Consider the following 118,842-nt stretch of genomic DNA (forward strand, 5'->3'; position numbering starts at 1 on the left):
ACAAAAGAGGTCGAGACGGGAGGGAGGGGAGAAGAAGGCGGTGGTGAGGGGTGGTGGGAGGTTCTCTGGATCTGGGCTCTGCGTCGGAATGCGTTCGCCTCGAGTGTTGCCAGAGTGTGCACTGAAGCTGCCGCTACGAGCACCCCGCACGTTCGGGATGCGCGGATGAGCGGGGGTTGGGTTGAAGGAGGAGGAGGTGGTGGTGGTGCTTGTAGTTCTGTGGCTTGGGTTTGCTCGTATCCCGGAGCCGGGACCTCGTTAGGACATGGGATCGCGATAGACTTGTGATCGCAGGGCCAGCTGCTGACAATGAGCCCCCGTTGAAGTTGGCGTGTACGTGCTGCGCCAAAGCGGCTCCTGCGATCTGCATCTCACGCCCACGACGGACAGCATGGAACGCCCTGCTTACCTGGAAGTACTGCGAAGACATCGGCAGCAAAGTCATCATCGTCCTCAGTAACACAATAGTAAGCAGCGGCAGCAAGCAGCATGTGGTGGTGAAGGAAGGCATGGGCGCAAACGGCGGAAAACTCGACAGCGACACGGGTGAGCGAACTCGCTTCGGTGTTAAGGGTTCAGGTTTAACGTGGTCCAGGACGTCCAAGGCGCTGTGGTTTGGAAGGGGTTGTGTTGGGGTTTTGTATGGTTGTGACCTCGTCCTGTGCACGGTGGAACGGACCTGGAACGCTCGGGCGCACCGCTGCAGTCCTTGAGCTAAGACCAATCGGCTCCATGGGTCGATACAATAGGTATCACTTCGTGGGAAGTCAACGGGGATTTTACGGAAAGCCTGACTCCCCCTCCCCCCATAATGGGAATGGGATTTTAAGCACCTCGGCTAATCCTTGAGACCTCCAACATTATAGGATCTGTAATCCGACGCCGGTGCACCAGCATTTGAGGGAAGGGATATTGCGCCTCGCATGCACAGGTACTCTCAGAGACTCGCAGATACTCAGTCTCAGAGTTATGCAGGGACTCAGAGTTTTACAGATACAGTATCATAGAATTGGGTGTTTACAGATCCACTGCCTCGTATATAAACACACGAATCTCTGACGATTTTAGAGCCCGGCTGGATTTCATTATCCCACCTCGGTAATTATCAATAATTATCTATAATTTGTGCCGTCATTCAGTGTACAGTGCTGTATGGTCACCCCCAGCACTAACCCTTCACACTGCACTGCAGGTCCTGGCAAGTACCATCACACCAGCCTGCTTGTGCCATGCTGTAGCTGCGCACGGGGAAATCTCGCCAAAGTGTCTCTCGTTAACGGTGCGGGGACTCGGTGGCAACAATGCCACGAGGAGGGCATCGATCACACTCGCGAATCCTCACGGCGAACCAACACAAGAGTCTTTGAATGGCACATCGTTAGGTCTTCCTGACCCTTAGCACAGGGGTCAATGACCCTGAGGTTACTTCACCTGCTGGGCTGCCAGGTCACGCTGTGGCTCAGGAGCTGTAGGGGCTCAGATCCTACCGACGTGGCCCCTACAATACGTGCAGACCGTGGTGTAGATCATAGTCCACACCCTCTGCAGCATTGCCTCTTTCGTTGACTTCCCGTATAAAACGCATCAGTTCATCAAGCAGGTTAGAACCAATTGAGGTCACGTGGCTTATCAGGGAGGATAGATAACACTGCGGTCTGTATGGGGATAAGTAAACATTGTGCCGTGTGTTTGCATTGTTTAGAAATCGGGCCAGGGTGTGTTTTTCTTCTCGTGCCCTTAACATTGTGAGCATTGAGTGAGCTCCTCTCTAGCAACACGGGGAGACATTTGTTGATTCGACTGACGCTTGGTTAAGCCTTCATTGCTCAGTGCACGGCTGCTCACGGTGTTGCGCGGAGATGTTTTTTCTTCTTTCCCGTGGCTGATGTAAATGCAGAGCAACAGCTACAATTTCACATTCAGGCGGTCATGCCAAATAGCCGCGTCCGGAGCAAGTTTCAAGTTTAATTTACTAGGTATAGCCCTGTGAGCCATGCGGCTCTTAAGTCGGGTGCAACCGCAACAAACAAAATATGAACACAGAACATCTGAAAGCGACGACGCGTAACAGAAACACCCTGGAATAAATCAGCAAATATTAAAAATGAACTTATTAAAACGATGTGTGCAAAAATCCCAATGTGGTGCAGCGGAGTGTATCATCGCCGTGATGTTCGCTTGATGATGCCATCATCAAACTGTCTGCCTGATGATGCCAGTTGTAATTACCTGCGAAACGTCGTACTCGGATTGTAACTGTTGTGGATTTGCTCTCCAACACACCTGGGTGTGCTGTATTAGTGACGAATTGGCATGTTCTGTTTTCGTGACAAAACCTTTCTAATTGGCTGTGTCGGGAGGTGGCCGGTTTAACGACACATTTATATATTTACGCGATCTAACACCCCCCCCCCTCTATTATAGATGGGATACTTGTCAGTAGCGTGTTTGCCCTGCGTCGGCAGCTGATGACACATTCGATCTTGATGGAGCTGTTAGGCAGCCCATATGCGTCGATCGTGGCGCCAAGCGGCCTTGAGACTCGATGCATTGCGCAGTCCCTTCACAAACAGGAAACATGTTCGCTTCGAAGCCGTGTGCTTGGGTTTGTGTTTTTTTTTCCAGCGAGGAGCCTACGTCAATTGCCTGGATGTGTCACGAAATGTGATTAAGTCTCAACTCGCGAGTTTTAAATGGGTTGTATTCTAGGTAGCTTTTGTTTTTAATATGCAACAGAATGCAATTTGGATTTATATAGCTCGCATAAACGCAACCGCATCTTTATAGGTTCAGGAAAATGCCCAAATGTTTTCTTACACGCTGCCAAAATGTGTTCAATGTGCAGTTCTTCAATAAAATGGCCGGAGAGTACATACGGATGTGATTATTTTCAAGTACTTTTAAAAGTTAAACACAATGTGTGGTTAATAAAACTGATATCACGTAGGTTGAGGCATGCGATGCATTAAACAACATAAGTGTAAGCCTTTCTGTAGATTACGTACAGTACCTAGTTTTATATTTGTGGAACATTCCTATTGTCTCCAGGGCAGTACAGAAATTGAGGTTCCTCATGAATCTGGTCAGAGTCTGAATAATTATCGCTTCTTGCGTGGATTTCTCCAGGCACTCTGGTGTCCTCCGTCTGTGCCAAAAGTATATAACCTGTACACAGCGCGACTGGTGAAACACCGAAAACATTTTACAGAACTCATCAGATAGTCGTGTGACCCACCAATGGATTTCCTCGATTAATATTTATTTACTTACAGTAAAACCTTGGATTGCGAGCATAATTCGTTCCGAAAACGTGTTTGTAATCCAAAGCACTCGTATATCAAAGCACTCGTATATCAGTTGTGATCACGGGACGTTCGGCAGACAAAGCGTATACGTACTACTCATATTGCAAGACCTCGCTCGTTTATCAAATTAATATTTATTTAACATTTTTGCTCGTCTTGCAAAACACTCGCAGACCAAGTTTCTCGCAATCCAAGGTTTTACTGTAAAGTAAATGTCCAGTACACGTGATATATTACCGTTGACCAGTCCAACTTTTCACAATAGCAACATTTTTTTTTACTAACCCATTAACGTGTCATTCATCATTAAGGTGATGTACAACAATAGCAATGCATGCTCTGCCCTAGGATGCAACGCGCGTGGCCCTGAACAGTCAACCGAATCCATCTCGTGCCTCACGCTTGTGCAGAGCGATGCAGCCGAATATAAAACACATTCTTCTTTTAAATTTAGAAAATTGGTCTTGAAATACTACCCACTGCAGAAAAAAAAACCTATGACCAGCAGGAGCCAAAGTAAGTAACTGGAGAAACTTTATTAATCGAATAAAGATAATATTTACGGCAGCTGATGAAATATTTGTTTAGTAGGTTTCCAAATTAAATGCCCGTGCAGATGTTATCTGGGATCTGGCTCAAGCGGGTCAGGTCGTTTGTCGGCAGGCAGCGGTGGCCCAGGCTCCGGCGGTGGCTGAAGGAGCGTGGCCTCCTCGGGGTCCCGTTACACGTTAAACCGCACACCCCCTGGGACGCGCATCTGCAGCAGATTACTCGGTGCCCCTTTGCCTGCTGCCAGCTGCACTCTTCTTGCCCCGGTGCCCCCTGAACCTTAATCCTCGCCTCCCTATTTTAGGGAGTGGCAGTCAGTGGCAATTCATCACGAGCCAGGCACCGTCTTTCACCTGCGAAAACCCTCGTGGGCGGCGGTGGCGACCGGTGGGGCTGCTGTGCCTCGGAAGAGGCTGCCTTTTGCTTGGTTACTGGAGAGGTTTGCACTCGATGTGGAGTGCGCTGAAAAAAATAAAAGTAGTTGGAGCATGGAGTCATCAAAACAAAGCTGACTGCAATAAGGATGATAAAAATAATGGCATGCGAACAGAGCGATGGGAATGAGCGATACGTTTAAAAAAAAAATATTTCTATCTTTAAAACATATAAATGCATGCGTGTGTGCGATTTTGCAAACTTGAAAGAAAGAAATAAAGCTGTAAGCGCTTGCTGAGAGATTTGCCGTCGGGGAGTGGGGGCTTCCAGGTAAAATGTCTGCCTTAAAGGAAATGTCTGGCTTGGTAAAATTACTGCCGTGCGTGGAAGCATGCCCTGTATTTCTCTGTCGCTGCCATTAGGAACGATACGTCGGGCATGGACGAGGTGTGTGGCAAGAGTTTGCTGGGTGCGTAGGGGTTGCCTGCGACCACATTCTTTCCATTCCTTAGGGGCAGATGACCACGCCACTTTGCCTTGGAAGTGTCAAACGAGGCCATGCTCTTGTTTGAGACAAATTAACGTTACAAGGAGGCGCTTGTTACAAACACGGCACCTGGGATGTGTAATGTACGCTTTTTAAATTGACCAGGGGATTATGTACGTTTGAATGACTGCTGCATATGCGTGCATTCCACTGTGTCTCTTCATCTCCTTTTATATTAACGTCCCTCTTGAGCTGAATGAATATGAGGGGCATTTACAAAGCCATCGGTTATTTCTGCAAATGATTACTGTAGTTTAAAATCTAAATAATGCAGGGTAAAAACATAACATGTAGTTTTGTATTTAAAAGTACAGTGTGCTGAAAACACCTTAAAAGTTTTAGTTATCTTCTTTGAGGATTTGAATTGCAGAAAAATTAGTATCGTTTATTAAGTGGTCATATGCACATGTTGCTAGGCAATTAACCCTTTCCCGTTCCATGACGTCTACAAGTTGGAGGGTGGGTCTCGTTCACCGCTGAATTTCAGAACGCGCAAGCGGTTAGCGTTAATTTCATTTAGAGAGGCATAGCGCCGCGGTTTTTAAAAACATTGTACTCACCACAGAGAACTGTAGTGACGCAACCACACTCGATAACTGGGGTCAAACTGTACCACATGCCCTCCCACGTAGATTTTTACTTCCGATTCCGTTCCGATGACGTACGTGTATGGATTAAGCTGCTTTTTGAGTGTGAAAGGTTTGTGTACAGTACATGTACCATACCGTACTGTTCTGCTAATGTAAAAGGTAAACAAGGTAGAGGCGCAGCCCTGCAACTGCTCACTGGAGCCGCTGCTGGCGGAACGGCCTCCACTGCAGTAAACTCGAGAGGGTATTTGGTCTACAACCATATTGGAAGAGATGGGAGTACTGTACCCACACTTTACCCCACCACACACAACCTGCCAATCGACGAACCACGAGGGAGTTTGAGAAAGTTGCAATCAACTGCGGCACCAGAGGGTTTAATTGAACTGGCTATCTCTGGATTGCAAGTCCTGTGTGCTAACCATTGCACCAGGGCAGCTCCTGCTTATGTATGCACTATAAAATTAAATAGACTGCATTGGTAGTGGTGTACAAGTAATAGACTCACTACCTTCCAGAGGTGGGACAAAGTCATTGTTATGCAAGTCCAAGTCGAGTCGCAAGTCATCAAATTCATGACTCGAGTCTGACTCGAGTCCAAGTCACATGACTCGAGTCCACATCTCATAGGTGGGACAAAGTCATTGTTATGCAAGTCCAAGTCGAGTCACAAGTCATCAAATTCATGACTCGAGTCTGACTCGAGTCCAAGTCACATGACTCGAGTCCACACCTCTGCTACCTTCATCATTAACATTTCCCTGCATGTACACAGTAGTGGTTTATGTATCTAGTATGTTGGTACACCTGCATATAAAGCACTGGAACGTGCCTCATAGGCTGCAACAATATACTAACTCACTGCTGCAAATTCCGCGTTTGGGGAATTTAATTTCTCTGCGCGAGCGACCACATTCTTCCCCAAAGTGACACGTGGCATGGTACGTCGTACTTCAAGCAATGCAGCATTGCCTCCATCCACACTCACGTTACTTTTATTCAAGTCAAAGTGATTGCCTGATCAAATAAGCATTAAGGCAGTGGCCAGCTCGTGTTGATGGCCCTGAGCTCTTGTTGGATATTCTGCGTTCCTTTGGTGTGGACGAGTCTATCCATAAGACAGTCACTGCGGCTGCTGCTTCTTCTTCTTTCGCATGACTGATGTAGATGAAGAGGAACAACTACAATTTCACATTCAGGTGGTCAAACCAGATAACCACATCGGGTGCAGCGGAGTGTATCGCTGTAATGTCTCCTTCGTATTTGTGCATCGGGCATTGCGTCATTATATGTTGTATGATCTGTTCTGGATGACCACAGACGCACACTGGAGAGTTTTTTTTAAGTCAGCCACTGCTGACTTTCCCACAAGGTGGTACCATTCTATCGACCCTGGAGGGATGGTGTTCTGAGTCAACTTCAAACCAGGGTTTGAACTCGCAACCTTTCGATTACACCTGGCTCGAGGTCTCCGTGCTTGTTTCCTATACAGTAACCCCAAAGGGCCACACTAACTTTTGGTTGATGACAGAAGCTGCTATTTCATACTGAATGGACGCGGCCACAAAACAGCTGATTGCCTTGCCAAACCCTAGTGCGTCCATGTGCATGGCAGTGATATGAAATATTCAGCATGGCATGAATTACTTCAGTCAGGGTTCTTTCACTCTTTTGTGTTCTGTATGGGGATGAAGTGACATGGATAAGATGCTGGCATGGACAACTGTCCACAATTACATTGAAAACCAATTATTTACAATCTTTTTTTTCCACTTGTTTTACTTTTTCCCCAATTTTACCCCGATTGTTCTATTGGTGTCACGTGAGATGTAAAATTCGTTCGGATAAGTGGACACCAGAGCTATCTCTGAGAACCCTTCAAGTCACCTCTGGTCCTCACAGTAGGGGGCAGCACTTTCCCACCCACCCTCCCACAAAGAGTAATGTTTAACACATGACAGTCATATCTATTTTACAAACTGTTTAAGTCAAGCTTTAGGAATCACATTGTTTCGGGACACATTGTGTCGAAGCAGACCCCGTGTTTTGGCGACTTTGGCTCCCTGCGTCGTGGAATTCCTCTGCCCGCCCTGCGTCACGATGTTCCAGGGAGCCCATGCACGTCATGAATCCGGTTACCGGCATCTGCCGTCATATTCCAGTGCTCTTGCCACCCATAGTGTACAATTTTTAAGGATTTACATGTTGTATTTCTGTTTAAAACTATCATTGTTTTGTTCCGATTTTTAAAAAAATAAACAATTGATGAGGTCTGGAATGATTCACTCCATTCCTATATGATGAATGTTCTCTCTGGGGTTGCGATTTGATTAAAGAATGCGTTGTTTATACTGTGGTGCATTTTAGTGGCTCTGGTGGCTGAAGGGCTGACGAGAACTAATTATAAATTACACATAACACGCAATATGCAAATAAAACATTTTGTACATTGCTTAAGACCTACTCAATGCAAGGCATGTATTATCCATGAAACAATGCATCATGAGACTTCTTTGATTGATGTGTCATAGGAATTTGTGAACACATCTGAAGGTGTTGGAAAGTGACTGCTACGGCCTGACTGGGTGTGGTGATGTAAATCATTCACCGTGCACCACAGGGGCATGGTGAAGGGTGTGCGAACGTGGTAACCCATTCTCTGAATCGCGTTTGGCGATTTGGCAGCGTCGGGGTAGAGTAGATTGTGTGAAATATGAAACTCTTGGATGCAAACTGGAAAGGGAGAAAGTGAGCCCACTTTATCGCACAATTGTCCCGACTCAGATTTCGAGTGTTGCTTTGTCCGAGACCCATATGGGCTCCCACATATGTACGTGTGCACCTCGGAACGCGTGTCATTAATCTCCTTCACAGATTCCATGCAGTAGAGAAGTGTTTGTGTACTCTCGCTTACCTTGGCACATGTGCTCTTAGTGGGTATGAGTTCAGTTCTTCGGCATGCATTTTTGGCATTTACTGCCAGCAATGTGCCTCACTTTATTCATCCTTCCTTGTCACTTCATATCTGTGGCTCTCTGGCCTCGTAAGGGGTATCTGGCACATGTAACGCTTCAACTTGACTGGCATTTTCCGTTTCTTCTGACACCCATCCACTGCACCCCATGAATCACACGAAATCTCCGAGTCACCACCAACTCTGTCTCCTCTGGCTGTAGGGAGAGGAAGCTCCAGCATCTCGTCGGACATCAGCTCCAGCACCGACTTCCCTCCCACTCGCAAGAGCAGAGGTAACACCCGTGGGTCACGGGGCTCGGTGGCCCTAGAGAGGAACAAGGCCCAGATGAAGGAGCAGATTGTGGGACTTGCTGTGAGTGATCATGGCCAGCACAGCACACAGTGGACAGAGTGGTGCGGTCAACATCTTATCCGTAATTTTTTTGTGATAAAACGTTGTACCAAGTATTCATATAATGTATGTATGTTAAACTTCTTTCGTACTGTACTTAGCCAAACCATGCTCATCGGATGTGCGGGGGAAGAACAATCTAAACCCAAAAAGCAGATGATTTGAGCTTGGGGATGCCCAAGCCAGGTTCAAATGCCAATTACGAATGTCACTATGCATGGAGATAATCAAATACGGATCACTGTGATCATAAAGTTCGGCACGCACACACACACAAGGGAAACGAGAGTATCACAAAAAGCATTTTATAGGGAGGCAAGGCAGTGCTGCCATGTCATGAGTGTAAGAGAGGAGCAGAGAGTGAGGTAAGGAGAGACCGGGCTCGTGTTTGGATGTGTGAATACAGAATTGTGCTCACTCACAAAGGACGCGGTCTGTGGGCTGCGGTTAGGAGATGAGAAGTGTTGGGGGTGAGTGGGCAGTGAGCTTGAGAAGTGACGACACAAAGGCTGACAGACGGAGCTGAGTGGTGTGAATGAATATCCGCGCCTTGTCCCTCATCAACTGTCACCAATCGTGTGGTGGTGGTAGTCTTATGGTTGCGTGGGCTCATCCCCAGGTGTGTGTGTGTGTGGCTCCATTGTTCGTCTGTGCATTGCATGGGCTTCCCTGGTCGGGGGCATCGTGTGATTACAGTCATCAATTCTTAGAGTTGGAGGGGAGGACGGGTCAAGGTCAACACTGCACCCACAAGGACAGGGAGGTATGCAACGCTTGCCTTCTTAAGTGATTAATACAACCCCGGGTCCGGTTTCATTATTAAACGTATAACGTTCACGTGCCGCACTTTCACTTGAGCAGCGCGTACCACGTCGGGTAAGTGGTGTGCAGGGTTCTGCGAGTCCCTTGTCCACTGCATTCTCACCCGATGCCACTGTTCACTGTTTACGGTAAAGCAAGCATGAGGTTTTTGTGGGGGGGGGTGGGGTTGACGGTGCTCACTTCAAATAAATCCTGGCCGTGGTTCTGTGTTTCCTGACCCCTCCTGCAGGCAACTGATGGGCTTTGGTGTTAAACGTGGTTTCACGAGACAGAGGAATGTGCATTTATTGGGGCATCTGTGCACGCGCACAGCAAGCTGCATTGTGCTGATAAAAACAGTTATATATGCCTTATGCCCCATAAAGGATGAAGAGGTGTAAGTAAGTAATGCGGAGAGGAGCGCACGAGTGATGGATCATTCACGTTGCACCCAGGGTTAGCTGTGTAGTGCGGGGTAGTGGACTCGCATTAGGATCCTGTCAATAAAACTCTCCCAGCTTATCTCTCCTAGGAATGGGTTTGAGGGCTCATCACTAGTCGCATGCAATCATCGCTAAGTTTCCACATTTGCTTTTAAATGGATGTTTGTATATCCACATTCGCTTTTAAATGGATGTTTGTATACAATTCGGTTGTGGTATCGGCCAATAAACGTTTATAATCCATCCATATCTCTCACTCAAATTAGTGCGGAATTTAAGCAAACTAAATATGAGTGCCTCATAAATAACATAAGTTCAGTCGCAAAAGTTCAAACGTGCTGCGATGTAAAAAATTTAACTGTTGCTATACTGTCTTTAAATGCAAAAGATACATACAAAAGTTAATTCTTAAAACCGGGTTAAGTAAAATTTGTTACAAAAACATGTACCATTTCACTGGCTTGAAACACTTTCATATAAAAGGTAACTGAACATCCTTGGCAACACGTGACGCTCAAACCTGAAATGGATGAAGCGTAGAAGAGAGTGCAGATCAAACCGGGCGATGGATTCTCTGCAGAAAATGTATGTTGAACTTCTTTCACACCGTACGTAGGCAACCGTACTAATTGGAGGTACGGGGGAAGGACAACATACTAAATGTAAACACAACATGAAACTCAATCAGGTCTTGCAGTAAAAACAGACATTCTATGTTCAGTAATCATCTGCAGTGCGACGTTAATAACAGTTTCCTAATTTTATAAATTAATTATTTGTTTCCAGGAAGTGTAGCTATGGCAGATGCCTGCGCAGCGCGACTCACGACCTCCTCTTGATACCAAGATCCAGGATGGTCTTGTCTATGCGCCGCTTCTCGGTGGCAGCCCCAACAGTCTGGAACGATATCCCTCTGCACATTCGCAGCATCACCTCAATCGCCTCCTTCAAGAGAGGCTTAAAAACTCACCTCTACAATCATGCTTTTGAGCGACTCTGAGCTTGGCTCTGCGCCTCTGAGTTGCGGCCACTACGTCTGCAAATTTGCGCGCATTACAAATTGAACTATTATTATTATTATCAGTGAAGTGCGCTCATTTGATAAAAATACTTATGTTATTACTCATACTATCAGGCAAATGTTATGTATCAGATTTGGAAATTACTTATTGGCACCACAATATAAGTTAGTAGTGGCCTTGCTCACAGGTGAATGTGCTGTTCAGATCAAGAACAAAGCTGCCATTTCCAACTAATTGTATCCTAATGTTTCCCCACGGATCGCGTGCCCTGTTTTGTTTGGATGGGCCAACACGTGCCTAATCCTGGCACTTAGTGGCACCAAGGCCCCGTGAGGCGGTGTCTAGAGTGTCGGTCCGACAATGCACTGCTCTGTGCTCCATCATGCCTAATCGCATGCTCCGTTTCCGTTGCTCTTCCATCCTGCAATCTGCGCCTTTTCGGGTACCCTTCTTCAACATCCGTACACGTCAATGCGGCGTTGAAATAAAGCACGTGCAATTGTTGTGCACCTATGCCGCTCATTTCTTGTTTACGTGTGACCCATGGACCACTATTTTTCTGCAAGGCTGTGGGAAGCAGGTCGCAAAAATATTTGCAGATATATATTTTTTTACGAAACATCATATCTGTTTTTCTGCATGGTAGTCAATAATTTTATTTAAAGGGTCAACGGTGGACCATGGGGTCCAGGAAGATTAAAACATTTTAATTCTGCAACTACAGTTGGTGGATTTATGACCAGATCCAGGAGCACAATGTAAGAGACTACACTGGTAAGTTGGTTTAGTTTTTGAGCATTGCTTTGGAACATACAACTTATCGTTTGCAGGAATACAGCAGAAATTTGGAACTGTGATAATTAGCAAAAGGAAGTGATGGTGATGTGTGGTGAGAGTGATGGCCTTTTCACCTTAAATAGTAAAAAAAGAAGGAAATTTAAACCCCCAGGGATGGTTATTGCTTTTGTTAGTTTTGTTTTGACTGTATAAACATCACAGTAGTTGCGCACATGTGTGTAATACTTTATGTTAAGCTAAACAATGGATATATGCAGCTACAAGACAGCGAAGTAGTGTCTTTGATTGAGCATGAAAGCTGTACTGTGGGTCCTACTTTGAGAAGTTTGACCAAATTTTTTTTCGCCGTTCACAAGAGCCACCTTAGGTAATCTCTCTCAAGTCACCCTTTCCGATGGTCCTCCCTACATGGGCTATCCTTTCCACAAAATCTTTTCTCACTGTGTAGCCATTTTCTCCCAGGTCAACCGACACCCTCTACCCGCCATTGGGTTTCCGCCGTGAGCTCAGCCGCCGGGTCTCGCGACCCGAGCGGGCCAAGCGTCAACCCTTCCTGGAGGTGCCAAGGGCCAACGCCCGTCACGCCCACTGGCGTCCCGCCAACGTGGATGGATGTCTGTAGGGGGGTGTCCAAACGGTGCATCCAAAGCTCAGCACCTGGGATTTTGTCCAAATATTTGAGCAGAAAACAACACACGTGCAAGCCGTCCACCGGGAATGTGAGCATTTTGTGCCTAGCTGTCGAAATGCGCAGCTTGTAGCGGCGTGACAGAGACCATGTCCTTAACAATCTGGAGCATAGTTGGCTCGTTTTGTCCATCTAGCTCAAGGTGGTGCGGCCTGGATATAGGTCCACGTCCTGACTGCACCGTGGATGTTTTTTTTATTCACATAATCGATACGTCGTCTTTGTTGATTGCTTGAAATGCATTGGTGGCGGTACTTTTGTTAATTTTCTTGTACTGTTTATGGTTATTTTCTATTGTAGATTTTGTCCATCACAACAAGCTGTGTTGGGAATAAATATCGCGTAATTTTTATATTGTATAACTTTACCTTTGTCATTCCACTGCTGCATGAACATCTCCCAATACAATGTTGGTTATGGGGGTTGGTTGACTTGATTATACTTCAACACTCTGGTTAGTGAGGGTTAATAGAGAGGGAACCCAGGACTAGCTCAGACGTCACCTGACACTGATGTAATTTTTGGCTGGGAATTGAACTCAGTCCACAAGGCTCATAACACAGTGTGCTAACCACTCCACCACCACTCAACCCCTCACATTTAGAACACCACTTGCTTATTAATTGCACTATTTTGGCAACTCAACTCTGGTTACATCAGTGTTTATAATGCACGTGCATTGTGGAGTCTAAAGATAAAATAAGATGTCAAGTGGTATATGGAAAGTGCTTTTGGCAATTAGACGGCATGATTCAACTGGTGAATCTTGGTGTTTGTGTGCTTGTGGTAGCGGTAGTGTAGCGGTTAGCAAGGTGCGCTGCGAAGCTTGCGTCCCGAGTTCGATTCCCACTCATGACCAACACCAATGACGATTATGTGAACTGGTCCTGGGCCTCCCCTAGGTCGAATCAGCCGCAAATAAATACCTGGTGCGACGTGTAAACAACCCCATTGGGGGAGACAAAGGTGGATGGGCATGGAGCTGGCCACACCACCCCTCTCGTGTACTGTTTACGGCCTTCATATGTGCTTGCAAATAGTGCTTGCACCAACAGTCTGATCAGACTATATTGGGGGATCTTTGTCTTTGGAGGTTCATAGGAGCCTGTGCAGGGGGATTGGGGGTGGCCTCGGGTGGTTTAGCGTTACTGTGTGGGTGACACGGAAAAGCATTGAAGGAAATTTAATCTCCACAAAACTTGCGCTCGCTTCCACGCTACGTGGGGGTCGCAACAGTTCACCGCTTATCCATTGTTGCGTTTGAGAATTTACGCAGCCCGAGCTTTATGATGAATTCAAGCCCTTGCCCTCCACACTGTTGGGAGGTCACGTCTTATTGTTACGCAAGCCTCCAAGCCCAGGCTGCATTCTGCCCTCAGGTCCATTTCCACTGCTGGAGGTAGCCATTGCCCAGAAAGATTCCTTGGTGCTAAGTTTGGACTGCATACTTTAATCAGGAACACATGTCAAAATAGCCAGATATTTTCTCAAAAATATCTTTACTGGCTGCAGGTGTTTCAACAAAAGAAACACCCTTTATTATTTACCATAACTTTTACAAGCCATAACTGAAGCATTTAATATGTTTTTGAACTTGCTGCTAATCGGGCCGTGGTGTATATGCAGCCACAAGCTTGTATGTTGAGTTCATGTTCTCTGTGATTAAGCTAACCTTCATTAATGGTCACTCAAATTTCAAGCGAATATTGTGCACTCAGTAAGCCATACGTTGCCTTCTGTGCTTTGAGATGAAATGGTAATCAGCAGGTTACTATAAATGTTAACTTCTGTACTGCACAATATACTGCACTGTACCTATGGATTGTTTTTTAATATCCTATGCCAACGCACTCTGCACGCTCCAGCTAACACAACTCACAGTTATCTGGGCTGCTTCTCTTATTGGTTTTATTTTCTACTTCGAGTCGGTGTCCTTGTAGCAAGTGGCTCAGCGGTAGAGCAAGTGGCTCACAATCACAGGGTTGCGAGTTCAAATCCTGGTTCCGGGTTGACTCAGCCCATCAATGTTATGGGGTCAATAAAATAGGTACCACTTTGTGGTGAAGTCAACAGTGGTTGTTGTGTGGATGGACTCGCCCCCCACCATAGGAATTCAAAATTTCCGCCACTGGCTCAGGGGTGTAAACAGGAGATAAGCACCACCTCAATGCTCAGTTGAGCAGGAAATCACTTTGAAGAATGTGCCAGGAGACTACTCCACCAGCTTCCTAGCACGTTGGGTGTGAGTACTGCAGGTTGCGGTGGGGGTGGTCATCGGGTGATAGGAACAGTGGAGTGAAGCTACACGACGGACGTCCCCAGGGTTTCCGTGGCCGTAACGACCAGGCCCGGGTTGCGGACAGGGACCCTGATCCACGGAGAGGGGAGGAAAAGCCAAGGCCACGGTGACCATCTTGGGCCGAGTGGCGAAGGAGGACACAACACAAGGCGTAAACGTGAACGCATTTTGTGTAAATAGTGGGCACGTATGCTGCATATGGATGTTTCAGTAATTCTCTGGAACAATGTACACAATATATAAAAAAACTTAAAACATGTAAATCAATATTAGTTTTAGATTATATACACGCTTATACTATACCACAAAAAAACATTGTATTACATTCCTAACAAGACTGGGTGGCAGCGTGACATGGTGGTAACACTTGCGCCTCACGCAAAGAAGGACCTGGGGTTGATTTCAGACCCAGTGACCTTGCGTGGGGAGTTTGTAGATTTTCTTGATGTTCTGCATAGATTTCCTCAGGGTTTTTCCAGTTTTCTTCCATAACTAAACACCCACAATGTAAATGATGTTGGCCAAATGTCCCAATGGAGGGCTTTTCTGAAACATAAGTTTATGGCCTCAGTGTGGCTTTTGTCGGAAATTAAGTAAATATTTAATTATTTAATTAATAGTCTTGTATTTATTTCTTTACTATTACTCTGCGCTCATACTGGCAGGAGTGGGCATTCACACCAAGAACTCTCTGTAGGGTCGTGTATGCATTCTGATCTTACATCGCTGCTGAGACTGTCATTGCTGCATTGTAGTTTGAATTGTGCAGAGCCAGCGGTTGATTCGCGTGGCATATGGATCGCCTTTCTGTTTGAATAGCCTCTGGCTTAGGGTTCAGGTTGCCACCTGTCCGAACTTGACCCAGGCAATCTGGGAACCATGCGTGTGTGTTCGGTTGGCAGGAATTGATTTGTACCGAGATCTGCTACTGGTATCGTATTGAACGTTATGACAGAAGACTCCGCGTGATACTTATAGACCTTGGCTGACCAAGGAATGGCTGGGTTTGTCTGTGGAAACGGTGGCAAAGTTTAAATTGTAACTTGTACCAAAAGTAATGTTACTTCAAAACTAAATAATGAACGCCAGCATGTTGTGTACTGCGCTGACAAGTAGAGAAACTGAGTTTTAAAAAGCAAGAATACTTAATTTCAGGTGTGACAGTATTTGTGTAGAAAAAGGAGACATTAATCTTTGTAAACCCACAACGCGAACAACAATCATTGGGAAATTCAAGAACTCACTCGACTGATAAATATCCTGCAGAAGGATCGCTTTATATTGTACTGTGGCACTCCAGTAAAATCAACACATAGAAACAAAAAATAATTCTAAGAAACCGGGTGAATTTATTTAAAAGTTGGAAAATGTAGATTAGGTTAAGCTTTGAAACTGAGAAGAACAATACAGAGATGAAAGTGAAATCACAATTGTCATAGAAACAAGAGTGAAAGAATAGCTAATAGAAACAAAGCCCTCTCGAGATGTTTGTATTTCTTGGCTCAAAGCACTTTGCAAAAATAATCATCTGTTGGGATAATGACAGGATCTGGCATGAACTGACCATGGGGTAATGACCTTCACCAGCTTTCTTGAACGATGACAAAGATGATTGGGAGGGAAGTGCACCGGAGCCGTGTGGGAAAGCTCTCATTAGTTAATCGGGTGGGTGCTCAAATAATAATTTAATATTTTAAGATCCTAGTTTGACTTCTTCGCATAGACTCCCATTGGTACGGACCATTACCTGCAGTGTTTACAAATATGGCACATGTATGAAAAATGGAATGAACAAGCCAAATGCTGTGAGATGTTCTGCAGTGTGCGCTTGGGTTAGATGTTGGCCGCTGGCTGACTTTCAATCATCATCAGCCATGTTTAATCTACTGCTGGAAGAAGACCTTCCCATAGCCTCACAATTCCTCATGGTCAAACCACTCCACAATCCATCTCGCTCCATGTTCATACTTTTGGCTGCCATTCCATCAACAGTCTCATTCATCGGTCAGTGATGTGTCCTGCCCAAACGCCCACTTACTCTTCTAAACAGTTAATATGGTGTGTCTAATTTGTCTGTTCTCTAATCCACGTTTCTGTGTTTCATTGTAATTTCCAGCATATGTCTCTCCATGCTTATTTCTGTACTTTTGAGATTTGTATCCAAATACTCCCACTGTACCACACGCCTCTACTCCCACTTTACCACACACCTCCACCATCACACACGCACTCCAACATCCCATCGCCAAAAATGCCACCGCCTCGAACTTCCTACCCACTCCCCCTATCAACCACTAACACAAGGCACGCCCAGCGGCCCGGAGGTCAGATTCGCTGTGCCTGCATCAACAACCTCACCGCTATAAGATCTTCTCCAGAGATACGACAGCTACCTCCTGTTCAGTTGTGTGTGTGTAAGACGGACCACAGCCGGATTGGTCGACTTGTCCCAAGGGCAGGTTTAGCGTGTTGATGCCAAGACGCACAGCCCTAGTTCCCCTCGGCACTCCAAAGCAGTTGATTGGCTGCCAGGTCCGGTGTGGAATGGTGCTCCACCCATTCCGCCCGGGGAGTTGCGGCCAAACACTGTTTCTGAATTTGGAGGAATCGCTTTTGTGGAATTTCTGCCATTTTACACAATTTTGGAAAAGTGAAAATCCAAAGTGCACATTAATCGTGCTCATATTGCGCGCAGTACCAGACAAGAGACGGTGTGTTGGTTAATGTGAAATGTTTCAGAGACAATGCGACTCACGCTTTTATCTATAAATGTGCCATGGCTACTTCATGGATCTTTCATGTTCCAGAAAATGAAAACACCAACATTCCCACACTTTCCTCCGGGGATATTAGTTTTCTGCAGAATTCCCATGCTTCAGCAAATGGCACTCAGCTGCTCCTGGTAATGCCAAATCAAATAAAATCCTGAGTATATTTGGTATTCGCGCCATCTTAGAGCGCAACACAATCACAAAGGCCAGTCTGCAGTAGTTTGGCAGTAGGGGGCGATGATTGCTGTGTGGTATTATCCAACAGCGTATTTTGCAGGTAAATAATATAATTGAGCTAATTTGGACCATGACGCTGGTATACAATTCTCTTGGACATCACAGCGTCTTCAACATCCACAGTGAAGCAGACGGCGAATAGGTTATGGTTAATACAGCCGCAGCATTAACCAGGGAGGACTTTGGGAATCGAACCGTAAACCTCTAGCAACAAGCGGGAGGACCCGCTACCGCTGGGCCATTTTACAGCCCGCAATGTCGGCGTGAGCACGCAGGGCTTCAAAGGGGAGGCACAGCTTTCCGGGGTAGATCGTGCTCGTCGGAGCGACATTGAGAAACCCCACTTCGTTCAATGGCCTCCAGCAGCTCCCTTCGACACAAAGCCCGGCGAGAGAAGTCCTTTACCCGGTGCCGGATTAAGCTAGTGCGGGGCCTGTATTAATGTTATAAAGGGGCCCTAAATAAAATAAAACACATGTTAAACCACAAATGTTTAACTTGCACAGTCAAGTAATTGTATTTTTTCATTTGTTATAGAGCCAGATAATACGATAAATCGCTAACCTTAAACATCCAGTCGTTTTGTGAAACTCCGCTGTATCAAGGCCCCCAGCGCTGCTTTGTCACTCGTGTGACTCACGCTGCCCTTAGAAAGCAGAATTTCGGTCAACTTGCATCTGCCTTTGGCCATTTTTAAATACATTATTTATGTTAGATGTTGTAACTGGAGTTTTTTTTATGACCCATTGTGCTCCTGGAGCAAATGACGTGAGGCAAATAACCCTCTTGACACTTGCTCGGTAAGCAGAAGATAATGTTGCAAAGTCACTTCTGGAGTAAAATTGAAAAAAAGATTCCCACACCAAACACTAAAAATATTCCTTCGTGCCTTGTCAAAAAATCTGATTGACAGAAGTACAATGTCGCCCATTTAAACAGGCAAAATTTGCAATAATTCATGACTGGGCTGAGGTAAGAATAAAGTCTGTATTTTTGAGAATGCTATTTAACCACAGATGTTTGCCTGGATTCAAACCTGGGGTCTCAGAGGCTTTTGCTCAGTACTCTGACCAATGACAGCACCCACTGGGCCACATAGTATATATACCCTGCACAATCTCACAATAAACGCAGCCACAGGCTTAAGTGTGCACTGATGAGAACGTAATCGCCACTGCTCTGTGCCGAAAGCTGCCCGAGAGTAACCCATTTCGTTAACCTCGTTTCACATTCGTGTCACACGCCTTTTGGAGTTCGTTTACAAAAAGCCTGTTCGCACATCGGAGGGCGTCTCGACACATCTCGGTTCGTGGACGTGCGCCGTGTCACCGCTTCCTCCTGCAACTTCCTCACCCAGCACCGGGTCTGGCTCCACTGGACGCAACAGGCGGTGTCTTGACCGCTGATTAAAAGCGTCGTTTCACCAAAGGGCCACTTCAGGGTGGGTGGGGGGGTGAAATCACTCATTTCATTTCTTTCCATCGGCTCTGATTGCTCTAATTTAGCCGTTTAAGTAAAGCACGGACGAGAGCGCTGTGATTACCACAAAACAAAGGCAGTAGCACAGAGGCATTGACCCGATGAAGGGTTAATAGTTTAAGAAATCCTTGTTAGTTTGGTTCATGAGTCGGTCTTGAGCGACTGACAAGCTGCGTTGAAAAAGCCTGGGGGGAAAAACGATGAAATTAGTTCAGCTTTGAAATCAAGCAGCCCACGGCAGTGGCTCATAATATTCGAACGCTCACGTGAAACAAAGGTTGACATGAATTCCTGCGGCCTTCGCCTTGGCAGTCGCTCGCTGAAGCACACTGCCTCCTGCGCCGCCCGGTCGGGAACGATTCTGTTTTCATTCTGCATGTAAATGTGAAATCCCACCGGGTCTTGGTGTGTGGGCTAACCCACAGACAATGGGGGGGTTTGTGAGGCTGCGCACGGAAACCAACCTTCCGGCAAGGTTTCTGGTGCACCCTGCATCTCCATTCGACTGCCACTTTCTACTCAGCAGTGCAGCCCAATACTTGGGGCCATCGAATTGTGGGCTTGAGAACAAATGCACCTGGCCTTTGGGAACCTGCAGGACCTTGCCAGTGGGATAAGAAATGTTGGAATAAAAAAGACACAAACAATAACAACAACTCTACGCTCACCGATGTTCTGTCACTCAGGGGAAATGTTATTGCACTGCAGTCACTCTGTAGTTGAGATGCAACTCCACCTTTGATCATTATTATTTCCCAAATTGGATCCCCGTGAGGCCGCGTATGGAGTTGGAGGATTAATAAGGAGATCATTTGCATAAGGGCTGTTACAATGCAAATCAACTGGAACGGTGCTGAGTGATTGGCCATGAGGCGATATGAAGGCCGCTCTTGAAGCCCAATATTTGTGAATGGGGGAATTGGCAAATGCGATGCCGACATTTCCATTAAACTAGGGGCGATATTGGAGGTGCCCCAATTGTATTCACATTTGATTATGTTTTTGATCTATTCAATTAGAATCTGAAAAAAAGTAAGAAAATTACTTTTAACAGCGACTTCTTTAGGTGATAATAACTTACATGATTGTATTACTTTTTTTATTTGGAAAAAAATACATTTGTAAGAAAATTTTAGGTGGAGCGATGCCCCCAACACACAAAGGCCAAAACCAGACTGGCCACCTCCGTATTTAATGAAAAGACAGGACAGAAATATAAAAAAACAGCAAAAACAATAACACACGGGTACAATAACAGTGCATCTGCTCGTGCAGATATCTATCATGCCTTCTTTATTGCTACCTTTGAATGTGAGCGGCCAGAGTGGCAAAATGTTTGGCCAGTGTAAGTACTGGCGCTAGAAGCTGGCGATAGGGGGTGGTTGGGAGAAGTCAGGAGTGATTGGTTGACCCTGCACGCCCAGGAAGCACAGGGGAAGGTTAATGTGAAAATGTAAAACTGCCTTCTTTTTGTGAGGAAATTTATAGTCTTTTTTTTACCTTATTTCTGACAATAAAAGTGTTTGCTATACCCCACCTGTACCATAGAGGAAATAAAGGACAAAAATAACACTGCATGATATAAATTTATTAATTTACTCTAGTCCAGTGGTTCAATACTTAACTGGACCCACGTACCACTGTCACCCAACAAAACATTTACGGATCACCATGGAGTAAAAATATGCAATTTTACTCAAATATTTTACCTACAACGGTTCCACGGCTGACAATTTTTATTCAGTCCTTTGCGATTGATTCCAAAGGGACAAAGTGTTGGTGAATGTGTCCTTCAATGCAACAACTCTGTTATTTAACACAGACAATTGCCGTTCTAAAGTAAACAATTACTCTGTAATATGAATGCTTTTATTAGCTTTTTGATTTAATTAGCTTACGCACAGCACTATGAACCCACCAATCCGAATACGAGTCACAGCCACTACCGTGATGAAGTGTGGTCAAACAACTCCCATGCCCTGGGGAGGCATTCATCCAGCAGTGGTGTGACAAAGGGATGTGACAGAGTATCCGTAACAATTCAAATTTAATTTTCTTAATTTTGTACTGTCTATTAACCAGTGCACTGAGTTTATTAAAGTGGAACACACACACACAGCTCATGTGCGAGTTGTGGGTCATAGCCTGTGAGATTACATATACTATTCTAGTTCCATACAGTGTGCGATTGTTCCAAAGTATACTATACTTTAATAAAATACGTGGCACGGGTCCAGGGGAAATGCACCAGTGCTTCGTTGCTGTATGTGGGATCTCAGAAAGAGCTGCGTTTCACACACTCAATGCCAGAGCACCGCGCATGCACTTGTGATCTGGAGGAATTCCAATCCAAGGAACCCATACGGTCAGCCAAAGTGGTTTTCAGCTAATAACTGCTCATATGTTGCTTGACTGGCAACTGAGCCCGGCCTGGTGTCTCTGCTGATGTTATGTTGAGAAGTGGCAAGCAGGGTTAATCTACCCACCTCAATGGCCATGCTAATTCTACAACTGTCTGCTGAATACATCACTTGTCCGTTTGCCAGTCCATACCAATGCTCTATGGTAATGCCGTACTGCCTATTTGCATGATAGGCAGGATGGTATTACCATATCACTGTTTGTCAGATAACCTAAAGTGTGGGTTTGTAGGCAGGATAGAAACTAAAAAAACTTCCGTTTCAATAATCTTAACACTATAAATCTAGGCCATTGACTGGTCTAGAATGGAATAAGCTTTTGTCTCGGAAATTGGTATTTTTTTAAAGTTAATACAATATTGAATATTCTTTGGGTCTTTCGGTAAAGTCACGTAGATACAGTAGGTTCAAATAACCTATCGACGTGACCTATCTACGTGACACAAGCGGTCGTCTTCAGGAAAAACCCTTTTCCTGAAGACGACCATTTGTGTTGCGATCGAAACGTCGTAGTTTTTTGTTATTTTCTTTGAACCTATCTACGTGACTTTACCAAAAGACTCAAAGAATATGAATTCCTGCAGTCACGAAAGCTTTAAGTCAACAATAGTGAATATTTACAGCAAGTCGTGCTCAGGAGACGTGGCTCTATATTAGCACCAAATGCACACTCGATCCTCAATTGTAAACTGGATTGGACTGAAGAGGTTAAATGATGCTGTGTTTAGGTCTTTATGTACGTTGTGCTTGTTTTCTTTGTTGCCCTGCTTCTGGCTTTGCTGCATGAGCAACAATGGGATACGAGAATGTTTATTACCAGAGCAGTGATTCCGAATGTTCGTGCCACATCCTGTGTTTGTGACTATGCATGGAGACCCAGGGCCCTCGTGCTCTCACGCGACATCGAAAACAATAACGCTTTGGCTGCTGCTCGTGTGACATTTAAGAAGTCGCCTTTAGACATTTACGGTTCCGATCATGGTGTAAACAGTTTGTCATACTTCATAATGCTACATTTTTAGCCTGTTAAAGGATCCATACTATTTTTTTACGAAAAATACCATCCAGAATGTTCACCTTTTACATCGCATAGCTGAAATAAGCGTCAATGTCCATCTTTTTAAAATTAACTTTCAGAAATGTGGTGATGACTTTTCCATTTCTTCCTTGCAACATGACTTTTTCTTTTATTCCAGTGCCTGTTGTGGTAGTAAGTCAAAAGGTCAAGGATCCTTAAAAAAATAAAGCCCCGGGAAATGAATAATAGCCGGTAAAACTCACAATGCCGCCGTGTTTTGGTAATGACAGGTACGGTAATGTGATATTAACCCTATAATTTGCATGTTAATGCTCGCAAAATCCATGTCGTCGTGAGGGCTTGCGAGATAATTTGCCAGAGCTTGAGATGTTTTATGCTTAGCTTGGGGCTTTGCATGCATAATAACCCCTGTCTAGACGTATTTTTTGGCCAGATGCAAGCCAACTCCACGCACAAGAATGCATTCATTCACTTTGTTGTTTTCATTTCTGCCACGTTTCTATGCCGGCACCATGGCCTCTCTCGTGATCAGCATATTAAATGGAGATATTAAACGGATATTGTCTTCACAGCTCTTCCTGCGAGTGGTAGCCTCAGTGGTTACTTTATCAACAAAAATCACTCAAAGATCTTGGATATGATAGTTAACAATTTTTGGAAATACAATTTCCAGAAAAGGGAAATATTAATATCATTATGGGTTCAGATACCCATTTTCTGCCACTGGAATAAAACACGTGTGCTTTGGGTGGAGTCGATGGCATGGTGGAGTTCTATTAAGCCACATCAAAGTGAATTTGATTATTTTCATTACGCTCGTTTATCTGGAAAAATACCTCACCGAGTCTCAAGACTCTTTTCCACGAGTCTCTTGCCAAGTTTTCACAGTAGGGGGGGGTGATGTTACTGTGCCTAATTCAAATTGAATAATTAGCAGATAATCTTTTAGCAATTTTTCCAATGGCATAAAACTAAGGAACCCAGAGGAAACCCATGTAGAATAGGGGGAGAATGTACAAACTCCACACAGAAAGGCCCCCGAGTCGGGAATCGAACCCAGGAATATTTTTTTGATGTGAGGAACAAGTGTTACCACTGCACCACCCTGCCGCACATAATGCCACTGCAGAGTGAGACATATGGCGCTTACACACTTGACCCGTTGGTGTTTGGAAATAATACGGATGATTTCACAGCTGGACACCTCATTAAGCGCCTTGTCTCCCTCGAGTGTGGTTGAAACAGTCTGTTTATTGTTCCCATTGCGGTGAGCCAACACAACTTTCCCGTGTGTGGCTTTGGCCCATTGCTTAATCGAAACATGCATCTACAGCATGCACTTGTCTCCTTGTGAGTTGCATTATAATATATATAAATCGGGTGAGTGCAATGAGAGAAAATGGTAACTGTCTCTTTGCAAGATAGGCAGACACCTACGGGTAAATGGGAATTAATGGACTGCATTGGCAGTGCTGCAGAAACACAAGCTAAAAATACTCTACCACAAACATTATTTACAAACACTGCCTTATACTGCCTCATACATTATAAATGAGTTTATATAGTAAAATATACAATGTGTATAATTTAATTGCAATTGGAAATCGCAAAACCTTTGAGTTGTCATTGATCCCGAGCTCTCCTTCTCTTCCCACAACTTCATCCCTCCATCTGTGCAACACCTCCCACATCTGCCATTGCATTACCCCAGCTACTGTTGAGACCCTCATCCAGGCCTTCATGACATCTTCACTTTATTACTGCATCTATCTCTTAAATCGCTTCCGTAAATCTCTCATGACTCAACCCAAAGTGAAATCGCATCACCTCAACACTCCGATCCGTCCACTGACTCTCAACAGCAGTCCTAGATAAACTTCACGATCACCCTCTCCACTGTTAAGATCCTTAATGGACTTAACCCCTTCTACCGCTCTGCCTACTTTTCCATTCGACTACTTCCCTTCACATACTCCCTACTCCAGTAACTAAGGCATTTTGGTGAAACCTCCAGTCAACCTTCGCTCAGTGGGAGGTTGCTCATATTGTCTTGCCTCACGGCAGATGTGGGGCGTGTGTAAAACAGGAATTTCCTGTTTTTGGATGCTGGGGATGGTCACGTGACCCGGAAGTTGCGATTTTAGATTTCCAGTGAACCACGCGGGCGTCGGCCATTACGCACATAATTCAAGATGGCGGCACACATCGCATCCCAGTGAAGCCACAGCCACAATTGTCCATTGTGGGAGCTTAAGACGCATTTTCTGTAAGTTCGTTTATGTTCTTATAATATTGGCAATGCTGTTATAATGTTAGAATGACCGTTATAAGGATGTAAATGCCTTTATAATGCTGTTAAATTGTTATGATAAATACGAGGCCTAGTTAACAACGAAGCCTGCAACTTTCCTTATTGTGAATGTTACTTGTAATTTAATACGTCGAGTCAAACTTGTACCCAAGTAACTATATTGCGATCTGGAGAGCAAGGATGACAAAATGTCTCATTCATAGTGCAGTGTTATGTGTAGTACTGTACATCTGGGGTGCAGTGTGATGATAACACGGTGTGCCTTATGTAACACAGCAGCGTATGCTCTTGTATAGCTATTCAGTGGTAATGTAGGTGCCTGCCCCCTCCAGGATCTATTGTTTAGAAATATGTTACCTAAGACAATGTTATGGTGCTGTGGTGTTCATTGTGTTGGTGTTTCCGGGTTATAACAGATGCTGTATCTGTGTTTTCTCACCAGTTTTACCTCGTTAAGCTCAATAAATGACATTTGGAGTCGGACGTTCATCCTGGCTCCGAGGGTTTATTGAACGTGAGGTTAACTACTCAGCTAGCGGTGCAACGCAGCGCACAGCGAGGCCGAGACAGTAAAAAGACAGTCTTCTTGAAGCTCCCAACCAGTGCTGCAGCCAGCCCTGCAGCGAGTAAAAAGACACTCTTCTTGGAGCTCACAACCAGCTCCTCAAGCAAAGGAGCTCTCAAGCAGTCAGCCTGCAGCAAACAAGGAGCTCTCAAGCAGTCAGCCTGCAGCAAGCAACCAGCTCTGCAACGAGTCTACATTAAAATCGTGTTGCAAGCATCACAGCATGGAAAGCCACAGTTCAGCAGGGAGAGATGCTGAAGAAGATGATTTAAGCAATCCAGGACCTCCCATCCTGCCTCAAGAGGACCAAGGGAGTTCAAGGCCCCAAAGAGAGGTCAGGCTGACACAACGGGCCTTGGAAAGCTATTATGCTGAGAAGCAGGACCTTGATGCCAGGATACAAAGGGCATGGAACCGGGTTGAAGCAGATATATCTGAAGCTTCAAAGGCCTCAGACACAGTGGCCTCAATTCAGCGGGCCATCCAGCGAGTGAAGGTGAGCAGCTCAAGCTACAAGCTGCTGGCAAATAAATATATCTCCCTCCTGATGAAGGTGAAAACAGATGAGGGCATTGAGGGAGTGCGCATGCAATAGCACTTCCTTGAACTGCTCAATGAAAATGTGCAGGCAGTGATACAAGATGCAATGGACCGTGTGGAGGGCTTAAGAAAGACACGATCTCAGCACTCTGTCTCATCCAGGTCCACCACAAGATCTGAAGCCTCAGCACACTCAAAGACATCATCTACTAGTATGGCAGCAGCTCAGGCACGCGCCACAGCAGAAGCAGCAAACGCCCGTATTGCCTACATGGCTGAAGAGGAAGCCATGCTAATTGAAAAGGCCCACATACAAGAAGAAGCAAGCATAGCAACTGCTGCCACACGGAGGAAAGCAGAGCAGGAAGAAACAAGCATAGCAATTGCTGCTGCACGGAAGAAAGCAGAGCTTAAAGAGCAACAGAGTACATTAGCGGCTACTGCCGCACGGAGGAAAGCAGAGCTTGAAGAGCAAGAGAGTATATTAGTGGCTACCGCCACACGGAAGAAAATTGAGCTGGATGCTAAGTTAAGCACCCTACAACTCAAAAAGGAAGCAGCTGCTGCAAGGGCCCAGGCAAAGGTGCTCGAGGCAGCAGCCAACCTGGATAGGGAAGAGAATTTGAGTGAGTTTGGCACTGAGATACCTGTCAAGGACCGTGATCAACTCACCAGAAAAAATATGTTGGACTGGTCTGAACAATGCATCAATGCTCCTCCACCAAACGATACTGAACAAAGGGTGGACGTTCAGGCATCGCCATCTCCACACCGAATGAACATGAATGCTGTCTACGGGAATGGTGGAAATGCATATCCTGCCCTGGCCGTTAGTTGCCGACTCAGCATCGCACACGAGGGGTCAGACGTGGATGCATCAGGTCAGACCCACATTCCAGACAGTCACATCAAGGGATCAAACCAACGTGATCGAAACCCTTTGGGCCCACAGTCCAACGCCATCGCAAATGACGGCATGCAAGGCAATACAGCCAATAATGCCACCTCACAAGCGCCAGTATGGACACACCCTGGATCAGCAGGACTAGGGGACTTTGCTAGGTACCTGGCTCACCGCGAACTAATCAACACAGGACTCGTTAAGTTTGATGACCACTCTGAGAACTATCGAGCCTGGAGATCTATCTCTGCAAGTGAAGAACGCGACCTGTTGGTGAAATGGTTAGGAAATGAATCTGCAGAGTACGCAAGGAGGATCCGGTCAGCAAACATTGACGACCCCGCCTCAAGCCTGCATGTGGTGTGGGAGAGGCTCGAGGAGTGCTATGGTAGCCCAGCACCTATTGAGAAGGCTCTCTTCAAGAAGTTGCAGAACTTTCCAAAAATCTCTCGTAGGGACAATAAAAGGTTACGAGAGCTTGGATATCTTTTGATGAAGCTTGAATCAGCCCAGGCTGACCCCTACTTACCAGGTCTCATTTTCTTGAATACCTACCATGGCGTGAATCCCATCGTAGAGAAATTGCCATTTGACGTGCAGGAAAAATGGAGAACAGTGGGTTCAAGATACAAGTCAGAGCATCAGGTTGCATTCCCCCCATTCTCTTTTTTCTCAAAGTTTATCCGCAACCTGGCTAAGACCATAAATGACCCGAGTTTAATGTTTGGCACCACGGGGATTTCCAGTCCAGATCTCCCAAAAATGGAAAGAGCAATGGCGAAACGAGGAACAGCGAGAGTGCCAATTTCCGTACACAAGACTGAGGTCTCTCCTATGACATTCGCAAACTTCGTCCAGGAAACCACCACAAAGAAAAAGATAGAGGATCCAGAGAAGCAATGCCCATTGCATGATAAACCACACTCGCTCCAGAAATGCTGTGAGTTCAGGAGGAAGCCATTGGAAGAGCGGAAGAACATGCTGAAAGAATTTGGAGTGTGCTTCAAATGCTGTGCTTCTACAAACCACCTTGCAAGGAATTGCAAGGCAGATATCACGTGCAAGGAATGTGGCAGCGACAAACACGCAACTGCTCTGCACACATTTTACTCCAAACCCAGTGGCACTAAGGCTTCCGATCCCGAAGCAGAGCACGGCGGGGAGCAAGGCGAGACCGCCACACTCTCTTCGTCAATCACAACCAAATGCACAGAAGTCTGTGGAGAAGGCTTCAAAGGAAGATCTTGCTCAAAGATATGCCTCGTCCGAGTGTATCCCAAAGGACATCCTGAAAGGGCAGTAAGGATGTACGCTATAATGGACGACCAGAGCAACAAGTCTTTGGCAAGGTCAGAGTTCTTCGATCAGCTAAGCGTAGGTGGGAATTCCTTTCCATACACGCTCAGAACATGCTCAGGACTGATGGAGACAGCGGGAAGAAGAGCGAGCGGCCTCATGTTGGAAACCATGGATAGCACCATGAAGCTAGCCCTTCCTACGGTGACAGAGTGCAACGAGATACCGGACGACAGGAGTGAGATTCCCACGCCCGAAGTTGCACGTCACCACCCACACCTGAAACCCATAGCAGAGTTCATCCCGCCATTGGATCACGCGGCACAGATTTTACTTCTGCTCGGCAGGGACATGCTGAAAGTCCACAAGGTTCGCGAACAACGCAATGGACCTCACGACGCTCCCTATGCCCAGAGACTCGACCTAGGATGGGTCATCGTAGGTGACTTTTGTCTCGAGGGAACACACAAACCAGACCACATTAGCACATTCAGAACGAGTGTACTCATAAATGGACGCACGTCGCTCTTCAAACTGTGCCCCAACCACTTCACGCTGGAAGAGAAAATTTAAAGACAGAAGTGAAGGCTGTACCGTGCAGACTTACAAAGAAACCACCATGCTGACCACAACTTCCCTCGTACATCCACCGTCTTCGCTGGATTTTGTTCCTCCACGCTTCTCTAAGCCAGTCCTGACTGACAAGAGGAAGCCAGAGACGAAGCTACTGCTCGTCGCTCTGCTGGTGGTCATGGCGGTGGTCGCTGCGGCCGTGGCCTCTCCGTTCCTAGACCCGGAGCTGTCGTCCGAGTGGGAATCCTGGAAGGAGTTCCACGGCAAGGCCCCACAACCAGAACATACCATCCCAAGGCTCGAGCTGTGCGGAACCGTTCTAGCTACAGAAATGGTGGAACTGATCTTAGACGAATTGGACGTCAAACTGGACGCGGTCAAGTTCTATACGGACAGTAAGGTCGTACTAGGCTACATAAACAACCAAAACAGAAGGTTCTACACCTACATCAGCAACCGGGTGGAGCGCATCAGGAGATCAACGCAGCTGGAGCAATGGAATTACGTCCCAACTGATCAGAATCCAGCAGATCTCACAACTAGGTCCGTCCCTGCATCTCTGCTGAAGCAAACCATCTGGCTGACGGGTTCAGCGTTCCTCTTACGACGAGACGGTGGCCCATGTACTACCAAAGAGACATTTGGACTCATAGAGCCCAAGTCAGACAAGAAGATTCGTCCTCAAGTGACAACTTTCGTAACAAATGTGCGACCAAGCACTCCACTGAGTCCACACCATTTCGAACATTTCTCGAAATGGACGACGCTTGTGCGAGCGATAGCACATTTAACGCATATCGCAGACTGCTTCCATCGCCCAATGAGAGGCACCACTGGTAGCTGCAATGGATGGCATCACTGCACAGTGCCACGCACTGAAGACGAGCTTTCCAGAGCAAGGAAATCAATCTTCCGCTGTGTGCAGCAGGCAGCTTATGCAAGCGAGATCAAGGCCATCAACAAGGGAGAAGACCTTCCTAGGGTCAGCACCCTCAGGAAGCTAAACTCCAGGATGGACAAAGACGACTTGCTCAGGATCGGTGGTCGGCTAGGGAATGCAAAATTAGATGAGAATGAACGAAACCCCCTCATAATCCCAAGCCAGAGCCACATTGCAATTTTACTTGTGCGCCACTACCATGAGAAGGTCAAGCACCAAGGTCGGCAATTCACAGAAGGAGCAATCTGATCTGCAGGGCTGTGGATCGTTGGAGCAAAGAGATGCATCACCAGCACAATCCACAAGTGTATCAGGTGTCGCAAGCTACGTGGAAAACAGGAAGAACAGAAAATGGCAGACCTCCCAGCCGATCGACTCAGTGTGGAACCTCCCTTCACCTCTGTAAGGATCGACGTGTTCGGACCATGGACAGTCATCTCCCGCCGCACCAGAGGAGGGCTCGCGAACAGCAAACGTTGGGCAGTGCTGTTCACCTGTATGAGTACACGAGCAGTGCACATCGAAGTCATCGAGTCCATGGACTCTTCGAGCTTTATAAATGCACTCCGGAGATTATTCGCCATCAGAGGGCCAGCCAAGCAACTCCGTTCTGATTGTGGAACCAATTTCACTGGAGCATGTAAAGAGCTTAAGATCAATACGGAGAATGTCGAAGATGATTCTGTCAGGAAATACCTTAGTGACCAAGGCTGCACATGGATCTTCAATCCTCCCCACTCTTCGCATTTGGGTGGAGCTTGGGAACGCATGATCGGGATTTCTCGACGCATTCTCGACTCCATGCTATGTGATGTCGGGTCCACACGGCTCTCTCACGAGGTCTTAACCACTCTCATGGCCGAGGTCTCAGCCATAATTAATTCAAGACTCCTGATCCCCGTCTCAACCGACCCGGAGTCACCATTCATCTTGACTCCTGCTACACTTCTTACCCAGAAGACAGACGTGCTCACAGCACCTACCGAGAAGGCCAGCACTGCAGACCTCTACAGACGTCAATGGAGACAAATGCAGAGCTTTGCAAACACGTTCTGGCATCGCTGGAAAAACGAGTACCTTGTGACACTCCAAGTGCGCAACAGGTGGCAGTCTAACAGACCAGCCATCCGTGGGAGCAGGTAAGCATCTGCCAAGGAGACCTTGTTCAATTTTCTAAAATCCATGCAAAATCTCATACTCCTGTCCTTCTTCCTAACCAAAACGATGGGTGTCTCCCAGGGACTGGTGGACGGATAAATAATGTCGGTGGCCAACATATCGAATGCCTGACGCACAAGATCATTTTCTTTTGGGCTAAACCGAAACGAATTTTGTTGGATGGGAGCGGTATTACCCGTATCAATATGATGATGCATCAAAGACGTGCATCCCACATCAAATCTACTTTTGCTAAAAATGTCAGAGAACTCCCAGAGCAAGGCACGTAACTCGCCCTTCTACTCATCGAATCCAGGTTCTCGGCGCACAGCACATCCATCCACAACTAGTCTTCTACCACTCCACACTCCACTGAAACCTCAACACTAGTGGCTACTTCGCTGGTCTTTTCACAACACGCAGCCGTCGCGTGAGCCAAAACCGTACCCATCTGCACAACCGCGGTACGCAATCCTGCATTCAAAACCTGGAGGAAGGGTTTCTGGTACCTCCTCACAATCGTTTGGGCTCCCACCAGTGTGAGATCCTTAACTGCCCTGTTCGAGGGGGTCAAGAGAACCCCCCTCCCCCCCCCCCGCTGAAGATTCTCGGTTGAGCTGCTTTCGCAGCCGCAACGGCACAAACGTCTGTGCTCCCGGGGGAACTCTAACAGTTTCCTTCACCAGGGCCTGAACTGTAACATTCGCCGCACGCAGTTGAGTCAGGGCCGACAAGAACGCCAACCTACGCCCCGACGACAGTTCAACACAACCCTGGTCCACCAGCATCGTCAATCCCGAATGGACAAGGTACAGCCAGTGACTTTGAGGTCAGCACTGGTCCTGTCAACTCATTATCTCCGATCCGCACTGTCGCAATTATCTGACCCACAATGCCCAAACTCCCGCCATTAAAGGCGACACAATTACTCCATACAGGTCCCAAACAAATCGACTTTAGCGGCAATGACCTGTAAATCAGTCCCTGCACCGTCCCTGCAATTGCTGATGATCCCGCTGCCACTGCTACGACCCTATGTGCCAACGCCATCGACTGGCCTGGACGCTGTGGCAATCCAACACCCCCTGAGCTACGCATCCCACGCGCCACGACACGATCGACCCCAGCGACGCGCAAACCTGACACGATCTGTGATGGAGATGCTTGAGGTGACTGTGTAGGCCAGGTGTGTGATGCGCCGCGACTCGCCTTTGGGCTTGGAGGAGCGGAGGTCGGCGGGGTGGAGAAAGAAGGAGGCACGACGAACTGCTCTGGCTCGGCGCGACATCCCTTGGAGATGTGGCCAGGCAGGCCACACTTGAAACAGGTGATGGGCACCTTCCACGGGGAAGAATCAACCTTCCCCTGCAGTCTCTGCTCCTGCCACCATCCCACATCGGTCCTCGCCCGCTGACTCCCCATCAGCAACTCACAAACTGGAGGGGAATCCTTTTCCTCTGGCAATACGATGTCTCATGGCAGTCCAGCCCACGCGGCCACTCTGACACGCCGCCGCAAATTACAGTGCGCCTGGATACAGCGTGCTACCCTAAGAGATGTTAGGTCGTCATCCTTTGTGGCAGACAAAAAAACGTCCATGTTCCGTGCCAACGCCAACAGTCGTTCCAGAACTAGAGAGTCCAATCCTGCCTGGTCAATGTTAGGGTACGCCGCTTGGCCCAGGGACATCAGCGCACTGTGAAAGGGACTGGTGGCTACAGGAATGATCGAGAAGGAAGCGTGGTCAGGTGACGGAAGAGGACGGTAGAGTCTGCCGGTGGAGTGAGCATCCATAGTCAGCGAGAAGGTTCGGGAATGGGGGTGTGGCCTCAGTTGGTATATAAGGAAGATGCGTGGGAGACTCAGGGCTGTTGCAGTGTGATCTCCGCCGATGTCAAGTGAACGTGTCTTCAATAAAGTGCCATCTCAAGAGAAGTGTGTCAAGTTCATCACTAGATATGTATTCCTACATATGTCCCAGTATTTTAATGTTGTTGCATTTAGACACTACATAAATCATTATTATATTTGTGTAAAAATGCAGTGCTTGTTCATGACAAGACCAGTAGAGTATGTTCAGCCTGTGGTTCAAGGAATAATACCTATTGCTAGTTTTGCATTTGTGCCCAATTAAGAAAAGTGGGATTTAGTGTAAAATTATGACACACAACTCTCTAGATTTTCATGTAATGGAATCCACAAGAGTTTGAAACGTTTCACAGGTTTTAACGTGGCTCGTGCAGTATATACCACTCAGTCGCCTCGTGCTTTTGTGTCACTCATTTCAGACTCTGGGTTGAGCTCTCAGGATGCCATCACGCCCTGTCTGGACGTTGATGACGTCAACTTCCTGGAGTCTCAAGCAGCCATGAAATCGTCGCCTCCGTCGAACGCTGACACCAAGCACACGACCGCGCTGGTCCACGCTCACCCCAAGTCTTGCAGTGACCCCAGCTCGGCACATCCCAGACTCGATGGCTGCTGCTCGTCTTTTCAAAAGTGTTCCATCTCTTCTCTTCAGCACATAGATGGGTGTCAGCATTCTCTTGTGAGCCAGTCACACACCCCGATATCCAACAATTGTCTTTGTGTCCATTCTGACAAGGAATCCTCTCATCACACCCACCACAAACATTCTAGTTACCGTAACTGCTCCTTGCACAGTCAAACCCATGGGCAGCATTGCCCGGTGTCATGTCTGGATCATCATTTTTCTGCCAACTGTGACAATGGGAAATCCACTTCCCCACATCTTCAGGATTCTCAGTGTTGCACCGTAGCACAAGAGAACAGTATAGAAGTCCTCATGAAGCCATTTTCTAATCAGGAATGTGCCATGTCACCATTGCCCTCCAACCTCCAAAGATCCTGCTTGCCTCAGCGATGTAAACTTCAGACTTCTCCCATCTCAGAGCCTTGTAGCTACCAGCCTTCAATTTACGAGAGGCCACTCTACAAACAATCACAAAATTACCAGACACCATCTCAACTGTATTACAAGGAAAGAGCCTCTGCGTCCCCTCAGCCATCTAACTTCCAGTCCGTGTCATCTTTGCACCAGTCATATAATTATCATTGTCCTGCCTTGACTTCATCGTCTAATGAACCAGACCCTCCTTCTGGTCATCATAAACCAACTTTGTCAATAGGGTCTACCCACCACAGACCTATCTCTCCACCATTGTCTGCCCAACAGCTGGCAACTGCGCAGTTAACTTCGGATTACAAGAGATCACTGTCTCCAGTTTCAGCTTCTGCCCATCCGACGTCATCGCAGCCCTCACATGGACACCCAAATAGACCGTTGTCACCACCACCATCTGCTAACCAGAGACCACTCTCACCACCTGCCAACCAGCAGTCACTTTTGTCCCCTCTTATTGATGAAGAATCACTCTCACCAACACATACCAGTCAACAAAGGCAATTTTCAACACATATCCACCAGCAGACACAACAAACCTCAACAACATGTAACCCACAGAGACCTCTGTCACCATCACCGAATTCACAGAGGCCTCTATCACCACCACCAAATCCACAGAGGCCTCTATCACCACCACCAAATCCACAGAGGCCTCTATCACCACCACCAAATAAACAGAGGCCTCTCTCACCACCACCAAATCCACAGAGGCCTATCTCACCACCACCGAATCCACAGAGGCCCCTCTCACCAGCACCAAATCCACAGAGGCCCCTCTCACCAGCACCAAATCCACAGAGGCCCCTCTCACCAGCACCAAATCAACAGAGGCCCCTCTCACCAGCACCAAATCAACAGAGGCCTCTCTCACCACCACTGAATCCACAGAGGCCTCTCTCACCACCACCGAATCTACAAAAACCTCTATCACCACCACCAAATTCACAAAGACCTCTCTCACCACAGAGACCCCTTTCTCCATCAGCTAATATACACCCACCAACATCAAACCCACAAAGACCTTTCTCACCTCTTTATAATCCACAAAGACCTCTTTCTCCATCCACTAGTCTACAAAGACCTCTCTCTCCACCACCTAGCTTTCAAAGGCCTCTCTCACCAGCACCTAATCCACAAAGACCTCTCTCTCCACCACATAATCTACATAGACCTCTCTCGCCACCATTTAATAAAGAGAGAATTTCAAATCCACAATCTTCCAACCACCATGGTCAATTTTCGTTGTCGAATTCCAATCACCAGGTGCCTCTCGCAGCACAGCCTGGCCTACAAAGGGCTTTGTCTCCAGTCCCACAAAATCACCACAGGTCACTTTCTCCACCACCCAATCACCAGAAGCCACCATTACCACAAACATCCAACCATCACAGGACTGTGTCATCCCAAGCGCACCATCAGCAGAGACTGACTACCCTTTCCTTGGACAACCATCGACCTATATCTCCTCTCGCTTCCACCCAACAGAGAACATTGTCTCCAGCACCATCCACCCCTGACAGACCCATTTCTCCAGTACCTCCAATGCAACATAGGCCCCTCTCTCCACCACCCTGTAACCATCAGAGGCCTCTTTCACCAACGCCTGCTGCATATCACCGGCAAAACTTTTCATGTCCTTCAAGTCAGCAAAAGGCAATTTTATCACCTCATTTTGGTCAGGATTTGTCATTTTTATATCCAGCTGTGGACAACTATAAAGTTACTTCACCACATGCTTTTAAGCAGAAGTCATGTTTGTCTCAGCCTTTAACCAGTCAGAGGCCACTCTATGTGCAGCACCTGGCAAGAAGCCACTTGTCCTCTCCACCACAAGACTCCTACTCTTCTCCGTCCTGTTCTAGTTCTTCATCTCATCTTTCTGCAGATTCCCATAATCTTCACTGCGCACACGTCGCTTTGCCTTCACAAGTGCACGTCACCGCCAAATGTCCTCCATACAAGCAGTCCCTTCAGACCAATCTCGAGTGCGATGACCTTTCTCATTCCATCAACCCCGAGCACTGCTCTTGTCAAAGTCACAAGAGCCAGCAGTGCCATTCCGGCTGTGCAAAGCCACATGCCCCATGCTTGCCACCGCTAAGCGAGCAGCAGGGCTCTCACACCAAGCGCAATGCTCTCAGTCTCTCGGACTCTTCCACCGACCACAGCAGCACCTCGGCCTCCGTCTTCCAGCCCAGTCTCAGACACAGGCACCGCGAGCCACCAGGGTCACCGGATGCTGCAGCGGTACGGGTGAGGAGCGGCCCGCTGTCCACCGAGTGGCTACCGGATGCGGTGATGCTGCGGGTGCTGACCCACCTACCGGTGGAGAGCCTGTGCCGCAGCGCTCGCGTGTGCCGCCGCTGGTACTGGCTCGTGTGGGACCCGCGCCTCTGGCAGACGGTTCAGCTTGGGTGAGAGTTTTGTGCGGATTTTGTCGGAAATACAGACATTGTTATTAATCTGTGTTATTATGTGTTTTACATTATCTGTTAGGAATGGCTTAGGGTGAGTTTCCAACTGACCTGTGTACATAAAGCATTAACGTTTAATATTGTGTAACGTCACATGCATGAAATTCCTGTGGGGCAGCCAGGTGGGAGGCACTAAATGCAGTCGGTGACTGCTATGTGCTATCAAGAAGGGCCATTGCCAGAAATGTCACCAATTATACATATCTTTTTTTCTTTTAAGGCAGCACTATTGATGAATGTGGTGAGTTTTATTGTTGCTATCTGTGTGGAGTTTGAATTGGAGTTATTTTCTTGAATATATGGGATCTCTCTCGACATTCCTCTTTATGCAAATGTGCAAAACCACAAAAATATACCGACCAAACTTACCGTAAATTTTAGAATTTCAGCACATGTATAAATATATTTGACCAGGTGGCTCAGCAGCAGAGTGAGCAGCTCAAATATTGGTTTCATATCCTGGAAGGTTGTGAGTCCATATCTGAGGTGGATAAAGTAACTACCACTATGTGTGGAAGCCAAAAATGGTTATCCTCTGAAGAGACTTGCCACCACTGCCTTTGGGGCTGTAAGCAGGCTCAATGCTCATTTGAGCAAGAAATCACTTTGACTCTTTTTTTGGTATGAATGTGAAGTGAACGATGGATTTGTCACACAAGCATTAATGGCAGAATCGTTTGTTTCAACAAGGCCCTGGGATGAAGGCTCAGGGCCGAATGTGGAGCGAGCACTGGACGCGTTGACGGCACGGCTGTGTCGGGACACGCCGTTCGTGTGCCTCTCGCTCGAGACGCTGGTGCTGAGTGGCTCCCCAGCGCTGGGCGACGCGGGGCTTCTCACGGTGGCCCGGCGCTGTCCAGAGCTCCGACGTCTTGAGGTGTCAGGTTGCGGCGAAATCTCCAACCGTGGCCTCCTTGAGGTGGTGACGCGGTGCCCCAACCTGGAGCACCTCGACGTTTCAGGTTCATCCTCTTTCACGTCTTCGCGACAGTTGGCCTACTTCTTCTTACAAACCACAAAAGTCAAATAATACAATGCACCACTTGTTGGCCCACAGCGGTGTAATATAGCTGTTTAAGTCCAGCAATTAACGGAGACTGCTAATACCGCTATCACACTTTATTGTAAAAATCAGTTTTGCTGGCTAGAGGGATGGACGGATGGCCATATCCAAAGGATATGCGCATTGTTAGTTTAAAAAGCAAATTACTGTAGACCTGTTTTTTTTTTCATCATGTCGTTTATTGCAATAGAAATAGGTAGTAATATGCTATTCACTTTATAAACGATGTGCACCTCACATTTAAACGGACGTTTATCCCTGCATTTGCCTCCACTTTTGCTCTCACCCAAGACTGCCCGGAGATCACGTGCGTGAGCCTCACCCCTGAGGCGTCGTGCCAGGCCTGCCCTCTGCACAGCCGCCACCTGTTGCTGCGCCACCTCGACATGTCGGGCTGCTCGGGCCTCACGGATGAGGGACTGCTTGCCGTGGCACGACACTGCCCCCGTCTCGCCCGCCTCTACCTGCGCCGCTGCCCCGGCGTGGCGGATGGGGGCCTGCGTGCCCTTGCGCGCCACTGCACGGCGTTGCGCGAGCTGAGCCTGTGCGACTGCCCCACGGCGACGGACGCCGGCCTGCGGGACGTGGCGGCTGCGCTGGGTCCAAGGCTCCGCTATCTGAGCCTGGCACACTGCGAGCGTGTCACGGACGTCACTCTGCGCTGCCTCGGCCGACGCTGCCCCGGGTTGCGCTACTTGAATGCGCGCGGTTGCCCGGGCGTGACGGACCGAGGGCTTGAATCGTTGGGTCGCGGGTGCCCGAGACTCAGAAGCCTGGACGTGGGTCGCTGCCCGCTGGTCACGGACGTCGGATTGGAGGTGTTGGCTCGTGGGTGTCCGGGTCTGAAGCGGCTCGGACTCAAGGGCTGTGAGGGCGTTTCGGAGCGGGGGCTACGTGGCGTGGCACTCGGCTGCCCCGGGCTGCAGCTGCTGAGCGTGCAAGACTGCAACCTGTCCCCCGACACGCTGCGATTCGTGCAGCAGCACTGCCGGCGTTGCATGATCGAGCACACCAACCTGGGATGTGTTTGACTCCTCGACGAGCGATTTACGTTGACAACCTTGGCTTTGGTGATGAAAGATAATATAGAATTTAGAGGTGTTGCGAAGTGAAACAGTGTGCAAAATGTTGTATTTTCTTATTTTGTGTAAGTCGCAAACACATGTTCATCGAAAATCACTCATTTAAAGAATGCAATTCATGCCCTTGTTATCATTGTAATATGAAAATAGCAATGCTGCTGATGCACTTACCTTCTAACTAATATGGTATCCTGCTGTTGATTTGATAAGAACGTAGGTGTTGTAGGGACATTTATCCAAAGTTAATCTTTTGAGCGTCGTCGCTTTTACAAAACCCGAGTAAACATTGGTCATTATTTTCTGCATCTTATAGAACCACCACACCACAGCAGCCTGAAATGTATTGAGACCTTTGACCATATTTGTGTTTAGGTTTTATATCCGTCTGTGTGTGCATTTCTTATACGTCTTTTGTCATTGGTGTGAATTGCCTTGAAGGTGGCACTGTTAGGGGCTCGATTGAGCTCCGTATGGGAAGACGGTGATTCCGGATGCAACCTGACGCCAGGGGAGGAAATGGAAAGGCTGCAGCAGTGAGCGCTGTGGGGATCCCTCCTAATGAACCCGGTCGTGTAGACGGAGTCGTTTCCACAAAATTTCCCGAGAATTGTTTCGGAATGTTCTCTCCCGACGCATTCTACCAGGTCACAGTTTGCAGTTCTCCACTGAAATGTGGATATAAAGCGGTTTTCATGCCAAAAAGTTTTCTGGTGTGTGACTTATCTTTTTTTTAACTACTATATAAATGATAACCATAATAATGATTTTTTTTTTATAACAAACACAAATTTCGAGAGACAGACAAACCGTTGTTTGATCGCGAGCTCGGGAGGTGGGGAACACCAGTTCGTGGTTTTTCCTGAATCGAAATGAATAAGTGCTGCGCCTTCAGCTGACTGCTGAAAGCAGAGGGAGTTTGAATGCTTCGTAAGTGGAGTTATCGAGAGTTACAGATGATGGGAGCAGCCGCAGGAAAACGCTGCTCTGCCAAGAGAGTCCTGTTTGTGAGGACGATCGCGAGATCTTGGGACATGCCCCGAAGAACACGGTGCTTCTCAGTGGTAAAAGGTTTAAGGAGAGTGGAGAGATACGGCAGCTGAACTTGAAAGATGGCATGATGACAGAGTATGCCAATCTTATACTTGTTTCTAGATTTTTTAAGAAAACCAGAACAAGGGTTTGTGCAAGGTTTTTGGCGCAGTCATGCAGTTCATGTGATTGCACCCAGTACAAATCCCTGGTGAACTATGGCTGTGGACATGGTGACTGATGATATCGAGTTTCCAATCTTGGCATAAGATCATCAGTTGACATAAGACCAACAGGTAAGATTTAAACCACTGCAGTGCCATGCAGCTGACAGCAAAATCTGATTCCAGGTGCGCTCCATTTAGGTGTCATGATTAAATGTGTTGAAGGCAGCAGATATATCAATGCAGACCAATGTGATAATGTAATTGGAGTCGACAAGCCATAAAAATTGTCGTCAGTGATCTCAACAAGCGTGGTCTCAGTGGAGTGTGCTGAATGGTAGACAGACTGGTGTGAGCAAAACATTGGTGGAAGAGATAATGTAGTCTTTGATTCTAGGAGCTTAGAGGCTGTTGATGAATGAGTGATTGGGCAGTAATTGGCAGGGTTTAAACCAAGCTTTTTATTTTGTTGTGACCTGACCAAACTTCTTTGGCTGGGAAAATATAACCAGACTCATGAGCCGTTTGCAATGTGGGCAATCATGACTTGAGAGTTTGGAGCATTGCTTGAAGATGGTGCCCGATAGCTGGTCAAGGGGAGAGGTGTTTTTTATTGGAGAAGTCGGAATGAGGCTGAATATTTCCTGAGGCATGACAGGTGGGAGAGAGGAAAGATCAGAGTTGATAGGGATGATTCACAACGGAGTTAATGTGTTTGGATGCGACGGCAGTTGACAATAGCCATTGGTTGTCATGCAAGGGGATTCGACTAGTCCAGAATTTTAAGGTTATATTGTTAAATGCGTTCCCTTGGGTTGCGCCAACTATGAAATCTGATGAGGGGGAGCCATGAGAAGAGGTGATGGTCAGTAGGTTTGACAGGAAAATAAGAATAAGAATCTGAAAAATCGTAATAAGACCCTCATCCATTGAGAGGGCTTGACTTATTTAAGACGCCATTGATCATTAATTTAAGTGCTTTCAGTCATAACCTCTTATGGTAACATTCTACAACTCTGCTGCAGTTATGGGTTGGACTCAATGAAAATAAGCACTTTGTTACGGGATTATATTTTTTTGCAATGTATGCATGTGTACATTAGTCTTTTAAAAAGTAATCAACTCATAATCTTGCACAAACTAACTTTATTGCAATATGCTAGGAACATAGCTTGCTTGGGTGTGCAGTTTGTATGCTGGACAACAGATTGGCTCTATTTTCAAATGTAATTCATTGTTGTTTATAATTCATTTGCTGAAAAAGAGAAAAGTTAAGCTTGGATTAAAACACATAGAAAACCATCGGCAATTCATGATATTTTATTTGCTATTAAACCTCTTTGCTATATTAAATGTTTTACAAGCACAGTAATACCACACAGTATTTGTTATTGTTATGAATAAACAGTTTGTGAAACCACGTTGGTGTGCATACAGAGTAGTAGACCGGCTGAGAACAATGTGCATTTTATTTACTTAAATAAACATGCAAATTGCATTTTCATCCAACCAATTATGATTGATTACTGTAATCGAGTTGGTCCAAGAAAAGCATGCAGCCAGGCCTTGTAAGTGGCTTCCATGCCTGATGTTGATTTAAATGTGCCTGGGAAAAGATAAGATTAGTGAGTAGAGCAATGAAGTGGTCATCCTATAAAGTAATTTAAAACATAATTATTTTGCAGGATATCCGTGAAAGTATCATGCATTATTCATGTGATATTATGAGACAAGCAACTTGAGCCAGGTTGATTAAGCGATACATGATCACCACACACTTGGTAGTACGGTGCTGTATATATTGTTGTATGAGTATTGTTCCTCTAAATCTCTCACGTCTGCCATGGTGTTGTTCGTGCATCATATTGAGACCTGAGAGTCGCAGATGTTTGTCAACATCCCAGATGTGATTGTTTTGAAGGGTTTTGTATCGTGCTGTTGAAGGTCCCTCAAGTTTTTGCTTTTTTCTGCTTCTTGGAATACACGCTATAGATCATGAAGTTGACCATCAACAATAATCAGGTCTGGTGAGTTTGGTGGCCCTTGAATTGGTCCACTTTTCCCACACCAGTTGCCTGGGAAGGAGTCATTGAGATACTGCTGCCTCACAGCCAATGACCAGTGTGGAGGACCGCCATCTTGTGTGTGCAATACACTTGTGAATGTGTATGTTGACTCACTCACACTAAATGTTGCTTCATTCTTGCAAATCAATCGCTTCTGATAAAAATTGTTCCTCTATTTTGTTAATTACACTACCGTAATTCAAAACGTGCTGCGGAATTCTGAATTAATTTTTGAGGTGCCTGCACACGTTGCGTATGATACGGGCACATCCTGAGAATATTTTGCAGAGGTTTGTGTACTGCTATGAAGCAAGCCCAGTTCCAGCGAATGCTCTTTGAGTCAGTATTTGTATACTGTGCATCATTGCTTCCTTGAAACATTCTGTGGTTTCCCTGGACGTGGAGAGCCTGACAACAAGTGGTTCTATATTAATGTGCCACAGTTTCAAAATTATGATACCAATGCAACATTTTCGGTGGTGAGATGGCCCAGCAGTAGCACGTTCGCTGTGTTTTGCAGATGTTTGTGGTTTTAAATACAGCAGGCCGCCCTGATTAATACTAGAGATGTATTAACCATAAAGTAGGTGCCTGCTCATCAACAGTGGACATTAAACATCCCGTGAAGTCATTCAAACAAGAGAAGGTCATTGTGTCTTGGAGTCATGGTCGAAATGTGGCAAATGTAAAAAAAACTCGCAAATAACATAATTGGCAAACACTACAATCGTTGCTCCCTCCAGTGAATATTAGCAGGACCTTCCTGATAAAGTCTTGACACTCAGTGAGGCTTTCCTGTGTAAACAAGTTTAACAATAATAATAAAATATTCTGCCTTCATGGTGTTTTACTTGTCTTTTAAATTCAAAGTTTTTATGTGCATGACACTTGAAGGCTTTGCTTGAAAAATGTTACATTTATTTTATCTTGTAAGGATGTAATTTTATTGGAGGGTACTCATCTGATACCTATCAGTAAAAAAAACATTAAGTCCATATTGAATGTTACAAACGTTTCAACCACAGAGTTCAAACAGCTTTCTACCTTAATGGAGCAATACCTTTATGGACACACTTTACATTAAGGCTGCACTATAAATTGCACACATTTTATGTAGCCGACTGGTATTTAGCTGTGAAAATATTGCATAGGTAAGCACTTTAATCCAGTATTGTTTGCAATTGTTACTCTCTATTTTGCTAATGTCTTACCTGTGTATGTCATGCACTATGGAGGGAGGAGGCCGTTGCGGATTTTGATATTGAAGAGACCTCCATCCAGACCCTGCTCTAGCTCTTCTGGGATGGGGGGGGGGCAGTAGAGCAGTCGTGTGGGGGGGGGGGGGCACCATAACAGTGATTCACACAGCTAATATAATTAATTTGGCTGGGCCAAAGGGCTCTGAAATCCAAATATCGGTTCTGAAGGGTTTTGCGCAGTGTGAGATTATGTCGGCAGGAGGAGGTTTGGAGAAAAAAAATCGGCTATGGTTATAGGGTATCAATTGTAAATTATTCATCAGTTGTTTGTCATCACAACCAACCGGGGCCCTGTGCATCAATACTGGAGGTTTATCCTTCCCACTGCTATTTTTTCGATTGTGCTTTTATTGTCTTAAAGAAAATAAAAACACAAAGTTAACTGTTATTTTTGTTAACATTTACATTTTCAAATTCATGTTTTCCAACAATAACCATTTTAGAAATGGGACCACATTTTACAAAGCCACAATAGAATTCCGTGCTATTTTACATACATTCCGCCGGGTTGAAATATTTTGTGATGTAAATTGGAGTCTGTTTATTTGAGTGGCACCAACCCTAAAGGCTCAGAAAATGCTGCACTGGACTTTATCTGGGAGAGAAAAATGCTGGAGATCTGAACAAGTTCTCTCCTTTCCCAGGGATTTAAACACTGCAGTAATTTATATTTAAAACAAAAACTGCCCAAATATTCCCAGATCACCTCAGGAATCAGATACATGTGGTAAGTTAATTTTATTTACAATAATACATTTACATCGTACTTTTTAGGATCAAGATCTCACACAAAAACTCAACAATACATACAGTATGTAAAGTATAGTCACGAGGAAAAAAAAACATAGTCAAACATTTAAAATCAGATTCTATTCAGCTAAAATAAGCTAAATAAAACTCAGCTCATTGCTGCAAAGTTAATTGTTCATAAAAAGCTCTTTTGAACAAATAGGTCTTTGGACATCATTTAAAAATGGACACTGGATCCGTGAGCTCTAATGGCGACGAGATTCATTAGAGAAGGTTATATCACCTTCCGCTTGCATGTTTCAATGAGGGAGCCATAATAGTCCTGTATCTTTGAATGGAATGAACGACCAGGACATGAGATGAGATTTAATTCAGGTAAGAAGGGGCTAGGTTATTTATAACCTAGAATTAGGTTATTTATAACCTAGTCACGTAGGTACAAATTTTAAATAAATTAAATCACGACGTTTCGGGCGCAACACAAGCGTCCTTCAGGTGGGGACAACTTAGCGAAAGCACACCGCTTAATTTAATTTATTTACATTTTGTACCTACGTGACTTTACCGAAAATACAAAGAGTATGAATCTTTTCAGTCACGAAAACTTCTAATCTAGAATTATTTATAACCTTACAAGCTAAAAGCAGAACACTGAACCTAAGGCGAAAATGAACAGGTATCCAGTGCAGCAAGGCCAAAACTGAAGTATTGTGATGATTTATTTTAAGGTTATAAAGGGTGATAAACCCGACTTGAAGAATTACAGGCTCCATAGCTTCTTTGCGCATGTATATAAATCATGCACAAATATCATTGGGAGCAGAATAATGAACAAATTAGAGGCCAGCCAGCCATGGGAGGAATTAGCTGGATTTAGGAAAGGGTTCTCTCTTGAACACATGTAACTATTAATCATTGAATCAAATTCTGGAAAAGACCAATGCATTTCAATTACCATTGTTCCTAGCTTGTGTAGACTCTAAACAAGTACTTAACTCAATAGAAATTGATGCAGTCATAGACGCTTCCACAAAGCAAAACCTAAATAGTAATTTCAAACTAATTATGAAGAAATAAGAAATCAATTCCTGAACATGGAACAGCCACACTAAGAATACATGCATAAAATACTCAAACACAACAGGAGAGCCACACGGTAAAGGTTGAACTTTTTCCAGTCTCCCTACCCATACTTTGGACAATCGGTGTCCCTTCCCATATGCAACCTGTGCTGTGAGGCCAGGCCTGGTGGCTGGGATCTGATGACAAGTAAAAAATGCGGAATAAGTTAGAAGCTGAAGAAAATTAGAACCAGGACTGTCCAACAAAGGCATTGTGTGTGCCGTTGCATAGCTGAGGAGGCGACGTTATGGGAAACATTGCATATACAGAGTGAGACCGTGTGGAGTAGGTGGCATGACTGAGATTAGCATAACACTTTGCCTACTCACTGGGCACTGACTTCATGTTCACTTATTTAACACGAATGATCTTGCTGTGCAAATTGTAAGTATGCAGAAATGACTTGCAGGGCGTCACACACCCCATCCCCTCTTGGCTGGATGTTGCCTCACTTTCAATTATTCAATCAGCGGGTGGCTCACGACTTCTTAATTACTAGAACAATGAGAGCTCTGTGCGCATGCGTGGTCACACACACAGAGACCATTCCACGCCATTTACTGGGTGTACAAATCTGTCCAAACTGACCTGACCCAGGCCCCTGTACGCATACCAAATGGGAACAGCATGCTTCTCATGCACTCTCCTACATACCGCTCTCTCCACCCTGTCCTCTCACTACTCTCCCACACTCTGTCTCCAGCCAACCTCCACGCAGTTGGAGGTCACTCAACTCCTTTGCTGCTGCTGCAGTCGTAGTAATCTTCTTGAACTCGCATTCCCTCAGTCATCCGTACTGCTGAATCCCTGCCCTGCTCAAGTCCAAGCTCAAGTCCGTCTTCTTCTCTTCTGCCCGACGACGTCGTCCATACAGCTTGCAGTATACTGGACATCTGTGAAAAAGAGCTTCAAATGATCAGAGTGTTTTTTGTTTGCATTTTGACCACAAGCATTGTGGTTAATGCACACATGATTCCTTGTAAAAGGTTTCAGTTTTGTTGCCAAAAAAAGGGGGAAACCCCTATTATTATATGTTGGTACTGGCAAAGGAGGTCTCATTACTTTGATAGTGCATTGTCTTTGAGCTGTACGCCTTTTGGCGTCCTCTGGTCTAGCACTAATTGAGACAAGGCTCAAAAGAAAGCCGTCTCTGGTGTGGACCAATCAGTTTCAAGGACAATGCTTATATTATCAGAGTGTGTTTTTTGTTTGCATTTTGACTACAAGTATTGTGGTTAATGCAGACATGATTCCTTGTAAAAAGGTTTCAGTTGTGTTGCCAGAAAAAAGGGGGAAACCCCTATTATTATTAAGAGCTTCATAGTTAATCGGATTCCTCCTGTTTAAATAAATATTCTGATGTGCCTCGAATTCGAAACGTTTTGTACAACACCTTGAAATGCGGTTGTATTTACATGCTGTTGCATTGCTCGTCGTTTTGATTCATGTGCACATTTCTGTTTGCCCGATAGCCTACATATGTAGCACGATAATATCTTTTGCGTACACTGAAAAACATCCTTGCGCTCCAAACACGTGCTGCGAGCCGTGACAAGCACCACGACAATGAGTGATGAGTTATTGCGACGTTGCATTCCTTAGCCAGGGCCAACTCGAGGTTCTTGGAGGCCGTCCATAAATGACGTCACGCGATTTTGGACGATTTTTGACCCCCCCCTCGTCACACGGCGTCACAAAAAGTCAGACCACCCCCCCGCCTCAAATATGACGTCACAAAGCTCTGCCCCCCCCCCCCCCACAAAAAAGTAAAACATGCTTCAAATCGCTTTAAACTATTGTCATTGTAGTGCGTATTTAATGTGCCGCTGCACTCTGATGTAGGAGAAAACATCAAAAAGTCTATTTCATTAAGTAGAACGTGTTGTCTACATTTATTTAAAGTTGCGCATTTTTACGTGACGTCACATTTCTCAAACCCACCGCCCCCTCGTCACACATCGTCACAAATGTCTGAACCCCCCCCCCCACCTAGGTGCGTGACGTCATTTATGGACGGCCCCCAAAGCCACATTTGGGGCCCCCTTTATTTCACCATCCACAGGCCCCGGTGTGGCCGACTCTCTTATTGTGTGAATCCCCGGGGGCAAATTGCTCCTTTCGCCCACCCAAATGTGGGTGGCCCCACTCCAATCTATCGACATGGGGCGTTGGGGCGCCGCCCTACCAAGCAGCTGGAGATGATACATTTTTTTTGTTTATAAAATAAATACATTTCTATACATTGTTTTGTTATGTTTCAATTTTTTTTTAAGTAGAATGATTGTTTCAACGTGAATTGCCAAATGAAGATCACATTTTAAGTTGTTCATAGCTGCAACACCACAGTCCAAGGCCGTAGCCATGGAGTCAACATTGGGGGGTACCAATTCTTCCAGGGGGTCTGGGGGTCCCCCCCCCCCAGAAAAAAAATCTAAATTTGAAACTCATTTCCTGCCATTTCTTGCCGAAAAGATAAAAAAAATGTCACTAACACACAGGATGGACTTTTTATTTATTTTTCACAATAATGTCTAATAGTGTATTGTATTACATTGCTCTGTTTTTGCTTTTTTACCCTTTCTTGTTTCATTGTATGTGTAGTATGGTTCCAGGGAGACTTGACACGTAGTCTGGCTCGAAGTCGGCCGTGGTTTCCTCCGCCTCCGTCTCTCTGGTACGAGCTGTGCGTCGCGTCTCCATCCTTGTAGAACCACTCCTGACACCAGATGTAGTATGGTTCCAGGGAGACTTGACACGTAGTTGGAGGCACACGCTTATTTATTAACACCAGCACGTAACTTGGAAGCTTACAGTAACTGAAGGGGTATCGGCCCCTTCACCCGTCTAGCTACGGAACACAACAGCCTAGCTCACAGCTAGCTTACACCTAGGTTACGCACCCCAAATACCCAGACCCCGCTCTTAGAAGAGCGTCGGTTCTGGGCTCTGGGGGCCACGCCGCTGGCTTGCCTGGTCGGTCCTTAAAAGGACAGCGATCCCAGGGAGTTCCAGGGCCGGTCTAGCTGGTCTTCTTTCTTCACTGGTTACAGCTTAACACTAGACCCAGAGCCCTTCGGCTCACCGCCTTAAATAGCCATCTCCCCCCGAAGGGAGGGGCTGTGGGGGATCCCAGCGTACGGCGAGGACGTCGCTGCGAGCACCTGCTCCGCGTACCGACGTAGCCACGCCCATTGTGTTTGTTTGCCACCCGCGGCAAGTCTAAATCAGGCCGTCTACAACGGCTACAACGGCTCTACATATGTAATGGCAGAGATTAGGGATTAATAAAGTACAACCATAACCACAAACATGTAAACAGAAATCTATTTTATAGCAATATATTGGGAGGGACATTTTGAGCATATTTGAATATTTGGGGGGGGGGATGTGTCCCCCCAATATATTATAATTATGGCCTTGCTACAGTCTGATTTGTGCCTCGGGCAAGTCTCGGGGCGGCTGTGAAGGCGTCCGAGTGAGAGATGTCCCCCTTCATTCACTGCGATCAGCTTCTAGCATTTTCACCACGCCGTTTGAGACCCATTCCGGGGGGTGAAAAGGGCACCCATGGCTGTAATGAGACGATGTCACAACGCGAGGTCGCACTGTGCAGATATAGCGGCTCACTCTCTACACGCTCTAGGAGGAAACAGCAATAGCGATGGCAGCAGGTGCAGCAAACGAAAAATTTGCAACGAACACTGTGGAATCACTCCTAAATATTTTATTTGAAAGGATTTGTTGAGTCGTGTCAGCCGATCTTTAATAGTTCTTTCAGCTTTTGCAAGTGTCAAAGGGATTGTGTAGTGTGGACTTGAGGGTCATGGGAACAGCATGTGAGTGTTTTATTGTTTTGTTTCCTATTGTTTATAAATGCTTATCGCTAGAAGATAAGTCAATTATATCACTTTCACGGAAAGGCCAACACCATGACGAGTTTTTTTTCTTAATTAGAACACCAAATTTTCAGAGGTCACTCACAACAGCCCCACCTAGTGGCAATGGCGGGTGATTGCAGGGCACAAACAGATTTTAATTGTGGGGAGGGGGGGGGCACACATTTTACAGGCGAAGGTGGTTCATATTAATGGCGGGCTGCTACGGGGCACTGATTTTAATTGGATGGTGGGGACTGATTTTAATTTATGGGAGGGCATTCGGGGTCTGGACCCCAATGCCCCCCCGTGCCTCACCCCCAATGCCCCCCCTCCGTGCCTCACCCCCAATGCGCCCCCCCCCGTGCCTCACCCCCAATGCCCCCCCCTCCCCGTGCCTCACCCCCAATGCCCCCCCTCGTGCCTCACCCCCAATGCCCCCCCCCCGTGCCTCACCCCCAATGCCCCCCCCCGTGCCGCACCCCCAATGTGCCCCCCCCCCGTGCCTCACCCCCAATGCACCCCCCCCCGTGTCTCACCCCCAATGCGCCCCCCCCCCGTGCCTCACCCCCAATGCCCCCCCCCCGTGCCTCATCCCCAATGCCCCCCCCCCGTGCCTCACCCCCAATGCCCCCCCCCTCGTGCCTCACCCCCAATGCCCCCCCCTCGTGCCTCACCCCCAACGCACCCCCCTCCCCGTGCCTCACCCCCAATGCCCCCCCCCGTGCCTCACCCCCAATGCCCCCCCCCCCGTGCCTCACCCCCAATGCCCCCCCCCCCCTCGTGCCTCACCCCCAACGCACCCCCCCCCGTGCCTCACCCCCAATGCCCCCCCCCCCGTGCCTCACCCCCAATGCCCCCCCGCTCGTGCCTCACCCCCAATGCCCCCCCCCCTCGTGCCTCACCCCCAACGCACCCCCCCCCGTGCCTCACCCCCAATGCCCCCCCCTGTGCCTCATCCCCAATGCCCCCCCCCCTCGTGCCTCACCCCCAATGCCCCCCCCCCTCGTGCCTCACCCCCAATGCCCCCCCCTCGTGCCTCACCCCCAACGCACCCCCCCCGTGCCTCACCCCCAATGCCCCCCCCGTGCCTCACCCCCAATGCCCCCCCCCCCGTGCCTCACCCCCAATGCCCCCCCCCCTCGTGCCTCACCCCCAACGCACCCCCCCCCCGTGCCTCACCCCCAATGCCCCCCCCGTGCCTCACCCCCAATGCCCCCCCGCTCGTGCCTCACCCCCAATGCCCCCCCCCCCTCGTGCCTCACCCCCAACGCACCCCCCCCGTGCCTCACCCCCAATGCCCCCCCCGTGCCTCACCCCCAATGCCCCCCCGCTCGTGCCTCACCCCCAATGCCCCCCCCCTCGTGCCTCACCCCCAACGCACCCCCCCCCCCCCGTGCCTCACCCCCAATGCCCCCCTCTCGTGCCTCACCCCCAATGCCCCCCCCCATCGTGCCTCACCCCCAACGCACCCCCCCCCCCCCCGTGCCTCACCCCCAATGCACCCCCCGCCCCTCGTGCTGGCCCCACCCGCAGCTCAGAAGCGCGAGTGCAGCACCACAACCCCAGTGCGAGGTCTCTTTTCCGCGTGCGGCGCAAAGACGAGAAACACGAGCCTGTGTCTTGTTACGGCAAAGGGGATGGGGGCCCCCTCTCGCTCGTCACGTGGCGGAGCATTGGATCCCTCCGATTGGCGGAGAGGTATATCACGTGACGTAGGGGGCCAGCTTCACGTGCCATGGCGGAGGGGACAGCGGCGGGATCCCCGGACGAGGCGTGGAAGGTGAGACACGGAGACACACAGATACGGAGACAGAGACACGGAGACACGGAGACACAGAGACAGGGAGAGTCTGATACAGAGACACAGAGAGAGAGACAGAGAGAGAGAGAGACACATAGACAGAAAGTGAGACAGAGACAGAGAGAGACACAGAGATACAGAGAGACAGAGAATGAGACACAGTGAGAGACAGAGAGAGTGAGACACAGAGACACAGTGAGACAGAGAGTAAAACAGAGAGACAGAGTGAGACAGAGAGTGAGACCGAGAGAGACAGAGACACAGAGAGTGAGACACAGAGACACAGACAGAGAGAGTGAGACAGAGACACAGAGTGAGACACAGAGTGACACAGAGCGTGACAGTGACACACAGTGAGACACAAGGCAGTCAGACAGTTAGAGACAGAGTGAGACACGGAGACAGAGTGAAACACAATGAGAAAGTGAGAGACAGAGTGAGACACAGAGACAGACAGTGAGACACAGAGTGAGACACAGAGACAGACAGTGAGAGACAGAGTGAGACACAGAGACAGACAGTGAGACACAGAGACAGAGTGAGAGACAGAGTGAGACACAGAGACACAGAGTGAGACACAGAGACAGACAGTGAGACACAGAGTGAGACACAGAGACAGACAGTGAGAGACAGAGTGAGACACGGAGACAGAGTGAGACACAGAGACAGACAGTGAGAGACAGAGTGAGACACAAGACGGTCAGACATTGAGACACGGAGACAGTGAGAGACAGAGTGAGACACAATGAAACACAATGAGACAGTGAGAGACATCGTGCGAGAGAGCGTTGAGGCACGAGGGAGAGACGGAGTGATAGAGGGCGAGAGACACAATGTGTGTGTGGGGGGTAAAAGATTGGTGAGATTGTGAGCACGAGAGGGGTGGTGGTGTGCGGGAAGTGAGGACGGAGAGTCGGGGTGAGAGGTGGGGCAGTGGTTGTGTTTTTATGGTTTTTATGGTTATTGTGCTTGCTGTGGTTGTTTGTTGAGGGTGGTTGTGGTTGTTAGTGGTGGTTGTGGTTGTTAGTGGTGGTTGTGGTTGTTAGTGGTGGTTGTTAGTGGTGGTTGTGGTTGTTAGTGGTGGTTATGGTTGTTAGTGGTGGTTGTGGTTGTTAGTGGTTGTTGTGGTTGTTAGTGGTGGTTGTTGTGGTTGTTAGTGGTGGTGGTGGTTGTTAGTGGTGGTTGTGGTTGTAAGTGGTTGTTAGTGGTGGTTGTTAGTGGTAGTTGTTAGTGGTGGTTGTGGTTGTTAGTGGTGGCTGTTAGTGGTGGTTGTGGTTGTTAGTGGTGGTTGTTAGTGGTGGTTGTGGTTGTTAGTGGTGGTTGTGGTTGTTAGTGGTGGTTGTGTTTGCTAGTGGTGGTTGTGGTTGCTAGTGGTGGTTGTGGTTGCTAGTGGTGGTTGTTAGTGGTGGTTGTGGTTGTTAGTGGTGGTTGTGGTTGCTAGTGGTGGCTGTTAGTGGTGGTTGTGGTTGCTAGTGGTGGTTGTTAGTGGTGGTTGTGGTTGTTAGTGGTGGTTGTGGTTGTTAGTGGTGGTTGTGGTTGCTAGTGGTGGTTGTGGTTGCTAGTGCTAGTGGTGGTTGTGGTTGCTAGTGGTGGTTGTGGTTGCTAGTGGTGGTTGTTAGTGGTGGTTGTGGTTGTTAGTGGTGGTTGTGGTTGCTAGTGGTGGTTGTGGTTGCTAGTGGTGGTTATTGGTGGTTGTGGTTGTTATTGGTGGTTGTTAGTGGTGGTTGTTAGTGGTGATTGTGGTTGCTAGTGGTGGTTGTTAGTGGTGGTTGTTAGTTGTGATTTGCTAGTGGTGGTTGTTAACGGTGGTTGTTAGTGGTGATTGCTAGTGGTGGTTGCTAGTGGTGGTTGTTAGTGGTGATTGTGGTTGCTAGTGGTGGTTGTTAGTGGTGGTTGTTAGTTGTGGTTGCTAGTGGTGGTTGTTAGTGGTGGTTGTTAGTGGTGATTTTGGTTGCTAGTGGTGGTTGTTAACGGTGGTTGTTAGTGGTGGTTGCTAGTGGTGGTTGTTAGTGGTGGTTGTTAGTGGTGATTTTGGTTGCTAGTGGTGGTTGTTAGTGGTGGTTGTTAGTTGTGGTTGCTAGTGGTGGTTGTTAGTGGTGGTTGTTAGTGGTGGTTGCTAGTGGTGGTTGCTAGTGGTGGTTGTTAGTGGTGATTGTGGTTGCTAGTGGTGGTTGTTAGTGGTGGTTGTTAGTGGTGATTTTGGTTGCTAGTGGTGGTTGTTAGTGGTGGTTGTTAGTTGTGGTTGCTAGTGGTGGTTGTTAGTGGTGGTTGTTAGTGGTGGTTGCTAGTGGTGGTTGCTAGTGGTGGTTGTTAGTGGTGATTGTGGTTGCTAGTGGTGGTTGTTAGTGGTGGTTGTAGTTGTTAGTGGTGGTTGTGGTTGTTAGTGGTGGTTGTGGTTGTTAGTGGTGGTTGTGGTTGCTAGTGGTGGTTGCTAGTGGTGGTTGTGGTTGCTAGTGGTGGTTGTGATTGCTAGTGGTGGTTGTTAGTGGTGGTTGTGGTTGTTAGTGGTGGTTGTGGTTGTTAGTGGTGGTTGTGGTTGCTAGTGGTGGTTGTTATTGGTGGTTGTGGTTGTTATTGGTGGTTGTGGTTGTTATTGGTGGTTGTTAGTGGTGATTGTGGTTGCTAGTGGTGGTTGCTAGTGGTGGTTGTTATTGGTGGTTGTGGTTGTTATTGGTGGTTGTGGTTGTTATTGGTGGTTGTTAGTTGTGGTTGTGGTTGCTAGTGGTGGTTGTTAGTGGTGATTGTGGTTGCTAGTGGTGGTTGTTAGTGGTGGTTGTTAGTGGTGATTGTGGTTGCTAGTGGTGGTTGTTAGTGGTGGTTGTTAGTGGTGGTTGCTAGTGGTGATTGTGGTTGTTAGTGGTGGTTGTTAGTGGTGGTTGTTAGTGGTGATTGTGGTTGTTAGTGGTGGTGATGGTTGCTAGTGGTGGTGGTGGTTGTTAGTGGTGGTTGTTAGTGGTGGTTGTGGTTGTTAGTGGTGGTGATGGTTGCTAGTGGTGGTGGTGGTTGTTAGTGGTGGTTGTGGTTGTTAATGGTGGTTGCTAGTGGTGGTTGCTAGTGGTGGTTGTTAGTGGTGATTGTGGTTGCTAGTGGTGGTTGTTAGTGGTGGTTGTTAGTGGTGATTGTGGTTGCTAGTGGTGGTTGTTAATGGTGGTTGCTAGTGGTGGTTGTGGTTGTTAGTGGTGGTTGTTAGTGGTGGTTGTGGTTGTTAGTGGTGGTGATGGTTGCTAGTGGTGGTGGTTGTTGTTAGTGGTGGTTGTGGTTGTTAATGGTGGTTGCTAGTGGTGGTTGCTAGTGGTGGTTGTTAGTGGTGATTGTGGTTGCTAGTGGTGGTTGTTAGTGGTGGTTGTTAGTGGTGATTGTGGTTGCTAGTGGTGGTTGTTAATGGTGGTTGCTAGTGGTGGTTGTGGTTGTTAGTGGTGGTTGTTAGTGGTGGTTGTGGTTGTTAGTGGTGGTGATGGTTGCTAGTGGTGGTGGTTGTTAGTGGTGGTTGTGGTTGCTAGTGGTGGTTGTTAGTGGTGGTTGTGGTTGTTAGTGGTGGTGATGGTTGCTATTGGTGGTTGTGGTTGTTAGTGGTGGTTGTTAGTGGTAATTGTGGTTGTTATTGGTGATTGTGGTTGTTAGTGGTGGTTGTGGTTGTTAGTGGTGGTGATGGTTGCTATTGGTGGTTGTGGTTGTTAGTGGTGGTTGTTAGTGGTGGTTGTGGTTGCTATTGGTGGTTGTTAGTGGTGGTTGTGGTTGTTAGTGGTGGTTGTGGTTGTTAGTGGTGGTTGTGGTTGTTAGTGGTGGTTGTGGTTGTTAGTGATGGTTGTTAGTGGTGGTTGTGGTTGCTAGTGGTGGTTGTTAGTGGTGGTTGTTAGTGGTGGTTGTTAGTGGTGGTTGTTAGTGGTGGTTGTGGGGATCGGTTAGCGCTACGCGGCGCCACGAACCCGGCGACCCGGAGTTCGATTCGGACTTTGGGACTTTCCTCGGTCGACTCAGCCTCAAATGAGTACTTGGGGAGACAAAGGCGGCCGGGCGTGGTTGTTGCCCACCGCCCCCGCTCGTGTGCCGTGCTGGCCTTCATAGGTGCTCGCTAACAGCACTTGCCCCTACAGTCTGTTACAGGCTACACGGGGGTGGGAATCTTTGTCTTTGTTGTGGCCGTGCTGAACTTGATTTTTTGTGTCCTCGTTTCTGCCTCCGGGGGCTTCACAGAGTTGGAGGAACTCCCCGACTCGACCGCAGGAATTGGCTGAGCCGAGCGAGGCGCGTGACAACCGCGACCACCGACCAATAATTGTGCACCAAGTGAACTTTTACCGCATCTAAATGCGGCCGCATCTCAAGATCCCTTTCATAAGCAAACCGTGCTGTTTATTTTCATAGGCAAGGCAGGCAGTGGTATGGCAGAGACGGGGGAAAATGAGCCCCGAACTGAACGGGCAAAGGCGGTCGATGGGCATGGGGATGGCTGGGGAGAAAGAAACGTCAGGCCATGCGGACAGCAGAGCAGAATAAATAATATCCAACTAAGATAATAGGTTTTTCCCCTTTCTGGCAATAAAACGGGTGTTAATGTGTTAAAACACCAAACTGACACCTTTGCAAGGAATCATGTCTGCATTAACCACATACTTGTGAACATGCAAACAAAAAAACATGCTTTGACAGTATGTGCATTGTCTTTGAAACGGATTGGTCCACACCAGAGACAGCTTTCTTGAGAGCCTAGCCTCAAACGGTGTTAGACCATAGGACGCCAAAAGGCGAACAGCACAACGACAACACCACTGTCAGGACAGTGAGAGCTCGGGGTGAGCAGCTACATCATGAGACCTCCTTTGCCAGTATTAAATTATAATAGGGTTTTCCCCTTTCTGGCAATAAAACGGGTGTTAAGATGTTAAAACACCAAACTGGCACCTTTGCAAGGAATCATGTCTGCATGAACCACATGTACTTGTGGTGAACATGCAAACAAAAAAACATGCTCCGACAGTATGTGCATGGTCTTTGAAACTGAGTGAAGGGTGATTTGGCGTTTCGACAAAGCCTTGGTTGCTGGAGTGGAGAGTGCACGGATGGGAGCGGTCGGCAGGTGCACTCTTGAAGTTGATCTGAGATTGGATTGGGGGCCCTTGGAGTGATTGGGGGATGTGGTGCTCGTTTAGGGTGTGGGTGGGAATATTTTTTATGATCTGAAGTTTGGAGATGATTTGATTTGGAGAGGCTGTAGAGTTGCAATAATGGAGTTTATGGGGGGTGGGGGGGGCGTATGAGGTCCTGCAGAGTCTGTGTTGGGAAGTGAACGAGAGCACTGATTTAAGGATGATCTTTCGGGCGCTCTTCACCAGTGACGACGTGAGAAGAGTGTAAGAGTGAGATGCAGTGAATTTAGGATGTGCACAATCCGTGTTTGCCAACTGGACTTTTACCGATAAAGTGCTATTGTTTAGCAACATTTAGCTGCGGGAAGTTAGAATCAATCCAATCTGAAGACGTCAGTTACGCAGAAAAACTGCGAATAAAGAGGTATCGTGAAGAGATGGAAAATGCTTAAATATGACAAGGATCATTCTTATGAAGAAGTAATTTCTTGATGTATTACTGGTCATTGTAATGTTTGGAGAAGGTTCATTTTCTCTAACGATGTAATTGTTTTATCTTTAAGCCTGCGCCTCCACACTCCTGCCTACATAGCTCCTGCAAGGTTTCCTTAAATGGAAATACAGGAACATTCTGCAGCATTAATAAGTTTGACACTGAATTATGTATACAAATTCTAACCCCCCCCCCCCCCCCCCATTGTGGATACCCACAGTTCTGGTGGCGAGATGTTAACTACCTCGCCTGGTATCGAGGTCGTGGGTTCGATCCCGACCCTGACGCCTGCTGTATATTTGGAGTTTGTATGTTCACCCTGTGGGTGCAAAAATCCGGGTCCTCCGATTTTTCCCTCCACATTTAGAAAGATGCGTTTAGGGTATTTGGCTGCAATAAATTTCCACAAACCACTTCGTTAAGCTGTCGTTTGTGGCCAGGACGCTTCTGAAAAATAGCTGCTATGTAGCTCAGTGGGCCTTACCTGGTAAAATAGAAAGTAGTTCGTTAATCGTTTATTGCAGGGGTGGGGAACGTCCAGCCCGTGGGCCGTATAAGACCCGTGAAATAATTTGGTGTGGCCCTGCCAAGGCAACCGCAGGCGGGACTCGAAATTCAATAAATCTAGGAGCAAACCTGGAAAAGCAGTTGCGAGTAGCAACATCATCAATACCGGCTAACATCACCACGCCTCGCCAAAGAGAAGCAGTTCCAGCCATAACATTAGGGGTGCGTTAATTAAATGTTTGACAAAATATAACAGGCTAATTTTTAAGTTGATAATTTTGTATGGCCCGCGAATGATGTTGCAAATATCCAAATGGCCCTTGGCAGAAATAAGGTTCCCTACCCCTGGTTGAATGTAACAAAGTGTAAGATGTTTTAGGAGCACCGTGTGTATTGGGGTGTGCTGTTCCACACAGGTGGAGGGAAACATCTCCATATAAACATTTCACACATCACACGTTTTTCGTACCAACGTATTTTTTGCGATGTTGAGTGACCCGGAATGGCTGGCCGTGCACTCAGTGCAGCAGCTGGGTGCATTTGGCCAGATTGTTACACGTCAGCTTGGAGGTGTTAATAATTAACTTAACATATTAAAACCTGTCGGTGCCTCCATTACAGCTGTTACAGCTTCATAGATTTTGGAGCTCACAATTTATATCTACCTTTTATTGCAAAACGTGCAGTGGGTTTCGGCGATCTCATATCATGTAAAATTATTGCCTCTCTCTGGGGGGTCCCTTAACGAATGTCTCCATTCTCCTTTTCCAACAGGGCTCTTCTCTTCATGCCAATCACTCCGACCAGAGCTTCAGTGACAGTGGCTTTGAACAGTGTAAGGTTATTACCAATAAAAAATACAACCCCAAACCAGGTCCAAACACTATCAATTCTGCAATCCAGATGTGCCCAGACTGTGGTGTAGACAATTCCAAACTCTCACCCACCCAACTCCTACCACATACGTGCCGTGCAGCCCACAATGATTACGTAAAAAATATCTGAAGTGTCATGATGGGATTAGAGACCATTTCATATTTGCTCATCAGTCATCATAAGCAATGTAAATTCCATACAATTATCGAACATGAATATTGCAGCGGGGCTCAAGATAAATGAAAAAAAGTCCTTCAAAAGTTTTCTAAACAATTGAAAAAAATACATGTCGGAGGGATATAACTGAAAAATACATCAAGAGTATATATACCTCGGGAAGTTATTGAAGGTGCACCGAGATAAATATGTATATATAAAGAGACCATTGATCGCAGGTTGGACTTTTTTAAACGTTTAATAATTAAAGACAACAATGTGCCTCCGTTATTTATCATTATATATTATCTATTTTACATACGGATCAGAAACATGGCCATTGAAAAGAAAGTAGAACAATCTGCAAAGTGCTCAAATAAGCATGGAGATGTGTATGCTTACACTGATAGGAAGAATACTGATTAGAGGACATATAAGTTAAAGACATCATATTGACTTAAGTGGGCTCAGGCAGGGCACGTCACGAGAAGAGGGTCTGTGGTCGACTTATTATGTAGTGGAGCATAAATGAGGACGCATGTTTGAAATACTTCCAGAGATTGAACGATGAGACAGTCATAATTCATGCACTGGAGTTAGATGGAATGCAGCATTGCATGGTAACAGCATGAGGCCTTCAAACAAGTAGAAAAAGTATGTTAATGATAATCCAGTGCTTTATCTTGAGAAACATAACTTTTATATTGACATTTGAGGTTGGGAATTGTTGGCTGCAAAGCAGTATTAATGGTACTTTGCTGTTTCACTGTCTCAGTCTTTGCAGATAGCATAGTCAAGGGAGGAGTTGTTTCACGTACTAACAGCATCAACTCCAACACGGGCTCCAACAGTGCTTCCTCCGTTCCCAACACAGGTTTGTCCATTACGCCAATTGTGCAGTGTCAATAACAAAGCTGTCGGGTAAAGCCCATGCAGTTGGAAAATAGCCAAGCACTTGTTATGATGGAAGGCTTGCCTTGCTTCCCCTCTGTGTGCAGATGATGAAGACAGCGACTACAGGCAAGAGCTGACGTACAAAGACCGCCGGCGTCAAGCTCACACCCAGGCTGAGCAGAAGCGGCGGGATGCCATTAAGGTATTGTTCCTTTTATTACTATGAATAATTTGATGTTTTATCAAACCTATGGTTAATGCAGCATCTCCGTGTAAAATGGTTGCTGTAGTCTGCATTTTTGCCTGTATATTGTGCTTGGCTGAAGAACAATTGTCTTTACAGAAAGGCTATGAAGATCTGCAGGCCATTGTGCCCACCTGTACGCAGCAGGACCTCATTGGCTCCCAGAAAATGAGTAAAGCCACTGTGCTCCAGCGTTGTACGTATTTCACTTTGTTGCTGTTAATCGTGCAACTTCATGGCTAAATTGTGTTTTGCTTTTACCAGTTTTCCAAAACTTTTCATAAGCTTATTTTTTAAAGGGTAATGCCCAGCTTTATGCACTGTTGTATTATTGTTGCAGCCATCGATTACATACATTTCCTCCACAAGGAGAAGAAGAAGCAGGAGGAGGAGTTGTCAACTCTGCGGAAAGAAGTTCTTGCCCTAAAAATCATGAAATCGTAAGAGTCTTACGGAAAATCATTTATTATCATTTACCTGTATTTGCCCCATCGTTGTGTAAGCAATAGCAAATCTCCATAGGGTATCAACGATTGCACGTTTATTTGTATTATTGCAGGAACTACGAGCAGATTGTGCGTGCCCACCAGAGCAATCCACAGCAGGGCCAGGAGCAGGTGTCAGATGAAGTGAAGTTCAGCATCTTCCAGGGTATCATGGATACTCTGTTCCAGTCCTTCAATGCCTCCATTGCCGTGTCCAGCTTCCAGGAGCTGTCTGCCTGTGTCTTCAGTTGGTTGGAGGAGCACTGCAAGCCACAGGTACGTGTAACCTAACCAGCACCTGCAGTGAATGCTTTGGGCGTTGCCACTTAACTCGGATGTGAACAGATAAATACAATTGTGAATTAGCTTTAAATGTAGCTGTTGCAAACAGTTGTGAAAGCGGCCACAAATCAATGACAGGAGTGTTATGTTGCCATTGCAGACCCTGCGGGAGATCGTCCTCGGGGTGCTGCGGCAGCTCAACCCCCAGCACTACTGATGTCCCCGTAGATGGTGCCGGGGCTGGGCCCACACTGCCACCATTTGATCACTCTGGACTATATACACAAAGCGTAGCGAGTGGCACCCTTCAACTGTGCTGCTTACTTTTATTAATAAGCTGCAAAACTTGCATGTGATTTAAAGGGAAACATCTCTACTTGCCTAGGTGTTTTTTACTGGGAATGTGAATTGTATTTTTTTATGTTTATCCTTTCAACAGTTTATCTGCAACTGAATTGTGTTTGACTTTCTGTTTTAACTGTTTATGTATTGTGGAAAACAGCCAAATTTGTGCCTTATACATGTGTAAACCTGCCTCATGCACTACGCTACATCATCTATATTCTTGCAAAAACTTTACTATAACTGTATCTACTTTTGAGACTTGCAAATGAAATAACATTTATTTATGTGTTATACACATTCACCTGATGTGTGCATGTGGAATGAAAGATATTTTCCATTATATCTGGTGGTCATTTTTGCAAATTATTGACGTTTTAATTTTATTTGGAATGTGAAAAAACAATTCCAGAAACTTAACTTCGCAATAATGTGCTTCACTGAAGCACTTTGATTCCACGATATACAGGAAGTGTTGACAGCATTACTCAATGGATAAACCAGGAACCTTTAAAGTTTTGGCAAACGCCATAATTACTGCCTTTATACTGCTCAGGAATATCAATTAACTTTTATTTGCAATTAACAAAATGTATTATTCAGCATATAGCAGTCAAGTTATATGGTTGGAGAAATGCCCATTACAAATTGCAAGCAATTTACTTAAGTATTTTTTATTTTTCAAGATTTTTTTACAATGCTCTAGTGCTCTTTTCGTTTAAACTAACATGGTATTTGATAAAGATTTTAATAGGTAAAAATCTGTCCCATGAAACCCCCAACCATCAATTGTACAATCCACATGCAGTTTTTGTAATGTCATTTTGTTAAACCATTAAGTCATTTTAATGTGAACAACTTTATAACATCTAGTATTACTCTCAAGGAAAGCTAAACCCTGTTTTGACTCCGTATTCATTTAAATGCAAGTTCTGCATATGCATATACAGAAAACGAATGGCTAGGAAGGAAACATATACAAAGTTACAAATGCCTTAAACCCCCCACCACACTTTATAAACAAACTTTCCTCCACACTCTGTGCCATTTTGGCAGTCTTTGGTTGGCGGTCTATTATTACCTTTGGTGTTAAAATCATCAAGGAAATGAGGGCAGTTGCCCTCACTTATTTCGGAAGCGCTTGAAGAGAGGGTGCAGCACTTTGCCACCCATAGACGACTTGGAACGTGGGACCTGGTACTCCAAGTACATAGCATTGTCAGCTCCAGACATGGAACTCATGCTGCCCACACGCCGTGACATCTGCACACAAAGCCACACCATAATCTCAATCTTAACCCATATATCTGGCATTATCTACAAAAACAAGTGATTTACATGCAGGTATGGATGCATTCAAATTAGTCTTGCAATGCAAAGTATTGTTATGTATGGATTAATTATACAAATGGTTAGTCTCTTGCAAGAGCTTTCATGCTGTATCCAAGCACAAGCCTGCGACCGAAGTAATACCTGTGATCGAGGCCCGCCAAATTCACCGGCCACGATCTCCTCCTCAGCGTCCAGATCGGAGGCAGCGAGCACTTTCTGAAGCAGCTGTTGCTGTTCATCCTTGGTAGAGAACATGAGTTCTCCTTCCTCCATGCCTGCAAGCTTTGTAATCACCTGCACAAGTAGTTGACAAAAGACATCACCATTTATTATGTTCAAACTCCAGCTAATCAGCCTTATAAAGTGTCTGAAATTTGGACTGGGAAATTGGGCAATCACGTTTTAAATGTAATTTTCACACCATGGACAATGAGCATAATTTTATGAGGAGTTTTATACTACATTTAAGTTTGTTGGATAAAGGCCTCTCCATGCAGTGTCAATTATGGAGATGTTTTTGACCATGCTTCATGATTTGTCAGTGCAGAGGAGGGGTCGCACCCAGCACTTTATTGACATCACTTGACACGAATGTTAGCTGTGGCTGAATCAAACTCAGGACACTGGGTTCAGAGGACAGTGCAGTAGCCAGTCAATGCTTCACCCAATGCTGCATTGATATTGAAGAGCGTAACCAAAGGGAATTGCATTTAGTGAACAGAAATTGTTCCTGAAGCAATGTTTGGAACCTACTTTGAAGCTGTAACCCTGGTCCACAAGGAAGCGCTGTCGTTTGGCCGAATAGGCCATCTCCTGGGTGTCCTGAGACACGAGTGAGTAGAAGTAAGCGTTGTACTCCTCTGCCACCATGCCTGCGGGAAAACACAAGTTTAGAATGAATTTGTCCAGGCTCTTGGTCCTTCATCGAAAGATGTTGCAACATGGACCCTACCAACCTTTTTTAGCACGCAAGACTCGGCCAAGCCGTTGTGCCTCTTGGCGCCGTGATCCTCCATGGGACGAGATCTGGATAAGCACATTAGCCTCGGGCAGGTCAAAGGATGTGTCGCCAACCTACACACACACACAACCGCAACATGTCTCCTGAAGGATTGTAGATTTTTTTAGGCAGAGCATATGCACTGCACATGTCAGGGATTCTTGGCTGATGTCAATTGAAAACAATGTGTAGAAATACAGACCTTTGAAATAAAGATGGTGTTTATTTTGGGATTGTGCTTGAAATTCTGTAGGATCTGCATACGCTCGCCTTGTGAAGTTGGCCCATAAATATATGGCCTGTAAAAAGTGATTCAAAATGTTGGTGTACATCATATTGCTACATAAATCAGAAAAAAACATTAAATGCATAGCATTCCATTTAGTAAAAATAACATTTTGGTATATGTCCTAAAATGTAATTTTCAACTAATTTACAATCTTTTATATAGTGCCCTTTATGCTAGCATGTCACAGAGCACTTTACAACCGAAAAGAAACTGGCATCTCATTTCCAACATTTAAAATACCATCCCTGTGTCTGCTGTCCCTGGGCACAATGTGACTCAGGATCTAGCCTACAAATGGGCATTAGTCTGGAAGGATCTGTGGGCCATGGAAGCGAGGCGGTTGAGCTTTTCCATCAGAGCAACATATGACATCCTTCCAACACCAGTTAATCTTCACCAATGGTATGGTGAAGATCCGGACTGTGCCCTCTGTTCCATGCCAGCCAACCTCAGGCACATTCTCACAGGGTGTAAAACAAGCCTCACCCAAGGACGCTACACTTGGCGTCACAACCAAGTCCTTAAAAACCTTGCGTCCGCCCTGGAGGACAAGCGAGCTGCCACCAACTCCCTACCACCCCCAGCAGCATCACACCCCTTACGGACGACCTTTGTCCGCGAAGGGGCTAAACCACCGAAGAGCGGCTCTACACCAATAGAGCGAGACCAGCTGCGCTTGGCCCGCGACTGGAAAATGCTAGCTGACATTGGCCGGCAACTTGTGTTTCCTCCGGAGATCGCAACCACCACCCTAAGACCTGACATGGTGCTCTGGTCCCGTTCGCTCAAGAAGGTCTTCATCATTGAGCTCACAGTACCCTGGGAGGACTCAGTAGATGAGGCTTATGAGCGAAAACATCTGCGCTATGCCGATCTAGCTGCCGAAGCACGGCATCATGGCTGGAACACAGAAGTCCGACCAGTGGAGGTGGGCTGCAGAGGTTTTGTGGCAACATCTACAACCAGACTGCTTAGAGACCTGGGAATTAAGGGCCAGAGCCAGCGTTCGGCAATCAAAGCTGTATCGGAGGCGGCAGAAGGCAGCAGTCAGTGGCTCTGGATGAAGAGGAAAGACCCCAGCTGGGCCCCAAAGTGAGAGGGCCAGGAGGTATGCAGTCAACAATGCTTGACTCAGGGAGGACGCCCCTGCCATGCATAGTCCCATGGGATGTTGGCTACCAACAACAAGGCAACTCCTATGACTAATTGGGAATGGGACGCAAGCGTAGGATTGATCACCCTGTCGCTGGCCGCCTTTGGGGAGGGTGTATAGTATGAAAGGCCGAAACACCCTAGGAACCAAAGGGTCACTACTGACGATGCGCTCCCCAAATTTCACCAGGCTCACTGTTCATGAACTCTTGGAAGTGCTTGCACAAAGGATAGTAACATCTCATCCTGTGTTCTTTGGAATCTGCCAGTAGGGGAGGGTGATGATTGCTCCAATGTGTAATCCCAATTGAATCATTTGGATGTTCACATCTTTCCCACAAACACAGCAGGGCAACGTGTTGATGGGAGCACCCACTTGTTGAGCCGTACTGCATACTCCTTGAGTGCAAACACGTTGTCTGCAAACACGATGACCTTGTCGTTGCGGCGCTCGTGGAAGCGGATCAGGAACTGGCAGGCACGGAACTTGTTTGGGTTCATTACATAGAGCAGCAGCCGCTTCTTGGTCCGGGTTGACACGTACTCCCGGTAAAATTCCGGGGTCATGGGACACCACACCTTGGTGGACAGCCGGTGTCAGTGTGAGGCAAATATAACAGACTCAACTGTGCTACAGCCAACTGCTATTGCATTGGTGGGGGAATGTTTAATTTTTTGGAAATGTAATTGCCATTCTTGAGAAACGAACTATTCCCAATATTTTTCTTTATTTTAATATGCTTTGAACAACCACAAATTAGACAATTAATACAATTGAGAGGTAATTATGAAACAAAGTAATTTCAGGGTAATCAAACATACTCCATCGGGCAGCTCTTAAAAGCTGTGAATTTCTGAACCTCTCTCCACTCACCTCGGCACACTGCACCTTAGCAATGTAACCAGCATTCTGCAGCTCCATCCAGTTGGCTTCGTACAGTTTGGGGCCAATGAGGAAGTTGAGGTCAACGATCTTGTCGTCCTCGCGCACTAGTGTGGCCGTAAGGCCCAGCTTGCAGTGCGCCTGCACAATGGTCAGCACCCGGCGGAACATGCGAGCTGCGGGTTGAGGGAGGCAGCGGGCAATTCGGGTGATTGCAAATATATTAACATTTGAAAAATGTTAAGTGGATTGTTCACTGTAACGTGTTAAGCGTGATAATGGGTTTTTTTACCCTTTTATCTGGCAACAAAACTGACACATTTTTTTTTTACAAGCGCCTTTTGGCTTCATCTGGTCCAACACCATGTGAGACTAGGCTCTAAGGAAAGCTGTCTCGGGTGTGGACCAATCAACTTCAAGGACAGCGCATACATTATCAGTTATGTTTTTTGTTTGCATTATGACTGCAGATATTGTGGTCTATGCAAACATGACTCCTTGTAAAAAAGGTGTCAGTTTTGTTGCCAGATAAAAGGGTAAAAAAACAATTATCATGTTTTTTACTGGCAAATGAGGTTCCAATGGTGTTAAGCATGCTGCATATATTTCTTCATAAGAGTTTAACCTGGAATCGTGTGGACCTCATCCAGAAGCATTAGTCCCCACTCCTGGCTCTTCATCCAATCCATGACACGCTCTGCCTCCCAAGATCGCTTTGTCGTGTGGCCCAGCATGGAATATGTGCTAATGGCGATTCCACAACCCGATGGCTTGTCCTTGGCATCAGAAGTAAACCGGCAGATTTGGCTCTCATCTGCCGTTGACCACATCCGGAATTGAGCCTTCCACTGTTCCACTGACACCGCAGATGTGCAGAGTACAAGACAGCGCTTTCTGACCGTGCATGCTGCTGTCACACCCACTAACGATTTCCCAGCACCTGCGGGTGAAGCAAATGCGTACGTTATAACGAACTTATTTGTAAGGCATAAACTTTTCCAAAAACATTAGGACATTTATTTCTCACAATTTGTACTAAAATTTTCACGTGGCTTATTGTTAAGTAGTTGGATGTAAAATTATGCACAAATTAATTTTAGTATATATTTCACATAAACAACAGGGCAAAGTGAGGCGTTCTCATGTTGACACACACCACATGGCAGCACAATGACTCCCGAACGGGCTCGGCCATTGCCGAACATCTTCCGGAGGCTCTTCTCCTGGTATGGCCGCAGCACAGCAGTGGGCTTAAGGTCAATATCAAGGTCTGGGTTGACTGCATCATTTCGGAAGTCGTACTCGGCCAACAATGGGAACTCCATTTCGATGCAGCGTTTCTGGAGAAGTTCAATTGTGTCCTGCACAAGGCACATGGATCGTGATGAGAAAAGTAAGCATCCGAATCTTTAAAAATTCAAGTTTAAACACCGATATATATATTTGAATCTACGGATGAAATGAGCTTTACAAATGTAAATTATATTAAATGACATTAGATTTGCTCTCACTGTACCTGTTTGATCTCAAAGGAGACGGTATGGGTCTCCACAGCCTCATCCTCATCCTCCTTGTCCATCTGCTCATAGAAGTGGAATATGTCTGATGGGACAACTGTCTGTGCTTCTGTCTGTTCTGAAGTCTGCCCCTGGGATGTGGAGGCTCCATCAGCTCCTCCCGAGCTAGTGGTGCTTGGTTTATTCAGCTTCAACAAGACAAAGCAAAATTTATTTTATTTCACTCCTTTGAAGTATGACATGTTAGCAATGAAGAACATACATGTTTTGCATTGTGGCCAAGTTCAACAACTTATTTTCAAACTCTTAGGTTTTTTCGGTAAAGTCACGTAGGTAAAAATAAATAATAATAAATAATAATAAATAATAGAAATAATAATAGAAATAAAATAAATCACGACGTTTCGGGCGCAACACAAGCGTCCGTCATCAGGTGGAACAACCACAGCAAGAAACAATTGCTGAAGCTTCAAATCTAGAACTTATTTTCAATATAAAAAATTTACAGTTTTTTGCGTTGCACACTGCAGTAAGACTATAGTTATCTTGATTATAGGACCACCAGTCTTATAATCAAGTCATTTCCTCTTCTGATTTGCGAGAAAGTCAGAAGACTACGTTGGAAAGTTTAGGGAAAGATTGAGGGAGACTAAAAGAGAACATGGCGAAGTTGTCAAGGAGAACATGTGAGGATACTGTGCAGCTGGCTATCGATGGAAACCTGTGGAAACAGAGAACTCGCAAAGCAGACCCCGCCAAGTGACACAATGCTTGTATTGGGATGCCCCCTGGTGGACGTGACAGATGGTGCTTACTTGTAGGGCTGATTTGCCAGAAAATGTTTCGTTGATGAGGGGTGTCTCCCCCTCCTCAGAGCGCAGTCGACACTGCTTCACCACATCATCCTGCAGCAGTTGCTGAATCACGTCCGGAAAGGCACTCTCCACAAAATACCTGCAGTCGGTCACGTGCTGCTCCATCAACGGTCATATTCACAACTCAACCTCCTGGATAAGATAACCAGTTGACCTCCCACAAAATGGAACACCCTTTTGACAGATAAGCAGACATGATTCCCAAGTGGGATACGAACTTGAAACCTTCCGATAATAAGTTGCGAGTTACCTACAGCATTTTTGGTTCATCTACCACATCTTTATGCTCATGCTTTTCTCCAATTTACATTAAATACATCCCCAATCTGTAGATTTCATTCAATTTTTACAACTACTCTAGAATAATAATTGGTTTCTGTTATACAGCGCCATGAGATATAGGTGAACTGAAGATTCATATCGGCAATTTTTATCATGGTGTAAAAGTAAATAACATCCTTCGGAGATTATTTAAAATATTTTTAGCAACATTACCAAATAAAAACAAATATCCACACTTTGTATTTACCTGTTATGCTTCAGTACAAGTTTGACTTTTCCGTAGCTGACTGTGCAGAGCTGCGCAAGAAACATTGTTGAAATTTAAGTGAATACATTGCTGTGCTGTGACTCTACAAGACCCCTGATGCTTATCACATGTATACATTCATCTCAGTATTTGCATATACAGTACATGGTGCATAATTGCCTCAGGAACGCAAACATTCAAAAGGAATCCCCAGTGGCAGCTGCCTCAGTGCGGCGGCACAAGACAACGCCGCACTAGCCTGCATGTTGGTATTAATGTGTCCGTAGAGGGAAGTGATTTTTGCTTACAATTCCAATTTACCAATTATTCATAGTTGCCAAATTTTCACTGAGGCCTGCACACAATCACTTTTTTTTTTATTACGTCATGGGATTTTTAAAGTCCAATGTTAAGAGCACGGCACGTATTTTATGGTTATGACACCCGCGATGTTTCTAGAGACATGTGTGTCCCATGTACCTGCACTATTCTTACCCTAATGAAGGTGAGTATTCCATCAGGAATGCTGGTCTTGTTCAGTTTCTGGAGGTATTCTATAATGTCAGAGGTTTGGAGGCCGACACTCACAGCGGCATACAGGGAGTACGCCGTTAGCCGGTACTCATGTATACGTGCCGGCCGGCACACAGGCTCCGCTATTGCAATCAAAAAGTCATGTGCATACTTGTACACGGGCGAGAAGGCTTCCAGGAAGATGTGGCCGTCGGGTGCCTGACAAGCATGAGTGATCAAGTTTGATCAGTTTGCAGAATTAAGACATAAAATGCAACATCACATGTATAGGTGAAGAATCGGCTTCCTGATAAATTAAACATGTACACATTATACGTAAATGCGTTACTTAATCAGTGGACAATCATCCATTGTTAACAAACCTTCATATAAATGCAACTTAATAATGAACAGTTACATGTAACATGAAGAGCTCACCACCCAGAGGGGGCGTGACGAGTGGTCTTGTTTGAGGGTCATCTGTGAGCGGTAATCTTTTGCTCCAAATTCGTCGATTATTGTGTTTGCCGTCTCCACCTGCCGACCAGCAGCAGTCGGGACTGCCTCTTGCTGATCTTCATCCTCATTAGCTGCCGCCTCCTCCTCCTCGTCCTCATCTTTGCGCTTCCTCAAGCGCTTCCTGTCTGATGGTGCAGGCACGCATAGATCACACAATTACATGCAGGCAACGCAACAAATGTAAAACTCTTACAAGGCAGCTTAACTTCATTATCTGTGTTAAACTCAGGTCGCCAGGTTTATAGTGCACTGTGTTAACCATTGCACCAATGCCCCCAATACACACATTCACACATACACCAGCACACAATTTACATTCCACGCATTCATACATACTCTTAGGCTTTTTTCGGTAAAGTCACGTAGGTAAGATGCAGTAAATTTTTGCTGTGACGGTCCCACCTGATGACGGAGACTTGTGTTGCTTCCGAAACGTCGTGATTTATTATTTTATTTCTATTACTACTTCTATTAATTTTATTTTTTTACCTACGTGACTTTACCAAAAAAAGCCTAAGAGTATGAATCCTCGATTTAAAGCTTTCGTGACTGCAGGGATTCATACTTATTCTTGGTTCTTTTGGTAAAGTCACGTAGAAGGGAAGTAATAAAATAATAAAAATAAAACAATAAAATAATTCTCACGACGTTTCGGCCACAACGCAAGCAGCCGTCCTCAGGTGAAGACCAGGTCTGTCGGGGAGACAGCGTCTGAATTCATTCATTCAGACGCTTCATTCAGACGCTGTCTCCCCGACAGACCTGGTCTTCACCTGAGGACGGCTGCTTGCGTTGTGGCCGAAACGTCGTGATAATTATTTTATTACGTTTTATTTTTATTATTTTATTACTTCCCTTCTACGTGACTTTACCCAAAGAACCAAGAAGAAGTATGAATCCTTGCAGTCACGAAAGCTTCAAATCTAGAACGCATTCATACATTTACGCATATTGTTATACACATTCAGACACAACAAGTGCCATTTGCCACCGAGGTACGTGACATTACCACAGCGCTGTTGCCATGCTATGTGCACTTTGGAGACATTACGCGAAGGCTCGCTGGCAGGTCACAGTTCAGACCAAGGTGGTTGTGGGTTAACTTGTCTGGCAGATACACAACCAGAGCTGCCCCATAGTGCCACACTATATTTTAGCCTCCATAGAGGCTGATCGCGACACAATTGGCACCAGTCATCAGGAAATCCAATTAGCGCCTTGTCCTACTGCACCATGTCAGCCTCTATTGTGCCCGTCTGGATGGCCAAATAGAAGCTGTTTGCACATTCTGTGGGCTACATGGCCCAGCCAACAGAATCAAGTAATGGCGAGCACCTTGTAATCGATCCTGGATAAATCCAAGATAGATCGTAGGCAGGCCAGCCTGAATGTTTCAAGCAGGCGCAGGTGTTCTTGTAATGGGGTCCACATTTCGCAAACATGTAACATAAACTGTGGAACAACAGGTCCGGCCAGCTTCTAGCACGATTTTGCAACCCATGAAAACTTGCATACGCAGATTCATAAATTCACTTTCACACATGCAGACATTGACACTCGCTCACACACGCAGTCCGATACATTCTCAAACACACACTGGCACGCCTATTCCACACGTTCAAGTTCATTTATTAGGTATAGCACTGTGAGCCATTCGGCTCTTGAATCGGGTGCAACCGCAACAAACAAAAACATGAACAAGAAAACATCTTAAAGTGAATATGTGACTAAGTGCAAACAGAAAATCCAAGAAAAGACAGCAAAATATTGCAGAAAAAGCACCGTACACCAACACTGTGTGCAAAAATCCCAGTGGGATGCAAGTCAAACAACAACAATCACCACAAGACAACTTAGATTAAGGGCCATCAGTCTAACGTACTCCCATGCACACTCACACACCAACACAGAATCGCACACGGACGGACACTCATTATATGCGTGTTAGGATCGATGCTGTCAGCGATCACCACTGAAGACCGGCAGAGTATACGAGGGGTGATGTGGCCCACACATTTGTCTCCCAAGTGGCGATGTTAACACACCGCACCAGGTCCTAAATGTGAGGCCAAGGCCCGGTTCAGACAATCGCCACCGGTGTTGGCCGTGAGTCGAACTCGGGCTGCCACCACCACCCCCCGGCACTCTCCTCTGTCTCTCTCTTTACACACAGGCTGGCACTACAACACAGGCTGGCACTACAACACAGGCTGGCACTCAACTCGTCTTGCACAGAGACACAGAGACCCACACACCCCGAGAGATTCGTCACACAAAGAGAGCTAGACTCGCCACGGCACCATCATGAGCGGCAGCATCGGACCTAGGCCCGGGCCTCTAAGCTCTCATCACCACCATCATCACCATCATCATCATTACCATCATCATCACCATCATCATCACCACCATCATCATCATGATCACCACCACCACCATCATCATCATCACCACCATCATCATCATCACCATCATCACCACCATCATCATCATCACCACCATCATCATTACCACCATCATCATCATCACCACCATCATCATTACCACCATCATCATCACCACCACCACCACCATCATCACCACCATCATCACCACCATCATCATCATCACCATCATCACCACCATCATCATCACCACCACCATCATCACCATCCTCCTCGCGTCTCGGGGGTGTTGCACAGCGCCACGCACCTTTGTCTCCGCGCTCCCGGTCTCGCTTCCCCATCGCTGCTGTGGGGGGGGGGGGCACGCGAGGGGGGGGCACGGGGGGCACGCGAGGGGGGGGGGGCACGCGAGGGGGGGGGGCGCGAGGGGGGGCACGCGGCGGAGTGGGGGGGGAGTGGGGAGACGCCGCCCAGAAGCACGGGGGGGGCACGCGAGGGAGGAGGGCACGAGGGGGGGGGGCACGCGAGGGGGGGGGCGAGGTGGGGGCACGGGGGGGACGCGAGGGAGGGGGGCACGAGGCAACAGCGGCAGCAGCAACGGGAGCAGCAGCAGTGGCAGCAGCAGCAACGGGAGCCGGTCCCAGCAGCCCCTGCGGCACCACGTGTGTCCGGGCGACACACGTGGGAGGCTGTGGGGCGTGGGGAGCGGTGGTGCAGCGGTTAGCGCAGCGCTGCGTGACGAACTCGCCCACCCGGGTTCGATTCCTGCTCACGGCCAACACCGGCGACGATTGTCTGGACCCGTTCCGGGGCTCCGCTAGGTCGACTCAGCCTCAAATTACTCACTCAGTGCGGTGTGTTAACGTCGCCAATTGGGGAGACAAAGGCAGCCGGGCGTGGTGCTGGCCACCCACCCCCTCGTGTGCCACTGTGCCGGCCTTCATAGGTGCTCGCTAACAGCACTTGCCCCTACAGTCTGCTACAGGCTACACGGGGGATCTTTGTTTTTGTCCTATCTCATGTGAAGCTCTGTGGACGCTACTGGGCAGTCGCCCTCCAGCAACAACGGAGGGCAGAGGAGTGACGCTCACAACAACGAGCAGGGCGCTGGGCGGATAAAACGAAGAAAGTTGGCACAATGGGGGGGGGGGGGGGTACAAGTTGGTGGATCTGCCAGTCATCTCAGTCAGTCAACCCATGGCACCTGGGTCTGTTCCGTAACCTGCCAGCTTTGGTCACTTCACATGGCGGAGCGACGCTCACAACAACGAGCAGGGCGCTGTGCGGGTAAAACGAAGAAAGTTGGCACAATGGGGGGGGGGGGGGGGGTACAAGTTGGTGGATCTGCCAGTCATCTCAGTCAGTCAACCCATGGCACCTGGGTCTGTTCCGTGACCTGCCAGCTTTGGTCACTTCACATGGCGGAGCGACGCTCACAACAACGAGCAGGGCGCTGGGCGGCTAAAACGAAGAAAGTTGGCACAGTGGGAGGGGGGTACAAGTTGGTGGATCTGCCAGTCATCTCAGTCAGTCAACCCATGGCACCTGGGTCTGTTCCGTGACCTGCCAGCTTTGGTCACTTCACATGGCCTCAAAAGTGCACCTAACATGGCAAAAGCGCCGTGGGGACGTCACCGCCACTCAGTGGTGAACGGTGGGTATTGTTGTTGATCTCCTTCCTATTCGGTGACATGCCCGTTACAATACTGTAATAATACACTTTCTTTTAAGCCAGTAAGATTGACGGATGTGTTGAGTTTTTTGTGTGCGTCAGTGCCAAACGCAACAACAGCAGCAGCACCACCAAATAAAGTGGCCTATTAAGGAAGGTGTGATGCGGATTCGGTGACCCGTTTGTATGCTCAGCATCCACTCACTTTATGATGTGCACTCAGACACACGGAATCCACACACGCTCAGTCTCGCATACACAGACTCGCACACACAGACACTCCCATTCGCACACAATCGCATACAGAGAATCACGCTCACGCAGACTGGAACACACTCAAAACACTCCCGTTGACCAGATTGGCCACTGTAAATTGAACCAAGATCCGGAGGGAATTTGGATGACCCCGACACGTAGAGGGGTTATAGCTCCTACACACGCACGTATCCCGCGAACACCTCCAGTGGTAAATGCCTCGAGCTGGAACATCTCGTTGGCAAGATTAATGTCATGGGTGTCAAAAATAAGAAACCGGTAATGACCCCTAAGCATTTAACATATATCACTTGCACAGCATGAATTCATATCGTGAATGACACACACAGTCAAATGCAATAATTACACAGAAATGTTGTACTACGTCGGTTAATTTAGAGTCCGTGGGAGTCCAGTTTACCATGGAAGTCTAGTTTATAATGGAAGTCCAGTTTACCATTGGAGTCCAGTTTACCATGGAAGTCTAGTTTACCATGGCAACCTACGGCTCTGGAGCCGCATGCGGCTCTCAAAGGACCGCTTCATAATGTTATTTATAAAGGACCACGGTCCCGTATTCACATGCATTGTGGCTCTTAAAATATTGAGTTTTTTTTACCGAATTCGAAAAAAATACCCCTGCTCTAGACTCTAGAGTGGACCACTCATTGGCAAATTGTTCAATGTGTGGGCATCGGTGCTGGGGAGAGCATGGTTTTCTTGTGTCCTCCTTCACACCAGCTGCCCCTACAGCGAATGAGACAATTACGAAAGTGCCATGGATCTATATTCATGTATTTGTTCATGGATCATCTTGTTTTCGATGGTATCCAGGGTACAAAGTGACACAAAGAAAACTATCTACTGATGATAACACGCACTATTCGATGTACTATACATATTGTAAACACAATACACAATGACCTGATGGCTCGTTGGGACACTGTCTATAGGAAAGCCACCCACACGGATTCCTATCTAAAGCCTGACTCCCACCACCATCCAGCCCAAAAGAATTCCCTCATCAAAACACTACACCATAGGGCCAGTTGCATCTCCGACCAGCACCACCTAGCCAGTGAGCTTGAACACGTATGCCAGGCTCTCAGGAGGAATGGATATTCCGACTGCACAATCCGCAAAGCTGGATCCCCAACCATGGGTAGAGAACCATCTGAGGACCCAATCAAAACCATTACCTTACCATACATAGCAGGGGTTACCAAAAGGATTGCCAAAATCTTGAACAAACACAAGATCCAAGTTCGGTTCAATACAGTACACAAAATCCGTGATTTGATCCCATCGGTGAAGGATGCGATTCCGGACATGCAATGTCCTGGTGTCTATAAGATGAGTTGTGTCTACGGCAGCAGTTACATTGGTGAAACAAAGCGACGTGTCTCAGACCGGGTTCGCGAACACAAAGCAGATTTGAAACACGGCAGAGCCAACACCTCGGCGGTGGCGGATCATTGTTTCAACGTTGTGGGCACACATGACATTGTATTCTCCGAGACCAAGGTGCTCTGTAAACACTCGGGCCACCATCAGAGATTTGTTCATGAAGCCATCCAGATATACAAACAGACAAAACTTTAATCGAGAAGATGGATTCAGACTGAGCAATCATTGGAAGGATGTGATAAACTGCGCCAAGTTGTAACTGCTATGATTTTCACTCAACCACCCGGTTATCGTCGTCCGATTACTAATTCGAGCTCCTTTACTTGCTAATTTATCCAGCCCCACTCGTCCCTGCACGCCACAAACCCTCCCCCCCTCTCCCCCGTGAACTCCTGCAGCCACGACCCGACAACCCCCCCCCCCCCCCCCCCGTGCCTATGTAAAGGAGAGCCGACACAAGATTGCAGGGGTTTCGCCTTTTAATCCTTTTCTCCCATCCACACCTGTCCCCAGCCGTCCCAATCTCGTTCCCGCCAAAGGCCCCCTCTTCCCGCCCGTTCTCTCCTTATATCTCCTCGATCACCCCTCCCACTAACCCACCTATTGGTGGGAATCCTTCCCCTGACACCCCTACATCACCCCCCCCCCCCCTGGAGAAAAAATAACCGTCCTCGGTTCTGCCTCCCCCATGGACCATTTAAGTCTCCCCATGCCTCCCACCACTGACAGTGACGACAGCCTTTAACCCCCCCACAACCATACAATGCAATATAACACAACAAAATCAATTGCGCGGCCTGCCCGGGTCTCCAGCCAGCGTCCCATAACAGCCCGGACATCCACAGGCAGCAGATGACCGTGGCGGCCCCCGCCTTCGAAGGCCCTCTTGTCGCGGTCCCTGGTTCGGTGGTGCCGGTGTCGCCTTGCCTGGCGCCGCTGTCTCTCCGGCCCCCGCTCGTGCCGCCGCTCCGTCAGGCCTCACATGGGGTGCTGTAGGTGACAAGGGAACACAGGGCGCCGAACCCCCTGCCGGTCGGCGCGTGGTGGTCGGCGACCTTGGCCTGGGTAGGGATGATGATGATGATGTTGGCAGTGATGTTGGTGGTGATGTTGGTGAAGATGACGGTGGAGAGATGTATGGCTTAAGGCGGGTGGGGTGTACAAACCATCGTCGCTTACCCAGTTGGACCTGGATGCACTGCGGTCGGAGTGCTTTAATGGCCTCGACCGGCCCTTTCCAGGGTCGGTGCAGCTTTGGTGAGAGGCCAACCGGCACCTGAGGACAGTGTAGCCATGCCTGGTCCCCGACTTTAAAGGGCTTGGCTGTCACTGTCCTCTCCCGTATCCGTACATTACTCTCTTGGCTCGTGGCCGATGCGGCCTCGGCTGCTTGGCGGGCCTCTCTCAAATAAATGAGGGAGGTCTTTAGTGCCTTCGGCCATGCGTCGGCTCTTGCAGGAATGTCCGTCAGCTGCACCTCAATAGGCGGAACGGGATCCCGTCCGTACATCAGGAAAAACGGCGAGAACCCCGTCGCCGCGTGCGGGGCCACCCTGTAGACTGATGGAATGTGGAGGTCCCAGTCGGAATGGTTTTCGTCCACCACTTGGGACAGCATGGCCGCTATGGTGCGGTTAAGCCGCTCTACCATCCCATCGGTCTGGGGATGATACGGAGATGTTCGGACCTTTTTAGTGCCCAGGATAGAGCAGACATCCTTCAATAGCTGTGAGGAGAAATTCCTGCCCTGATCCGTGAGCAACCGCTCCGGTGCCCCCTTATCAAGGACATAGCCTCCCACGAAGGCATCGGCGATGGTCTGTGCCGTTTGGTCTGGGAGGGCCCACGCCATCGGCCACCTCGTGCAGTACTCGACTCCGACCAACAGGTATTTATTTCCCCGTGGCGTGACCGGCAGTGGTCCCAGGATGTCCAACGCAACCAATTCGTTGACTCTGGTTACCGTGATGGGCTGTAGGGGCACCCGGCATACCTGGGGTGGCGGCTTTCGCTGCGCACATTCGACGCAGGTAGCGACCCATCGATGCACGTCAGCGGTCATACCTGGCCAAAAGTACCGACCCTGTAATGTGTACAGTGTCTTCCGCCCCGCCAGGTGCAGCAGCAGGCGGTCGTGTACGTCCATAACCAATTGTTGACGCAGCGACTCTGGAACTACCAGGCATCGCTGGCGCCTTGTCGGGTCCCATCGCATGAGGATGTCCTCCCATACGATGTACTCCTCCCCCCTGCCTCTGCTGAGGCGCGTAGCATTCGCAGTGGGGCTTCCTCCAGCTGTAGACGTCTCCAATCGTCCAAGGTCAGCCCCAGGTCGTGGTCGGTCAGCTGGACCTCACCCTGTGCGCCCTCCGCCGTGCGTACTGGAGCGATGACCGTCCCCTCCGGCCTCGTCTCCTTGCAGCGTGCCCCGCCTGTGGTGCATGCACAAGGGCCCTGGGGCGCCAGTCGGGACAATGCGTCTGCATTGGCATGTCTAGTCCCTTTGCGATGCACTACTTGGTACCTGTACTCCTGCAGGCGCTCTATCCATCTGGCCAGCTGGCCTGAAAGCTGGTCGATGCGGAGCGAATACTGCAAGGCCGCGTGGTCAGTGCGGACCGTAAATTTGCGACCATACAGGTAGGGTCGGAATTGCTGCACGAAGTGAACGACTGCCAGGAGTTCCCTATGTGTGACGCAGTAGCGCTGCTCCGCTGATGAAAGCACGCGACTACCATAGGCGATAACCACCTCCCGACCCTGCTGGACTTGCGACAAAACACTGCCGATGCCCACATCGCTGGCGTCCGTGTCCAGGATAAAGGGGAGGCCAAAATCCGGAAAGGCCAATGGTGGTGCATCTGTCAGACGTGAGCGCAGCTGCTGGAATGCCTCTTCCTCCAGAGGGCCCCAATAAAACCTCTGGTTCGTCGCCGTCAACACGTGCAAGGGCTTGGCAATGGTTGCGAAGTTGGGTACAAACCGGCGGTAGTAAGAAACGAAACCCACAAACCGGCGTACCTCTGGAACCGTTGTGGGAACTGCCCAGGCCCTCACGCAGGCCGTCTTTTCCGAGTCTGTAGCCACTCCAGACTCACTGACAACGTGGCCCAAGTAGCGTACCGACGACTGCATAAGGTGGCACTTCGACGGCTTGAACTTCAAGTTCGCGTTCCGGAACCGCAGGAATACCTGACGTAATCGGTCAATGTGTTCCTCGAATGATCGGCTGAAGACAATGACGTCATCCAGGTAGATGAGGCACGTTTCCCATTGGAGGCCTGCTAAGGCCAACTCCATTATGCGTTGGAACGTCGCCGGCACAGTCTGGAGGCCCATAGGCAGGCAGTTGAACTCGAACAGGCCCTGTGGTGTCCGGAACGCTGTTTTAGGCCGGGAGTCCGCGTCTAGTGGGACCTGCCAGAACCCGGACAATAAATCCAGCGTACTGAAAAATGTTGCTCCCGCCAGTGCATCCAATGAGTCGTCGATACGTGGTAGGGGATATGCGTCGGCCAGCGTGACGGCATTGAGGCGTCGGAAGTCCACACAGAATCTCAGTGACCCGTCTGACTTCTTGACTAGGACCACCGGTGCCCCCCAGGGACTCGAGGATGGAGAAATTATGTCGGACCGCAGCATCTCCTGCACCGCCTGTTGAATGTGGCCTTTTTCCATTGGGCTCATTCTATATGTGTTTTGGCGCAGGGGTGCGGCATCTCCCGTGTTGATGTGGTGCTGCGACAGATTTGTGCGCCCTAGGTCGAACGGTCCCCGGCTGAACACGTCCGAGAACTCATGCAATAACGAGTGCAGCTGGTGTTTCTGGTCGGGCGGCAATCCTGGCTCAGGCCCCGCCAGCTGGTCCATCCACGATTCGGCCCTCTGTCCTCGGACTGGCTGATGCTGCCTACAAGCTCGGGCTCTGTCCCTGGGGCTCCTAGTGACAAGGGACTAACGTGGGCCAGAACTGTTCCCTCCTGCACCGTCGCTGTTCTATCGAAGGTGTTCAGCACCTGAATGAACAGATGCTGGTTCCTCTGTATAATAGTTTCGGCTCCCACCAGGGCATGGCGATCCATGGCAGCTGACGCCGGAGACAACAGGATGGGTGAGTCTGGTCGGGCTGTCACGAGGGGGGACCGATATCGCAGCGGAATTAGCATCTGGGCTGCCGGGGAGATGGAAACAGACTTACTGACCAGAGCCTGCACGTAGGGTACACCCCGGCTGGCCCCCTCCACCTTTAGGAAATGGAGATGCGTTCCCTGGACTTCCACCCGCCCATTGGCCAGATCGATTTTCATTGGCATCCGCCTCAGAAAGTCCGTCCTCAACAGGCAGGGTACGGGCAACGTTGCGGAGACAAGGATGGGTCCTGCTACCGAAAGCTGCCCAATCTGTATCGGGGCGTCAACCTGGCCCAGGAAGCCCATGCTGCCTCCATTTGCTGCAATGAACGTTGTCTTGACGGGGACTAAAGGTCGGATTTTATCCGGCAGCATCTCGTGCATGGTGCTCGAGATGATCGTGGCTGATGCCCCCGTATCCACCAAGATACGTGCTGACACTCCCGCGATATCACCGACCAGGACCGAGGTTCCTGACGTGGCCGCTACCACCCACCTTGCCAGCTTCCTCCATTGTGTGGCTGAGTCCGGCCACTGACCAGGCGGCGTCTCGTTATCCTGTGGTACATGGTAAGATGATGGGGGATGGATGTGAATGGACCGAAGATGGGGTTCCTCCCCTTGGAGTGTGGGCTTCCCCCTGGGTTGTGGGCTGGGCTCTCTATGTGGTGCAAATTGCCCCCCCTTGGTGACGTAGGGTGGGCCCCCCTTGTGGTGTGGGGGGGGGGGCCCCCATTGTAGGGGGCGGTGGGGACTGGGGGGTGGGCCTTCCCGTGAGCCCCTCCCTTATCCCTTCCCTTTCCTTTGTCACGGGGGCGTGATCCCCCTGGTTCCGTCTCGCTCCGCCGCAAAGCGGTGGTGAGGCGGGCCGTGGAACTGCTCCAGGGCGCAATGTCAATTTTGTGTGCCGCCTCAGCCCACGGGCCGTTGCCCCTGGCAACTCGCCGGCGTCGCAGGTAACTAGTGACGCCACTTCCGGTTGTGACGTCACGCCCGCCCGCGAAACCTTGCCCGCCCGTGACGGCACGCCCGGCCGCGACGTCACATCCGACCGCGACGTCACTCCCGCCCGCGACGTCACTTCCGCCCGCGACCTCACTTCCGCCCGCGACGTCACTTCCGCCCGCGACGTCCCTCCCGGCCTCGGCGCGATTCCCGGCGCGGTCCCCGGCCTCGGCGCGATCCCCGACGCGGTCCCCGGCCTCGGCGCGATCCCCGACGCGGTCCCTGGCCCCGGCGCAATTCCCGGCGCGATCCGCGACAGCACTTTCGGCCGCGACGTCACTTCCGGATGCAACGTCACGTCCGTTCGCGACGCCACTTCTGGTCGCGACGCGATCACCGGCCCCGGCGCTATCCCTGGCGCGATCCCCTTCCCCCGACCCGGACAGTGGGGACCGGGGAACGACACCGACGGCGCCCACCCCGAGGAGACTCCCGGTAAGTTCGCGGCGTCGGAATTGTAATTGCTCGGCCCGACCGAGAGGCCGGGCGGGACGGCGTCACTCGCCTGGATCCTGTCGGCGTTCGGCCCCGGCGGGTTCCAGGTGACATTGGCGGCCTCCAGCTCCGTGCGGCACCCCCTCGCCACATGCCCCTCTCGACCACAATGGTGGCAGACCCACGGGGCGTTCCGTCGTGGGGGCTCGGCGCGATGTTGTAGAGGCGGCTGCCAGCGACGCGGCGGCTGGTCGCGCCCCTGGTCCCTCTGCTCCGCCAGTCCCCGGATCGCCGCATACACCTCCCGCAGCGATGGCTCCGGCTCAGACGTCGGGGGTCCGTTCCCAGCTGCCCCACAGGCAGCCTGTGGCGACGGTGCAGGTTCGGCGGTTGGTGTCGCTGGACCCAGTAGCGCCGCGGCAACGGCTCGGCTGTTCCCCCCCGCCGCGCCAGCCACCCGGCCCACGGGTGGCGCCCGGCCCATGACCTGCTCGTGGGCTTGGATGGTCCGGGCAGCCCACAGCGAGGTGCGCTCCCCCGGCGTCACCACGGGTATTACAACGCCAGCGCGGCAAGCGTAGGCGATGAGGTGCTCGACCACGAGGTCCTCGAGCGCTTCTTCAGCCAGGCGAGGGAAAGCCCTCCTCGCCAACACGAGCAGCATACCCCTGTAGGCTAAAGGGGATTCTCTAACCCCTCGCTGGCGATCCTGGAACCGTTTAAAGGCTCCTTCCGCCGGGCAATAGATCTCCCCCAAAGCCTCGTAGGCCGCCTGTAGCATGGTCTTGCTGTGCGAGGGAAGGGAGGTGTAAGAGGAGAGTGCCTCTTCGCCCAGAACGGATGGCAGCGCTCATAGTGCCTCTTCGTCTGTCCACTCGAGAGCGTGGAAGGCAGCCTCGAATCGGTGGACAAACCCCTCCCAATCTTCTTCCTCGGCCACGAACTTGTCGACGGGCCCCAGCCGACGCGGCCGTCCTGACACCTGCTCTCCGTGTTGGGTGTTTAGCCCTGGGGGTTTTGGCGGGAGCGGCAGCGGCTGGCGTGACGAGGTTGGTTGCAGCTCCTGCCCGGCCGGCTGGTCGGCCTCCGGGTCCCGTGGCCTCTCCTCCCGTAGTACGCGTGGGGGTGGGGGTCCTGGTGCTGGCGGGCCCCCCATAGGGAGCCTCTGCAGTAGCTCCTGGAGTGCCCTCTCCACGCGGGCCATGCGGTCCTCCATGGGGTCCTCCAGGCGATCCAGGCCCCCTGCTGCTGCTTCTGATAGCAGGCCCCCTTGTTGCCCGGGATGGGAAGGATTCCCGGCCCCTGCTTCCTCTTCTCTTGGCTCTTTTCCGCGGGGATTCTTCTTTGTAGCCATTGTAGATCCCACCGCTGCCACCAGATGTAAAGGAGAGCCGACACAAGATTGCAGGGGTTTCGCCTTTTAATCCTTTTCTCCCATCCACACCTGTCCCCAGCCGTCCCAATCTCGTTCCCGCCAAAGGCCCCCTCTTCCCGCCCGTTCTCTCCTTATATCTCCTCGATCACCCCTCCCACTAACCCACCTATTGGTGGGAATCCTTCCCCTGACACCCCTACACCTATATAAAGCCACAACAGCAGATAATTTTCTCACCTAAAGACGGATGCTTGTGTTGCGACCGAAATGTCGTGTTTTCTTTTATTATTTTTTCTATCTACTTGACTTTACCGAAATAACCAGAGAGTATAGATTCCTGCAGTCACGAAAGCTTCAAATCAAGACAATAACTATTTGAAATCGTAGAAAAATAGTATATCATTCTTTCAACGTCATCACTGTCATAATCAATACAGTACCATCGTCACCATCATTACCAACACCAGAGCATAACCATGATCGCCACCAAACCATAACGATTATTATCAGCATCATTACTTGTCATACCATCACCATTATTATCAACATGCTATCAGCATATATCAACATTTTCACCGTCACCATCGTCAGTATTACCACCACCAACCACCACCGTTACCATCACCATTATCACCACCACCAAACCAACACCACAATCCCCACATCATCCATCCCCACCACCACCAACCACCACCCTTACCATCACCATTATCACCACCAAACCATCACCACAATCCCCATATCATCCATCCCCACCACCAACCACCACCATTATCACCACCAAACCATCACCACAATCCCCACATCACCCATCCCCACCACCAACCACCACCGTTACCATCACCACCAAACCATCACCACAATCCCCACATCACCCATCCCCACCACCAACCACCACCGTTTCCATCACCACCAAACCATCCCCACAATCCCCACATCACCCATCCCCACCACCAACCACCACCGTTACCATCACCACCAAACCATCACCACAATCCCCACATCACCCATCCCCACCACCAACCACCACCGTTACCATCACCACCAAACCATCACCACAATCCCCACATCACCCATCCCCACCACCAACCACCACCGTTACCATCACCACCAAACCATCACCACAATCCCCACATCACCCATCCCCTCCACCAACCACTACCGTTACCATCACAACCAAACCACCACCACAATCCCCACATCACTCATCCCCACCACCAACCACCACCGTTACCATCACCACCAAACCATCACCACAATCCCCACATCACCCATCCCCACCACCAACCACCACCGTTACCATCACCACCAAACCATCACCACAATCCCCACATCACTCATCCCCACCACCAACCACCACCACCGTTACCATCACCACCAAACCACCACAATCCCCACATCACCCATCCCCACCACCAACCACCACCGTTACCATCACCACCAAACCATCACCACAATCCCCACATCACCCATCCCCTCCACAAACCACCACCGTTACCATCACCACCAAACCACCACCACAATCCCCACATCACCCATCCCCACCACCAACCACCACCGTTACCATCACCACCAAACCATCACCACAATCCCCACATCACCCATCCCCTCCACCAACCACCACCGTTACCATCACCACCAAACCATCACCACAATCCCCACATCACCCATCCCCACCACCAACCACCACCGTTACCATCACCACCAAACCACCACCACAATCCCCACATCACCCATCCCCACCACCAACCACCACCGTTACCATCACCACCAAACCATCACCACAATCCCCACATCACCCATCCCCTCCACCAACCACCACCGTTACCATCACCACCAAACCACCACCAAAATCCCCACATCACCCATTCCCACCACTAACCACCACCGTTACCATCACCACCAAACCATCACCACAATCCCCACATCACCCATCCCATGGACGGGGGGATGGGCGGGGGGATGGGCGGGGTGATGGGCGGGGCGTGGCGATGGGCGGGGCGATGGGGGTGTGGGCGGGGCGATGGGCGAGGGCGATGGGGGGTGTGGGCGGGGCGATGGGCGGGGGCGATGGGCAGGGCGGGGCGATGGGCGGGGCGATGGGCGGGGGGGCGGGGTGATGGGTGGGGCGATGGGGTTGTGTGGGCGGGGCGATGGGCGGGGGTGGGCGGGGCGATGGGGTGTCTGGGCGTGGTGATGGGCGTGGTGATGGGCGTGGTGATGGGCGTGGTGATGGGCGGGGCGATGGGGTGTGTGGGTGTGGTGATGGGCGTGGTGATGGGCGTGGCGATGGGGTGTGTGGGCGGGGCGATGGGCGGGGGGGGTCCCACGGCTCCACCGCAGCCTCCGCAGCGCCCCCTGCGGCCGCCACGCGCCGCCCCCTCCCCCCATCCCCCCCTCCCCCCTCCCCCACGTTGCCCGCCTCCCGCTCGCGTCGTTTTAAAACAAACGTCGCAGGTGCGTTGTGATGTTTCGTTCATCTCTACGCGACGTTTGTTGTTGTTGATGTTGTTGATGCTCGTGGGGTGAGGGTGTTGACGAGGAGGCGAGCCGCCCCAGGGAGGAGGAGGCGGAGGCGGCAGTCGCGGCTCGTGGTGAGTGAGAGGCCCCGGGACTCGGGGCCCAGTCTCTCGGCTTCCCGCCATCACGCAAACACGGGGCCGCCCTCCTTCTCGATCTTTCCTCTTCTCTCTCTCTTCTCTCTCTCACACACAGATCGGCTTCCGCAATGCAATGTCCGTCGCCGACTTGAGTTGCGATTACGCGTCCGTGAACGTCGTTGCTGAATGTGGGGCGGCGAAAGGCGCCTCGGGCCTAGCTACAAAAGCTGCGGGACGAGAGGGAGAGGCCTCGGAGCCCAGGCGGCGTGGGTGAGGTGGTGAGGAGGTGGTGGTGGTGAGATGGTGGTGAGGTGGTGGTGGTGAGGTGGTGGTGGTGAGGTGGTGGTGGTAAGGGGGTGGTGGTGAGGTGGTGGTGGTGAGGTGGTGGTGGTGGTGAGGAGGTGGTGAGGTGGTGGTGGTGAGGTGGTGGTGGTGAGGTGGAGGTGGTGAGATGGTGGTGGTGAGATGGTGGTGGTGAGATGGTGGTGGTGGTGGTGGTGAGGTGGTGGTGGTGGTGAGGAGGTGGTGGTGGTGAGGAGGTGGTGGTGAGGAGGTGGTGGTGAAGAGGTGGTGGTGGTGAAGAGGTGGTGGTGAAGAGGTGGTGGTGGTGAAGAGGTGGTGGTGGTGAGGAGGTGGTGGTGGTGGTGAGGAGGTGGTGGTGGTGGTGAGGAGGAGGTGGTGGTGAGAAGGTGGTGGTGGTGAGGAGGTGGTGGTGGTGAGGAGGTGGTGGTGGTGAAGAGGTGGTGGTGGTGGTGGTGAGGTGGTGGTGGTGAGGAGGTGGTGGTGGCGAGGGTGGTGGTGAAGAGGTGGTGGTGGTGAAGAGGTGGTGGTGGTGAGGAGGTGGTGGTGGTGAGGAGGTGGTGGTGGTGGTGGTGAGGAGGTGGTGGTGGTGGTGGTGAGGAGGTGGTGGTGGTGAGGAGGTGGTGGTGGTGGTGGGGTGGTGGTGGTGAGGTGGTGAGGAGGTGGTGGTGGTGAGGTGGTGGTGAGGGTGGTGTTGGTGAGGTGGTGAGGGTGAGGTAGTGGTGGTGGGGGTGAGGTGGTGGTGAGGGTGAGGTGGTGGGGGTGAGGTGGTGGTGGTGGTGAGGTGGTGGTGGTGAGGTTGTGGTGGTGGTGAGGAGGGTGAGGTGGTGATGAGGAGGAGGTGGTGGTGAGGGTGAGGTGGTGGTGGTGGTGGTGAGGTGGTGGTGGTGAGGAGGGTGAGGTGGTGGTGGTGAGGGTGGTGAGGAGGAGGGTGGTGAGTTGGTGGTGGTGAGTTGGTGGTGGTGAGTTGGTGGTGGTGAGTTGGTGGTGGTGAGGAGGGAAGGGTGCTCTGAGAGTAGTAAGGGGGTAGTCTGTCTCACTGTGAGTGGGGGAGGACGACGACAACTCTTCACTCGGAGTATGAAAGGGGGGAGCGGCGGGAGGCTTCCAAAGAGCGAGCGGGTTTGGAGTTCTCACGGCGAGGGGACTCACCTGAAGGGGTTCTGAGCTGAGACGTTGAATGAATGTTACCTGAGGACCACCTCACTGGAGGGATTTACTGTGAGGGGCACTCCTTGAGTGGTCTCTCATTAAAGGAGGCTCAATGGAAGGGCCTGATGGGGGCTCTTGTGACCGAGGGGATTCGTTCCTTGAGAGTGGACTCTGAAGGGAACCATCGGTGGGGACCATCTCTTGAGTGGAGGCTCTTGAATGGAACTTTGACCGAGACTAGATTTGAAGCTTTCGTGATAGCAAGGATTCATACTCTTTGGTTTTTTCGGTAAAGTCACGTAGGTAAAAAAAGAAAACAAATTAAATCACGACGTTTCGGAGGCAACACAAGCTTCTGTCATATACTGGTATATAAGGTCGCGTGTCTCTTGGGACTTCTCTTCACTTGATACAGCAATTTTGCTGTGACGGTTTCACCTGAAGACGGAAGCTTGTGTTGCCTCCGAAACGTCGTGATTTTATTTATTTGTTTTCTTTTTTAACCTACGTGACTTTACCGAAAAAAACAAAGAGTTTGACCGAGACGTCGTTTTGTGTGGGGTTGGGGGGTCTCACCTGAGTTACTGTGTACTCACACTGTGAGCGAACAGAGAGGACTGGCCGAGGATTGACGTTGAGGGGGCCTCACTGGGACTGCGATTTTCTACCTCTCTTATCAGACGTGTCTGGCCTGTGCAGCCGAGGTGACGTACTGTCGTTGTGAAGACTCGGCTTCCTCCGACGATTCACCTTGTAGTTCACTATTTGGATACACGCCATGTATTAATTACTTTTTATTTGGTTGAACATGTAGGCTTTCGCAACCAATATCCATAATATAGGTTTTTTTAGGTCAGATCGCGTAAATATAACGAAACAGGATTCCTCAGCAAATCTGGCGGTCGCCTGATGAAGCTAGTTGTAATTACTGGCGAAACGTCGTACTCTGATTATAAATGTTGTGGATTTTCGCTCCAACACACCGGTGTGCTGTACTCGTAACGAATTGGCATGTTCTGTTTACGTGCGAAACCTTACTAATTGGCTGTCGGATGTATAACTTTTTTTTTACACGTCATTCATTATTGTTATACACCGTGGCAATCCTATTAATACTGTGCACAACACGTCAGTGCTGCTATATACACCATACCATTACTATACACAAGTGCCATGCTCTTATTATTGTACATTGCATGCAAATATTTTAATTACGATTCACTACATTATTAATACTCAGTTCATTAGTTTATGACCAATGGCTTGGGCTGCTGTTCCAAGTTCCATCTGTGCAGGTGTATATGCTGGGTCTATTACGCAACGTTAAATAATTCTGAAAGCTACAATATTTGTGCCTTTACGCCTCTCGATCTGAGGGCAGCACACAAGTGTATTTTGGGTTAGTTGTTAATTGCCAGTGGCGTTTGCATTTGGCAAGATTAGACCTTCTCTGTTAACATCACGGTAAAACTACATGACAGCAATATATTGTACACCTTTAAAAACTGTTTTTGAGAGCTATTTTCCCAAGCAAGCCACTCTCATTTGTGATCTGTCATGCAAGCTATACATCCAGTTAATTATACAACACATCCAGCAGGAAATGTAGACCAAAAAATATTCAATTATGTACGAAACATAACTGTAATTTCTTATTTTTTGTGTTGTCTAGATTCAAACACATTGGAGATAGCAGGCCGGTGAGATTGCTGTCAAGATGGGACCCAGCGTGTCTGGTGAGATCAGCGTGGCTGGCGAGATCAGAATCTTCACTGAACAGACTGGAATGACCAAGTGGAAGGATGGCGTTGTCGAGGTCGTGGAGAAGGATACTAAGTCCACCCTTGTCGTCCGTTTCAAGGCCGGAGGTCCCACTAAAACGTTTACGGTACGTTAATGGTCATGTACAAGTATATATCTAAAAAGAGACAAAACACCTGTTAGTGCAGTCATTGTTTTAACTATGTAAATGTGCCACTGAATTTGTAACACTGGATTTGTACTTTTGTAGTGCGTGAATTAGACGCAGACTTGTACTTGGAGGCAACACTTTTATTTAACATAACGGGTAACTCTTACAGGATAATAACATAGGGTGGTGACCACCACGGCTAACTACACTAATACTGACAAGACTATTCTATAACCGGACCCGGACAGCCAACGGGCTGCCTGGTCCACACGTGGAGACCGAGGATCGAGGACGGCGACTTAATTCCCAGGGCTGAACCCCGGTCCCTCTCGGGACCCCGCTTATATCTCCCCTGGCCTGGCTGGCTCCGCCCCTGGCCACGCCTCCCTTTCAGAACCCTCGTGGGGACTCTGGATCCCATCACGTGATCCTCTCACCCCCTACTGGGGCCCCCCTGCCCCCTCTCGTCCGGTCACGTCCCCCCCCCCGGGTTCACCTCGCGGTCACGTCCTAGTGCGACCCCCCTTCACAGCGACACTCGTGCTCCGCCCCTACAGTACCACCCCACACACGGCACTGTCTCTGCACCGTGGTGGCCCCCTTGAGGCCACCACACTTTTATGCAGGTGTCGTGAAATAGAATCGGTCACATAGCAGCATAGCGCTGGCTGCTGGCAGGGAAGGGGATCTGCAGCTACAACAGCCCTGACTGACAGCAGGTCACGTTATATACCAGAGAGGGATGTAGGGGAAAAGTTACGGAAGGGACACATCGAGAACCCGCTAGTAGCTTCCAGAAGGGGGGCGTGGCCGGCACGGAGCCGGTCCACGCTGACAGTATAAGTGGGACCCCGGGAGGGGACCTCGGGGCTGTCATTTGGAGTGGGATCCCGTCGAGCTGCTGGAGTCTTCACCGTCGTCTACGTCTTCACAGTCTCGGCGTCACCAGTCAGGCAGTCTGCCAGCTGTCCTGACTGGGAACCGTAGTTACCAAGTGTGAACTATTAAGGCCATTTAATAAACAGAGTGCCTCCTACTCTTCGGACTGTTTTTTTAACTTTTATTTACAAGGTAAATCCCACTGAACTATTTGCTTTTTTTCTGAGGCAACCTGGCCGCACATGAACGCTCATCAAATACGCTTAACATATGTGGTAATTTCTAGTAGCCAAATAATTTCAAGGCATGTTCCGAAATGTGGAGTGAAAAACTGGAGGACTCGGAGAAAAATCCACACAACTACGGGGAGAATATGCAAACTCCAAATATACAGGTGTCAAGAGTTGTGATCGAACCCTCGACTTCCTGCATACCAAGCGAGGGAGATAATATCTCGCCACTGTGGAGCAAGTACATATGTTGTGGAAATAATTGTTTTTTTTTTGTGTGGTGAATGTTGGATTGTGTGTACGCAGCTCACAGAGAATGTAAAGTCTGTGCGAGTGTCCGATCATAAGGAACACAGCCGCATCATGATTACTCTGCTGGATTCGAGCAACATCACAGTGCAGTATGCCATGCTGGGTCAAGTTCAGTGGCTCAGTCAGTACCTGAAGGATGTGGAGAAAAATCCAAACCGAGGTATGGGGTTTTTTATGGAACCTGAAAGTAGTAGAACACTTACCAACAATTAGCTGCTGTCTTGTTATTTAAATTGGAGACTGTTTACTTCAATTTAATTTATTGAAAAAGTTTATTACATTAATGTACCCTGTGGCCTTTTTCACATTTCCTTTAAAACCACAGATGGAAAGAGTATCTCAGGATCTAGTCCTTTAAGTGGTGTTTTGGGGAAGAGGACTTCTCAGCGAGACGCCAAGCGTCATTATGACACTGAAAATCGGGTGAGTTAATGTCTCCATTTCACTTTCAGTTGCTTTAATTCACAATATAGCAGTGTTTGCTAAAACGCTACACTTGTTCTGTCTCTAGACTCCAAATAAGCGCCCTACTGCAGAAGGGTCAGCAGAGACCCCTGTGAAAAGAACACAGGGCCCCCCGGGTCGAACGCCAAGGGTGCAGCACCTCTCGGGATCCCAAGGAAATGTGCAAGGTAGCAAGGGACTCCCGTCTTTGTCTCCCAACAACACGGCGACCTCGTCAACAGCCAGAGCCAGCCTGAGTGAGCCCAGGTATCATATGCACTCTCGCGATTCACCACGTGTACACTTTGTTTATCATAATTGCACATTTTTTAATATGCATTATTTGTTTTTAATCTTCATTTTACGTAGGGGTTTCTTAAAGTTAATATGCATAACCTTCTAAAATTATGTTTTAGAAATGACAAACGGAAGAGAACTTTAACACCAGAGGAAGAAATCACTAATGATTACCCAAAGGAGAATGACTCTTCCAGGCAAGCATTGATCTTTATTTTGGATCATTCAACGTGTTTTAGTATCTTGTGTGTTTTTAACAAATTAACCTATCACAATCTATTCTTATGTCAAAGGTGTCCTAATTTGATGCCGAGTAACTCCAGACCCTGTGGGGAACAGCAAGCAAAGAGGTTATTTCCTTCTCATGCAAAACAGGAAGATGTAAAAAGCAAAGGTATGTAACTTTAATAACATTAATTAAAAAGTGATTTTGAAAATGTTGTTGATTATATTCTTGTGATAGTAGGTTTTTACCCTTTTAACTGGTACAAAACTGACACCTTTATTCAAGGCATCATGTCTGCAATGACCACAACGCAAGTAGTCAAAAAAGCAAACAAAAAGAAGCAACTCTGATAAGGATGATAATATGCACTGTCCTTGAAGTTGATTGGCCCACACCCGAGACGGCTTTCTTTAGAGCCTAGTCCCCATTGGTGTAGGGCCAGATGACACCAGAAGGCGTACAACTCAAACACAGTGCAATATCAGAGTATTGAGAGCTCGGGGTAAGCATTTACACTATGAGATCTCTTTTACCAGTGGCAAAATATGATAGTAGGTTTTTACCCTTTTAACTGGTACAAAACTGACACCTTTATTCAAGGCATCATGTCTGCAATGACCACAACATGATGCCTTGAATAAAGGTGTCAGTTTTGTACCAGTTAAAAGGGTAAAAACCTACTATCATATTTTGCCACTGGTAAAAGAGATCTCATAGTGTAAATGCTTACCCCGAGCTCTCAATACTCTGATATTGCACTGTGTTTGAGTTGTACGCCTTCTGGTGTCATCTGGCCCTACACCAATGGGGACTAGGCTCTAAAGAAAGCCGTCTCGGGTGTGGGCCAATCAACTTCAAGGACAGTGCATATTATCATCCTTATCAGAGTTGCTTCTTTTTGTTTGCTTTTTTGACTACTTGCGTTGTGGTCATTGCAGACATGATGCCTTGAATAAAGGTGTCAGTTTTGTACCAGTTAAAAGGGTAAAAACCTACTATCATATTTTGCCACTGGTAAAAGAGATCTCATAGTATATTCTTGTGGTTTACACTTTGGGTAAATAATACATTTCTTTGTGCTTTAAACATTTTAATTTTGAAAATCAAGATGGAAACGATAGGGACAAGGTAATAAATGATTATTTATGTTTTTAGGTGTGATGCCTCTGCAAACTACCACATCTTTTTACGGCCAGACTGGGACCAGGGAATTCTCTTCTCCTAGTCCTTTTTCTGAGAGGTACAGTTGCATTTTTATTACGTGATTTCATCATACATAGCTGAATAACCTGGATTGATTGTTTCAACATCTAATGTAATTTGTACTCATGGAATGTTTTACTTATTGATTGTTGATTGAACAGGTCATGCTTAGGATCACAGTTTCCTGCTGCAAAAAGGTCCCTGGGTTTGGTAACTCCACATACTGCCACAGCCTGCAAGAAGATTAAGTCTACTTCTGATTTTGTAGGCTGGAACAAGAGCAAGCCATTCTTGTCTACTCAGCAACCACAACTGCAAGGGCAAGTATTTAACTTTATATTAAGGTATGCAGATTTTGGTTTGAATATGTATGTATTTGCTGTGATGTGTGTATGTGTGTTTTAATTGTTAATATTATTTCCAAAAGATTCTCCAACCTGGGCAATACGTGCTACATGAATGCCATCCTGCAGTCCCTCTTTGCCCTGCATTCCTTTACCTCGGACATGTTAAGGCAGGGCATCCCATGGAACCGAGTCCCTCCAAACTCTCTACTGAGGCAAGTTTTATATTTTACATTATGTGCTCACAGGTCGATCCCAACAGTGAATGTTAGAACCCCATTTGTGAACCTGATTCAATTTCTGTAGGCGACTGGCTCACCTTTTGAGCAAGAAAGATGTGTGTACTATGGATTACAAGAAGGAGCTGCTGAAGAGAGTAAAAACCGCCATATCTGCTTCTGCTGAGCGATTTTCTGGATATGCCCAAAATGTGAGTTTTGCTTCCCTGCTTTTGTTTTTGGGATTAGAAAGATTGGTACATTATAAGGTCATTGGATTACAGTGCAACTAACCTGTCGTGAATATAAATCTACAAGTGCCTATTGTGCTCTATTAACACTACTATCAAACGCAAGCAAGATATCAATCACACTGGTTATCTGGTAATCACAATTTTTAAAACGTTACTTTTAAAAATGATTAGGCTACACAGACCAGGGTCATTATAAACTGGTCGTGTGATGTTGGAATGAATAATGGAAATAAATGGCAAAGTGTTCATGTGCAGTAGAGACATACATCTGAATTTGGTTTGTAAGGATTTTATCTGTATTCTATGCTCTCAGGATGCGCACGAGTTTCTGAGCCAGTGCCTAGACCAGCTAAAGGAGGATGTAGAACGACTAAACAAGAAATGGCGTCTGGAGCCTGCGCAGGGCGAGTCTCCCAAGCCCAGTCAGACAGACAGTGCATCGGACATGCCCTACACCTGCCCTGTTGCTGCAAATATGGAGTTCGAAGTTCTGCATACCATCACCTGCCGTGTGTCAGTATCCTTTCACTCAGTGTGGTACACTTTGGCAATTCATATTTTTTCTATGCTTCTCTTTTGCCAAATACATTTACCCTAATGCATGTTGGTGTTGCCAGGTGTGGAGAGGTGGTGAAGAAAAAGGAGCAATTTAATGACCTCTCCATTGATCTCCCGCGAAAAAAATCTGACACCGCCTGGTCCATCCAAGACTCCCTCGACCTCTTCTTGAGGGTACAAAGCATTATTCACTCCTTTCTATATTCTAGTCTTGGGCAACAATCACAACACTAATACACAGTGAAATGCTTCTCGAATTGTTTGTTTTTAGGCTGAAGAAGTAGAGTATGCATGCGAGAAGTGCGAAAGCAGGAATGCGACTGTAACACACAAGTTCATTAAGCTACCAAGGTAAGTGATTAACAAATACAACAGGTGCAATTTTGATTAATTCGAGTGGCCTTTACATGCTATGTATCTTAATTTGGATGGCAATGCTCATACCTGGAGATGCGCCTTAACTATTCTTGTTTGTGCAGGGTCCTGATCCTGCACTTGAAGCGCTACAGCTTCGACGTGCAGTTGGCCGTTAACAACAAAGTGGGACAGCAAGTGATCATCCCCCTGTACCTGACGCTGCAGGCCCACTGCGTAGAGGGTACACGCTCAGCCCTGTCACTGCGCTCCAGCAAACACACGCATGGGTAATGGATGCTTCCACACATGTTGCCATGTATAAGACAATATGCGGGTTGTGGCATGCAGAAACCACATTATCCCTCCAGCTGTGCAAATATAAATAAAGATATTAATTGGATATTTTTCGGAACACTAATTAGTATTAATTTACCAAAAGAAGACTCAATCGTATCAAGTTTTTTCCAAGAATGGTCTTTTGATAATTTGACCCAAATCGTATCTATTATTATTTTTCAACAGAAACATGCAGCCTTTACGAAGTTCCCAGTCCATGAATGCTCCTTCTACATCATCAAACAGAAAGTAAGCATGTGAATTTTAACAATATATGCTTGGCTTTATTTTATAACGTTGCCTATGACCAAATCACCCGGAATATGCCCGATTTGAAGCGAAGCAGAATTGAGCCTGGATAGTAATAGAATGGGTGACCACCCTGTACAAACTGGTTGTCATAGGGCTTACAGAGGTCAGTGCAGTGATCAGCAATATTGATTGTACTGTACATCTATGATCTCTAACTTGAAGCCACAGTTATGCCATTGATAAAGTTATCCAGGCTCTCGCAAATGAAGGCCTACATCGAAATAAACAGCTACACTGATATTGCGTACATAAAATACATATTACAACACCTTTCCAAAAGTTATGCACAGTGATTTTAGATGTTTCCCCAAAAATGTAACTTGAGAAAGAGGTGCAAATGTAAATGGAGAAAATAAGAACTCTCAGATTTAATGGTGATATAGTAACACTACCAATAGAAATTGATCATTGAAGAACTTAATAATGAAGACTGTAAAATTGGGCTCAAGATAAGTGAACAAATGTCAGGCACAAGTTAGCTGAACAAATAAATATATATATGGAGGGACACAACTGGAAAACACGTTAAACTATACAACAAGGGCATTTGTTGAATGTTGACTGGGATAAAATTATTAGATAAGTAGTGGTGAACAAAAATAGTTTGGAGTGCTTTTGGAAGAAAAGAAACATTTCTGCCTGTGACATTTGATCATTTACGAAGATTGAAACAAAATCTTGCTTTGAATATACTGAGAGGAAGAAAGAGAGAAACACATGAATGAGAGAACAGGCAAGTTTAGATAAGTAAGTCTACTTGGGAAATGTTGCTCGAAGGACTTTGATGGTTAATCAACTAATAGTCATGGAATAAGGTCATGTGTAGGAGCTACATGGATCGAAAACCTGAGAGATAGTGATGGCTTAATGAGGCCTTCATCCAACTGGACAGATCACAGATAATGGATTTCCTATTGAATTTCTAAATTTCAGGCGTTACACTTTCAAGCCACGTGTCCTGTCCATATCGGAGTCTGATACTGATGAAGATCAGCTGAAACGTGCCCTGAACTTGAGTAAACAGGTGCGGTATTTTTTTTGCATTTATTATTTGTTGGTTTTACTTAACTTGTGTTCTGTACGTTTTAAAGTGTATATTTGCTGTTGACATGACATGCATAACATTACAAATATAAAGACACCTTGAAGCTAAATGCATGAGGGTTTTCTACTGCAGGTGGTGGAAACCAACAGATTTACTGGTTGTGATGGGACATGCGAAGATGAAATGTTAGCTACTGTGATGGCAATCAGCCAGGATGAGAGTGGCCAGCAGGCTATTTCCATGCTGAAGGACTCGGAAGTTGATCACTTAGGGTTGCATGCTTCCAACAAGCATGATAACGAGGATGAGCAGATGCACAGCGATTTGGAGGCCCGAGACAATACACAAGTCAATGAGGACCTCCTAATGCAGATGTGTGACCAGGAGCCGAGTAATAGCAGTCCAGACACTGGCTTCTGTGATGAGGTGGACTTCCCGGATGTCGCTGAGGTGCAGGAGGTGGAGTCGGAACCATGCTCTGAAGTTGCAGGACATGTTGAGGAACCAGGTATGGCTGGATGACATCACATGGGAAGTTGTCCAATGACGATATATGTATGTTGAACGTCTTTTCACACCATATGCAATGAACCGTGCGAATCGGAGGTGCGGGGGAAGCACGGCAAACTAAACACAAAAACAGCCATTCATAACAATACACCTCAAGGTAGAACCCAAAGTATATTTACAAATAACAGCTCTCATTACGATTGACATTTAAGTGCATTGATGAGGGTATGACAATATTGAATTTCTATGTTTTGAATAGCGTATGTGAATTTAGATGTGCACCATCCATGGGTTTTTCCATCTGTCCCTCAGTGTACAGTAGCATAATTGTACCAACCGAGAACTGGGAAGAAGATGACATCCCAGTATGGTCCAAAATGGATATTGTACCCAAGAAGGAAGATGATTATGCTGGGAAGAAGGAAGAAGGTGCTGAGAAGAATGAGCAGAAGGCAAGTGGGGATGAAGACAAGGAGAACCGTACCCCAGTAAAAGAAGCAGCTGTGATGGTGACCTCACCCCTGGCAGGACCCTTAACGGAGGGTGATTTGCAGGCTGAGCCAGAGCCAGACTGGATGGATCAGTACAGCCTGGATCGCGAGAGGGAGGAGCGAGAGCTGCAGGAGGCCCTTGCACAGAGTCTCCGAGATCAGGTTGGAACACTGTACCTCGCTATATTTAGCTATACAAGCAGTGACTTGTAAGCTTTGGAATTGCCGTAAACATGACATCAATTGTAAATTGGAATTCATCTTCAAGTGTAATAAGGAATGCTATGTTATTAGTTTAGTGGACAACATAGAGCAACATGAACTATGTACATGTCAATTATGAGTTCTGGAAAGGCTGTCTCATGACCACCTTGAAGAAGAATCTCGTGTTGGGATGTTATTATGAATTTATGTTCATTTTATAGTTTTTGCTTTTTCCAGATTGCATTCCAACGAGAACCTATGGACAGAAATGTGCTGAAGTTTCGTTCAACATTATCCCTTTTATATCACTAAATGTCTCATTGTAAAACTTGTTATATCCGTTGACTCACTAATCGCCTCACCATAGAAAATTACGGTTTTTTTTTACTTAAAAAAATCCGAATGGCCAAAGTTTAAAAGGGCCCATACAGAAACAACTCAAGAAGCGATACATGTTTTGATTTAAACAATTTTAAAATATATTTGCAGGCACACATCCTGAAACACAACCACTTACAAATCGCTCCTATACAATTCCAGCAGCAAAAAACAATACGAATCATTCCAGGTCCACGTAGTACCAAAATAAAAATATGGCATTGGATGTGTATTGAGTAATCAAAGTTAATGGGAAACAATAAAAAACAGTGAAAAGAAACAACGGTATTGCATTAGGAGAACATGCATTAAAAACAAGTTTGAAAGATATTAAAAGAGTGGAGATTTAGGAATTATTGCTAACGGTATTGAACACAACGTAGGCCTCGGCAAGGTAAGGTAAAAGGTAAAAACAACAAGCCTACCTTTACCCTACCTTTACCCTTACCCCATACAAATTACCCGATTACAGGGTAATTACTGGGGGTACTACACATGAAAAAGTTTTATAACGGTAAATGCTATGTAGAGCGCTTTATACATATAGAATACTCTCGATTCCAATTTTACACGCTTTCTTTGAACTCACTATGTTGTTGTCGTATCCTCAAATCTTGTAACTCAATTTTAACCCACTTCCCAATGTGGTATCGACTGCAAACTTGGTATACTTATGTCATACTGTTGACAACACTATATTTTATCATAAAAAATGAAAAAAATATGTTTTTAAACATTATTTTTTATATGTTTATGTTTCGGCTTGGGTCTAATTGTCCACGCTCAACTGACGTTGGCTGTAATTGGCCACAGCCCCTTACGTTATGGCAAGCTTCGGGGCCACTTCCTGGAGTCGTGGAATTCTGCCATTAATCGTACATTTCATAAAAGCGTGTTTTTAAAAGTTTAAAAAAAAAATATTACTTATTAAATGGAGGCCACGGACTGTGCCACGGAGCTTTTAGCGGTAAACAAGGTACCGTATTTACCGGGTAATACTTGGCGCTACCTTTACCCTACCGAGTAATTCTTCCGAGCTAGCTTTACCCTACCCTTTACCTTACCCCTTGGCATGTCAATACCTTTACCCTTTTACCCGGTAAAAAGGGTAAATTACCTTACCTTGCCGAGGCCTAACACAACGTAAGTAAACAAAACTAAAAATGTACTGAAGAGAAGTCAAATGTATAATGATTGTGTTGCCAATATCCACGAGCGTTGGGCAATCTGTCAATCTGTCTAGTAGACTGGCGCCAAATGTGATACCGACCCACTTTGTTCTATTGATATGGCATAATGTTAACACATTTCCACTTGCAACTAAACGAGCAATGCATTGTCCTGTCAGAGGGTGGCAGTATAAGATTGTGATCTGTTCCTAAATTCACTTAAATATACCTCTTTATTCACTCGATAGAGGTAAACATTTTAACCAAATTTGCATTCTGTTACATCCCGTCCTGTAACTATGACAAGTTGAACTATTGCCCCATGCCGTCGCATTACAGACAAGTAAAAGTCAAAAAAGCAGCGGAGAGTGGAAAGAAAGCTAAAAAAAACAGGCATGCACTATGGCTGTATTTATACCCCAATCCAGATGAGACAGTGGGCAGGAAACACGAGGGAATACTGTAGGCTGATGTGCAAACACATTCCTGCGGAGGCAGCTGGTAGGAACGTTGGGTTGCTCAGTCAATGGCCAGGGTCAACGGCGGCGTGGTATATTCCGCAAATATGGCCGACTGTGAGGGCGGGCACAAGCCGGCGTGAGTAGGTTAAACGTTGAGTTTAATAAGGGCACCACGGGGTGACCAGCAGGGCCCAACCCCACCCAGCCCCACCCCTCCCCACCATCCCCTCCCCACCCAGCCCCTCCCCACCCAGCCCCTCCCTGCACGACGGACACAATAATCCCCTGTGGTCTGGTGTAACCAGGAGGTTCCTACCAGTATAAAGCATGTAGGTCCATATGTGCAGGAGTGTAAATCATTGTTCTGGGCCCAGGGGCTCTATTCCCATCTCATCAGACATTTTCCTATCCCACGAGCTTCTAAATCCTTGATCGTCCGTTACCATAAGCATCATTTCCATTCTTGCCCATTTATGTTTGTATGTTAATTCGCATTCCTGCATGTGCCCTGTTGTAATGTCACTCATCTGCATTTTACACACCTTGTAATGATGACTAGGCTTAAAATATCAACTCATTTGAAAAACCCACTTTAGTCAGATAGCTACCTCGATTCAACCCAGAATGTCATTGATGCTGGCTCGGTGCTCTCATCCCCGAAGCCACCTGGCAACCTATAAAATGCTTGCATTATATTTTCAATGTGTTTATTTGCACCATGCAATGAGATAAATACATTTACAGTTGTAATGAGTGCATCGATCCGCGTTAGAACAGCCTCTAAATTAACATCACAGAACTACTTCTGGCATCTCTTCAATTATTTATTGTCCACACCTGGTGCATTTCACTTTCTCACTTAGAGATGTTCTCTCGTATGTATCTCTATTAAATCAATCGATTGTTTTTATCTTCAGAGCTGGAAATTTCAGTAAAACATTTTTTTTAACATGATGGTTTTTTGTGCCTGTGTTGAGGCCATCAACTCACTGGTTTAATCAAGAAGTGGTTTGCCCATATTTGAACACATGATCTCAATGGTTCCTGGTCAGTGCTCTGGCATTGCATTCATTCTTTAAGCCACCCAGCCAGCTCATAATTTCCTTATTTAAGAAATGTTTGTGATGTCTTAACAAACAAAGGCATATGACCCTGTGTAGCACATTGGGGAGTTTCATTAAACTGTGTGATCCACCAGTCATTACCTCAAAAATACTGGTTATTTGTTGTGCTGTTCAAATTATTTTCTGACATGCATGCATGCATCAATACCAATTATATGTTTGAATAAAAACATTTTTGGGACTTTCAGGAAGCCAGGGAACAAAGAGAAGAAGACGAACTTAAAAGAGCTACAGAATTGAGTCTACAAGGTAACGGTGACCCATCCATCAAGACAGAATAACATTTTTTTTTATTTGAAAAATCCACATTACGCCTGTTGTGTTCAAATGCTGCGTTTCCACGACTGGGAACCAGGCTCAACCACCCAATAATACTGCATTTGCACTTCAAGATCAGCACAGGCAGGTTCCAAGTTCCCACTTTGAGCCACGAGGACCTCTATGGACTTGGGACTTTCACCCACCTTCTCCCTAACACCCTTCAGAGCTGGAGTTGAGGTTTGGGAAGCAATCTTTAAATATTTTTCAAACTAACTTTTTCATAGGTTAGGCCACCCTGTTCCTGTAAATTACCAGTTTGGTAAACTACTCATTCAATTTCATTCCCATAGCCCCCTTAGCTCTTAAGACTGCTGCATTTATTCCTATCCTGAAAAATCCCACACTTAGATCGCACCATCATGACACTGATGTTACTGGTTCCATGTTCAACCCGTGTAAAAGCTCCTGGTTAGTAGGGTAGGGCTGTCTTTGTAATGTGGACTGAAGCTATGAGCCAGCTCACAAATCTTGGGCAGACATAAGCAAACCTGCATCCCATCGTTTAGTGCTGGGGTGTGTGTACATTTAAATAATTAACAGCACTTTGCTAATCCACTGCTGGTTGAAAGTCAAGGTTGTTTGACCATACTTATACGTTTGTAATTGTGAGTTCATGAAAGGTTGTTGCAGAGGTCAGGACTGCTTCAAGTAGCACTATTTACTGATACTGGCTAAAGAAAAAAAAAGTGTGCTCACCGTTGCCTCCATTCCACTGGGGATGCATAGGCTTTCACGATAACTTCTGTATCAATGTCACACCACAATCGACAGAGTTTCAGCACAGCCTGGCAGAGGTGATGGGCTCCGATGACGATTCTGGGAACGAGGGTAGCGTGGAGCTGGAGCGCAGTGATGCTGAGGCTCTCGAACTCAAGTGTAATGCTGAGGTAAACACTCACTTGCAGTATCGCATTAACATGAAAAAATGATGGCACAGCCACCCAGCAAAGGCCACTTCGTCATGTATGTCATTGTTAGTATTCTCTAAGGTGACAGTAATTTCTTTTCTTCAACAGACTGGTGACTTGCCCCATTCATTTCAATTACTCAGTGTTGTCAGCCACATCGGCAGTGATTCCTCTGCAGGTAATGCTCATGTATTTGTACTTGCAAGTGTATTCGCCTGTAAACAGCATTTTCAAGATCTTTTTTTTGTCTATCAGCAGATAGGCTTGTTTAAACTTGTGTGTGTAATCCGTTTCAGGACACTACATTAGTGACACGTTCGATGTAAAAAAGCAAAGCTGGTTCACCTATGATGACACGGATGTAACTCGCACATCTGAGGCAACCGTGCGTGACACACGGGAAAGGAGTGGATACATCTTCTTCTACATCCACAAGTGAGCAGTGCACTATATCAATTGCGCTCATTTAAAAATTAGTTTGAGTTTTGGGCTCATGTGGTTGAACTTGGACAAAAACATTAAATATGAACCTTCTGGAAAAATGTCCATGCCTTGTTTAACCTGAAATACTCATTTGTTTTGCATTTAATGTGTAGCCTTGCAATTCTAAAAGGTCCCTTTAACATACTCTTGGGTTCTTTCGGTAAAGTCACGTAGGTAGAAAAATTAAATAAAAAATAATATCACGACGTTTCGCAACACAAGCGGTCGTCCTCAGGCGAAAAAAATAATCCACAAGCGGTCGTCCTCAGGCGGAAAACAATAATCCAGCAGTGGAACTACTGACCCAGGAAGAACACAGCGAGAGAGCTGGAACAACACAGCGAGAGAGAGAGCTGTAACAGCTCTCTCTCTCGCTGTGTTCTTCATGGTTCAGCAGTTTGTCGTGATATATATATATATTTTACCTACGTGACTTTAACGAACGTACCAAAGATTATAGATTCCTGCGACACGAAAGCTTCAAATCAAGATAGGTCCCTTTAAACTAGAAAGTAAATATCCTGAAGTCTAGATAATTAAATCAAAAGTGTGGGACAGGGCATATATAGGTGGTATACTGAAAAGTTTGTATGCATTTAAATCTTAAATTAATCGTGTTTAAAAAATGTTGAATGCAAGCTGTGTAAAAAGGGACTCGTCTATTTATGTTTGCAGAGAGATCCTGGAGCAACTTTTGGAAAGCGATGGCATGGTTTAAAAGATTCATCTGCTCCCATCACGATTGTTGGATGCCTGAGCGCAGCTGCAGAACACTGCCTTACGAACGCACTTCACTTGCCAGTCCTTTTTTATATTGTCACAATGGTAATCTATTGTTTACTGATGTTCAGAAGTCGGTTTCAAAGTTGTTAATACAGTACATTCACTTGAACACAACAATAATTCTTCCACATAACTAAATTGCTTACATATTCTGTTGTTCTTTCGGTAAAGTCACGTAGATAGAAAAAAATAACAATGAAATAAAAATTGTAATGAAAATAAAGTGAATAAAAAATATATCACGACGTTTCGATCGTTTTAAATCGCAACAATCGTCATCCTGATGACGATTGTTGCGATTTAAAACGTGATTTTTTTATTCTTTTTTATTCACTTGACATTTTACATTTTTTATTGTAATTTTTCTATCTACGTGACTTTACCGAAAGAAGCATAGAATTTGAATTGCTGCAGTCACGAAAGTTTTAAGTCAATTTTAATTGCTTACATTTTTGTGGTTGTCTTGTACATGTTTGAAACTATGCCGCTGCAGATTTCATTGACTTTACATAAATAAGCCAACTACATTTTGGCTCCGAATTGCATGTTCACAAAAAATGTTTGGCTGGTGCTAGTTTTCAGGAACATTTCGTTTTCCATATTTAATTTGTATTTTTTTTTTTGCTGTGGATTTGTTAAATTAATAAAACCATGTTTCTTGCCGTTATCATAATTCCATGTATATAAATGGCGTTCATTTGAAAACAACCGTAAGGCCTGTGCAGGTCAGATTTCGAGATGAAGTGGTTTCATTTAAAATGTCGGCATATGTTGCCTTGATCCAACTTGTTTTAAAATGTACATAAACCAAGTAACACCACAGTCCAGGTGTGCAACATTGTTTCGGCAGTTAAATGTAAACTTTGGCAGGTGTAAAATGCTTTCCTTTGCTGTGAAAAATAAAATGAACATTGACATTGTAAATAAAAATACCAGGCTTAAAATACATATTTTTAAGACATTTATACATTATTTAGTGCATTTCACTTCTTTGGCACTGTACGTAGCCAATTGTGTGCTAATTGGAGGTGCGGAAATCCTGCAACAACACGGTGCGGTGAAAGCGCTACCGCTTGGCCTTACCACTGCCACACATTAACGCTTGCATGCGGCGAACCCATGCCGCCTGTGGCAATAACCAGCCTGTGATGGGAGTCCGTTGCTCGGTTATCACATCGTCATTTTTTTCTCGACATCCCTTTTGTGGGTTGGTGAAATGAGCACCGCTTAGTGGGAAATAACCAGTGTTTTTTCTTGGATTGAACTGATTCGGCCATGGTCGCATACATTCTCGCCTCTGGTTCAGGACCGCCAACGGAGTATTATCAGTCGGTGCTTGTTATCGGATAGGGATAGTCCGACCGACATGCTTACAGTAGCTGTTTCGTATTGCCTGTGTGACATTGAGCACTGAGGGCGTTCACGCCACAAGAGGTCACGCCTTGAATGTCATTGCCACAACTGCGTTCCAGTGTGGAATGAATGTTACACATCCGTTCCAAATGGCCTGTCAAATGCACTTTACACTAAATGCCGAGTTTGTGCGTCGTGATTTTTTTAAATATTACAGTACAGTACACCGCATTCCTTTGTTTATGTATTTGTTATAACACGCCGGCTCTATTCTATCCCCCGGCGAGCAGGTAAAACGATGAGCACATTTTCATAAACCGCAGTTTGGTCCATTGGAATGTGGCGTGCGGTGGGGTAAAGTGTGAGTATTCTCTCCTCTTAGGTCAAATATCCTCAATAGGGTGTCCACTAAGGCTCTCTCGAGCAGGGGGATTGAGCAAAAGCAATTGGAGGGGAGTGCCCGCACATTTATTCACTCACTACAACGTCAAATCTGTAAATACTGTACGAGAAAAGCACGTGCATCATGATAGCATTGTGTGAGTGCCGAACAGCAGTTCTTGAAGAAGTGCCATGTGGGTCCTCTTGTCTGACTGGCAACCCAAGCCACCTGCCCTGTTTGACATAGGTGACTCCTGTACTACTGGTGAGTGCTAATAATGACGAAACCGGTCTACAGTTGTCTCACTGGTCAGGGTTACTTAACGTGTATATCTTTTTTTGGTGACCGAAAAACAAGAGGAACCTGTTGTACCGAGGAACTTGCGATTATTTATTTAGGTATTATTCATATATGTTGGACTCCGGTGCCGTGAATGTGTCACGTCGACAGCCTGGTCACCCTTGCAAACGACAGTGTCATGCTCAAGACTTTACCCAGGTAACAACAAAAACTATAACTCGCCCCACCAGCTGTGCCACATACCCGAAAAGGCCGGCTCACTGGGCGGAGTGTCCCAACTCGTGTAGACACCGCCCAGCGATGTCACTGCGGTGCAATTAGAACGTTGTTAGCACGGTCATTCTGCGTTGTTACCGGGACACAATATCCATCAGTTTCATTTCAGTTGCATTTATTTGGTATAGCCCTGTGAGCCATTCGGCTCTTGAATCGGGCGCAACCGCAACAAACAAAAACATGAACAAGAAACATCCCTTCTACGTGACTTTACCGAAAGAACCAAGAAGATGAATCCCTGCAGTCACGAAAGCTTTAAATCGAAACATCTTAAAGTGACTACACGCAAACAGACAAATACAGGAAAAAACAGCAAAGTCTTCCAGAAAAAAACACCATATAGCAATGCTGTGTGCAAAAGCAGAGAGGGGTGGGGGGGGGCTTGACTATAACAACAACAACACAAATATAGTAGTAAGTTTTTACCCTTTCAACTGGTACAAAAACTGACACCTTTATACAAGGCATCATGTTTGCAATAACCACAACACAAGCAGTCAAAATGCAAACAAAAAGAAACAACTCTGATAATGATATGCACTGTCCTTGAAGTTGATTGGTCCACACCCGAGACAGCTTTTCTTAGAGCCTAGTCTCCATTGGTGTTGGACCAGATGACGCCAAAAGGCGTACAACTCAAAAACAGCGCACTATCAGAGTATTGAGAGCTCGGGGATAAGCATTTACACTATGAGGCCTCCTTTACCAGTGGCAAAATATAACAGTGTAGTAGGTTCAAATTAGGTGCACACACACGCAACTTGGAGGCAACACTATTTATTAAACGGTAAATAATATAACACTCTACATGAGGTGGTGACCACCTTCCTCAACTCACTAACACTCTGGAACACGACACAGACTGGACCAGGCAGGCAACGGCCTGCCTGGCCCAGGACGACGACTCGGGACTTGACGACCGAAGATGTCTTCACCTTGGAGTACAGTACAACAGCCGCCTCGCTCTGCGTTCACACCACGCTTATATTTGGTTTGGCGTGGCTGGCTCCGCCCCGGCGTGGCTGGCTCTCTTCAGGCCACGCCTCCCTTCCCAGGACACGCCTCACTTCCCCCACCTCTGGGAGGGTCCGGATCCCTCCACCACGCGACCCCCCAGGCACCCCCTTGGGGCCCCCAGCCTTCGTACGGGCCGACACAGTAGTGACCTTTCTCTGTCACTACATCACCCCCTCCTGTATAAACACACAGCCGTCCCCGGCTGTAACACAACTGTGAAACATGGAAAAGGTGTGCCTCCGAACCAACAACATCAATAAATGACCGGCGACCGATAAGAAATACAATCACGTAATATATACAGAATCGACGAGGGTTAAAGGGAACCGCATAGAAAACGGGGAATTAACAACAATTATACATGAAAACTGGCTAACCCACTTACGCTCCAGCACAGCCCCCCCACCCGTTAGAATCACGCATGCAATGACAGTCACCCATTAGCACCCCCCCGCCTTTCCGACGTGGCGTCACAACTAGTAGCACGCGTCGGCCATATCGGGGGGGAATTTCCATGTTACCACCCCACCGCCTTTCCGACGCGGCGTCACAACCAGTAGCACGCGTCGGCCATATCGGGGGGGGATTTCCATGTTACCACCCCACCGCCTTTCCGACGCGGCGTCACAACCAGTAGCACACGTCGGCCATATCGGGGGGGGGAATTTCCATGTTACCACCCCACCGCCTTTCCGACGCGGCGTCACAACCAGCAGCACGCGTCGGCCATATCGGTGGGATTTTAACCCAGTCTCTCTCCAAGACTCGCATCGCAGCATATAGCTGTACCGACCGAGCTGAAACGACCCATCGTTCACTCACTGCACAACATGCACCCTAACAACTGAGGGATACAGTCTCAACGTAACAGGACAACTCCACCTGAACCTTACGAATCTCCAGCCCACTGTTTCAACGCGCCTCGGAGGGTCTCAACCTCCGAGCCGTCAGGTCAGGCTGTCAGCCATAGCATGACGGGACCACACTCTCTGAGCCATGTGAGCGCACAGCCCACTAGGCTAGACATACCACGGAGTGTTTCAATCTCCGGGCTGTCAGGTCAAGCCGTCAGCCATTGCATGACGGGACCACACTCTCCGAGCCCTGTGAGCGCACAGCCCACTAGGCTAGACATGCCACGGAGTGTTTCAATCTCCGGGCTGTCAGGTCAAGCCGTCAGCCATTGCATGACGGGACCACACTCTCCGAGCCCTGTGAGCGCACAGCCCACTAGGCTAGACATACCACGGAGTGTTTCAATCTCCGGGCTGTCAGGTCAAGCCGTCAGCCATTGCATGACGGGACCACACTCTCCGAGCCATGTGAGCGCACAGCCCACTAGGCTAGACATGCCACGGAGTGTTTCAATCTCCGGGCTGTCAGGTCAAGCCGTCAGCCATTGCATGACGGGACCACAACGTTCATGTTAGACACGCAACACTCACTGGGCCATCCTGGTCAGGACCTGCGCCCCAAGATAGGTGACAGCCAGCAGCACAATTCCAAATCCCTGGGCGCATGTCACCATCGCAATTTAACACCATCACAACACATACAATTTGAATTATGATCCCCCACAGAACTGATCCAATGCCGAACAGGTACGCACAATTTGTGACGATCCCGAATATTCAATGGGTCACAACAATACACCTCACATCCCGTATCCGTACACATCATCTCCGAGACTCGCATTGCAGCATGCAGCTGTACCAACCGAGTGGAGAGAGCAACGCAATTTGACGGCAATTAACGGAAACGGACCCCCGATCCATGTAGAACACAAGGAGCATTCTCGCACAAAAGACATCATCTGTGCAACAACGGACAGGAACCAACCAGTGAGTTTGAAACGAATCGAACCTGTCATTTCAAAATCTCCTTCAACATTAACCATGGGACTCAGGGCATTCGAATTTTGAGAGCAAAAAAACTATACACAAACCCCAAGAATCGCCAAATTGATTAATACAGTATATGCAGTATATGAAATTCGTACAGTGAATCATTTGGCGCAATGCTCCATCCAGTCCCCACATGGCAACACACACAATCACTACTCCAGACAATCCGTACATAGTAAACAATCACAAGCAAGTACCCAACATTCCATACACTGTTAACAATTCCAAGCAAAGCTCCATACGGTCTGTACCTTGGCAACAATGACGATCAAAGTTTCTTACAGTTACACGTGGCAATCACGAGCGAAACTCCATACAGTATACACAATAACAACGGCGATTTCGCAACAAAACGATGTAACAACACGAGTCATTAACACGGCAACATACAGGATATCAACGGAGCTCGGGACACCAACACGAATTAATCATTAACTACACCCAGAAGATACCGATCTCGACGCCGTATTTAACAACAACACTTGTTACAAGCAGAAACCCGCATGGTCGCCGCGTCACTTTATCACGCACACAACCGGACGAACACGCTCCGCAACCCAGCGAGTTAAAAAAAAACACCCGCGATCGCAACCCGGCAAACGCAAGATGGGTGAAGTTATTATTATTTTTCTTGAGGCCGGGTGCTTGTCATGTCACGACTCGCCTGGCAAACTGTGAATAGTGGAGGGCGGCAAGGTGGAGCACTGGGACACCCCGAAGAATCTTGCATGGTGAACACAGCCTGCTCTTGCGAACCCATCCACCTCTCGCGCTCGAGCAGAAGGCTGGAACTCCCCCTCTGCAGGCGTTGATGTCGGCGGGAGCGGCATTTCGGCAGCAGGAGCGGCGTTTTGGCGGGAACCGCGCCCCGACCAGCCCTCGAGTTGGCGGGAACCGCGCCCCGACCAGCCCTCGAGTTGGCGGGAACCGCGCCCCGACCAGCCCTCGAGTTGGCGGGAACCGCGCCCCGACCAGCCCTCGAGTTGGCGGGAACCGCGCCCCGACCAGCCCTCGAGTTGGCGGGAACCGCGCCCCGACCAGCCCTCGAGTTGGCGGGAACCGCGCCCCGACCAGCCCTCGAGTTGGCGGGAACCGCGCCCCGACCAGCCCTCGAGTTGGCGGGAGCGGCGTTTTGGCGGGAACCGCGCCCCGACCAGCCCTCGAGTTGGCGGGAGCGGCGTTTTGGCGGGAACCGCGCCACGATCAGCCACCGAGTTGGCGGCCCCACCGCGTGGCCCGCATGCCTGGGCCTCCCCCCGCCAGCCCCCGCAGAGACGACGGTGTCCTCTCCCCGCGGCTCCATCGCTCCGTTCCCGATGGCGGCGAAGCAGCGGTGCGATGACAGTCCCGCCGCTCCGCGTGCAGCGCCATCTCTCTCCCTCTGTCACCGTGACTGCCATCCCCGGGGCTGTCCGAAGGATGGTCGTCACACCATCCCCGTCGTACGAAGGCGTCCAGATGAGTTTTGTCTTTGTTTTTCGTGTGCCCATTTTACTTCCCTAGGATAACACCTAGCAATATTTATATTTCCACAACTTCTGACGCCAAATGTAGTAGGTTCAAATTAGGTGCACACACACGCAACTTGGAGGCAACAATATTTATTAAACGGTAAATAATATAACACTCTACATGAGGTGGTGACCACCTTCCTCAACTCACTAACACTCTGGAACACGACACAGACTGGACCAGGCAGGCAACGGCCTGCCTGGCCCAGGACGACGACTCGGGACTTGACGACCGAAGATGTCTTCACCTTGGAGTACAGTACAACAGCCGCCTCGCTCTGCGTTCACACCACGCTTATATTTGGTTTGGCGTGGCTGGCTCCGCCCCGGCGTGGCTGGCTCTCTTCAGGCCACGCCTCCCTTCCCAGGACACGCCTCACTTCCCCCACCTCTGGGAGGGTCCGGATCCCTCCACCACGCGACCCCCCAGGCACCCCCTTGGGGCCCCCAGCCTTCGTACGGGCCGACACAGTAGTGACCTTTCTCTGTCACTACAACAGCACAAATCTAGCAATTCACCAGCATTACTTCTCACGCAAGCCTGACTCTTACTGATGAGACTATCAATGTTGAAAGCAGTCCAGAGTGTTGCTTGTGTTGACCCCAAACTGTTTCTGAAAATGGGCAATCACTTGAAGGCACAATGAAAACGTATTTCTTTAGAAGTGCTTTTTGTGTTTAGTTTGTTGTCCTTAACACGGTTGGCTACGTACGGTGCGAAAGAAGTTAAACATACATACAAAGAAAATGTTTTTGTTTCGTACGTGAAGGAGGGAGACTATTGTCTTAGTTATTTTGCAACACAGACCCGCGTAAAGCAGTGCAGTGTACGTTTTGTAGAAATATCTATGTAAGCGACCGGGACTTGTGCAGCAGGACGAGGTGTATTTGATCTGGCGGTATACCACGGGATAGAGTTGAGGTTAGACAGCGTGGCAGGATGCGAAACTATTGTAAAGGGGAGCCGACACGAGATTGCAGGGGTCTCGTCCTTTATTCCTTTTCTTCCATTCACACCTGTCCCCAGCCGTCCCAATCTCGTTAACGCCAAAGGCCCCTTCTTCCCGCCCGTTCTCTCCTTATATCTCCTCGATCACCCCTCCCACTAACCCATCTATTGCTGGGAATCCTTCCCCTGACACCCCTACATCACCCCCCCCCCCCCGCCCGGAAAAAAAATAACCGTCCTCGGTTCTGCCTCCCCCATGGACCATTTAAGTCTCCCCATGCCTCCCACCACTGACAGTGACGACAGCCCTTACCCCCCCCCCCCCCCCCCCCCCACAACCATACAATGCAATATAACACAACAAAATCAATTGCGCGGCCTGCCCAGGTCTCCAGCCAGCATCCCGTAACAGCCCGGACATCCACAGGCAGCAGATGACCGTGGCGGCCCCCTCCTTCGAAGGCCCTCTCGACGCGGTCCCTGGTTCGGTGGTGCCGGTGTCGCCTTGCCTGGCGCCGCTGTCTCTCCGGCCCCCGCTCGTGCCGCCGCTCCGTCAGGCCTCACATGGGGTGCTGTAGGTGACAAGGGAACACGGCACCGAACCCCCTGCCGGTCGGCGCGTGGTGGTCGGCGACCTTGGCCTGGGTAGGGATGATGATGATGTTGGCAGTGATGTTGGTGGTGATGTTGGTGAAGATGACGGTGGAGAGATGTATGGCTTAAGGCAGGTGGGGTGTACAAACCATCGTCGCTTACCCAGTTGGACCTGGACGCACTGCGGTCGGAGTGCTTTAATGACCTCGACCGGCCCTTTCCAGGGTCGGTGCAGCTTTGGTGAGTGGCCAACCGGCACCTGAGGACAGTGTAGCCATGCCTGGTCCCCGACTTTAAAGGGCTTGGCTGTCACTGTCCTCTCCCGTATCCGTACATTACTCTCTTGGCTCGTGGCCGATGCGGCCTCGGCTGCTTGGCGGGCCTCTCTCAAATAAATGAGGGAGGTCTTTAGTGCCTTCGGCCATGCGTCGGCTCTTGCAGGAATGTCCGTCAGCTGCACCTCAATAGGCGGAACGGGATCCCGTCCGTACATCAGGAAAAACGGCGAGAACCCCGTCGCCGCGTGTGGGGCCACCCTGTACGCCGCTAAGACCGATGGAATGTGGAGGTCCCAGTCGGAATGGTTTTCGTCCACCACTTGGGACAGCATGGCCGCTATGGTGCGGTTAAGCCGCTCTACCATCCCATCGGTCTGGGGATGATATGGAGATGTTCGGACCTTTTTAGTGCCCAGGATAGAGCAGACGTCCTTCAATAGCTGTGAGGAGAAATTCCTGCCCTGATCCGTGAGCAACCGCTCCGGTGCCCCCTTATCAAGGACATAGCCTCCCACGAAGGCATCGGCGATGGTCTGTGCCGTTTGGTCCGGGAGGGCCCACGCCATCGGCCACCTCGTGCAGTACTCGACTCCGACCAACAGGTATTTATTTCCCCGTGGCGTGACCGGCAGCGGTCCCAGGATGTCCAACGCAACCAATTCGTTGGCCCTGGTCACCGTGATGGGCTGTAGGGGTGCCCGGCTTACCCGGGGTGGCGGCTTTCGCCGCGCACATTCGACGCAGGTAGCGACCCATCGATGCACGTCAGCGGTCATACCTGGCCAAAAGTAACGACCCTGTAATGTGTACAGTGTCTTCCGCCCCGCCAGGTGCAGCAGCTGGCGGCCGTGTACGTCCATAACCAATTGTTGACGCAGCGACTCAGGAACTACCAGGCATCGCCGGCGCCCTGTCGGGTCCCATCGCATGAGGAGGTCCTCCCATACGATGTACTCCTCCCCCCCTGCCTCTGCTGAGGCGCGTAGCATTTGCAGTGGGGCTTCCTCCAGCTGTAGCCGTCTCCAATCGTCCAAGGTCAGCCCCAGGTCGTGGTCGGTCAGCTGGACCTCACCCTGTGCGCCCTCCGCCGTGCGTATGGGAGCGATGACCGTCCCCTCCGGCCTCGCCTCCTTGCAGCGTGCCCCGCCTGTGGTGCATGCACAAGGGCCCTGGGGCGCCAGTCGGGACAATGCGTCTGCGTTGGCATGTCTGGTCCCTTTGCGATGCACTACTTGGTACCTGTACTCCTGCAGGCGCTCTATCCATCTGGCCAGCTGGCCCGAAGGCTGGTCGATGCGGAGCGAATACTGCAAGGCCGCGTGGTCAGTGCGGACCGTAAATTTGCGACCATACAGGTAGGGTCGGAATTGCTGCACGAAGTGAACGACTGCCAGGAGTTCCCTACGTGTGACGCAGTAGCGCTGCTCCGCTGATGAAAGCACACGACTACCATAGGCGATAACCACCTCCCGACCCTGCTGGACTTGCGACAAAACACTGCCGATGCCCACATCGCTGGCGTCCGTGTCCAGGATAAAGGGGAGGCCAAAATCCGGAAAGGCCAATGGTGGTGCATCTGTCAGACGTGAGCGCAGCTGCTGGAATGCCTCTTCCTCCAGAGGGCCCCAATAAAACCTCTGGTTCTTCGCCGTCAACACGTGCAAGGGCTTGGCAATAGTTGCGAAGTTGGGCACAAACCGGCGGTAGTAAGAAACGAAACCCACAAACCGGCGTACCTCCGGAACCGTTGTGGGAACAGCCCAGGCCCTCACGCAGGCCGTCTTTTTCGGGTCTGTAGCCACTCCAGACTCACTGACGACGTGGCCCAAGTAGCGTACCGACGACTGCATAAGGTGGCACTTCGACGGCTTGAGCTTCAAGTTCGCGTTCCGGAACCACAGGAACACCTGACGTAATCGGTCAATGTGTTCCTCGAATGATCGGCTGAAAACAATGACGTCATCCAGGTAGATGAGGCACGTTTCCCATTGGAGGCCTGCTAAGGCCAACTCCATTATGCGTTGGAACGTTGCCGGCGCAGTCTGGAGGCCCATAGGCAGGCAGTTGAACTCGAACAGGCCCTGTGGTGTCCGGAACGCTGTTTTAGGCCGGGAGTCCGCGTCTAGTGGGACTTGCCAGAACCCGGACAATAAATCCAGCGTACTGAAAAATTTTGCTCCCGCCAGTGCATCCAATGAGTCGTCGATACGTGGTAGGGGATATGCGTCGGCCAGCGTGACGGCATTGAGGCATCGGAAGTCCACACAGAATCTCACTGACCCATCTTCTTGACTAGGACCATTGGTGCCCCCCAGGGACTCGAGGATAGAGAAATTATGTCGTCCCGCAGTATCTCCTGCACCGCTTGTTGAATGTGCCCTTTTTCCATTGGGCTCATTCTATATGTGTTTTGGCGCAGGGGTGCGGCATCTCCCGTGTTGATGTGGTGCTGTGACAGATTTGTGCGCCCTAGGTCGAACGGTCCCCGGCTGAACACATCCGAGAACTCCTGCAATAACGAGTGCAGCTGCTGTTTCTGGTCGGGCGGCAATCCCGGCTCAGGCCCCGCCAGCTGGTCCATCCACGATTTGGCCCCTCTGTCCTCGGACTGGCTGATGCTGCCTACAAGCTCGGGCTCTGTCCCTGGGGCTCCTAGTGACAAGGGACTAACGTGGGCCAGAATTGTTCCCTCCTGCACCGTCGCTGTTCTATCGGAGGTGTTCAGCACCTGAATGAACAGATGCTGGTTCCTCTGTACAATAGTTTCGGCTCCCACCAGCGCATGGCGATCCATGGCAGCTGACGCCGGAGACACCAGGATGGGTGAGTCTGGTCGGGCTGTCACGACGGGGGACCGATATTGCAGCGGAACCAGCATCTGGGCTGCCGGGGGAATGGAGACAGACTTACTGACCAGAGCCTGCACGTAGGGTACACCCCGGCTGGCCCCCTCCACCTTTAGGAAATGGAGATGCGTTCCCTGGACTTCCACCCGCCCATTGGCCAGATCGATTTTCATTGGCATCCGCCTCAGAAAGTCCGTCCCCAACAGGCAGGGTACGGGCAACGTTGCGGAGACAAGGATGGGTCCTGCTACCGAAAGCTGCCCAATCTGTATCGGGGCTTCAACCTGGCCCAGGAAGCCCATGCTGCCTCCATTTGCTGCAATGAACGTTGTCTTGATGGAGACTAAAGGTCGGATTTTATCCGGCAGCATCTCGTGTATGGTGCTCGAGATGATCGTGGCTGATGCCCCCGTATCCACCAAGATACGTGCCGACACTCCCGCGATTTCACCGACCAGGACCGAGGTTCCTGACGTGGCCGCTACCACCCGCCTTGCCAGCTTCCTCCATTGTGTGGCTGAGTCCGGCCACTGACCAGGCGGCGTCTCGTTATCCTGTGGTGCATGGTGAAATGATGGGGGATGGATGTGAATGGACTGAAGATGGGGTTCCTCTCTTTAGAGTGCGTCGCAGCAGGGTGAACACACCCTTGTTACATAGTGTGGGCTTACCCCTGGGTTGCGGGCTGGGCTCTCTACGTGGTGCAAATTGCCCCCCCTTGGTGACGTAGGATGGGCCCCCCTTGTGGTGTTGGGGGGCCCCCCCATTTGAAGGGGGCGGTGGGGACTGGGGGGTGGGCCTTCCCGTGAGCCCCTCCCTTCTCCCCTCCCTTTCCTTTGTCACGGGGGCGTGGTCCCCCTGGTTCCGTCTCGCTCTGCCGCAAAGCGGTGGCGAGGCGGGCCGTGGAACTGCTCCAGGGCGTAATGTCAATCGTGTGGGCTGCCTCCTCCCCCGGGCCGTTGCCCCTGGCAACTCGCCGGCGTCGCAGGTAACTGGTGACGTCACGCCCGCCGGCGACGTCACGCCCGCCGGCGACGTCATGCCCGCCCGCGAAACCACGCCCGCCCGCGACGTCACGCCCGCCCGCGAAACTCCGCCCGCCCGCGACGTCACGCCCGCCCGCCCGCGAAACCCCGCCCGCCCGCGACGTCACGCCTGCCCGCGAAACCCCGCCCGCCCGCGATGTCACGTCCGCCCGAGACGCCACGCCCGGCATCGACGTCACTGCCGGCCGCGACGTCACTTCCGCCCGCGACGTCACCCCCGCCCGCGACGTCACGTCCGCCCGCGACGTCACCTCCGCCCGCGACGTCACCTCCGCCCGCGACGTCCCTCCCGGCCTCGGCGCGACTCCCGGCGCGGTCCCCGGCCTCGGCGCGATCCCCGACGCGGTCCCCGGCCCCGGCGCGATTCCCGGCGCGGTCCACGGCCCCGGCGCAATTCCCGGCGCGATCCGTGACACCACTTTCGGCCGCGACGTCACTTCCGGATGCAACGTCACGTCCGTTCGCGACGCCACTCCGGGTCGCGACGCCACTTCTGGTCGCGACGCAATCACAGGCCCCGGCGCTATCCCCTTCCCCCGACCAGGACAGTGGGGACCGGGAAACGACACCACCGGCGCCCACCCCGAGGAGACTCCAGGTGAGTTCGCGGCGTCGGAATTGTAATTGCTCGGCCCGACCAAGAGGCCGGGCGGGACGGCGTCACTCGCCTGGATCCTGTCGGCGTTCGGCCCCGGCGGGTTCCAGGTGACGTTGGCGGCCTCCGGCTATGGGGCTGGAATGCCTGTGTGTGTGTAGCCGGGTGGAACGTGTAGCGTGAGCTGTAGTAACCACACGTGTCGGGTGGAACGTGTAGCGTGAGCTGTAGTGACCACACGTGTTATTGTGGCAAGACAAGTGTTAATAAAGTGTGCTACCCGTCAAGTGGTCTCCCGCCGTAATTTACAATACTACAACTGGCGTCAGGAGTGAAACAGTCTTCCAGCCATGGATACCAGGAAGACTCATCGGACTCACGAGTGTGACCGGGAGGAAAACCACGACGACATGGGCCAGCAGGCATCAGGGGGAGAAGAGGAGGAGATGCCGGCGCCACAGGACCCCTCATGGGCGCCCAACGAGCGGCTGGGGGCTGATGCCAGACTCCGCAACGCGCACTCCCGCCTGGCAGAGCTACTACTCGCCGCGGCGTCCATCCTAGCGGAGATCACCACATCTGGAGGAGCGAGAACGTCGACGGACATTGAAAGGGCTCGCGTTGCTGATTCCCGCCAAAATGACTTTGAAATTCCCGCCATTTCTGCTGAGCGGCCATCTATTGGCGGAAACTGCGAGCAACACGTGGCGGGAGTCCTCCAATCCCTGCCGCTTACGTCATCAGCGCGCGCTACGTGCGGCGCGGGAGAGTCACGAGGCAGAGGACGACATCATTTTCCAGCAGCGTCTTCCCTCGTTGACAGCCTTCAAGGCGGAAGACGGGGACTGGGGCGCACTCCAGCGAAGATTTCTCGCCCATCAAGAGATGTCGGCCTGGTCCGACGCTACGGCGCTGCGGGCACTGCCTGCCATGTTGGACGACAACGCGCTCGCGGCCTTCAGGTCCGCACCGAGATCGGCCCGCTCCACGCTCAAGGCTGCGCTGGGCCTCATGGCCAAAGTGTACAGACCACCTTCGGCCTGCCGCCACCAATTTTACGAGCGATGGAAGGCGGACACGGAGACCGCGCTCGCCTACCGCACGGCGTTGTTGGCTCTCGCCGACGCCGCGTTCCCTCGTATGGACGAGGAGGGGCAGGACCCTATGGTTTTGGAACAACTGCTGAAGTTGGCGCAGGACCTGGGGGTCCCCATCAACACAGCCGACGAAGTGGACATATGTTCGTTGCGTGTTGCAACGAGTATCCAGGCGCACGAGGTCCTGAAGCGGAAACAGGTGGTCGTCTGCACTGCTGCCGCGGTCTCAGCTCCGGCCCCGGTGGTCACCGAGCCCCAAGTCGTTCGCCCACGGGAGGAGGCGTTCGCTGCAGCACGACCGGGGGATTGGAGGTCGGGGGGTCGGTCGCCTCTGCCATCGACCCGCAAGCTGGAGCAACCGAGACCTCCGACGTCCCTCATCACATGCTACAACTGCGGCCTTCGGGGCCACGTGGTGTCTGGGTGCCACGCTCCACGTCAGCGTGCCACGGGACCTCGGCTGGACGACGACCAAGGCCCCAAGTCATCCCAACTACCCCCGGCAAGTCGCGGCACTTCACATGCTCGGCCTACATACACGACACACATGGGCCGTCGCTTTGTGGCGGAGGATGTGCGATTGGGGGTCGGGGATTCGGTTCGGAGAGGGGGGTTCGTACGGGGCCGGGGGGACATTAAATGGTCCGAGTTGGGCCACAGAATAGTGGCTGCGTCAGCCGGTTCGTCGGTCGTTACGGGATTCATAGACGGGGTCGAGGTCAGGGTGTTGGTGGACACGGGAGCGTCGGCGACTATAATTTGCGACCTCATTTATAACATTCTCCCCGTCCAATGTCGACCTCTGCTTCCGGTGGACGTGCCATTTTACGCGGCAAATGGGGGCTCGTTGGGTATTATCGGTCAGATTCGGGCGACCATTTGCATAGGGGATATTAAATTGGCGGGACCTGTTTTCGTCTCCTCTTCCCTAGCGGTTCCTTGTCTGTTGGGCACAGATTTTTTGGCTAAGATGCCCATTCAAATTCTCGTGGATCAACGTTGTATTGAGCTGCCATCGGGTCGCCGTATTTCATTCTTATCTAACCCTACTGAAATACGGACGGCGTGCGCGACGATCCAAGCGCTAGCGACACAGACGGTGCACGTGCCCCCGGGTTCGCAGATGTTGATACCCCTCCGGTTGCGGAAGCCATTGGATGGGGAGACTGCGGGACAAGGCGTGCTTTTGGGTCCATCGAATAGAGCTGTCGGGGGTCTGGATTTGGCGGTGGCTCAAACGTTGGTTCGGGCTGACGGGGACCCGTTCGTTGTGGTTTTAAACGCTGGTTCGCGGCCGGCCGTTATTCCGCAGGGCACCGTGCTTGCTCACGCGGCACGGGTCCCTGCGGAAGAGCGCCTTATTGCACGTTGATCCCGTCCCGGCGCAGAAAATTCTATCGGGTGATGACCTTGAATGGGTCGATTCGCTGTGTGCGGACTCCAGTGATTTGTCAAGGGTGCAATTGGGTGCACTGCGCGCTCTGCTGATCGAATTCTCCGATGTGTTCAGCAAGCACATAGAGCTGTCGGGGGTCTGGATTTGGCGGTGGCTCAAACGTTGGTTCGGGCTGACGGGGACCCGTTCGTTGTGGTTTTAAATGCTGGTTCGCGGCCGGCCGTTATTCCGCAGGGCACCGTGCTTGCTCACGCGGCATGGGTCCCTGCGGAAGAGCGCTTTATTGCACACGTTGATCCCGTCCCGGCGCAGAAAATTCTATCGGGTGATGACCTTGAATGGGTCGATTCGCTGTGTGTGGACTCCAGTGATTTGTCAAGGGTGCAATTGGGTGCACTGCGCGCTCTGCTGATCGAATTCTCCGATGTGTTCAGCAAGCACATAGAGCTGTCGGGGGTCTGGATTTGGCGGTGGCTCAAACGTTGGTTCGGGTTGACGGGGACCCGTTCGTTGTGGTTTTAAATGCTGGTTCGCGGCCGGCCGTTATTCCGCAGGGCACCGTGCTTGCTCACGCGGCACGGGTCCCTGCGGAAGAGCGCCTTATTGCACATGTTGATCCCGTCCCGGCGCAGAAAATTCTATCGGGTGATGACCTTGAATGGGTCGATTCGCTGTGTGCGGACTCCAGTGATTTGTCAAGGGTGCAATTGGGTGTGCTGCGCGCTCTGCTGATCGAATTCTCCGATGTGTTCAGCAAGCACAAATATGATATTGGGTGCACGGACCTGTTACGCCACCACATTGAAACAGGCGATGCGGCACCAGTCCGGCAGAATCTCTTCCGGCTGAGTCCTGCCGAGAAGGAACACGTTCAATCGGCCGTCAATGACATGCTGACGGCCGACATCATTTCGCCCTCATCCAGTCCGTGGGGAGCACCTATCGTTCTGGTTAAAAAGCAAGACAGGTCCTTGCGTTTTTGTGTAGATTTCCGTCGCCTGAATAAAATCTCCGTGGCTGACGCGTATCCGCTCCCCAGAATGGATGAGTCCCTGGACGCATTGTCCGGGCGCGGTATTTTTCTACACTTGACTTACTGTCGGGATTCTGGCATCTGCCACTCGACGATGAGTCTAAACCTAAGACAGCATTCCGGACCCCAGGGGGCCTGTTCCAGTTTAATCGGTTGCCCATGGGACTCCACTCCGCTCTCGCGACGTTTCAGCGTCTTATGGAATTGGTTTTGTCGGGTCTGCAATGGGATACTTGCTTAATTTACCTTGACGATGTCATTGTTTTCAGTAAAACTTTTGAGGAACACCTCCAGCGATTAAGAGGGGTGTTCTTGCGGATGCGATCGGCTAAGTTGAAGTTTAAACCGGCTAAATGCCACCTTCTTCGGAAATCCGTGAGGTACTTGGGCCACATTGTCGATTCTTCAGGGATCTCCACCGATCCCGCGAAGACGAACTGTGTCAGTTCATGGCCAACGCCCATGTCGGTTTCTGAGGTCCGCAGCTTCATTGGTTTTGCTTCCTACTACCGCCGATTCGTTGAGCATTTCGCCACCATTGCCAAACCCTTGCACGCTCTAACAGCCAAAGGAGTCAGGTTTCGATGGGGTCCAGAGGAGGAGGCCACGTTCTGCTCCCTCCGGGACGCCTTGGTGGGTGCCCCGCCCTTACGTTACCCTGACTTAACGAGTCCCTTCTTGCTGGATACTGATGCTAGTAACACGGGCATTGGGGGGGTGCTCTCAAAGGTCGTTGGGGGAGTTGAACGGGTGGTCGCCTATGGTAGCAGGGTTTTGTCGCCTGCGGAACAGCGCTACTGCGTCACCCATCGCGAGTTGCTGGCTATTGTTTTTTTTGTACAGCAATTTAGACCTTATCTCTATGGCCGTCATTTTACGGTCCGGACGGACCACGCGGCGCTTCAGTATTCATTGAGGGTCGCCCAACCCTCGGGCCAATTGTCACGGTGGTTGGAAGTCTTCCAGGACTATCAATTTACGACCACTTACCGTAAGGGGTTGCGCCACACCAACGCGGATGCCCTGTTGCGGTTGTCGCCTCGTCCCGAATGTGCGTGCTTGATGGGGTTGGCGCGCTGTAAACCACCAGGTGCTGTACCCGCGAGTGAGTTGGTCGCGGCCGCGAATGCGCCGATGGTTGACGTTCCCGCTACCCCTGCGGGCGGGGACTCGCTACTCTCACTGTCTCTC

The 118,842-nt window shown here is 48.7% G+C and overlaps 4 protein-coding genes across 11 annotated transcripts; 3 read left to right on the top strand and 1 right to left on the bottom strand.

Moving 5' to 3' along the window:
- Positions 1-373: 373 nt before the first annotated feature.
- On the top strand, positions 374-38,597 carry LOC144718347 (uncharacterized). The gene is made up of 5 exons (XM_078593906.1): positions 374-546; positions 8,543-8,614; positions 33,303-36,354; positions 37,105-37,376; positions 37,769-38,597. Exons 1-5 carry the CDS (start codon positions 510-512, stop codon positions 38,506-38,508), a joined length of 4,173 nt encoding a protein of 1,390 aa, XP_078450032.1. The 5' UTR covers positions 374-509; the 3' UTR covers positions 38,509-38,597.
- Positions 38,598-50,457: 11,860 nt separating this feature from the next.
- Positions 50,458-60,339, top strand: MLX (MAX dimerization protein MLX). Of its 3 annotated transcripts, XM_078593912.1 has the most exons (9): positions 50,544-50,607; positions 54,823-54,873; positions 57,490-57,550; positions 58,523-58,621; positions 58,746-58,843; positions 58,985-59,081; positions 59,226-59,325; positions 59,445-59,646; positions 59,813-60,339. In XM_078593912.1, the coding sequence occupies exons 1-9, from the start codon at positions 50,563-50,565 to the stop codon at positions 59,867-59,869; spliced, it is 810 nt and encodes a 269-aa protein (XP_078450038.1). In that variant the 5' UTR covers positions 50,544-50,562; the 3' UTR covers positions 59,870-60,339. The 3 variants fall into 3 exon arrangements, with proteins under 3 accessions (XP_078450040.1, XP_078450038.1, XP_078450039.1); XM_078593914.1 differs by lacking the exon at positions 54,823-54,873 and having other exon boundaries at positions 50,458-50,607; XM_078593913.1 differs by lacking the exons at positions 50,544-50,607; positions 54,823-54,873 and adding an exon at positions 56,404-56,516.
- On the bottom strand, positions 59,335-71,361 carry ERCC3 (ERCC excision repair 3, TFIIH core complex helicase subunit). Of its 3 annotated transcripts, none has more exons than XM_078593910.1 (16): positions 71,292-71,361; positions 68,523-68,728; positions 68,067-68,303; positions 67,572-67,621; positions 66,983-67,121; positions 66,167-66,355; positions 65,807-66,011; positions 65,276-65,590; positions 64,642-64,826; positions 64,144-64,346; positions 62,529-62,625; positions 62,283-62,400; positions 62,080-62,198; positions 61,468-61,620; positions 61,076-61,257; positions 59,335-59,633 (listed from the first exon to the last, which is right to left on the bottom strand). In XM_078593910.1, exons 1-15 carry the CDS (start codon positions 71,323-71,325, stop codon positions 61,117-61,119), a joined length of 2,391 nt encoding a protein of 796 aa, XP_078450036.1. In that variant the 5' UTR covers positions 71,326-71,361; the 3' UTR covers positions 59,335-59,633; positions 61,076-61,116. The 3 variants fall into 3 exon arrangements, 2 of the variants coding, with proteins under 2 accessions (XP_078450036.1, XP_078450037.1); XM_078593911.1 differs by having other exon boundaries at positions 59,570-59,657; XR_013585456.1 differs by lacking the exon at positions 62,529-62,625.
- Positions 71,362-83,662: 12,301 nt separating this feature from the next.
- On the top strand, positions 83,663-101,166 carry USP37 (ubiquitin specific peptidase 37). 4 transcript variants are annotated; one of them, XM_078593916.1, is made up of 24 exons: positions 83,663-83,720; positions 86,988-87,203; positions 88,643-88,808; positions 88,974-89,071; positions 89,160-89,359; positions 89,509-89,586; positions 89,683-89,783; positions 90,771-90,855; positions 90,980-91,138; positions 91,246-91,377; positions 91,469-91,592; positions 91,948-92,147; positions 92,252-92,366; positions 92,464-92,543; positions 92,672-92,836; positions 93,072-93,134; positions 94,131-94,221; positions 94,375-94,750; positions 95,065-95,405; positions 98,768-98,828; positions 99,672-99,787; positions 99,917-99,986; positions 100,105-100,243; positions 100,967-101,166. In XM_078593916.1, the coding sequence occupies exons 2-24, from the start codon at positions 87,033-87,035 to the stop codon at positions 101,007-101,009; spliced, it is 3,174 nt and encodes a 1,057-aa protein (XP_078450042.1). In that variant the 5' UTR covers positions 83,663-83,720; positions 86,988-87,032; the 3' UTR covers positions 101,010-101,166. The 4 variants fall into 4 exon arrangements, with proteins under 4 accessions (XP_078450042.1, XP_078450041.1, XP_078450044.1 ...); XM_078593915.1 differs by having other exon boundaries at positions 83,675-83,857; XM_078593917.1 differs by lacking the exon at positions 83,663-83,720 and adding an exon at positions 85,942-86,019.
- The last annotated feature ends 17,676 nt before the right edge of the window (positions 101,167-118,842 follow it).

The sequence above is a fragment of the Lampetra planeri genome, chromosome 1 (genome assembly GCF_965212315.1).
Source record: "Lampetra planeri chromosome 1, kcLamPlan1.2.h2, whole genome shotgun sequence".
Taxonomy (NCBI): domain Eukaryota; kingdom Metazoa; phylum Chordata; class Hyperoartia; order Petromyzontiformes; family Petromyzontidae; genus Lampetra; species Lampetra planeri.

What these genes read in the sequence shown, in the direction of transcription:
- LOC144718347 (XM_078593906.1), top strand. Translation starts at nt 510, where the DNA reads ATGGGCGCAAACGGCGGAAAACTCGACAGCGACACGG. An exon ending in AAAACTCGACAGCGACACGG is followed by an intron (nt 547 to 8,542) that starts GTGAGCGAACTC and finishes CTCTGGCTGTAG; the next exon opens with GGAGAGGAAGCTCCAGCATC. An exon ending in TCCCACTCGCAAGAGCAGAG is followed by an intron (nt 8,615 to 33,302) that starts GTAACACCCGTG and finishes CACTCATTTCAG; the next exon opens with ACTCTGGGTTGAGCTCTCAG.
- MLX (XM_078593912.1), top strand. Translation starts at nt 50,563, where the DNA reads ATGGCGGAGGGGACAGCGGCGGGATCCCCGGACGAGGCGTGGAAG. An exon ending in AATTGGCTGAGCCGAGCGAG is followed by an intron (nt 54,874 to 57,489) that starts GCGCGTGACAAC and finishes CTTTTCCAACAG; the next exon opens with GGCTCTTCTCTTCATGCCAA. An exon ending in AGGAGCACTGCAAGCCACAG is followed by an intron (nt 59,647 to 59,812) that starts GTACGTGTAACC and finishes TTGCCATTGCAG; the next exon opens with ACCCTGCGGGAGATCGTCCT.
- ERCC3 (XM_078593910.1), bottom strand. Translation starts at nt 71,325, where the DNA reads ATGGGGAAGCGAGACCGGGAGCGCGGAGACAAAG. An exon ending in AGTCATTGTGCTGCCATGTG is followed by an intron (nt 65,591 to 65,806) that starts GTGTGTGTCAAC and finishes CTTCACCCGCAG; the next exon opens with GTGCTGGGAAATCGTTAGTG. An exon ending in TGAGGTCCACACGATTCCAG is followed by an intron (nt 64,827 to 65,275) that starts GTTAAACTCTTA and finishes CTCAACCCGCAG; the next exon opens with CTCGCATGTTCCGCCGGGTG.
- USP37 (XM_078593916.1), top strand. Translation starts at nt 87,033, where the DNA reads ATGGGACCCAGCGTGTCTGGTGAGATCAGCGTGGCTGGCGAGATCAGA. An exon ending in CATACCATCACCTGCCGTGT is followed by an intron (nt 92,148 to 92,251) that starts GTCAGTATCCTT and finishes TGGTGTTGCCAG; the next exon opens with GTGTGGAGAGGTGGTGAAGA. An exon ending in CACAGAGTCTCCGAGATCAG is followed by an intron (nt 95,406 to 98,767) that starts GTTGGAACACTG and finishes TGGGACTTTCAG; the next exon opens with GAAGCCAGGGAACAAAGAGA.